This window comes from Hirundo rustica, chromosome 3, assembly GCF_015227805.2.
Source record: "Hirundo rustica isolate bHirRus1 chromosome 3, bHirRus1.pri.v3, whole genome shotgun sequence".
In the NCBI taxonomy this organism is placed as follows: Eukaryota; Metazoa; Chordata; class Aves; order Passeriformes; family Hirundinidae; genus Hirundo; species Hirundo rustica.
The window spans coordinates 76,072,508-76,216,686 of NC_053452.1; the positions used below are offsets into that span (position 1 = coordinate 76,072,508).

At 37.9% G+C, this 144,179-nt stretch overlaps 2 protein-coding genes and 1 long non-coding RNA gene across 14 annotated transcripts in view; 1 reads left to right on the top strand and 2 right to left on the bottom strand.

Annotated features, from left to right (window-relative positions):
- The first annotated feature begins 29,162 nt into the window (after positions 1–29,162).
- On the top strand, positions 29,163–120,178 carry MMS22L (MMS22 like, DNA repair protein). Of its 5 annotated transcripts, none has more exons than XM_040060277.2 (25): positions 29,163–29,240; positions 30,555–30,747; positions 32,774–32,899; positions 36,051–36,103; positions 38,851–38,938; positions 39,035–39,212; positions 40,353–40,446; positions 42,405–42,535; positions 46,417–46,530; positions 48,326–48,505; positions 53,879–53,941; positions 59,596–59,715; positions 60,135–60,355; positions 62,741–63,250; positions 93,831–94,021; positions 96,418–96,568; positions 100,706–100,848; positions 101,619–101,761; positions 101,908–102,067; positions 105,094–105,263; positions 111,680–111,891; positions 114,164–114,330; positions 115,737–115,833; positions 116,980–117,147; positions 119,447–120,178. In XM_040060277.2, the coding sequence occupies exons 2-25, from the start codon at positions 30,569–30,571 to the stop codon at positions 119,529–119,531; spliced, it is 3,744 nt and encodes a 1,247-aa protein (XP_039916211.1). In that variant the 5' UTR covers positions 29,163–29,240; positions 30,555–30,568; the 3' UTR covers positions 119,532–120,178. The 5 variants fall into 5 exon arrangements, with proteins under 5 accessions (XP_039916211.1, XP_039916210.1, XP_039916214.1 ...); XM_040060276.1 differs by lacking the exon at positions 29,163–29,240 and adding an exon at positions 29,341–29,464; XM_040060280.1 differs by lacking the exons at positions 29,163–29,240; positions 40,353–40,446; positions 42,405–42,535 and adding an exon at positions 29,341–29,464.
- A 6,090-nt stretch (positions 120,179–126,268) lies between these two features.
- On the bottom strand, positions 126,269–128,063 carry LOC120750404 (uncharacterized). Its single transcript, XR_005699974.2, has 3 exons — positions 126,766–128,063; positions 126,567–126,678; positions 126,269–126,465 (listed from the first exon to the last, which is right to left on the bottom strand). It is a non-coding gene; the product is annotated as an uncharacterized LOC120750404 (long non-coding RNA).
- Positions 128,064–128,511: 448 nt separating this feature from the next.
- Positions 128,512–144,179, bottom strand: part of KLHL32 (kelch like family member 32) — a 141,792-nt gene continuing 126,124 nt past the window's right edge. For 6 of the 8 annotated variants that reach the window (XM_040057589.2, XM_040057587.2, XM_040057588.1 and 3 more), the window contains 4 exons: positions 136,632–136,690; positions 134,020–134,212; positions 131,776–131,870; positions 128,512–129,981 (listed from right to left, as the gene is read on the bottom strand). In XM_040057589.2, the coding sequence (XP_039913523.1) occupies positions 129,820–129,981; positions 131,776–131,870; positions 134,020–134,212; positions 136,632–136,690 (509 nt within the window). In that variant the 3' untranslated portion in view covers positions 128,512–129,819. Of the gene's footprint in view, positions 129,982–131,775; positions 131,871–134,019; positions 134,213–136,631; positions 136,691–137,575; positions 137,648–144,179 lie in introns of those variants that run through there. The other 2 variants (XM_058419613.1, XM_058419612.1) reach the window with 2 other exon arrangements.

Here is a 144,179-nt window from a genome sequence, read left to right on the forward strand (position 1 = left end):
AAGCTACCTTTCAAAAAGTCTTTTTTACTATTACTTTCAACTTTATCCTCCAGTTTCCATTCAGTTTCTCTCTCAATCTTTTAAGACTCAGCAGACATGTTGTTTTCAAACCCAAGCCAATCCAAATACCAGCAGCCAGGCCAGGGCTCACAGTGGCCTAGCTGAAAAGAATTGTATTGCAAATCACAGAGCTGATGCCTCATTGCTATTCTGGCTCAGAACTGCTCTAAGAAATAAATTTATTCTGAGTCAGAATTAGTTCAGTAGGAATGGCCTAGGTGCTGATGAGGCAACCGCATATCTGGGGTGGATGCACAAGCTCTTGTTCAATGTAGGAGATGCAAAGGGGAGAAATATATTCAGCTGCCATCTATTACAAACTGTGAAAGTATAGAGCATGCTTAGTGATTATGATAGAGTATTAGAAATTACATTCCAGGAAGTCCCTGATGACTATACATACACTGAGTACACAAACCCCAGTTTTTCAAAAGATAATAAATCTTGAAGGAAGGGAATGAGGAAGGAAGAACCAAGTGTGGAAGCTTTGGGCAGAGACTTTTGTAAGCGGTAAACCAAGTCATACTCCCAATGTAATAGCAGTCCCATGTCAAAGCACAAGAGCCACAAAGTATTTAAATTAAAAATAGCTCTTTCTTTCTTTCTTTCTTTCTTTCTTTCTTTCTTTCTTTCTTTCTTTCTTTCTTTCTTTCTTTCTTTCTTTCTTTCTTTTCTTTCTTTCTTTCTTTCTTCTTTTCTTTCTTCCTTTCTTTCTTCCTTTCTTTCTTTCCTTTCTTTCTTTCCTTTCTTTCTTTCCTTTCTTTCTATCATTTCTTTCTTTCTTTCTGTATTTCTTTATTTATTTGTTTCTTTCTTTCTTTATTTCTTTATTTCTTTCTTTCTTTTTCCCCCCTTCTTTTACTTTCTTTTTAATCAATGACCAGGCCGTTTTTGCTCTAATGATCATAGCAAAGTAGCTGAGGCAGACATCAGCATGAAAATTTTTGCATCAAAATTTTAAACTTAGGCAAGTTTTAAATAAATTAAAATAGGCTTGTAATATTACTGATCCTATATCCATACCTGCCACACTCTTCCATGGGAAATACCGTTCCTTCGCATAGACTGAACTATTTGTAATTATTATATGATTCTGTTTTTTAGAAAGAAAATGTTTTAGAAACACTTTACCACATGATGCATAATAACTTTATCCTTAATGCCATCCATTTTTTAACTTCACTTCATTGCCTGTAACATTGACATAAGCTACAATGAAGTTCCCAGAGACGGCATATTTGTACTGCAAAATAAGTTTAAAAGTAAGTTAATCATATTCTAAAAGTTTTTTAAGGTCTACCTTTTGAAAAATGCTTAAACATTCACTACTCACCAAAAATAAAAAAAAAGAACACAAACGTGAGATTGGTTTTTTTCAAGAAATAAGGAATTCTTTTTTTTTTTTAATGGTAATTAACAAAATTAACAGAAAAAACTTGCATCATGGTCAAGAGGTTCCATTGAGAGGTCAAAGTGATTCTTTGCTCTTGTTTAGAAATAAAAGAAGATACTCTGAAGTACACTGATGAACTCATGCCTCTACTCGGCTTTACATTAAATATTTACACATCCATGCTAGCAGACAGAAAAAAATCACTTTCTATCTATCCAGTAAAAGTATTCTCATGGAGAGTAGGACAAGTAAATTTGTCTTTCCTGACAAAAAGGAAGAAAGTGCACTAGGATCTCCCACATCTGAGCTGAACATTCTAGTATGTAAACTCTCACACAAAATGGATAGGGCAACACAACTGTCATTTATATCATCAGTCCAGTCCTTCCCCTTCTTAATTTTTTTCTACTTTTTCTGAAGGCTGTTGTTTGGGTAAATCCATCCCAAACTCTGATTTAAGAAAACTAAAAGCAGAGAGCTAGACTGCATTTAAGTAAATCAAAAATGCAGCAGGTCTCTGAATTTTAAAAAGAAAGCTTCTCCCAGAATTAGTAGCGTAAAAAAGACAGCATCAAGGAATAATGCAACAATGTGATTTAGTGTCACTAGAGGTGACAACAGAGCTGTAAACTACAAACACCTAAAAGCTTACAATACAAGCTGTCAAGCAAAGAACTCCCTGCAGGTTTAGACCATCTGGATAGCTCCAAACTTTTCTTTATCTCAGTCAAAAAAGAACAAGAAAATGGATGTATAAACAGTGGAATCTCAAACACGAATGGAGACACTATGTAGCATCAGCTACTTAGGTGTTCAAATAGCACATCCAATTTCTGCAACCACAAATCAAAAACAACATCAGTAAGTAGCTAAGTATTCACAATATAACCATCAAAGTACTAAAAAACATGACCTAAAGTGAGAGAATCAAGAAATTTCACCTTCTTAGTATAATGGATAGCTATATTATAGTCTATAAATATATACACAGGAAGACAAAATTCATTTCAGTCTCACAGACAGAAGCATAACAAGACCCAGGGGCTACAAACTGAAGACAGACCAACTTAGTATTAACATCTTAATTACCAATGATGAGTACCTCATTGAAAATTGTGACAGACACTCCTATCCTTGAAGTATGCTTTTTAAAAAGAAAGGTAGAGAGGTTTTTTTTATCTTTAGAGAGACATGACCTAGTTCAAATGGGAAGAAACTAAGACAGCTATGAGGTCTCAGTTGTACAGTATGCCAGGCTAGATGATCACAGTACTCCCTTCTGGCTTTTTAATCCATGAAACTGTGTACATTTCCATTTCAATGAAACTGCATCTTTCAATGAGCATTTTTTAAAGGAACAGCTTTCCAGTGAGCTCTAGTTATGCCTTGAAGGCATAGCACTCTTTTGGTGGAGGCTTGTGAAAAACTTCTGGATAGCACAATATGGTGTTACTCTGAATGGAGGAAGCATTCAGTCCTTTCTGAAGCAGAGCTGGGACCAAGTACAGAATACAGTAGAATCTGCTTTGTTTAACATATTAATTTGAAAATTAACTCCTTGTATCTTCACACTGAATCAGTTTAAACCCTCAGTTCCACCATTATTTCATGAATTTGACAATCTCTTGGCATAACCTAATTTTGTGGTTGTGTTTACCAGATACTTTCTCTCAAATCAGCATAGAATGGTGTTGTGGGGGGAGGTCTAATGTGAAAGTGTTACACTGGAATGTGTTTGGATCGGGAATTCTGATTTCATTTCTTCAAAAACCAATTCTATTGTTGTGCATCAAGCTACATGGAAACCCGAACCACAAAAAGACAAATGGATAACATTGAGCACTTCACACAGAATATTTTTTATTGCACCAAGACAAATCACTACGGCAGACACAGCCTTCAGACACTCTCTAGTTACAGAAATCTAACTAGTTCATTATTTTCCATCCGAGTTAAACCATCGCTTTGTAATATTAGATAATAAAATATTTTTTTTCCCTAAATCCACTTCACTTTAGGATTTTGGAGCTTTGAAGTCACTTATTTTGACAGTTAGCAATAAATTTAAACTAATCTCTTTTCAGTATGGGGCACAGAATGTTACTTATTCATATCTATTTCATTTTCTTACAGCAGTTTCCATTTCATTAATATGTTCTTGTGATTTTTATTATCTCATTTCAGATGTGTAATCACATCAAGGAATCAGACAAAAAAAATAAAAATATATGAAGATAATTCTGACTACTGACACACAGAAGTAAAACTATAGATCCTTTACATGAAATTAATTTTTTCTGCAGGTAATAGAACAAAGAGCAGAAACCTTCAAGTTCAATGACATAATAGCAGTCTAAATGCAGTTACCCAATAAATATAGTGTATAAAAACTTAAAACGCAAGCATATCTTAAAGGTAGAAAGGATAATCAGAATAGTTTACTACCTTCTGAAAAGACCTCATTATTTTGTGAGTCAATCTCTGACTGCAATTTGTATGTGTGCATGCACTATAATCACATTTAACCTTGAGAAAATTCTGCATCTGTTACATGCTTTCAGCAGGGAGTACTTGCACTAGTAAGTCTTAAAATCAGATCTGATTTTATACTTCCTGTGATGCCAACAACACCTCATGCAATTATTTGTCTGCTTTTAGATTAGTGTTTGTGAATAACTTCTTATGCCACCTATTAGTTATCTTTCTGTTAATATTTTTCATCATCATGTCTATAGAGGTCACTGTGATAGAAAGGGCAAATCATATAGAAAATATATGTAGTCATGAATACAGAGTTTGAAAATAATGCTATTTCTTTTTCACTGTTTCATCCACAATGGTACCTCTCATGGTCTGACCTCAACTGTGTAACAATACCTGATGAGAGCATAAGAATAGCAACAACCACATGTTTCTCCATAATTGCTGTTTGTCAGCCATTTCTTCAGCATTAACAACGTTCCAGACAGCTCAAGGTCAACTGTATCTTATGCTATGGAAAAACACCCTTCCTATCAAAAGAAACAGGCAAGCCAACCAAATCCATTTGCCAGCTCCCAGATGAGTGCTTGATTCTGGCTCAGTTTTATACTGACAGCTAAGGAAAGTGAAGCCATTGAGTAAATTCTACCAGTATAAAATGGCAGTCAAAGTAACTGAAAATATTGTCAATACTGTTTTCCCCTTTATATCCAGCTCTGTGTCTTTGCACAGTGTTTTAATTCAGAGAGTTAAACTATTGCCCTGAGATGACCTTCTTTATACATCTGACCTTAAAAGGGTTCTAGAGGATGTTGATATGAAGGCAATTCTCTAACAATTTCTAGTGTACCTTAAAAAATATAAAATTACATATCACCAAATTTTCACCTTCAGTCTTACTAAATTTACAATTGAAACTGATAAGAAATATTAATCTAAAAATAAATTAAATAATATGGTGTTACAGATTTGATTAAGACTTGTACTAGGCACACAAGGGTTGAAGAATTTAGCCAAGTACTGTTTTAGAAGAATTACACGCAAAAGAAACAGAAATAGGATGATATCAATTTAGAGAGAGCTTTGCAAGGAAAGCAGCCATATATCACCAATTACAAAAATAATGTATCTTGGGGACATAAATAGGAATTACTGTTTGCCATTTTCAACAAATGCTAGATAAAACTGTACGAAAGGAAATATTCTATAGTATGATTTCTCTTACACTAAAATTAATGAGACCTTATTCATTCTCCGTAATTAGACATTTCTAACAACAACAAAAAATAGTTTTCAATTTTTTGTAGGAAAATTAAAACAAACCCATGAAAAAGCTATCAACATGGGTTAGAAAGCATAAAAGAGTATTTGGTTATTTAAAGATGCAAATGCCATTCTAAAAAAAGCTTTAGATTCTATTTCACTAGAAAATTACTTTCAAATTTAATACTGGACTATTCAGCCTTTCTGTGAAGTACTAAAGGACAAGATTCATGTATTCCAATCTTTTGATGGAAGATTTTTAAAGAAAGATTTAGAAGAGTCTAGTGCCATGAAGCATTTGGCAAGAACATCAGTTGACCTTATGCACCAATTGTTTCATGTCTTTTGGCACTGAAACTGTTTTTTCTTCAGTTCCACAATATGACCCCTGTTTCACTGCCAAAGCAGACCTTGACATTAAGAATAGAAATTCTGGTGGGAGCAGATTTTTAGGGCATCAAAAATGGCAGATTCAACATCATCAGTCTAACAAGAACATTGCAGTATCCTGATGGAACTTTGCCCCCAAAATTGTCCAATATCAACCCACAGTGGCTCATAAAAATTGTGCAACCTACTTTTCTGTTGCAATGACATTCAGATTGACAAATTCTAAAACTTGCAAAAACATACCTGGGTTTTTTCCTATCTAAAGAACTATTGGTAACAAAGATGCATTTCTCAACAGGCAAACATCAACTAATGAAGCTTGACACCATGTTAACACACTATTATAAGTAACCTATGAAGTTTTACAGAGGTTAAGTGTAAGTGCTACAAGCTCTACTCAGTCCAATTTCCAGGTTTAGAATTTTGATGTGCATTAACCAAAATTGTTTGGACTGCATACAACAGGGTTTAAATCTTGTCATTATAATAATTCATTGTATAATTAAATGCCAGATTACCTCTTAGCTCAGTCTCTTCCACGTACTTAAAATTAAAAAAAAAAAAAAAAAAAAAAAGACATTCTGATGACAGAAAATCTAGGTGTAAAGGTATCATTATGTCTAAATCATGTAGCACAATAAATGTTTAACATATAAAATATGTTTGTTGAATCTTCCTGGTATATAGTTATTGTAAATTGACAGTCTACCTACAGATCCCAATGTTTAGAGCTATTTCACTGACCATGTAATTGCTGAAGGTCTCAGTGTTAGTGTTAGTGTGTAAGTGAATACAAAACACAGAATAGGAAGGACCAAAAAGATGACAACACAAACTGAAGAGAAAAAAAAATTTAGAGACAACAAAGACTAAAGCAACATTATCTCTAAAATTTCTTGCTTGTATTAAATTTAATGATTTGAAGTTTTGCAGATCAACACAGTATTCAGGGAAATGTACTCCTATAACTCTACATATTTTGACTCGATCTCATCTTCCTAACACTTCTATTTGGGTCTCAAGCTCACTGCGAACACATAGTTTTAATGTGTTTGTAGCTCCAATGAAGTCAAAATGAGGTTTTGGTATATAGGTGTCTTTAGTATGTAGCTTCTCTAAAGGAATCATGATTTCACATCTTTATATAAACGTCTCCTAGAGTAAAGAAGTGATTTAGTGTGGAACAATCAGGCAGTTATAGACTTAATTTAATAGTTTAACAAACTAACCAGCAAGAGTAGTATGTTTACATCGTATAATACTGTTAACCAGGCATAAAATATATCTTCTCTAAAGCACAATTATTAGGTCTTTAAAACCTTCTCTAAAGCAGAAAAAAAAATATTATGCAAGACATTTGTTTGTTAGATTTCTGATGAAATTACATTAGAAAATTTCTTCAGAAACACTTAATGTAATGCAGCTATTCCAGAGTAAGAGGAGGTACTTGCTCACCAGGGGGCTGATACTGTGAAGGGAATACAGATTTCTCTACATTATCTTTTCCAGCATTCTTTTGAAGCACATAATACAACTACTTGGCAGCATACATACTCTATTCAATATTTTGAATGGGATGAATAGAAAAGTTATGCAACTCCAAAAGTGTGATGAAGTCATGTGATGGAGGGGGAGTGTATTGCACCAGTAAGTGATAATAAGTCCTTTTTCCTAAAATTTCCTTTCTAATTTGTTAAGCACAGTAAGGACGCTCCCTTACTTGGAATTCCAAGAATTCTTCCCTTGTCTGCCCCTTCACAATTACAGCAATAATCACAGCACACCTAAAATATAGGATTAGATCTTTCATCTTCAAATGTTTTGCCTTTACAAATTTATTCTACAGCTAGGCTGAAGCCATATGAGAGACATGTAAATCATCAGTAAAAACATCTTGGTGTTCTTAATGTCATCTTTGTCAGCTGGGCACCAGCAAAGAAGTCAACAATGAATTAAGTACTCATGCTTTTATTCATGACTACAAGCTACATTGACTTATAGCAATGATTGAATCACAGAATCACAGAATGTCTAGGTTGGAAGAGACCTTCAAGATCATTGAGTCCAACCCATGCTCTAACACCTCAACTAGATCCTGGCACCGAGTGCCACATCCAGTCTTTTTTTAAACACGTCCAGGGATGGTGACTCCACCACCTCCCCGGGCAGACTATGCCAGTACTTTATCACTCTTTCCATGGAAAACTTTTTCCTAATATCCAACCTATATAACCCTAATAATCTTGATTTTATGGAAAATATGCATTGGAACTAAACTGCACACTTAATTCTTTTTCTGAAATAAATCTGACCAGAAGTATGAAGCAGACTTTTTGCTTCTACAAGCGTTTTTTCAAAGTGGGTGTGGAGAACTTCATTCTCCTCTCGGCCATGCTTAGCTAAGATGGTAAGTAAAGAACAAACACACCATAGAATGCATTGCATCAAACTTTTGGTATGCATGACACTGGAGCTTTTCCTCTGCTTATTTACTCCAAAGGAAACCATTAGAAGACATTTCTTCTATAAGCTAATGCAGCATTACTTCACTAGAAAACACAAATTACAATGCCCTTTATTGCCAGTGCTTTCTAACCAACATTATTAGGAATATATGACCAGAAATAGTGAGTTTAATGGAATAAGTATTAACTTTAGCTGAATTTACAGGATCACAGAATGTCTGAGGTTGAAACGAGCTTCTGGAAGTCATGTGGTCCAGCCCCCCAGCTCAAGTAGGGCCACCCATTCTTCTATTGAAGTCATGCAACCTTCCACCACATCTCAATGATCCCAACAAGATAATATCCCTGCAACTGCATATAAACCTCTAATTTTCCTCATATTTATTCTCCACAGTAGTGTACAGATCATCATAGAGACATGCCAGCATGCTGATTTCTCAGAAGGACTCTGGGTTGTTGGTTTTTTTCCATAATGGCAGTTTTCTATAAGGCAATTCCTTCTTTACACACAAATACCCACACTTTAGCCTTGATTTGTTGATTTTGTGCTCCCTTTCATTCACATCACACCAAGATTTTTGCTGTTAACTCTGACCATCCCTCTCTCACACAGCTAGTGGTAACTCTTGCCCTTGTTGACCTGGGTATTTGAAAGCCCTAATTATCATGTCAGACATTCTGCTGGCAAAGATACCATTGGCCTGCTTATGGGGGTGGATTCCAATCTCTTTCAAGCAGGTGCTGATCCTCAAACAGGGTCTCTTAGTCATAGAAACTCAATCTCAGTTGCCACCAACAGCTCCATAACCAAACCCTGATGTACAGTATTCTTACAGCTCTCCCTTTCTTTGCAAGATAGAGAACAAGAGCTGTGCCCCCACATCACTGACTATATCATCCAGAGCTCTGCTGTCAGTTTTGGTACTCTCCAGGTTGCCACCAGCAGTATCACTGGTACCCACACAGAAGAACATCAGGAGGAAACAGTCACAGATCTGGACAAGATTTAGCAACACAGTCCTGGATCCAGATCTTGGGCAAAAAGAAAACTTCTCTTCTCTAGATGACAGGTTGGCTTGGCAAACAGTTGCCTCCAGCCCCCACTCCATGGAGGCTCCTACTTCTATCACTCCCCATTTCCTCCTATCAGTCTTGCCTATTCAGGGTCAGCTAGCCCAGGTGTTTTCCTGCAAAGTACATCTGGATCCTCATCAACTTTGAAGAATCTCTTTTTACTTCTGCCAAAACCTGTTTTCTGTTGCTGGATATCCAGTGCACAACCATATCCTTAACTCCAGAACTAACAGTTCCAACTTTCCAGATACTGATTAGTTAATCTCCTATAGAAGGCACAAACCCCTGCATTTTTCTTTCAGAGAAGTTACATCACAGATTATGCACATGGAATATATTTAATTTTTGAACATTATTGATTAAGAGGGTGTGAAAAGGACACTTCCTGTATTATATTGATACTTTGAGCTACATGATTCATTATTCCTATGAAAGGGCTTTGGTTACCAGACAAGAATTTATTCTGAGGGTGTAAAATAACTGAAATAAACAAAATACTTTAAGTATAGTCAATATGGCACACTTCGTTTTGCATAGTGAGTATTCCAAAGAATTAAAGTTTGATATATGAGCCAATTAGACAAAAAGAACCATTCAATTTACTTTATAACAAATATGTTTTATTCAAAATGCCCTTGAAAGCAACTATACACATCCTGAGTGTATAGTGTTCCCTCCTATGTACTCACTAATCCTTGCCAATGAAATTAGTCTTTATTGATTTCCTAGATCACTAACAAAAATGTCAAAATAGAAGAGATAAATGAAAACTGTACTGACCTCAATTCCTCAGTTTTGTACATTTTGTCCCTCTTTACATACATGACAGCTTTATACATAAAGTCACTTCCCCCCCCCCCCCCCCCCCCCCCAATGTTCCAGTCTGCTTAATACAGGGTTTAACATTAAGGTCTCACTACTGTTTTTAGTATTATCTGCTGAGTCTTACCTTTTGTTAGTTTAATGCTGCATCTTAATACTGCACAGACCAGTGTGGAGCTATCCTGCAAATTTTAGGTTCATCTCCATCACATGTAACCTGGACCCATGTCACTTGGCCCAACTGAACCCCATGATATTCCTGTCAGCACACTCATCAAGCTTGTCCAGGCCCCTCTGGATGGCATCCCATCCTTCAGGAATGTCAGCAGTACCACACAGCTTGGTGTCAGACTTGCTGAAGGTGTACTCCCTTCCATTGTCTGTGTCACTGTATCATAGGTTAGCACAATTTTGTTTTCTAGATATAGAGAAATGTAAAATGTTTTTTCCCTGCCCTAACTGTGACGTAGATCGGGGGGAGGAGGACAAGGACCTATCAGAAAGCAGGCTGGGATATTGACAGCTAAGTTGACCAATGAGAAGTGTCAGTGTGACTTTGGAAGGAACATTTAAAACTTACCTGCAGCTGACTGCCCACTCTCTTGCTTTGGTGATTTGCCATGAGGTGACAAGGTGGTCCAGGCCGGGCCCGGCTTGGGTTGGGCTCTGCTACCTCTCTGGGCAGCCGGGCCAGGCCTGGCCGGGGTCTGGGGGCCGCTGCCTGCACGGGGAAGGCCTGGGCCGGCTGAGCCCCTTTCCCTTGCTGCTGGCAGGGGAGAGAGGCAGCTGCAGCTCAGCAGTGTGAGGCCATGTGCTCAGACCACGGCAGAAGGGGCCAGAACATGGCCCAGCTTAATCACCGCTGGCAGGGAGAAAGCAAGCTTGCAGCTCCATAACAACTTTGAGCTGGACTGCCTTAGATGAGACCAAGGGGTGGAAAAAGAGACATTTGCCTGTTTCTTTTACCAGCTCTGCATGTGCACGTGGCTTTGAAAGCCCGGGCAAAAAATTTAACCCTTTCTTAGGAATACAGAACTTTTAAAGCACAATTCTTCCTTGAGAGAAAGAAGAAAACAGAAAGTACATGGAACAGACACTGCATGAAGTCAGTTAGATGAGAAGTGAAAGAACTAATAATATTGGAATAGGATTGAAGAAGTGGACATTTTTAACTGGACTCTTCTAAGGTAAATTATGAAGAAATGAACTGTTCTTTGCAGCATTCTTAATCTTATTTTGGGTAGAATGCTATTCTAATCAAAATTAAGTACTGGTGTAATAGAGATTTATTCGGGAACTTTGAAACCCCCGCTCCTGGGTCGAAAAGGAGGTCTCAGCCTTTTGAGACAAAGATAATTTTAGATCAGAAGAAGTATTCATAAATAATACCCCAGATACACTGAGAAGCTCTACGGATAGAATATCACAGTCTGCAAAAACTCCGGGCAGCACCAGATGTGTGTGTAAGCAAACCTCTTCATAAAAAATCTTAGAAGGACTCTTCTCCTAAGATAATGTGTAGTTATGTCTAAGTAGTGAAACTGACTGAAAATCCTAAGTTGTGTCTTTCTATGTTGTTTAATAAGAAATTTAATAGTTTGTAAGAGGAAAGAAGTGTGTTTTTAAAGTTTCGTTCTGTTTTAGTTTGGGGTTTTTTTTTCTATTATTTTAGTGTGTGTTAATAAAACCATTTTTTGTTCATTTTTAAGCTTAAGCCTGCTTTGTTTATTTTTCTCCTAATCTCTCCCTCCCACAAAAATATTAACACTAAAACCTCTACACACTGACAATAGCACTGGCCCCAGTACAGACTCCTGAGGGACACCACCTGTCACTGACATTCATCAGGATGTGGAGTTTTTTGCCCATTTTGCATTATTCTTGTATATTGTCATGTCCCAATGTTGGGACTCAAACTCTTTCATTTGCTGCCAACTCTTTTTTAATTGCACAGTTGAAGGGACAAAACCCCCCAAAAAATCCTCAACCAAAAATGAAACAATCTCCACTTCATTCTTATTTTCCTTATGTTCTTCTAAGAAAATCTGTTATCTCCTTCAGTTGCAGTTTTGTTTGCTCACAAACCTGTGAAACTTAGAGATAAAATATTCAAGGAAATTTATAAGATTGTTCAATATAGCTTCTTCAGAATACTCCCTCTCTTTTCTAACTTTTTAGTAATTATAGATTTGGTCTGGGTTTTGGTTGGTTTGTGAGGGTTTTCTTGTTGTTTTTTGTTTGTTTGTTTTTGTTTGGTTTTGGTGGTGATTTGTTTGTTTGTTTTTAATTAAGAGTATTCTCCACTGATAAAGAAACTCACGAGATTACTTTAGACTTTACTTGTAGGTCATACAGCTATGAATTAGATAAGAAAAAGAAGAAGAAGTATCTTGTAAAATATTCTTGAATCAGTTTGATTAGAATTACTAATTTGTGCAAAATTATCTTAGAGTGCACGATTGATAATATAGAAAGATGTGCAGTTAACAATAGGAAAAGTATGTGTAATTACACTACAAATTTTAATCTTATCTTTGAAAATTTTAAATTTTTGGTCACCTAAACACACACACAAACAAACAAAGGTTAAAAAAGAGCATTTAAATGACCTAACATAAGTGAAAGAAGTCTTAATTACTTTTCCATTATGTAATTAGGATGACATTGAAGGGGATAAGAGCTCTCTAGAGAACAAGGTAGCCAACTGTATACAAACACATACACATACCTACAAATATGTATACTTACCCTATACTCCTGCATATACATACATTTGGAAAAAATTAAGTCCTGCTACTTTTCCACAAGACCATAGCAATAAGTCTAAGTTGACCCTGAACTGCTACAACAAACAACTTTCAAGTTGCTCTTTCAATTGTTTCTCCTCCATGTACTACATTTTTTGCCAACACTGAATCAAATACAGAAATTTTGTACTTAAAGTATTACCTAAATTCACTGAAAAATAGCAAAGTGCCTTCAAGAAGAAGTCCCAGGAACTCTGACATCCAGACTCAAGCCTGTTCCAGTTGTTATGCTATTAAGACAACTTAGAATTTAACAAGCTACGCTTTATAGAATCACAGGAAGTGTGAAGTTGGAAGGTACCACAGGGGGTCATCTCCTCCAGCCTGCCTGCCTGAGCAGGGTCAGCCTAGAGCACATGGCAGAGCATTCTGCCCAGACAGTTTTCGAATATCTACAGTGAAAGAGACTCCACAACCTCTCTGATCAATCTGTTCCAGTGCTCAGTCCAGTGCACAGTACAGAAGTTCTTCCTCATATTTAGATGGAATTCCCTGTGCATCAGTTTCTGCCCATTGGTTGGTTGTCCACTGGCCAGCAAGTCCTTCTCTGCAGAACTGCCTTCCAGCCCCCAGAACAGGCTGGCTCCTCAGCCCCCAGCCTGTGCTGGTACCAGGACTATTCTTCCCCAGGTTCAGGACTCTGCATTACTTCTCACCAGATTACCTTCTCTGGATTAGTAGAACCATGTTACACATATGTGCTATTGAGACTCAAGAATGAAATCTCAAACTGGATTTGAATATTTCCCCTTAGTACACAACTTGTATACTTTTTCTTCTCCATGCTATTCCTTTTGATTTATATATATATATATATATATATATATATATATATACATACACACACACACTTTGACAGACTAAATGTGGCTATCCATTTCTAAGTGTTGAAGCATTTGAAATAGATGATATCCCAATACATATTAAAAGTTTTATTTATTTTACTTTCCAGTATATTTAATTTTTAAAGCCCACCACAAGAAGCCAGGATAGAAGAGCTAGAAAAAAAAGGCACTTGAAGATCAAAAAGAGTAATTGTGGCAAGTATACAACCTTAAGATTTCTTAGGTCATACCATCAAAATTATTTCTAAAAATAACTGGAAAAGTTAAAAGGCATAAGATGGATATATCAGGAAGCTTAGACTTTAATACATAAAAGAGAATCTCCATTACACGCAGTTTTTAAAAAGCAGTGAAAAAGCAGCGTCAACTCATTGATTCCCAAAAATAAGACATCTATCAGTCACCTTCATTGATAAAAGTGGTAAGAAGCTTCAGTCACACAACTGACACAATCAGAAAAAAAAAATTGTAAGAAAAGTCACAAATTTTTAAGTATGTAAGAGTGCTTTTTTCCTTGAAAAATTAATTTCAACATATATCATATAAAACACTCCTCCAAAATACACTATAAATGCCTGTGATACTGTAAAAGGAATATTTCTTTAAGTGTTCTTTAGGTGAAGAATCCTAGAAAATTAAGAATCTGGAATACGAACGGGTCTTGAATGCAGAGTTTTATTACTCTATAAAATCTGCACTTGCATGCATCAGTGAATCCAATTTTAAATAAACACATTTTTCTGCCTGGTTTTTTTTTCAGGGCTACATTGTAGGCAGTGCCTGCATATTTACCTGTATAATTACAATACTCCCTAACTCTGAACCATTAACCATTTTGTAAAACATAGCAATACAAAATAATGCTCAACACAAAATCTTTGGATCTGCTAACATGTGTTTCTGTGTGCGCAGAGTCTCATTCTCTTTGATGGATCATGACTGGTACGTGAATTTCCATTCTAGATGACTTAAATTTCTCGACAAGGTTATCAGATTGGGGCATTTAAATTCAGCCAAAGCAGCAGATGTTTTGTGTTAATTCAGTGGCTATTCATGAGCACATATAACAGGTACCAGAGGAGCTGTTATCAAAGATGATTCTATTAAAGTACTACTACCAACTGTCAACTTTTTACCATTTATCACTTCATGTTTGTAGGTAGATTCCAATATTTTTTTCTTTTCCTAGATTAAGAAAATTTATGACACAGAAAAAAAAAAAAATTACATAATTTTAGCTAAAATTTCTAAAGATTTTTAAAGCAATAAGAAAGAAACCTGATGATTTTTAAAAGCTCAGAAAATGTCTACTTGCCAATAATTGCTGATTTTTTTTTTTTTTTTTTTTTTTTTTTTTTTTTTTTTTTGCTATTGATTATGAAAATATTGAGGGAAAGGAATGGATTATTTGGGGCTAGGAAAGTGAAATCCAAATGCAAAATAATAAAATAATCACTTGGAAAAAGAAAACAGCGAATACTGTAGTCCATAAAATAATAGAGATATGTAGAGCAGAGGACAGTAAGGAAATAGGAATGCAGGGCATGTGGTTCAGTTTTCTAGGGTAAGAGTAGAAAGAAACATCAGTAATGGCTTTCCATCAGAAGCTCTTACTCCTAAAAGCCTGGCACCTGACCTGATTCTTCAGGATATGGATCAGGTTTCTATGAATAAGAAATAATGAGTATATTTAAATTAGTTTAAATGAAAGAAACACCATATCTTTACTGAGACACCAAGCTTGGCAGCATTTTTTGTAGACTCTGAGAGAACAAAAAGCTCCTTGAACCAAAGACTATTGTTCCTTTTTACATGGTTTCCTGAAAAAAATGAGCTGCTTTGCTCAGTTCCTCTTGATCACTTCCAGTAACCAATTCCATCTAAGTCTAATACATGGGAAAAGGTCTCAAAGATTTAACATTCCTACAAACTTTGTGAAAGCAGGCAGCTGTATGGGGTGTCTGCTAGCTAAAAGAAAATGCAACATGAATGCAACTTTCACTTAGTAGTGCAAAACTCACTTCTCAGTAAAGGCCCCCCTTTCAAAATGATTGTCTCTTGTTTAATACAGGGTAAGTTTATATTGCAGCCTGAGCATTACTCAATTAAAATACCAGTTCACAAATCCAAACCCCTAGGCAATATGGATTAATTTGGTCTTACAGCACTATTTCTTAAACCAAAATTCTCTAATTTGAAACATAAAACCAACCAATATGCTGCTCATTCCACTTGCTCCCTCTCTTTGGCATGCAGCCCACCACTCCTTCTTCTCCCTTGCACTAAGAATCTGGCATTTCTGCCTGCAGTGTGGCTCAGCACCCACTGTCTCCCCCAATCATCCCTCTCAGACTATTGAACAACCTGGTAGTTAAAACGTGCTACATGAAAACACAGATGTGATCACACTTAGGGATTTCTGCAGATCTCAGTGCTGCCCATCTGCACTGAGAGCGTACCAAGTACCTCTCCCAAAACATATCAGACACCTCCAAAGATGAAGGCAGCATTTCAGTGCCACCCTTTTTATCACTAGATTTTAACAGACAATGAGAAGAAGCAAGAGTGCAGTGGTCACATCAGGTAGCTAAATGCAAGAACCTAAATTTAAGGGGAAATTAAGATCATAGTAATATGTATGTGCTGAGTTTAAGGGATGTGCTGGTTTAGGCAACTATAAGAACACTATTTCCTGTGCTATTTTCTAGAATTTATGTACCAAACTTCCACAAATCTCATTTTAATAACCAAGACAGGTGATCTAGTTCTCACTGCCCTCAATCAACAAGAATCATGCTCATAAACAATGTCCAAAAATGCTATGGAATTGAAGCATCTTATACATCTTCTACTTTTTCTAGCGTTATGCCAAAAAAGGCTGCAAAACTAGAGAAATGTGCAATGTGTAAGGAAATGTGCATTTTGCTACTATGCCACACTGTTTTCCTTGCAATCCTAAGCTTTTCTGTTCTTCAGATCAGATTTTAGGTTTTCTTTGCAATCCTAAGCTCTTCTATTCTTCGGATCGGATTTTAGGTATAACAGTTGCTTTAAGAACATTTAAATGGGATCAGATCAAAAGTCCAACAGGCTCGGTATCCAATATAGGCTGAAAGCAGCAGCTGGAGAATACTGTTAGTAACAAGACATGGATCATATCATTTCTGTTATTACTCTAACTCAACAATGCAGAATTTAAATGGGAAAAAAGATATCATATCAGACTGCTGTATGATACTGAGACTCCCACGACAGTCTACTTGGCTTTATTAACAATTTTACAGTTGAGCTCAAATGAGAGAAAGTTCATAAACAGTGTCAAGACTAGTAAAATAGAATACTGCTTTGTCTTGTCAACTAATAGTTATTTTGAGAAGCATTAATGTTTTGAACCTCGAGTTTCAAAAAATCTACTATTCAAAATGAATATGGAGAGACACTGCAATTTATGTTTGCAGCAGTGTACTCAGAAGACATCCCAAATTTCTGTTCAGATCAAGGTATGTCCTGAAGCAGAAGTAGACAGCATTATTGCATCACCACAAAGCTGTGTTCAATTTAGCTGCTGTGTAAAGATGTACAATATGTCAGCTTGGAAAAAACAAAGTGCTAGTTTGGTGATATTGAGATCCTAGCCAGCATACTTACACTTCAAATATAACACAACTGGCTTGACTGACCTTCAGTTTAGGGTCAGGAAAAATCTTGTGGGTTAATTATCATACTGTTTATTTATAATGGATAGGTGTCTTTTGTGTAGCTGTGATTATCTCATGTATCTAGTGGATTTCCTGCTAATAATAACTGCTCTAAGAAGTATTAATATACAGTATTGATTTCAAAAAGATTAAACCACTGTGCTAATATACAAGAGATTATTCAATTAGTAAAGATTACTGGCAACATTTATCTAAAAATGCTCCCTGCTCTACAGTGAATATCTAAAGTATAACTTAGCTAAATACATAAAATCAAAATAGTCAAAAGCAGTCAAAAATGTAAATTCTAAAATTTCAGGAACAAAAAACAATTTCCAGAAAATAAAGGTTCAGAAAACCTGATCTTGAAGTATCTCAGACTGCTGTTATTAAATAATCAGCTGTTATTTTAAAAAAAACTCTAAAATAAAGCTATTATAAATTAAATTGCCAGATTTTCACTTTAAGTTCTCCAACACACTCTGTTTCATAAACCTGGCAAATTTTTGTTGTCCAGCTGCTTTACTGAGAAGTATAAAGGTTTTCTCTATTGGTAAATCCCAAAAAGTTGAATGACAGTCCAACAGCGACATGCATTCTCTTTTTCAAGTTTTTTTTGTGAGTTTCCTGTTGTCTTTCTTTTTAATTGTTTCTGCACAATTTATTATATCATACCTTCCATTAAAAAATTAAAATTCAGTTTAAATAGGCTCTTTGAGTTGAGGTCAAAACTATTTTCATCATTTCAACCAACAATATGTTCATGTTCTGATGTTCATTATGCCAAACTAGCAATGAAAAATATCTCTTTTCCTTTTATTAGTGTAGGAAGAATTTATTCTCAAATATCTGTCTATTCAAATGTCTGCCTCAGTGAGCAGCTGTCCATCACACTGAAATAAAACTGTAAATTTTCATCACTACTGAAAATGGTCAATTCTTAGGATTTGTTTGGCTTTTTTACTAAGAACCATATTTGTTCATGCACCAGGACAAGAACTTTTCCCATCAAAGTGCAACGATCAGCCATATGTGCTCTGAGTGGTGAGGGATGCTTATAATTCATCCCTTGGTCAAACACAAACACCATTCAATCAATACACTTCTGAAAACCTGTTTTTTTTTCCCCTAAAGATATAGTGATAAGAGAGGTCCATTGACTCAGTTCTTCCTCTAAGATGGGCTTTCACCACCTTCTGGAATTTTCAGCCTGAGTTTGTACTCAGTGTTGAAGTGGGAGAGGTTATTTTTCTAATTTAGTCCACAAAGGATAGCCATATACTGAAAACCACATCAGTCTAAGCATGGGATAAATTACAGTATCTTTGGAGTGTTGTTTTACTGGATAAGGTTGACTAAAAGCATCTAGCTCTAAATGTAATTACAGCACAACTTTACAGCTTTTACCAACCTACTTGAAATTATTAGGTCTAATCAGTTTTATGACACCATTGCATAAATTTAATTTTTCATTTTCCTTATTTTGGTAAGGATTGTTAAATATATTAGAATATGCAACATGCAATTAGGTATGATTCATTTCTTATGCCCAGTAGTTAATTTGAGATTCATTTTCCAATACAGTTTTCATGATAATGTATTTTCATTTCTCTAGTTTTAGCTTGCTGTGAGACAGATGTCAATTTACTCTCATTGCTCTCTAGTTTCATTGCTCCAAGCTTAAACTTCACATCAGACTGACAACAAGGAAAGTTTAATGTACTTCTAAGTCTTACAAGCACATCTGGAAAATTACAACACAAAACTCTCATCAAGAAACCTAAGAAATCTCTAAAAAATATATGTAATTCCTTTCAGCTTCTGTGTGTGTGTTTACTAAAAATAGTGGAGACAGAATAAAATTTAAGCGATTTTACAAAGCAGAAAACTACTTCAGATAGACAAACTCCCTCTTCTCTCTTGCCATAAAGAAATTTCCCTCAAGATTTCAGATATAGTCATCAAACATCATCCTCACCCTTCTCTCTTGTATAACCTTTCTCTGCCAAAAGAATAATACAACTCCTATTCACATCCTACCATGGACATCTCGAGACAGGATTGTCACAATAGTATTATTTGCAGTTATCATACAGACTGAGGCCTTCAAAGGTTAGATACCAGATAGAGGAACAAAACCCTTCTGTTTTTTTATCCATGACTGACAGACACTGCAGAACAGTTCCTTTGTACCGTCACGTTAAAGTTTGTTATTATGAACTCTTCAGCCAGAATGCCTGTTTCAGCTATATTTATTTAAGTTGTTGCTGTCAAAATAAAGATTACATCATTTTACACCCATGTTTTACAAATTAGGTAGCCAGGAGGTCTGCGAAATGAAGCGTAAGCTCATTTACTTTGGCAAAGACTTTGATATCAACAGGTAAAACCAGTATCTGTATACAGCGTTCTTACTGTACTGGCTAACAGCTCATATTTGGACTACCTGTACTGATTTCTAGGTACATTTTTTAAAGCATTTGTTTTTACTGGCTCTTCTTATGTTTCGGAATGCCTTTAAAGAGAAAGGCCATCCTTTTTTCACTACTTCCCTTTTCCAAGCAGTATAAAAAAACTAAACACAACCCCCACATATTTAATAGGAAATAGTTTTATAAATATATTTTTAGTATAGGTAGCTAAAAAGTAGTTTTATGACACAGTTCAGACAGTTCTACACACTGAAATAAGTACCATGGTTAATGAAATCTAAATGGGTTAGGAAAAGCTTCAGGGCTATATGGTGGTATTCCTACCAAGCTCTAAGAAGTAGAGCAATGGGAAATCATTAAAGGTGTGTAAAACATGAACACAAAAACATGACCAAAATAAATAAAAAGCAAAATAAAACTAAAGAACACAATATGAATTTGAAGGCCTTTGCAGAGCTCTTCTAATAATCAGTATTTTGACAAATTTCTCTTACAAATCTGGAAATGGAGTTATAAAAATATGTATTATGTAAAAGATGTTTTACAGGCAGCAGATTAAATGACCCCTTCTGCAAAGTGTTTATCATTTTAAAAATCAACTCTTTCCTCACCTCCTTTCAAGAATCCCACTACACAGATGCTCTGCAGAACCCCTTTATGATAACCATTAGAAACACTTTATGATGACCATTGGAAACACTCCATACTTGCTCATACCAGCCTGTTTTTACACATTTGCTCGAGTCCTAGAATATCTAGGAGCCTCACAGTGTCTTTAAATGATCCTAAGATGTCACTGGTGAGTTTTAATGACATACTAAGAGAAAAAACCTGCATGAAAATTCATACCGTCCAAAGAGATTTCAATTTGAGATTCTGTGAAAAGTAGGAAGGTTTCCTTTTCTATACACAGCTGAGGAATGGAGATGCAAGAATGAAGTGAAACCTGAAATCATGCAGATGAACTATGTAGAATGAGAAACTGAATATGAGCCATCACCTTTGAATCATTTATACTATTATATCTTTGTTTCCTAAGTCAATATAGGAGGACCTGAGGTACGCAGAGCACTTTCTTCCTTCCACTATATAAATACTATTGTAATATTCAGAGGGGAAAAAATAAACATATTTTTAAATAGAAAAATCATTGAAGTTATGCTAGGTATCCAATAGTCATCTGTTTGGGTTTTTTTGGGTTGTTTTTTTTTTTTTTGGTCACGTTACATTGAGGCAAAGAGCACAAAGGACTGAGAAAAGAAAAAGGGAATATTTCTGAGATTGCACAAGAATGGACAATATAGTGTGGTGTTGGAAACCACAGATGAAGCTTATTGGAAGTCCACTTTCTTGAATGATAGCTGTAATTCTCAAATTACACTGGCCAAAGCTAGCTATTTTGTTTTCTATATACATCTTTGAACATATGGTTTACACTGAGTGCCTTTATATGATATCCACATTCACATCCACACAAAATGGTGATCTGCTTTCTAAATTTACAGCCTCTGGACAAGTCAGGAGAAAGAGCTTTGTTGACTAGCAAAGTGGGAGCCAAGCTTTTGTCCCAACACTAGACAGTGTGAGGTGGAGACTGATAGCTGGACTCAGAGAACTGCAGCACCTTCAAATTAACTGCCTTCATTCAAATAATGTCAACTAAAAAACCATGCAGTGGTGGTAAAGCAAATATTCTGGTTTAAAAAGTTTGGCACCAAAAAGTTTGTGATATGGTTTAGCCATAGCTTCCTGCTAATCTTCATATTAGACTGCACAGTTATGCCTTTGACTTCCCCAAGTACACCTTCATATTTGATACTACCAACACAGTACACCAAAATGCTGATAGACAGCTGCATCACAACCACTCTCAGCTAAAGCTATTCCTTCTGGAAAAAAAACCCCCAAACCCTCACTCTATAGCTTAACTGGCACAATCCTTCATCTGGACTGCCTTGTCTGTATTGTCACTGTGTACCACACACCAGAAAGAATTTATATACCTGAGAGATGAAAAGCTTTCTGAATAATTATACTGGACCTAGAGTCTCTCTGACAAAGTATTATATTGGAGAAGCAATGATAGTAAACAGAGGGCACTGAACAGAAATATTTTGAGGCTAAGTTCTGCTCTGATGTAGGTGGCCCCTTTACTTCTCAGTTTTCTTGTGCCCTAACCTGTCAACTTCCCAGAATCCAGATGAAATTCTATTGCAAAGAGTTGAAAAGCCTGTGTTACTAGGGATTAGAAGGGTGGCATTTAAAATTATTAACTTCACACACTTTTTGTATTCCTACTATTAGAAAGAGGCTAAACGTCCTTTATTTTGTCTTCTCTACAAGCACAGAAAAGTCCCTCATCTCCACCTATGATCTTGCAATCCAAATACTGCAAGACAATAAATGGGATACTACAAGAAAACAATGAGAAAAGATAGTGTGATACAAAGATTTCAAGGACTGTTGCAAAAACATGTAGAAAGAAAACAAGAATTTTTAAGGAGGGATGCTTTGGGAATAGCAAAAGCCTCATGAGCTTCAAAAAGAGCATGGGGAAAGGCTTAAAAAGAAAGGCTGAAAAATCAGCAGATGAGAAATGAAAATCAGGCTTAATGAGGATATGTAGTTCCTGGGATGCGAGTCAGTAGAGAAAATATGTATAAACGATAACACAGAAGAAAAGCCACTTGGAAGCAGTGAGATGCTTTTGTACAGTATTAAGTATTCCTACTACTATTTTTTTCCAGCCTACTAGAGATACAGATAAGAACTGCAAAGTTTTATGGATTTACATCTTACAGAAGATTGAACTCATCCAGTATATTATGTAATTTCCAGCTTGACAGCAAAAAAAAGCCCAAACTGGTTTATACTATGAATATTTATTGCTATTCTATTTTACATAATATATACATAGGTTCATACATAGGCTGGAATTCTTAGTAGTGAGTCAATTATATGGAATTTTACAGACTAGAATGCATATGTTCTACTTGTGAAATATTTCCTAGAAAGCACTAGTGAATATAAATTCATTTGAGATTTATATCAGATATTCTGACTACTGTCATTCTATTGGCTTCAGTGGTAAAACAGATAAATTTGGAATTAAAAATATTATTAGTAACCCACTTCCCATTCTCAGTATATATTTCCTTTAGTCAACTTCTTTGTCAATCAAGTTAAAACAATGACTCAAAATTAAGACAACTTGGCATATGTATCTATTATTCCTTCTATAACGTAGTACTCCCACTGGCTTTCACAGGAATTATGCATATGAAAAGACTGCATTATTAGGCTAGATTAAGAGAAGACATTTAGAAATACTTAACTCATCATACCACTTCAGAACCTAATATTTATAATGGTACTTAAGCCTGGAGCAATATAAACAAAAGTACAAAATACAACTCCTGGAAATATATGATGGATGTTTTTTTCTTAACTTTTTTCAATAAAATTGAACTGACTTAAAACTAGTTTTCTTGCTTTTTGATATATGAACAAATAAAGAAATATGAATCAGATCACTCCAACAGACTTGCAATATCCCTAAACCAGAGAAGTCACATGTCAGAAGGAGGATGGTAAAGGGGTTACATTGCACATATATGAACTAGATGTCTGGGTAACCATGTAAAGGGCCTTAAAATTTTTCTTGGTATTCCTATGTCTTTTTTAACATTTTAAACCTGATCCACTGGAAGCATAGCCAGTCATTTTTTACTCTTCAGAAACATGATTTCCATTTTGACTTTATAAGTGTTGTTGTCCCATGCCATGACAACTCAAGGATAGTATGATCTATCTTCTTCTGACACAGGAAAGATATTGGGCCCTTCCTTTCTCTGAGTTAAAACTGAATGGACCTTCACTTTATTGTAACAGATTAGGTAGACAACAATTGGCCCTTTCCCAGATGTATAGCTCAGATGTAGAGTCAATCTTCTAGGCTATTTAGAATGGGATAACTTTCTAAATGTTTCTCTCTCTTTTTTTTTTTTTTTTAACCTAAAACAATACTTCTGCACAGTTAAGCCTGGACTGTAATTTTTGATTGCTAGTAACACCTTTGCCACTTTTATAAAAAAAGTTACACCTACCTGTAATAGTGCCTCAAATTCAGATTGTCCAATCTGACTGGAAAAGCTCAGATTTTAACTTCTAGCCACCCATCCACTTTACAACCTGGGCACTGTTATAAAATTTTTACTCTGCAATAGTATTTCTACAACTTTAAATAATCCTCTGAGGATTGAACACTTCAGATATTCTTTACAGTTTGATAGCTCACATCTGGACATCACTAATTAGGTCAGTCACAGGTACTTATCTTGTGAGATAAGGATATTGGAAACAATATCCATGAAGACTCCTGCTAGAAGCATAAATCCTTGAATTAAAAACCTGTTAAACACATGCTCCACCTTTTCCAATTGTACTGTAGGTACCCTAGACTGAATCCTGGGTTAACAGATGTTTTTGTACCCACCATGTACAAGTCATTGTGTTGAAATTTTCCTAGGGAAACTAGATTTTCTTAAGAAGTGACAAACCACATTTCATTAAGTGAAAATATAGAACTTATATGGCATTTGAAATCACATCTAAATCCAAAACATTGCATTTCAAGAAAATAGAAATAATGAGAGTCCAGGGCACAATAACAAGAATTAAAGAAATACAAGAAAAATACTGAGTTTTTTTCTATAAAGAAAAAAACAATAAACAGGTATTGTTTAAAAGAATAACAGAGTGAAAACATGACTGAGAAACTCAAAATTGTAAGAGTGTGGGGGAAAGAGGAAAATAAAAATTCCTGTAGCTACTAACTAACAAAAGCTAATGGGTTCAACTAATTTACTTTTCACTGGTTAAGTTTAAGATCAGAAAGGACAAAAAACATTCTAATGGGAAAACTAGTGAAATACTGGAATGGATAACTTACTTAGGTAAGTAATCATAACAAATCTGTAGGCATGTGTTCACTTAAAAAGACAACTTTTATTGATCGTGGCTTTGAATGAAGAGTTGGGGGGCAGGTATGATGCCTTTTGGGAATAAACTTCAATTGTATGATTCCATGCTGAAGTGACTGAAGAAATGTAACCGTGTAGTGACCCACTTGCTGTGGGATCTTTACTTGGAAGGAAAGTCTTTTTCTGGAAAAGACCAAATCAAATTCTTCATGTATACAATCACTTGGACTCTGATATGATCTATGAATCACCTAGCTACATTGATCCAGTGCAGCTTCTTTATTCAACAGTTTCATGATAACAACTTTCAGGACTGGACTATATACAACTGTCTGTACAGCCAGGATTAGGATTATCCACAGCATACAGGATTTTGCTTGTTAAGGGGAATTACTTAGTAACACATCCCATGGCCTTGAGGCCAGACAACAGTAGCAACAGCTGCTAATAACACTGAATTCCAGATGTAGAGTCTGCTGAAAAATTTAAAGGAATTAGTTTTAGAATGTTTTGCTTTAAAAATCTAGATGAACCCCAGATTCTTATTCTCATATCTCTACTATTAAGTGGGGATCTTTAGTGTTTTCCTTGTTTGTTTTTAATTTAAGTCTAAAACTTTTTGCTGACAGATCAACTTCAATAATTAAAATCACAATCTTGCACAAAGGCCACAAGTCTTTGGAGAGTTGACAGTAAGTAAAGAACCTTCTCTAGTTATTTTGTTTCCAATAAAAATGTCTGATTAATGGGAGAACATGGGACAAATGTATAGCTCCCAGTCTGATTAGCAACTAAGTATGGAAAAACTATATTTTTCCAGCTTCATTTCAATATTCTTGCTTATTATTCTGTAATAAGCAGCATGTAGAAGTAGGAAAGTTACATAGTCATACGTATTCCCTACACTTAAATCACTTGATCTAACATCAGGTAAATGATCCAAGGGAGAAAGAACAAACCTGTGTCACGGTTCATCTTTTGGACGATGAGAACTAAACAGTTAGAAAAGAAAGTTTTTAAAATGTATAAAGATCATGACAGCTGAAATAGGTACAACAGCAATATAGGGAGTATCAGGTGTTCTCAAAGTTTCTACACATAACAAAGCTCCCATTCAAAACATCGTAATTTGACGAAGTTACGAACGTCAGTGCTTCAAATGAAATCCTTTAAAACACATCTCACCTATACATGACCGCTCTCTGAGAGTGTGTACATTACTGCCCTTTTCACAACCACTGCAAAGAGGCACCAAACGCAGCTCCGCCTCTGCCCTCGGATGAGTAAAGTTGCCAGAAGCACGGTCCCGGAGCGCAAGGAGCCCCCGGGTTGCCCCTTCGGGCTGTCCGCGGCGTACTCACCATGGCGGGCTAGTTTTGAAGACTTTCTTCCCCTCCCCCTGCACCTACGCACAATGAGGGAGAACGGAGAGCAGTTTCAGCATTAAATTTGAACTTCCCTGCTTTTGTTAGCATGAGTCACCACCTTAACATTATCTCAGCTGTAGACTTTTATCTGTGAATATCTAAGCCCTGTCTTGTGGAAAACTAATTACTGAGCCACTGAGAGGCTTCATAATGTCCTGCATTTAAGTCCTGAACGTCATACATAATGCATAGGAAGCAGTCGCTGCACTCTGATTACAGAACACTGTCATTAAGAGAGCAAATTAAAGATGTGAATAATTCACTGGCTGAGCTTATTGTCAGTGCTGCATTGTGAAATTAGAATTTCTAATAAGTACTGCAATTTTTTTAACCCAATTAACACAGAGAACATCTTGAGTCTGATTAGTACAATAAAAATTATTACCTTATTCTTTTGCTTCACAACAGCCAAATTAAATACTGTACTTAATTATGCAGCATTCATCGCTTCTGTGCTAGAAATAATAATAATAAAAAAATTCTCACTATCGCTTTAATAAGACTTCCAGTATTTAGAGTGCAACTGAAAAATAGAGCATATGAATCTCCTGCACAATTTCTTATCACAAAGTTACTGGCCTTTTTTTTTTTTTTTTTTTTTTAAACAGTCTTTGAAAATAGGGTTTAATATCAGCAGCCGACCATGATGTCACTGCTGAAGTCTTCTCTGGAAACAAAAAGGTATTCAAAAAAAATACCACAAAACGACCCTTCTGAACAAGCTCTGAATATATATTGTGAATTAACTTTCTGTGGGTTGATGTGAAGGCAAGGGAAAAAAAAAAAAAAAAAAAAAAAAAAAAGCATTACCACTCACTGCCTTGAAATCGAATATACAAATGTACAAACACAGAAATGTGTGTATACACACACACACACACACACACACACACACACATATAGGTTGTTTCAGAAAAGATGCTTAGGAAATATACTAGGAAATAAAACAAGCTCGATAAGCTCTCTTACCTCAGTTCCCTCTTGGCATGGGATAGATAACATCCTTTCATCCCAGAAAGGAGAAAAGTCCAATTCAACATCCAGCATGTTGATTTTTCCCCACACGATGCCTGCTGCCATGTTAAATAAAGAAAATGATCACTGAGGATGCAGCTTTTGTCTCCAAATATTTGAATACTGCCTTTTAGTGACAAGGACCCCAGGAACCTTCGCACATCTGGCAGCAGACACCACTGGCTGCAGCTGCTGCAATGGGATTTTTCCTCAACCCTATTTCATTTCGAGCTCCTTTTTCTTCCCCATCCTGAGGAAGTTTAATCACCAAGCATGGCTGGGGAAAAAAAAAGAGAAGGGAAAAAAAAAAAAAAAAAAAAAAAAAACAAGAAAAAAAAAAAAAGAAGAAAGGTGGCATTGCAATCACAAGCTTTCTTGGTTTTGTCCTAGAGACAGGGACTGCAGCAACCACCTTGCATCTTTGTCTAGTTATTTTAGCATGTGCGTGCAAGAGGGGAGGAAAAAAAAAGACTGAAAATTATTCAGGCATAATGCAATAGACATAAAGAGACAAAAAGACAAGGAGAGAAAGAGAGGGGAAGAGAAAGAGGGAGAGTGAGGGAGGGAGAGGAAACAGAAAGACTAAGAGAGGGAGAGGGGGCTGTCAGTGCAGATAAATCTGCATATGGAAATCAGGGTTATCCTGGGTACAGTTTTATTTAACCATGATGTACTGTTTTTTTAATTAGACAGGAATTTAAAGAAGGAAATGAGAGATTCTTACAGACACAGGAGCAAACGAAGCATTTTAAATCACAGCAAAGCTTTCAGAGCAGGCTGTAGCAGCAACAGCAAAACTTTTTATAGCAACTTTCTTACTAGAAGGAAGTTTCATGCACGGCTGCTGTTTTGACCCAAAATTCAGACAAAACTGGAAAAGCATTCATTTTGAAATGATATTAAACTACAGCAATCCAAAATAAAACAACACTTTTTTAAAAAAAGGTCCAGAAGCCACTAGGTACACAGTAAGCTTTTTAAACTAAGTTATGTCAAGCACAGGTTTTAGGACTTTTGCTCTGGCCCCCGCCCATTCTGTGGTGACTGTCACACCCTATGGAGATGCTGCAGTAAATGCTAGGAGTGATACCTAGCTTGAATTTCAAATGCACTAAATGCCACTTCCCAAGTTTGATGAGAATTGTGTGCATTTTGGGGATACGAGCATTACCTGACAGACATAGGAAGGTTGGATCTGGACCTGTAAGGCATCAGAAAAGACCAGGAGAACCTCATGCCCATCTCTGCGAGGGAGCATGGAAATGAGTGAAGTGAAAAGACTGAGGAGAAGGGAAATGCGGTTCAGGTAAAGTCCAGACAAGAAAGACATCAGAGAACAGTAGAGGACAGTTGCAGTACAATAGAACTTAGAGGAAAGATAGAGCAAGACTATTTATAACAGCATGTAGTGACAGGACAAGGGGGAATGGGTTCACCTTAAAAGAGAGTAGATTTAGATTAGGTATTAGGAAAAAAACTCTTTACTGTGAGGATGGTGAGGCACTGGAACAAGTCTGACAGTGATGTTTTGAATGCCCCATCCCTGGAGGCGTTCTAGCCCAGGGTGGATGAGGCTCTGAACAACCTGGTTCAGTTGAAGCCACCACAGGCGGGTTGGAAGTAGGTGATCCTTAAAGTCCCTTCCAACCCAAGCCATTCTACGATTCCATGATTCTGTGAGCACAAGGGAGGCAGCTGAACAGCAGCGGCAAGATGGTGGCGTTCACGCGCGAGGTGGCCAGAAACCACTTGCGGTGGCTGGCCCGGCAAGGGACGTCCAGACGAACAGGGAAACCCGACGGCCTCTCCTCCCTGGGAGGAGCGGCGGGCGGCGCTCCGCCCCGGGGTGGGCGGGGAGGGACGGGGAGGGGAAGGGGGAGGGAGAGGGCGGGAGCGGGGCCGGCGCTGCCGCGCCGGGAAGGAGGCGGAGCGGGAGGAGGAAGCGCGGCCGGGGCGGGGCGGCCGGCGGCCAATGGGCGCCTTGGCGCCTGCGCAGTGCGCGGGTGGCGGCGGCGCGCGGGCCGTACGGAAAGGGCCCGGGCGCGGAAGAGCGGCGGCGGCCCGGGCGGCGCGCAGCTACCGGGCAGGTACGGCCGGAGTCCCTCTGCGGCCGGCCCGGGGCCGGCCCGGCGGGGAAGCGCCCCCGGGCAGAGGGCGGCGGCGCGGGGCCGAGGTGTTACACGCGCGGGTGGTGATCGCGGGCGCCCCGGCGGCCCACCGTGCTGCGCCCGGCGGCTCCCGCCGCTTTGCAGCTCCTGCCCGCGGGTTGCTGCCGCCTGGAAGGTTCTGCTTGGAGGACAAGGAAGTTGAGGTGGTTAAAGTCCTTAATTGTTTCCGCTGCATCGGGGGTGTGGTAGGCAAGTACGGAACTGATGGGACTTATGGCCGGGAAGAGCTGCCCTCTTATGTAACTGTTCCCCCAGGGTTTTCTATCGCGTGGGGCGATTTTGATACCCCGAACTGAACAGGCTTTCCTTAGGAGCTCTTGTGGTTGAGAGCATTCCCTTCAGCTGCCTCACCAGCTGTGCCAACACCCGTACACAGGGCCCTGCTGTAAACTGGAGCACACTAGTCGTTGTTTCCCTACTTGCACAGCCGCCTGCTCCGCGGGAATGTGAATGGATGTGAGAAAGCAGAACAGAAACTGTTTTCTTCTCTTTTTTTCCCTTGAGCTTATTTTTTAGTTAAGTCTCCATTACCAACCTCTAGCCATGGTGTATACTAGTTTCTGCGAGAACCGTGTCAAAATCTACCAGAAACGAAGTTGAAAACTTTAATTTAGAGTTATATTGTTTGCATCTTTTTATACAACTCTCTGACACCCGTTGCCTAGTTCTGCTCTTTCAGTATATTTTATCAAATACAAATACACTAATATTAACTCTACAGTGAACTTCTTTTGGACGTGGCAATCCTTCTTTGGTTTTGTTTCTTTTTTTCCAGATTCTTAGGCAGTTAATTTTTTTTTTTTTTTTTTAAATTTATTTATTTAACATATTGGGACCCTATAATACATGATGTATTCCGTAGCATAGCTGCTCTGGTAGCTTTGTAATGCATTCCTGCTTTGTGTTATAAACTGCTGCTAGTCTAACCTCATCACTAATTATTTTAGAGTGCTAAACCAGAAGAAAATGTAATTAGTTGGGTTCTTTTTAAGTCACTGATGTGTATTCTTGAAGAAGTTCTGTCTGATGAGGAAGATGTGGTGATTTGCACAAAGTGGCAGAATTGCATGACAGGGCGTGTGACCATGACTGCTCTTCTTGGTGGTGTCTCTCAGCTTTTACTTCAATGTTACAGTTGGTCAGATCTCACTTGAAGGATGATGTGGAGCTGTAACAATGAGAAATTTATTTGAAGAAATGCTATGAGTATTTTTGTATTTTTTTATTTTCTAGGCCAGGTGAAAACAATGGAGGATGACTTTGGGGCTTCCTCCACGTCCCCATTTCTCACTGAAAGCTTGGAGCTGGCGATGGAAGTGGAGGATGAGTACTCAAGGCCATCTTGCTTTTCTTGTGCTTTTGACAGCCAAAATGGAGGGAGAAGGTTCTCTGCAGAGTCTTATTTAGCACATGGGTCTCTTAAGAGGTATGGGATCTTTTTGAATTACAAATATAAAAGCCTTCTAAGATGTTCTTTCCATTCATGTTTGGTGCCTTTGAATGCTGACAGGTTTCCAAATCAGTTTGTTCTTCAGCTCTTTTCATCCTGAAGTCAACTTGGTGGTACCAAAGTGGGAAGGGCTGTTGTGTTGATAAACAGCTTTGAACAGTGCTCTAGATGCAGTTCTTAGCTTTTTGAACTTACTTTTAAGATACTGTAATGGACATTTACAAGTCTGTTAGGATAATTCAAAACTGTCCTGTTAGGCTGCAGCATCTGAGATCACTTAAATTTCTGAAGAGGCTTCAGCACTGCTTTTCCCACTCATGTGGTCTGTTAATTGCTGGGGTTGGCCCTAGTAGCTTTAAGACCATCTTTCTCAAAGCTTCACCCTTGCATGCATTTTGATTTAAGGTTCTGAACTCAATGGCATAGCAAATAATTATTTTCTGTGAGATTCTAAAATGTCATTTTGGTTTAGTTATCTGCTTTATTGTCTGCCATTCAGCTTAGTTTTCTGTGCTGCTGCTTGTCTTACAGGTGTTGCCTTGTTTTTCCTACAGAAGCCTAATCTCTCTGTCTGTCCATCCTCCTGCCAGGCTTTGTATTTTGTGTTGGTAGTTTTTTTCCCACAGTGTTTTCCATAAAGACTTAAGGGGGGGTTCCACTGCACCTCCCTCTTTCTCTGCCATATTTATCATATATTTTAGTTGCATCAGAGCACATTCATTGAAATTTACATGAAGTAGATTATCAAGAGATCCTGTATCTGCATGAAATTGTCAGTAGTGGATTCCACACTGACAGAGAAACATTTCACCTGAAATAGTTTGTCATTAAAACTCTTGTTTTAATGTATGTAGATAGTCACTATAGTTGTGATAACACTGTTCTTCTACTGTGTATTTATGTTGTCTACCTGGATTGCAAAGTCCTAGAAAAGCCTCCAGGTGAGGCACCCTTCTGTCTTCGTTGCTTGGAACTAGAGTAGCTGGATTAAATTTCTAGAAGCTTCAAAACAGTCTGGTGTTCATAATGATACCAAGTGAACTAAGGGGTTATGGGAGGTTGAGCCAATTCAGCAGATGCTCTTTTTGCCTCTGAGAATGAAATTGGGAATAGTGCATAGTTCAAGCAGAATATGAATTTGGTGTGTAATGTAATGGAAACCAAATGCTTGCCCAGTATATATTTTTAATTTTTAAAATAAAATTTTAAAATTTTTACATATTAGAGAATTGAGCTTCATCTATGTGGGATTATTTTACAAAACGCAGTGGGAAAACTGAAATAATTTACTCTGCTGTTATGCAGTTTGCTGTGATTTTTTTTTAATTCCTGTTAATGAAACATTTCTTTATTTGCAAAATTATAATATTTTAACAATGAAGTTGTCTGATTTTTCTCCATTTTGAGTAAAATGGTAGTTCTGGTGTTATTTAATTTTTCTTTAGCAAGAGCAAAGGGTAATTATGGCCTATTATTAACTTAAGTTATAATTATAAGGTCCCATTTTGACCCTCATCTGTTCTTCTGCCTAAAAGTGAGCTTTTAGCAGTATGTTCAGTGTAAATATTATTAAATGTATGTAAACGAATAAATGTATGTTCTAGCATTAGTTACTAGGTATATAGTGTCCCTTGAGACAGATGCCAAGCATACAGAGCAGTGTGTTATCTTTCTTAGCAGCCTCCTCTCTTCACAGTCTGTATGTTATGTCTCAGCCCCTTTGCAAGTATGAAAATACTTCAAGTGCATAACCTGTTAGTTTTTGTTTCCAAAATATACTGTGTCCTGTGACTATATCCTGTTCTTAAGCTTTTGAAGCTAGGAGTTGTCATTTCTATAGATCATATTGCTGTAAAAGGTACAACTGTCTTTGAGACATCTGCCATGTACATGTTGCTGATAAATTCAGAAAGTATTTGTGGTACATTGACCAGCTGTGAATATTGTACTCAATAGGTTTGCTGTGGGAAAATGTATGAATATTGTTGGCTCTATTTTTCAGGGTTTTGCTGAGACTAGATCCTTCTCCAAATGACTATGAAGAAAATACAGTGGAATTGTTTGGCTTTCAGTGGGTTACTGAAATGGCATTAGTTGAATCCTGTGGATTTCTCTTTGGATTACTTAGGTATGATAACATTGTATTTTATAATTAATCCACTTCTGTAATTATACCTACTGCAAGGGTGTAACAAACTTTTCACATTTTCAAAAGTAACATCATAAAAGACTGTTGGCTGTTCAGTGCATCTAAAAAAGATGAATGCGGTCTGTTTAATGCTCCAGTAAGTGATGGATAAGACACAGATGGAATTGCAGGAAGAAGTACATTGTGTCACGGATTCTTAATATTATGTGACTTATTATTAAGTTTGAGTAGTGTGATGCATATCTTAGGCATCACTGGATAAAAAAAAAATTAAGTATGGTTATTGCAGCAGAGTGTTGGGGTTAATTTAGAAGGCTCTAGCTTCAGAATTATATGAATAGACTATGTAATATTTCCTTGAATGAGATTGTGCTACCCATATAATTGAAGTTGTCTTTTGAAGATTTTCAGTTCTTTTTTGTGCATAAAGGAAAGTGGAGGTTAAAAATCAAATACTATAAATGCTGGATGCAGTGCTTTCTTCAATTGTTTGGATTAGGATAGCTTCAGCAATCTCTTCATATACAGTTACTCAGTGTTTGACTAATTCAATGTAGATGCTTAATCTGGTCAATGCAAATACACAGATCACTGATAATCCTCTTTGCTACTGATAATCCTCAGGATGTACAGCACTTACAGAGAGTGGATGGGAGAGGAGCTTTTGTATGATTTCACAAATATGTGTGATGTATTACATCATTCCTTTCATTACAGTGGATTCTTCCATCCCTTTAGGGTGTGACTAAGGGCATGATGTGCAACATGATTGATAGGGTCTGGCTTATTGGAACATGATGACACAGATGACTGGAAGTGTATTAAAACCACTATTATTTAGTTTTGCTTTTTTGATGCAAACTTTGATCTCAGTGTGTTTTTAAAAAAAACCCCAAAGTGATAAACGGGGAGATAGGAGTACAATTAAGTTAAGTTTCAATGTTTAGTCTGATTTTTTAACTTTCATTATATAAAATCACTGGGCAGTGACACAGGAATGTTGAATTAAATGGCTGTTTTTAAAGGTTTTTCCCTGTAATGTAAATTGCTCTGTAATTGTAAGAAAGATGAATATAAGGCATAATGTATTTTATTGTGGTTTTTAAGCTATTTAAGCTGTACATGCTTTAAAACCTACTGCCCTGGTAGGAAGAATGGATTTCAGCTAACTCTTGGCCGAGTAGTTGGTTGCTGAGTTGTCTTTTGGTCTGACATCACCTCTGCAAAGGGTGATGTCTCTGCAAAGATATTAAATTTATTTGTTCATAAAATGGAACAGTTGCATTTATAGACCAGTTGACCACTGAAAGGTGAAAAACTCCTTTTTCCACTGTGGAAATTAAATATGTTAAGTACAAGTTACAATAGTTTTTGAGCATAGGGTGGCTGTAAATAGTTAAATTTATGAAGTACAGTTAATATCTATGTTTACATAAATGCTTACAGAAAGCTGGTCTCTTTTAATGTCTTGAGATTATACTTAATATAATTAAAAATTATTTACAGTTTTTAATATTATAATAAGTCATAGTGTACTGCAGAACTGCAAGTTAAAATAGTAACTGCATAGTAAAAAGTCTTATTTATGGGTTTTCATGTGATAGAAGTGTGAGTCAAAGTGAATGAGGCTATGTAACCATTTAAGTGGGTATATTAAGATAATATATCTTTGATTATTAAACAGAAGTACCAATTTAACTGTTGGAATGTGTATTTGCAAATCAAATGATTTAATGGTTAACAGCTATGAGGATCAATCCTTGAGGTACAAGTACACATTGAAATTAAAATTATTTATTTAAATAATGATATTTTTATTTTTCTTGTGTCCAGTTAGTGCTTTAATTTTTTCAGCCCACTGTATTTTGTCTTTGTCAATTCACCAGAGTATTTGTCTTTTTTTTTTTTCTGTGAGACTTCTTTCTGTTACCTTCCTTCTCTGTACTCCATTCTCAACAGCCCTGTTTCATAAAGCATTTCTGCTTCAGATTTTCTTCCTTTTTACATGGTTGAGAACCTTGAAAAATCCAGGCAGAAATTCAGCTTTGATTTCTGAACAAAAAATCTCTACATCCCACCTAAATGATGGAAGGTAGCTGACATGGCTTTATCCAAGAAAGCAAGAAAGAGCTAAGGGAGATCATTTTACTGTGTGTTTAAACTTTAATATGCAAGTTACAACCTGTAGTTTTGAGTCTTTTAGGTGCTTCCTAGTTTTCAGGGTTGTTTTCATAAGTAGATTTAATTTGTCTTAGACCCAAGTAGCCTATTTTAGAATCCTTCAGTAGTTATTGCTTTGACTGCATAAGAAATGAGGCAGAAAGCTCCCTCCTCAATTTATGCAGTATTTTCTTTCAAAAGACTGACACAGTTGTGCTTTTCATACATTCAATTTAGTACTGCTTTACCTCTGTGGACATTCTACTGGAAGACCACTTGCAAGTAACAGTTGTTACAGAATATGGCCAAGTATTTACCTGTGTTACAGCTTTTATTAAAATATTCATTTGCAGTGGCACTTAACTTCTTTAAAAATGCTCCCTTTCCTCCCCAAAACGGAATTGAATTTTAACTTTTCTAAAGACACCCACTTTTACTCTACTGAATTTGTTGCTGTTTATGCTTTGTGCTGGAGTTAAGGAGCTGACCACCCTAAGCAGGAGAAGCTGCTGACAGCATGTACTAATGCAAATTCACAAGTGGATTAATGTAGTGTGTACTGAGTGTTAGCCCCACGAGGGATAACTTTTAGGTTTATTCTGTGGTCAAATATGAAGTGGAGTTATGTTTGTGGAAAGATCACTTGCAGGGAATGGCTTTTGGGGGTTTTTGTCTGTATTGTTTTTTGCCTTCCCCAATATTTAGCCAATTGTTGTAGGGCTCTTTTCTTACTGTGTTTAATGATTTATAAACATCCAAAAAGTCTATTCAATGTCATCCGTTCACATTTTGATATGTCCATTGCCTTCCACTAAAGCTCTTTTCTAAGTTACATTTCTGTAAGCTTTTTCAGAACTACAAAGCAAGAAACACCTCTTACCTTTCTCTGTTCTATTTTGAGCTTACTAAAGTGAAGCAAAACAACTTTTACCTATATAAATACCATAAATCTTTGTATTCCTTTAATTAGGCAACAGATATACAGACTGGAAAACCTAGTACAAATGGGTTCATCTGATTTTGGTAAGTTTTACAAATTTAATTTGACATTGCAATAGGCAACTGACTACCTTTCATTAAAGAAGTAAATTCTCACAAATCACACTTGTGCTTTGACTGAGGGATTTTGGAGTGTGCCTCAGAACAGCATATAAGCAGCATAAAACTGCAGTAAGTGTAGAAATATAGGCAACCAACGAGGTAAGATAGTATGGATATACTGGAAGTGTTGGGAGTCAGTTTGGAAACAGATTTGCCTGTATGGTAGATGCACAGGGCAATCCTTAGTGGGGCATTTTGCATTAATTTGACTTGAGATAAGGTGTCACCCCTAGAGCAGAATTTGGCAAAACTATTAACTTTTGATTAAAACCAGAAAATTTCATCAAACATCCCAACAATTATTTTAGTTACAAAGGTAGTGGCTTGGAATTTTTTTCAGTGTTCCATTGGCTTACATTTAAACAAGTTAGTTATATTTGCTTAGTTTAGAGTTATTTGCAAACTTAGTTTATCTTTGCAGTAGGATTGATGAAACAGGATCACTACAAAATGCTTTGTTTGAATTAAATACTGAGGCATGAGAAGCAGCATATTTCTGAAGGATTATTGCAGCCTTGGGCTTATTGTAAGTTGAAGGCTGAATTACTTAGCAAGTTGAGAAGTTCAGTAATTACTCAGAAATAAACTGTCTATAGTGTCTTCTCATTACAGATAACGCGCTAGTGTTCTATGTGTGACTATTTTTACACATTACTATTATTTTTTTTGTATTGCCATGTTCTGCCTTTTAAATCATTGATGTAAATTTATCATCAAGCATCTTTCATAAGCAGTTATTGATAGTATCCAAAAAAAGCTTTTTTTTTTACATAAATGAAAATAGCCTGTTTTAAATTACATTTGAATTTTTATATTGTAGCTGGACATCAAGAAAGTGTTCTATAGTTGGGGGTTTTTTTCCACTTAAATTTAAGCACCTTCTTGGTTGTCTTCTCTTCTTTGTATCCTATGCTTCTACTTTTCAATTAAGCTAGTAAACTGAAGAACTTGAATTTTGTGCTTTGCACCAAGCTTTCTTTCTGAATCAGAACAAGTCACTGATTTAGCTGTGACTCAGTTCCCCCTTTATAGGAGTGGGCTAGTGGTAGAAGGGTGTCATGAGGATTGAAGTATTTTAAATGGTCAGGCAGGTTGGTTATCACTCATGTCTTGAATGTGCTGTCACCACTGTTTAAAACCCCAGTTAAGAGTTCAGTAAATCTATGTTGTACTGTGTGTTTATATAGATATCAATATTGTACATTAAATTTTGTTTCCTATCTTGAGCATTGGAGACTTTGTACTGAGAACTGTGCAACGAAGAAGGCATGTAAAAATACTGTAATACAAAAATTTGCTTAAACAGAACTTCTGAGAATTTAGGATACAGTAATTGTTATTGCTACAAATCAGCAGTCATATCTATAAATGATTACTTTAAGAGCATCAGTTTACTCTATTCAACTTGTGGTTCATTACTGTGGCAGAAGCTATGGTTTCTGGTGTGGTGCAGGTAGGCTGCACAGTGGAATATTCTGCTGCTTTTACCAGTTGATTTGCTTTGCCTACTGAGTGTTGTTGCTCAAAAGATGTTGAGATAGGCATGTATACACAAAGCTTTACTTTTGGGGTCTGTAACAAGTGACATATATGAACTTCCAGGTTAACTGGTAAGGAGATGGGGAAAACAAAAGGGAGAGTGAGAGCAAGATTAAAAAAAAGGGAGGATACCCCAGTGGTCAGCTGGGGAGAGAAGCAAGGAGAACTGTTTTTCCCTGGCTGTGCAGTCTAGTAGTGTGGTAGGTGACAAAGAGTTTTTGCCATGCATCTCTAGTGTGATGCACTTTTGTTTGGCTCTGCTCAAGGTCCTCATTTGATGCTTGCATTGAAGATGCTCTGAATAATCAGGTACATGTGTTCTAATCGGGTACGTGTGTTGCAGGCTGACTGCTAAGCTTTTGCAGATATATATATTATTGGGCAGTAGTTATTTGGTATTTGAATTACTATATTTTGTTTGTTATGCATTAAGTTTTGTCTATCTCTAATATAAGCTGAAAGGCAAGTGTAGAATAAATAAGGAGTGATTCTCACACAGTGGCAATAACTTCCAGTGAACCTCTGCTCTAATAGGGGTGTTTGAGCTTGCAGGTGCAAGGTGAGGATGGTAACACCCTGAGAACAACAGCTTCAGAGAAGCAAGGAAAGGAGGCATATAGCCAGAATAACTACCTGAAGAGATACCGAGCTGCAAATGAAAGTCAAGATTGTGAATGGATGGCTCTTAGCATTATACAGCTGAAAGTTCTGTGCAGCAGTGATGCTTCCAAGGAAAAGTTGCAAAGCATATTTACAAATAGGTTCATCTGTTTAAGTCTGTCAAGAGAAAAGGGTGCTGATAAATTTTTACCCATGTCTTTACTGAAGGTGTCTTGGAAGCAGGGCAGTAAGGCTAAATGATTTCTTCTAACACTGAGTGCTTACCCTCACCTTTCCTGACGGTCTTCTTTTTTATCTGTTTCTGGATATGTGCCTGAGATGTTAAGATAAAGAATAGATCCCTCTGGCAAGATGATTTAGAAGTGGGTGTTTGCCAGCAGTCACCTTCCAACTTGTCCTCAGAGGATGGCTTTCCAGTGGTCTAGTTTAAGTATTGCGGAGAGTGCCAATGTTAAACAAGTCATGGTGTGGTCACATCTGCTTTAAGCTATTTATCTCTTTTGCTTCAGGTCAAGCTGCACACTTGCACTCTGAAGCAGAGAGCATCAGGCATCAGTGTCTTAAGTTTCTGCATTATGTGAAAGTTTTCATCTTCAGGTGAGATTTACGCACATTTTACTAAATTGGGTACTGAGCTTTGTATAGCTGCTACTTAGCTGTTTTTTGACTGTGTACATTTTTCTGTAAATTCAGGTATCTGGAACCCCCTAAGGTGAAAAATGATGGAATGCTGCATCCGTATGAAGAACTAGAAGCTCAATTACCCTCAGTGTTGGTGGAAGAGCTTCATGCTTTGGCCGTGCATGTTGGTCGCCTTTGTGACCTTCCTAGTAATGTTCTGGCAGCATTTACTATTCAAAATCAGGCAAAGGTTGGTGTCTTTTTATAACTTGATTTTTTTTATGTGGCATTATGTATTCAACTTGAAAAATTTTGGCTTAATATAAGTTCATCTTTTTGGTTTGGTTTGTTTTGGTTTTATTTCTTTATTAAGTGCCATCCTGTAATTGGTAAACACATTTAATGAGATCTGGATTTTCTGTTGTTGTTTTATTTATCTATTTTCGTTCTATAGCTTTAGAATTCTTCCTGTAGTATACAAATGATAATACCAATTACAGGTAGGTGAGTAGGCTTGAATTAGCATAGCTTGTTTAAAAAATTCCTTGGTGTTTGTCTGTAGTAATGTTTAAAATTTCTGAGCATCACAGCAGGAGGGGCATTTCTTTAAAGATACATTCTGAAATCAGAGTGGGGAAAGATCTTTTATACAAAGAAAAGTGCAGATGTGGAAGGAGGTGCAGCAGCATTAAATACTGGTGAAGTATACACTGTTAGGATTTGTGCATACATGTAGCTAATGCTTTCAAATCTTTTATAAAGACAGAAAAGGAATTTCAAGCTTATGTTGTATAAACTAGTATTTGGAGAGGAATGATTCACTGAGAAGCAGCATTTTGAATCTTTGTTTAGCTTGTCAGTAGTGGTTGAGCTGATGAAAAACAGTAATTTCAAGTAAACTTCAAGGAAGAGAATACTAAAATTTTGGAGTTATTTTAAGAACTCACTTTCACAGTTTTTGTGCTATGTAATACTTCTCTGTAAAGAAAAGGTTAACTAAGGGTGTTGTAATTTGTTAAGCTTGAATCAAAACTTCATAAATAGCCTCTTACAGACAGAATTGTAATGAATCTTTTTGGGTTTTTTTTTTCTTCCTTGAATTGAATGGCATGTTTGTATGTTACATTGAATTTGATCATAGCTATTCATAATGTTCATTGCAGACCATCTTAGAATGTCAAGTCCAACCATTACTCCAGCACCTCCATATTTCTCCACTAAACCATGTCTCCAAATGCCACATCCACATATTTTTAAACACTTACAGGGATAGTGATTCCACCACTTAACCTGGGCAGCTTGTTCCAAAGCCTGACCACCCTGTCTTAGTGCAGTATCCAGAACTCACTAAAGAGATGTTAAATATAAGTAAATATATTTGTAATCACAGGTCTTTCCTCCATCATGGCACTTACTACATCTCCATTTGGATATTAACTGGCTAGTATTAGAAGTTCTTCATATACTAGATGAAAAACTGAAAAGTAAGTATGCAGGCCTTTTTCTTGATCTTATTCTTTTACGTATGACTTAGCTAATTTTCCCATTTTGATTTGTCCAGAATCAAAACTACTAGTGGTAGTTTTTAAGTATAGCTGTGTTTAATGGGGTAAACTCAGATGTGGTAAAGGTAGGTTTTGGTGAATTGTCGTGTGGCTCAAATTAAATAAAATTGTATTAGGAATTTGTTCTGTCAAAACAAAGATCACAGAGTTCATACTAAACTGATGCCACATACTAAATATTTAATAATGATGCATTTCTTGACATCACAAATCAAAATGCATTTACAGATATCTGGAATGCATAACAATGAATGGCAATTAGATGAAAACAATGTAGGAAAAGTGTCCAGGGATGGACCTGAACAAGGATTCTCGGAGGAGAGAATTTGTATTGTTAACCACGTGCAACACTAAGAAAATATTGGGCAAAAGAAGCCTCAATCAGGGGAGCTTATGAAAGTACAGAAAGAAAAGGGCAAGGCAATATCTTTAAAAAAAAAAATTATAAGGCTTTAAAAGGGCAAAAAGTAAGTTGATAAGAGTAATCTGTTCATAGAAGTTAGATTAAAAAGGTCATAGAATGCAATTGAAAAACTCAATTTCAGAGTAGTTCAGTTTGCTGAAGAGTTGTTAAAATACAGAATAGAACTCCTTTTGCTTTGTGAGGCTTATATCTATTTTCCCTGTCCATTCTACCAAAATAAGTCACAAAAGTGTGGTTTCTTCTGTAATCAGTGTGTCACTGCAGCCATACCTTCCTTCATGCTACCTGATTATAAGTCATTAATATAAATTCCATGTAGGAATTACAACAGTTGAAGTAATGTTGAGATATAGTAAGAATTCAGTGTATGTTTACCCCGGTAACTGATGTTGAATCTGAACTCTTGGATTCATTTTTGCCTGCTCCTAGTGCTGTCACAACACAGCCTTGCTCCCATTAACACATTTTCTGTGTTTCTGCATTACTGTATAGTGTGTGGGTTGGGTTTTTGTTCTGTAATTCTAAGTTTCTTTTATGATCCATTGGGGGATAACCTGTTTGCCTTTTTTAGAGCATTTTGGAGAAAGGATAGTGAAACTGTTGGAGGCAATTTATTTTCCAGAATTCAATATTTATTTCTAGATAATGTTCTGGGTAATAATGCAATAATATCTCCATAAGAGAAAGCTCATGATTTTTAACGAGAAGAATACAAGATAATATATATAGAGATATGACTGTCATGACTAGTAAATTTTACATGCTTAGAATTTCTTAGGTTTTTATCTCATTCTGTAAAGTGTTCTCAGTGGAAACTTCACATTACTGAGACCAGTGGCAGCAACCAGTGGGTTCAGGGCTTCACCTTACATTTCCAGAAATAAAATACAGGCTCGTTCTTCGTATCGTCTGCTCCCCTGATGTCAAGGGAGATGCACTGTTGAAAAGCTTGTGGGATAAGATCTTACAGCCTCTTAACTTCACCATTTTATCTGTTAATGCCTACAAATGCTCAAGTTGGAACATGATCATGCCAGCTTTTTACATCAACACATCCAAAGGAAAGTGTTAGACCTCTCCAGAATTGTTTGTCATCAACTTGCATATCTGCAAAACATGTCATGATTCCGGAACATGCGCACTGGCATGTGACAAAGAGGAACTTGCAGATAAATAAATCTTTATTCCTCTGCAAAATCTGTGCCAATAAAAGGCTGTAAAGTGCCAAGCTTTTTTACTGTCAACCTGAATAATATCAGATTTCAGTGCAGTGATGAAGGGATTAGCTGAATTTAGAATGAGTTTCCTCACATTAATTTATAAATTAAAATTACATGCAGGTCAACAAGCCTATTCTAAAATTATATATATATATACATTAGAAGAGAAATCCTGTCTATTTTATATTGCTAGAAACAAACCTAAACAATTCTACTTTTCTTTTGTGTTTTAGGACAAGTTGTATATGCTAACCATTTCATTAATCTAACTGGAGAGAATCTAACCAGTATCAGTTTATTTGAAAAACACAGTGGAAATCTCATATCTGATTTAATAAGCCTGGCCATCAAAAAGTTTACAAAGGTAACTAAGTCTTTTCTTTACACAGACCATGGGCAGTTAGATGCTGATACTAGGAACCATATGAATTGAGTATTGCACCAGTGCATAGATGACTTAGTGCTTAGTTTTAAATGTTATGTATGGCTTTGTATTTCCATGTTTTAAAGAGTGTTATTTGTTAGGAGCTCAAATTGTGTTATATTTATTCATGACCATCTGGCAGTTGAATGAGAGAGTAATATTGAAATGCACTGTGTACAGAGCAGAAGTGAGTGCCCACATTTTCTAAGTTCAGTGTTCCAGGTTTAATGCCAAACATGGCACAGTCTAAAAGGTTTAGATACATGCAAAAAACCAAGTCTTTTCAAACTCTTTCAGCAGGAACAAAAGAGGATAACATTAATCCTGGCAGTAAACTAACTGGACATTTAGAGAATGTCATATTGCAATTTATTGTTGCAGTGTCCCTATTTCCGCCACCTCATTTTTCTGTTACAGCACTTCTGCATTTGTCATGGGAAAACTTTTCTATGTCTTCTCTTTTCCTTTTTCTTTCCTTTTGTAGCTGCAGTATTTTTCTCACTTTTTTTGAGCACTCCAAAGCTAGAAAGTCATAATAGCTCCATATAGCAGCCAGTAAAAGAGCTGTGTAATCTTTGTGTTGTTGTGAAACCTGCTTTAGATGGACATGTGTGATCCATGAATGCAGCACTGAACTCTGAGAATAAGTAGCAGTGACCACTGCTATATATAACATGAAGAAGAGGGACTATATTTCTTATGTTTTTCTAGTGGAAAAACATAAATTATACTATGCTATGTTACTTTTGAGGATGGGGGAAATGGCTATACTAGCCTTTGATAACTGTTCTTTTAAAATACCTTCCTGTAGAAAACTATTACCTTTTAAAATCAGTTTTGATCTATTAAATTATCATAGGGTACTTCAACCTTCTCCCCTGACAAAAGGCAAATAGATGAGAATAATGTTTTATAAGAGAAAATTCAAATAGTATCTATCTGCTGAACATAGTGCTTGATGGTAGGCTTGGAAATACCAGATGATAAAAAGTCAGATTCAATGTACTTCCACAGGGCCACATTACAAAGAGAGAAGATTCTTTTGCCACTGCTTTTTCTTAAGCTTTCTCTAGGTGTGGTCCACACCACTTGAATTAGTTCTATTTGAGATTAATTTCTGAAATGAAGCTTGCGCTTCAGCTAGTGACTCCTATAATATGCAATCATTGCTGTCGTCCCATAATGGCAACAGCATCCTTTAAAATTGTTGAAAATGCAACTAATACCCCTAATAGGTGATGCCATCAGTTCACCACTAAAACATGTCCTTGGGCTTTTGGATGAGAACATTCATGACAGCAGCTCTTATCATTTGTGGATAACCTTGGAAAGAGGGACATAAACTTCAGTGTTCCAGACTCATATTTTTGGATTGGTTTCTTGAGCAGCTCTGATATCAAGATGATTGACTTGGATCATGTACTGAGTCCAGTGTGCTCTGAGACACATTTGGCAGAGAAATATATATCCGTGAATATCTTTCTTCTGTCTTCAGCAGCCACGCCTCTGGCACCAGAGCTGTGTTGTCCCAACAGCACCACAATTTGGGGTTTTAAACATTCTTACCAAGATACTGAACTGAGGCTGTTGTGAGAGAAATACAGAGTATCTCTGAAGAAAGCAGTATCTTGGCTATCCCTAGTCTAAGCAATATCTGTATGGTGTCTTGCTTTGATACTACTACCCAGACTCTATCCTGAATGGATATGCACATTGTCTGCAGAAGAGATCCTGCAATCCTGTAGAATAGCACAGTAATAGATCTAAATAGTAGATGAAGAAATGTTGAAGAAACCTTGCTGCAGCAACAAGTAGTCCATGTAGAAAGCATGAAACTCATTTCTAAGATAGTTTCTATGCCTAATACTTCTATAAAACCTCCAGTGTTAGAGTGCATCTGTAATAAGTAGACTGCCCATTTCCATTGTATCTGCTTTGCTCTTTAGTGGCGAGTCATAACCAGAGTTATTTTTGAGGCACGTCAGTTTTGGAAAGTAGTTAAATAATGATTTTTTTCAAGAGACTTTAGTGGTCACACTGTTTATTCTCAAGATAATATTTGCATAAAATTAGTTCAGGTTGTTGAGAAATTCCTGTAACAGATCTTCAACTAAAAATGCGAGGGAAGAGAAAGAAGCACGTGAAATACTGTGAGTATTTGTGGAAAGTGAATAAAACATTATTTAAAATAGATCAGGTCTACCATGACAATTTCATAGGATAAACAGGATTCTTGAGAGAGAGAAAAATTGTCACATTTATATATAAATGTACATTCATATTTAGAATTAAAATTATTTAAACCTGATTTGGAGCTATATGAAGCTGTAGTTGTAAACATATTATTCTGAAGGTGGATGATAAATAAGAAGTTTGCATCCTAATAGAATATTATACAGATTTGAAATTATTGGTGATATACTTGTTGTTCTAATTGTGAAAGTGTGGGTTTTTAGTCATTCAGTCCCACTTCTCTAATGTCTCACACAGCCACTTCTGTCACTGGCATTGCATATTTTGATTTGATTTTTAATTTACACTGTTAGGTTTCCAAATTCAGAAATTATTTTAAGTGCCAGTGTGATTTGAGAATAGTTGTGCATGAATGGATCAGAAAAAACATGAGGATATAAAAATTCAGGCTCCACCTCATCAGATGTACATGGCTAGGAGTTAGTTGGCTGAACTAGTCACCCGAGGTACTTTTTGTCATGGAAGGATAACAACAGTTCTGCAGTGAGATTCATTAATCTCTCTAGGTACTTATACCCCTCTGTTTGCTTTGGAAAGGTGTAGGTTGATTATTCAAGCTTGGGCTACTCATTGTTTAGGGATAAAATGAGTAAGCTGCTTTGTCCTCCTCTTTTCTTTCTACATTTCTCCTGTTGTGTCCTTGCTGAAGGTAAAACGTGCTAAATTGGGCTATTTAAGCAAAGTTTTTCTCACAATTTTTGCCACCTGTGCATACAGTTCAGTACTGTGTCTAAGGATAGAATAAGTAAAGTTTTGTCTACAGTGTGATTGTTTCAAATACAGGTCTAGTAGATCTTAAAATCATTAAAGTACACAGAGTTTTTTTGATGTATTTAGCACTTCCTTTTGCTGTTTTGTTTTGTTTCACAATTCAGAGAATGTAAAATTGAAAGATGAATCACAAGAAAACTATTTTGCATTTGATATGCATCAGTCTGAGTGAATTTTGTTAAATATGGAATAGTAATCAAATAACGTACATGACTTGAAATATGCTGTTTTCTGCATATTAAAAGGATGCCTTGCAGTAAATTTACCGAAAAGCAGATTTTGTGAAATGTTGTGGGAACATTAACGTCCTCATGCCAACAACAACATATTCTACTAGCGTTATGCCTAGTCATTAAGGATTTTTCAGTTAAAAATAACAATAATAGCTGGTAAATAATTTGAAATATTTTCCTTCTCAAGAACATCAAAAACATGTAATCAATCATTTTCTTTTCTCTACTATCAGACAATGAATTAGTATTTATTGTAACTCCTTTTCATTTAGAACATGGAATGCCATTTTTATGTGATTAAAGTCTGAGAGTGCATCAGAAACTAGGAAATAGCACAACCTATAACTTATCCAGAATTAAGAAAGAATCTATGTTGTATGAGAGAGGTATTTTTGGATGTTGGTGAAATAATGCAGCTTTGAATGTGTAATTGTATTATATTATTTACCTGGAAAAAAACCCCAAAAACTCAAATAGCCAAGACAAGAGGAAATACTGATATATAAAACACCATTTCAAAAATTAACACTTCTGTGAATAATTTTATTCTATATTCTCTTTCAGGTGCGACCTTCTGAGGCTCTTACCAGTAGCCATTATCCCTGTACCTGCATTAAAGAGCTATGGATTCTACTTATTCAGTTGCTGGACCACAGAAATAAAGGGTCTAATACGGAGGTAAAGGAGGAATACTCTTGCATGTGCAGTACAGTCACCAAATGTTCCCACATGGCCATGAATGCACAGATCTGATGGTAGAACTGAACCTCATATTTGCTCCAGCACTGACATGCTGACTGTGGTGCCTTGGGCCACTATCCTGAATGTGCATGAAGTCCTGACTCTAGGTTTGCAGTGTACTGTTGGGTTATGACCTAGGGCATTCATAAGGAGCATTCTTAGTGCCTAAGAAAGCAAAGCAAAGGAATTCACAGTGAAACTTCCATTTTTTTTTTATGAAGAGCAGAACACAAAAAGCCATGTTTATTTATTTTTTAAAAAAATTATTTGCAGTTTCTGTGGTATGTTGTGCAGAGAGTCATCTCCGGGCATTAGAAACATGGTTACGGTCAGAACAATGATCCAGCTAGCACATGTTTATTTGTTACCTACCTATACAAGAACAACCCATGTATAGTTTTCAATCTTGTAGTTGCTGACTTCTCTAGATGCCCCCTTATACTTCTGTTGGAAATCAGCAAATCACTACCTATTCTCCTTATTTTTACCTGTACAACCTTATATGCCTCTTCAGTTTGTTTTTTTTCTGATATATCCTGCCTTCTGCATTTTCTAGGCTGAAGAGTCTTACTTCTTACAGTAATTCTTTTTTTCAGGTGCCTTTCTTTACCTCTGGTCATCTTTGTCACCCTTCTCTGAACCTTTTTCCATATTACCACATCCTATTTTCAGTGACAGAGTGCTAGGATTACATTCATTATTCCAAGTACGGGTTAGGAGGCCCTATGATTTTATACGTTCCCTAATGATGTCTTCTATTTTGTTCTTTTCATTTGCTGATATTTTCTAGCATCTTAATTTTTCTTCCTTTGACTGCTGGTTAGAATTGAACTGATGTTTCTCTGAATGAATACTAAGAAGAGACAAAACTCCTTGAAGTTTTCTGAAATAGTCTTTGTAAGAACCGAAGTGGCCGTCTGTGCCATGAGTACGGTTCGCTTAGTACAGAAGGAAGTACTTCAGAGTAGAGGTTTTGCACTGATGGCTGTGTACTTGTTAATGGCAACAGACGTAAAGGTGGACAGCACAAGTGAAAATGTTACTGTTAAGCATTTGCACTGGCAAGAGCATTTTGCAGCTGAGTGAGGATCAGGATCCAGCTAAGGTGGATGAAATACACGTGCAAAGAAGTCCCAGAGATCTTCCTTAAAACAAGGAACAATACACACTGGCTGTAAGAAGTAGTAATATTGTGATATAGGCAAGGGTCTGAATCAATGAGAATTAAAGTTTGTCAGTGCTGGAACAGACTGTGACAAAACAGAATTGGAAGCTCAGTTTGATGTCTTCCAGATTGATTCTCTATCATCTACCGTATTCCTTTTTGTTGGGGTACTCTGGGGTAGAAATGTTTCAAAAATATATTATAATAATTCTTCACTGAAGATCTCTCATCTGTCTCTTGTGTGTGTTGGGGTGCCATCCTGTCTGCATGTCATCAGTCCATCAGCTTGTAATTTTGCCTGTGAACTATTGCACTGATTCCTTCTGGTGACCCAAGCTTGTCCTTTCACATTCTTTCTACTGACATTTGAGAGCAGACTTTCTAAGGTAGCCTTGACTTTTCTGTGGTAATACTGACCACTGTTTTTTGTTATTTTCTTTAAATTACTGTCATCATGCTTGTTCTCTGTAAAAGCAAATTAATCAATAGGACAGCATTGTAAAGAAAATTGTTAACATAGGTTTTGTTATTGAAGACAGTTCAAATTACCTTTTGCATTTTCTACAGTGTTTCTGGAGCTTGGTGAACACAACCCTAAAGAACATCTTTGAACAGCCAAGTACTTCTGAAGGTGCATCTGGGTTTGAGACAGTTCCATGTAAAGACCCATTGAGTTTTAGCTGGTGGATTATGAGTCATCTGGCCCCACTCTACCAGTTTGACCGTAATGGAAATCTAGATGAAAAGGTAGGTATGCTTTTTTATTTCTAGATACTTTAGAGTTATTATAATTGGTTTTGATCTCTTTGGTTATTTTTGTTGACAGAAAACAATTCGTTTTGTAATGCAGGAATTTTCATACTCCTTTTAAGGAGTTGTTTTTAGGTTGGAGGTGTTAAGATGTGCTTTGTACAAGTCGGTAAATGTTCTAGGAGCCCCAGACATATTGATGTTCCATACCAGATATTCAGTAGAATACTGTGTGAAGGAAACTTGAAATATCCCAACTAGTTAGTAACACATATACGTAATGACGTAGCATATGTTTTAGGATTGTCTGCCTGCAGCATAAATGCTTCACTGGGTTTGATGTTTTAGGAATTGAGGACATGAATTCGTGCTTTATGAAGTATAAACCTCAAACACTGCCTGTATTAATGCCACTTATTTTTCTAGAGTGTTAGCTCTTCTCTGGATAAATTTCAGTCTGTTAATTGCATTGCCTTTACATCACAGCCATAACATCATAAGATGCATATATATTTGTGAATACAGTTTAGTTTTTGTGTTGGTGTGCTACCAATAGACACTGTCTAATAACTTGGATCATGTTTCAGTTTAGGAAACTTGTACTTGCTGAGAATCATCCATTTTGAGATGTATAAAAGCTGACAATTTTTCTTAATTGTCTATAGAGTAAGCTTATTAGAAGCCAGTGAAATGGACGAAGACCCGGAAACTGAGGGGTTTGTGGTGTTTTTGGTGTAGTGTTTTTTGCCTGGGTTTTTTTTCCCCAACAGTGTTTTTTGCATAGGGGGAGAGTCTGGCCATCTTCTGTCATTTGTCCTTCTGTTCTTTTATCCTTGTATTGTTTCTGTTTGTTTTGAGGGTCTTTTTTTTTTTGTGAAGGGCAGGGGGTTGGTCGTCTCTTTGTTTCGGGGGTTTTTTAGTGTGGATGCTTTTTTAACCTTTCACCTGCATTGCCCATAATTTTCCAAGCATAAAGTCTGTATGGCATCTTCCACGAACTGGGCTTAATTGCCCCTTATTGTGAATTGTCATTTATTATTTGTAATTTAACAGTGCATATTAAAACTGGAAAAGCTCTTTTCTCTTGAAATCGGTACTGTGATTTCCATTCCTGATTTAGAATGAAAGATTAAAACCTGGAAATGTATTTGTGAACTGCAAATCTGTAAGAAGGGAAGAATGATCATGTAGGTTGAGTAATTTTGGTACCTTAAAATCCCTCTCTTTGTCTTTAGATCTTTAAAAGCATTAGATCTATAAACAGAGAATGAAAGAAAAATGTTGAAAACCTGGGAATGCTTACAGTCCTAAGTAAAACTAGACTTTCTAAAAAAATTAAGAATTACTTGGATGTTCTAATCTGCAAATTTGTAAAAAAAAAAAATTTAAATGTAGCGAAGGTGTGGTAATTCAGTGCTTAAATACTTTGTTGAAAAACTCATGACCTTGTCAGTTTGCTAGAGGATTTAGCCCATGCTTATGTTGCTTGTTTGCCAGTTAACAAATCCTTCAGGAGGCTGTGGCAGGGTGCTTGTTATCATGTGGCAAAATGAAGCAACTTCTTGCACATTTATACAGTGTAAAGTTGCAGACCAGGTCTTATTGTTACACTGAAGGTTGTCTCAAGCTTCCCTTGGTTTTTCCCCATTACTACGTGGTGGGCGAGAGGGACACAGTGCAGAGCGTATTATAGAGGGACATTAGAAGATAGAATTACTGCAGTTTCTGCTTCTTAGAGGAATTTAGGGGGAGAAAAGGTTATTCCCAGGTTAAATACAGAAATTGGTGTGAAGCACACATTTATAGTGTGTTTCTTATATTTAATGCCCTAATCCAAATACAGTAATACTGATTACTTTTATCATTGGGACTTTTTTCCTGTATCTCACTCTGATAGATACTATGTATTTAGCCTCATGACAGATTATTTTTTTGCTCCAGGCACTGTATTAGGTACATAAGCAAAAAAAAAAAAAAAAAAAAAAAAGTAGAATGGAAAAAAGGATTCCTGTTGCTCTTATTTAAAATAAGAATCTGAGACACAGTGACAGGAAGTGACTTGCCCAAGATTAAATAATACTCTTACTTAGACCCCACCTGGGAGAAGAGAATTTCCAAGTCTTGAATTTAATAAGACCGCCCTGTGCATGCTTCTCTTGATGTTTCCAGTAGTCTTTATGTTCAGACTGTTAACTGTGCTTTGCATTTCTGAGTGTTACTGTGAGTTTGTCCAGGGAGCTCTGTTCTCATACAAGAAGATCTTATCAGTACCATCAGGGCCTTTTCACCCACCACAGTAATACAATCTTTCATAGACAGTTGATGGTAACCATCCCTTTAGATCCTGTTCCCCTCCTTGAACTGCAACCTCAAAATAATTTTTGAACATTATAAGGTAAAACAGTCTGTGATATGAATTTGTGAAGTCAGTAGAATTACATGAGGACTCTGTAGTCCTGTTTTGTTGATTAAACATACAATGCAATGGCTTTGTGCCACATGCTTTCTTTTAATTAACTGTGATCAGAGGTGGGAGGGTGATGTGTCATAATGATGGTTATTCATGTGCTCTGTAGAAAAAATTGCCTCTAAGCCTATGTCATCTGTGGAAGATTTTCAGTTTTTTAATGTGGTCTGCATGGCTGTAAGGTTGTTATGAAAGTTTTTAAAATTCTAAATAGGTTTCACACTTGCTTTTTTTTCTATTTTTTCCCCTTTAGCTCATAAAATGCAATTTCAAATATGCAGTGATTCATATTTGTTGAATATATATTTCACATACATGAAACCACATTTTTAAACTAGAAAATTCTGGACAGGTTTCTTAGGGACTCTTCTGAGGGATGTACAGTACCTGTCACTTTCCATATTCCCCTGTTCAGGTCCCACTTCACTCCTCTGAAAAGCAAGATTTGTATATTTAAAACTCAAATGGGACCTGATGAGAAAATTTGCTACTTCTGAGCTTTGCAGGGGTCAATTTTAATATCCTGTGGGCTAAGGAAATACAGGCAGAGTTACCTGGGGATAAGAATTTTTTCCTTTCAATAGAATAATCTGAAATGACTACATGGCAAGATATGCAAACATGGATTTCCAGCTGAGAAGCCTAATATGGCTTTTCCAGGTAATCAGCGAGTAGTCCTTGCAAAAGTTTCTTCCTGCAAACTCCATTCAAGTTTTTGGTTTTAGCAGCACTTCCATGCACTGTGAGGTCTTAGAGTTCTGTTGATTTTTAGGACTCTCTGGGGGTGGAGAGAGGATGTTTTAAGACACGCAGTTTGGAGTTGAAGATGTAGGTTCTGTGTGCGCTTTGACAGGGACAGATTGTAAACAATGGTAAACAAGTGCTGTGCCATATTGCCAGTGCAGTAGGGAATACTGTTTGGATATAAATCTATTGGAATTTGAGTGAAGCAAGTCTGTTAAAATACAGACACAATTGTAGCTAAAAAGAGTTCAGCAGGTAGTTGGAGTCCTTCTTTCCTGAGTCTGGGTTGAACTTGGGTGCACTCTTGTAATCCATCCTAGTTGGTGTCAGGAGTTTGCCCTAGATTTACTCCAAGATCTTGTAAGGTGATCTGCACACTGCAGATGAGCTGGAACTTTGGCAATAATCACCTGTTGTATAAAACATGTGTCCTTGGTCTATGGTACTGCTAAAAACATGTTCTAAGCAGATGATCCAAACATTCTGTGCTCTTGTAGACATTTAGCAACCTCTAATAGTTACTCATTGCTGCCAAAACTTGCCTTTGAGCAGTTTCTTAGCTTTACTTGAAATCTGCAGTAGGATGTTGCCAGTTTGTAGGTTTTCACATAACATCAGGCTCTAAAATACAGTCAAAAGTTGGATGTAAATACTGGCCAGATATGTCTGGAAATGCTGGTGGTTCATTTCCTGGGTTTACCTGTTATTGAAGTGCTGTCTTTTCTCCTTGGCTGTTGATGCAATGTCTTCTCCTGATGTGATGCTAGCTCTGGCTTCATGATACAAAGCCTTTGGCTTAAATCCTGTTCACCAACCTAGGCATGATAGGTCTTCTGCACAGGTTCTGGCACAATTTTTGCTGTCCCTCTCCTGTGACCTAAGTCAGGCCATATTCTCTTTCTCAGTCTTTGTTCTTCTCCTAAAGCTCTGTGTTGATTCACTGTTCTGTCTCAGAGTCCCACAAACAGAAATACCAGAACAACTGAGCAGTGGCATGCTATAGCTGTGAGGAGAAAAGAGGAGCTGTCAGGATGAGGAAGCAACACTGGGAATTTCCTGACTGACACGGGTCAAGTTCCTGTATCATGAAATCACAGCTTTAGTGTAACTTTCTGTAGAGCTGTCCTTTCATTTATATTTGTTCCATAAACAGTCTATGGACTGTGACTTGCTACCATTGTCTGTCTTTCAGTATTCTCTTTTTTTATGGTGCAAAAATGTAAAGTCACCAAGCAGTCAAATAGTGTTGGATGAGTATTAGTGCATCTTTTAAAATAATGAAATTTTTAAATTATCTTGGGACTTGCTGGAGTTCTGTGTGACACTGTCACTAAGCCACACCATTAACCAATTTAATCAGGAGCAGAGGAGGATGGAGCACAATGGTGTTGCTGCTGGAAAATAGTTATATTTCAATTACCAAAGCATAAAATGCTCTTTATTGTAAGTTCTAAGCTGTTGTTTAAAGGACAGCTATCTGCAGAATAATGTGCAAGGCTTAACAGTTGCGGTAGTGGAAGGAACAAGTGAGGCAGGACAATGATGGAAGTACTATGTTCACACATCTACTTATCTACAGAAGCTATATACATAGCTGAATGTAAGAGATAATTGTTGAATCTCCTAGAAATGTAAGTGTGTTGGCCTGGTGGCCATTTTTTTTTCCCTCCCCTGAGAAAATGGCCTTAGCTGCAAAGCTGCCTACCCTTTTCTTTCCCAATTTGCATAAATAGATGGAAAAGAAAAAAGCAAGAAAATGTGAGATTGTACCTTTTCTTCCTTCGTAGCCCTTACAGCTTCCTTTTTACAGAACATTAAAGAAAGAAACTGTAAGGCATACTGCTTGGACTAATAAAAAATGCCTGAATGTTTTGTGTCTCCATTAAAAGTGAAGGTTGGGATTGCAAATGAGTCACTTAAAGTAGTTCAAGTTGCATACTCTTTATTTTTTGCTTTCTGTTAGCTTTCTGATGGCTAATTTTTAGGACAGATATCAATTACATTCATAGAACATAAAAGCTCTTTTTGGTGATGACTGTAGTATTCTGTCATGAAATTAAATATTTCTGGAAATATTTTGCCTTCTTACTTTCACGTTATTACATAGTATTTCCTGCAAGGGGTACAAATGTTATTTCATGTTGATAATTATTTTTCAGAAACAGATGGAATCCAATTGGAAATTTGTGGAAGAACTCCTTAAAAAATCCACTGATGCTCAAGTAAGTGTATAAAGGAAAGAATAATGAACAAGGAAGGTGTCATGGATGCTTTCAGGAAAAGACAGTGCATGAAACAAAGTCCAACTAACAAGTGTATTTTTGGAGTTGTAGTGTTTTTATCACTGGTAAATGAACAACCTTGATGTAGCTGAACTATGACAGTGTACAGTTCCCTCCTTGTTAGCAGTTCTACTTGCTTTAAAATGCTTGTGCTTGATGCTAAATTGTCAGATAAAGAAAAAAGATAATTATCCTGGAAGGGTAGTTTATGGCTTCTCAGACAAGATGTATTCAGAATAAGAACTGGATGCTTAGAAAATGTAAACCAGATACTGAACGTAAGGATATCAAGTTGAGGAGACATGATGAAGGAGATAGTCAGTTGCATTGAAAATTCAGCTATATCCTCATCACAGCAGGAAGGTGACTTGCCTTGCTGAGCAATTTGTCTTACAGGCTTGAATCAAACTCTTACTGATAAGGTTCTAGTTTCTGAGCACTCATTTCATACCTTATCATTTCTCTTTTTGCAGAACTGTTAATGCAGTGCTTCATGGCCCAGAGGTCAGAATTGACCTCCTTTTAATATGCTTTTAAATATGCTGTTCATCAAGTTTTTAAAATAAGTTACATAGTAGCTCTGTAAATTTGTTCTGAAGTTGCATGGTACAAATCGCAAATGTATCAGCAACGCCTGTAAAAATATTTTCTTTATTTATATATGTTTAAGACAAGAATAAACATGCTTTTTTTCATTTGGTATATGAAATGAAGAAAAATCCTGCAAAGTTCTGTTGTTGAAAGCAGAAGGGGAATCAGTTATTTCTGGGGTTTTTTTAATTATTATAACTGCCTTGCTCATAGACCAGCAACAACTGTAGTTAAAGCTGGAATATGGAAGAATACTTGTTACAACTTTTCAACAAGAAAATATTTGTGGCTGTTAGGAGAGTTGAAATGATAGTATAATTTTTCAGGTATTTAATACTCTAAACATAAACTCTAATGCTTGGCTATGTAGTCTTTCAGCTTAAAAGATTAAGTCTTTTTGAATGATTTTACAGTATGTGACTGAAAATATGAACTGCATTCACATTAAAACTACAAGTGATGACATTACTTATTAGATGCTTACCATTCTGTGAGAGAAATTGGAGAGATTTAAGTAAGATGCATAGAAACTGAGTTGCTTATTAGCCACCTTCCTGTTTGCATCTCCTGTATGGCTGCAACCTGAGACACTGTAAGAAAACATTTGTAGTTAATGTACTTTTCTTCAAAATAATCCCCTTTACTTGTGTTTATTATTTTGAATAAAGATTACTTTGAAGTAGACCATACATAAAATATACACTTTTTGATGCTTCTGTTAAAGTATTGAACTGTAGACAGTTTAGAAAGACAGCTAAGTAGCAAAGTTCAGAAGACCTGCATATTGTGTCAGTCATGACACAGGAATATGAAGCAACTGTGTTTTAATTTCCAAAGGCAGCCACTGTTGGAATTAAAACAAACCCTCATTTGCCAAAGACATGGCTGTAACTATTACCGACCATCTAAGGAGCCATCTCGTTTATTTCCTTTTTTTATTTGTTCATTATTTTTTCTTGCATTATGGAGTTAGCTGCCCAAGGGAAGTGCTACTTGGGGGACATGAATTCCTTTATGTGCATGCACAAGTGAATGTAGGACTTTATTAAAACATGCATCCTGCTCCCTATCTGCACAGCAGCCTTCTTGACAGTGTCTAGGAAGGAGAATTCTTTTGCCAATAGACTTGTCCATCTCCTCTGTTGATCTGTCAGCTTCAAGTGGCCACTCCTACCTTTTATCTTATCCTTTTGCATCTCTTAAGTATTTTTGTGTCCAGAAAATGTAATAATGAGAAGCGCAATGAGATATCAAGAAGTCAGTAATGAAATGGAATGTGGAAAAGTGGGAAAAAGCAGAAGTGATAATAGTGCTCTTTGAAGGAACAGCAGGATAGAATTGCTGATACTGCCTATTAACACTTGGCATGACTTTTGTTAGTTAATCCTATCTGAGCCATCCTCTCAGCATATAGCCTGTTATCTACTAAAGATGCACAGCAATAGCTGTGCAAAATAAATTAAAAGAAATTATAGTGCTGAATCACCCCTTTGCTAGAAAGGGTAGGAACTGGTAGTTTAAAACTTCATTTTTAGGTATATGGGAACTTAAAAACTAATCATATTTATTACTGTGTTCATCAACCTCGTAATCTTCTTGTGCTTGTTACTCTCTAATTTCCCTATAGCTTGTAGACTGTACATGCTCAGAAGAATGGCAATTTACACTGAATGGGGGGAAATGTGGAAGAAATCAAGTATGTGTAGTTTTCTGTGTTCAAAAGCATCTGAAAAAGGTGCAGAACACACATTTGGAAGGTAAATTGTTATTCCCTCTCTGACCAACGACTTAATATCTCTTCATGTGAGCTCAAATTCTATGCTGTGAAAAGATAACTCAGTAGGCACTGTTGCAGCTGTTGAGGGTAACAGAGCATCATGAAGCAGTAGAAGCTGGAGTGTCCTTAGGGCAGCTAAGCTAAGGATACAAAAATGCCTAACCAGTGTTAAATCTGCAGCATTTTGGTAGTTTCAGTAATACTGTTTCATTTAGTGGTCCACATGCGGACAGTAGGGAGCCTAAGGCGTGTTAATCCAGGATATACTGGATTTGGGGTATGATGAAGACCTTCAGAAGGTGCTGCATGTCCAGGTGAAGGTGGTAGAGGGGTGCCACAGTGCCCTGTTCCAGACAGGAACTCCCTTAAGCTTCAGTCAGCCTGGTGCTGAGCAAGGAAAAGATGTGAAAGCGCTGTCCATCTTACAGGATCAATAGTGATGGAAAGCAAAAGTACCCTGTGGGAAGATATGAGCAATCATGGATACCTGGGCAAGTGTAGTGTGCTTCTTCCTTGGATATATCCTTTCAGCTTCAAACAGTTGTCCAACAGCTGAATTCTACAGCCACAAACCACTCTCGTTTTAAATTCTAGATGGATAAGAGTTGAAGAAAATAGCTCAAGTGAAAAAACTCCCAGTTCTATTACAAAAAGGCATTTTGGGGGAAACGAGTTGTATGGGGTGTTTCCTACCTTTTTTTGTAATTTGGATCTCTCTTGCAAAGGAAGACAAAAAGCTGGTTTACAATTGTACTACAAAATGAAAGTTTTTGTGGTAGTAATATTATCATAATGGCATTTATCTACTAGGCAGCATCAAACTGACTAAATTTATGGGTTGTCAGTATAAGAGGAATTTGTGTTTATGAAGTTTTATTGTGAGAATCAAAAGCTTTTTAGTTCACAAGAACTAACAGCGGTCTGTCTTGTTAGACTTCTCATTTTGGAAAAGAAATGCTTTGTGCTGTTTCATTTCTGCCTCAGTTTTGTTATACTTTCACTGTATTTTTTGTTTAATTCTACCTTAAGAAAGAAAGAGAAGTATTTCTTGAGTTTCTAGGAAAATCAATTTTGTTACTACAGTAGGAGGTCATAAGAGAAAAATGTTATGTTTAGATAGTACTATCATTTTGATAGTATCAGGTGTTCCTCCCTTCTGTGATAAATTAAAAGCTGACTACCTCAAGAGTTCTGATAGTATTTCCAGCAGTGTAGGAGACCATTTTAAGCAAAAGAGCAATGAGAGAATCCATTAATCCCAGGGATATTTGAAGTCTGGATAACTCATATTAAATTTGAGATAAAGCCTTCAGTGCTATCTTGGTTTTGCAAACTGTTCTAAAACTATTGTTGGAGAGATAAATAATGGTTCAAATTGAAGCTTCTTAACTGCTGTGTTTATTGTTGAATTAATTTAACTGAAGCAGTCGTTGTTTGTTGAATTAGATCCTAAACATAACCCTAGACTCAAAGTACAACTTCAAGACCACATTCCCTTTCTGAATGGTGTGTGTTTTGGTATTTTTGGTTTGGTTTTTTTTGCATCCTTGTAACTGGGTAGATCCCTCTAGAGAATTGGGTATGTTCAGCTGCAGTTTTTTTTTGTTTTACAACAAGCCTTCAGCTTTTATTCATTAAAAAAAAAAAAGGCAGCTGTTCTGTCCCTTGTTTATGGTGCAAGGTTGTTATTTTTTTGGAAGTTCATTGAATGTTATGTCATATATTAAAAAAAATACTTGAGGATACCTTTCATTTGTAGGCTTTTTATTACATTTGCATTACTCTTCTGGATATTTTTAATGAATCTTTACTGGAAAGTTACTTTCCTATTTCATTGGCTTTTGTATCTTAACATAATGTCTTGAATATATAATTTTCTATGGCAACTGAAAATATCTTTTCAATTTTAAAGTTGTTTTTTATGAGTGTATCAGTTTAGAAGCCATGTGCCCTACATCAGTTGTTCATGAGAAGAGAAGGCAGACGTGGTTAGAAGTTATTGTAGCTGACTGAATAATTGTTTGCAGTGTTGTGATAAAGGGTAGCAAGCCAAGTCTTCCACATGAATGTATAGCCAGGTAGAGACAAGTTAATAGTGAGTGAGACTCATTTGTGTGGCATTGAGAACAGGAAAAAAAACCCCACACCAAGACGTAGCAAGTCATAAGAAGTAGCACTGTAAGTCATAGCATCATGGAATGGTTTGGTTTGGAAAAGACCTTAAAGATTGTCTACTTCCCACACCCCTGCCATGGGGTAGAGGTGTTAAATTCACACATGTAAAAGTCTGCTCTTAAGACAACTGCACACGAGTTGGTCCATTAAATCACTTTTGCAAGCAGTGGAAAGAATAAAGCCCTTATAGCAGTAGGTGTATAGTATAAAGTAGGTGTGTGCTAGTTCTTTAGAGAGACCCAGATGACTGCTGATGGCAAAAGGCAAGAGCCTGCTCTTTGTCCGGGGCAGTGGGGGGGGGGAGAAATTACAGCTTTATTTGTTTCAGAGCTATTTTAGCTCCTTTCCCGTCCTCGCCGGTGCCAGAGAGAGTGAGGCCCCGCCCGTCCCGGGCCTTTTTCCCTGGGGGCTGGGCCCAGAGGCAGGGACAAGCCACTGCTCAATCAGGGATAAAGTGGGAGTGGAACAGAGTTGGGTTACATTCCAGTGTGGGGGATGGGTAGGGCCGAGCAGGGACAAACCACGGGATACAGTTTCCAAGGGGAACAGGGGAAAACATTACAAACCAAATGAAACACAATATTAACCAGATTAACACACTGTAACATCGGTGCTTAAAATAGGCTGAGTTGAGCCCGTTATTTTAGTCAGAGCTTGGAGCTCTTAATATCCTACCTCCCATGAAAGTTCAGTTTTCTTACCAAAAGCTGGATGAAAAGAATTGCACTTTCATTATCCCACAAGTACAACCTGAATGCTTCACTGTGTTCAAATTGTTTGGTATTTCCTATTTTCTTTCCTTTGAACCTTTTTATAGGTCTTTTCCAACCTAAATGACTCTGAAATTCTGTGATTCTGGGATCGAACAGCACTGGCTGGTTTGCAGGGCGCAATTGTCAGCTTTTATCTTTGAGTTCATTGCTTGTGTTAGCAGATACGTTTACTCAACAGTATATAATTAAAAATATTTTTTATATTAGGAAATTACTTCGAATAGTCTGTAGTACTGGTTGTATGTATCCTACAATTAATTTCTTACTTCCTTTTCAAGACTGGTGTATTAGAGGAACACTTACGAATGCATCTTCAGTGCTGTTTGGCTTTGTGTAGTTTCTGGGATTTGAACCTATCTATTGTCACCATACTCTGGGACTATTATAGCAAGAATTTGGTAAGTAGAAGAATATATAAAAATGTAGAATTGCATGTCCTTGATTTTTGCTGATTAATTCTGATTTTCCTGTAGCCAAGCTTGATTGCTATACTTCTGTAAAACTACCTAGTCAATGGCGGTACCCTTAAATTGGCTATGTTTGTTTAATGAAATCATGTTTAAATTTGTTATGGTCCATTATATTATGAAATCATGCAATATGATAATATATTTATAGTCTTATTTTTCATCAGGACTACTCACTCAGTTTAAGATCTTGTAAAAGTACTTTACACAGAGTTACAATGCATTTTTATTGTTTCAGCTGTGGTAGGAACGTATCCTTTTGTTCCTGTGAATGAGTGCATCTCACTGCCTTTGCAATATTGGCAGTTGTTGTTATTTATAAAATTTTCTGTTTTCATCTGTTCTTTTAGAACAGCTGCTTTACTGTTCCTTGGCTTGGTCTGAAGGATCTGGCAAATGTTAGTAAGACTTCTTTGTCAATGCTTGAGTTGGTGAAGCGCTGCTGCTGCGAACAACAGATCCCTTCTCTATACAACTCCAGCAACAGTTACTTCATTTTCCTCAGCATTTTGGCACAGATTATGAAAGAAGAAAACAATGGTGTGCATCCTTGGAAACAAATTAAAGGACGGTATGGATGCTATTTAGTTTGTCTCATTTTGTAACAAATGTAGTGGGTCAGGGGTGCTTCCAGCCGCATGCGAGGCAGAGGGCACTCTGCTCATGACCAAGTGTGTGGGATGACCAAGGGAGTGAGGGATCCAGGGTGACTCATAATTTGAAGAAAGCAGTTCCCTGAAGTTTCTGTTGCCAGCTGAGGCTGGGTCCAATAATCATCTTGGCATCCATAGCATGGGATGATTTACCTCATCCCACTGGCCAGGAATTTGGTAGACTGGCAACCAGTGCAGTGGTACAGCCCAGTTGCCAGACAGATAATGTAATTTAAAGCCCAGAAATTGTGTTTGAGCTGCATGTAAGCCATGTGTTGTTCAAGAACATGCAGACGGACACTTGCTACACCTGCATTTTCATTTAAATATTTTATTTCTTTTCAGTGGTTTTCAAAATTTCTCATAGTATTTTTGTGAGGATTTAAATTTTTCACTTAATTTTGAAATATACTAATTAAGTACAATCAGTCATGATATAAAAAACCATAAAATCCATATGCTTTAAATGAAAGTCTTGATGTTTTAGATGCTTAATGAATCCGTAAGACTCTTCTTATAGTAATGAGATCACACTTGTGATGATTAGTACAGACTTGTTAAATTTTTTTCATTAGACAGAGAAAACAGAAATAGTTTTGGTTTAGAGTTTTGAGTTTTTTAAAAAATTGAGTATTTATATAGTTAAAACTTTATTAAGCATTTGTAAGATCTTTATGCACACAAGTAATAAATGTTAAAAAATGCTCATGTGTATATGTATACCTTACAAAGTTGTGGTGGTTTTCTTCCAGAAAGAAGGGTTTTCTTAGCTATCAGAAAAGAACAGTATGCTTAATGTCTGTGTACACTTCAGAAGTTGTGATAGTCACTAAAGCTGGGTTTATAAATCTCTGCAACTACATAGAAACAGATATGTTGTTGAATTCTGTATCAGTGTCTTACCTTTTTTTTTTTTAAATTTTAATTAGCCTACTCTGTTCTTACTGAAGTGAAATTATGAAATTATACTTACATTTTTTGTGCTCTTACAGCTTGTTACTTTCCCTAATTTTAAGAGGGGGAATAGTAACACACAACCACACAGTGCATCAGTCTGCTCAACCAGTTTTCTTCATTTCTACCTTGAAAAAATCAATTACACAAGTAGCAAAACTTAACAGCCTACAGCTATGATTTTGGAATGAACTCTGTTTTCAGCAGCTAACCAAGCATTAATTGACACATGAAAAACATAAATGCCTGTCAGTAGTAATTTACTACTAAACAACATTAATTGAATTTGCTGTAATTTTTGGTGGCTAGATTTGATAACCTCAACACCACTTCCAACTATTTTCCAGGTGACAGAATAGGAAAACAGCACTTATGGATGTTTAACTACTGTAGGTGGCACTTATTTTAAATTGAAGGTGAAGGATATACCTAAAGTTTTAAACACAAAAATCAAAAAGTTATGCCATTTTCATCTTACTGGTGATTTTTAAATAAAAATCCACATCCAAGCAAAGATCCCAGAAAAAATTTCTTTGTACAAGCTTTTTCCTTTTTGTCAACCGCTTTAAAGTTTCAAAGTCATAGTGCTTGTCCCCAGCAGCTGTGTGTGACTTGAGCGTTGTCCTGTAAGCAATGCAGATAAAGTTTCTTAAAATCTTCCTGCCTGGAGAGAGGTTTCTAGTCCAAATGCCTCAGTTCCTCTGTTTTCTTTCAAACCTATCTATAGCATAGGTGTGCAGTACAAGTTGATACAGATTTTAGCAAAGCACTGTGGAGAAAAGGAGTTTTCCATCAGAAGTCTTCATTTTACTGCAGTGATGGTTTGGTAGTGAGACTTTGATCGCTGCAGCACAGTTACATAATAGCAGAAACCAGCAGCTGATTTCCATGTAAGTTTCCAGGGAAGAAGTTGATGTACAAGAATGGTTTGCTGTTGCAAAGAGATGCCACTTGTCAGCTTCCTTTCCTAGGAGTCCTTATGAGCTAAACTTGATTGATTTGAAGGCACAGTATGCAGGACATGTGTCACAGACAGAGTAGAGAGTCTACTCATAACATTGTGCTCAGCTTGGTACTAGAGGGTAGATAAGGGGGAAGGGTTAGGCTGCACCTCTGATTGGAAACAGTGTGTGCTTTATATCAAAAGCAGAAACTGAAAGAGCATGTTTGTTCCAGTAGCCATAAGAGTAATGAGAAAAAAGAGTATTTAAAATTTAAGGGCTACTGGAAGCGGATAACCATAAACTAAAAGCATGAAAATGCAATTTTATTCACTCAAGAAGATAGAAAATTACATACTTTAAGAAACTTTCTCTTTCCTTTTTTTTTGTTTTGTTCTTCTAATGTAGAATTTATTCCAAGTTCCATCGGAAAAGAATGCAGGAACTGACAGAAGTGGGGCTGCAGAACTTTTTTAACCTGTTCCTCATGCTGGCAATTGTTGTGGAGACAGAAGATATAGTGAGTCGGATGCTGGATCTTTTGGATTTCCTGACTCCATCCTCCATCACCGCATCTCGGAGAGCTCTCATCTGGAGAGGTCATTTTGCTTTCCTTTTAATTTATGTTGAGAAGAATATGGATATCAGTGCCCTGGCGGAGAAAATCTCAAATGCTTTCCGTGAGAAGGCAAGGGAGTTTTTAGTAACCAAAAACGACTACACACAGAGACAGAATCTCTGGACTCTGCTATCAACCTACATTGATGGTGTCCAGGAAGTGTTTGAGACCAGCTGCTACTTGAGCCTTTCTGAGGAAAAGTTGCTAAATGATGGCTTTACTATGCTGCTGCCTGCATGTCGAGGAGCTGAGCTGAGCATGGTCCTGAATTTTCTTCAGGTTGTTCTAGCCAGACTTCGGTAAGTTATTTAGTTAACTTGTGGACATAGACTAGCATTTTGTTTTTAGGTTAAACTGTCTTCCTATTAATTTTTGTACGGAAATTGAGTAAACGGAAAGAGCAGTCTCTGAAGGGCCGTGAATGATATTTCAATGAATGATAATTTCAAAATCCACCCATACTTCAGTATATACAATCTTTGAAATGTTTCCTTACTATTTTAGGAGATTAGGTTTGACATCCTGACATTTTGTTATAAATTAGTGTCTCTTTAGAAAGTCATCTAGTAGCATCTTTTCTTTGGTACAGGAAACTTGGAAATTATTGTCTATGTTAATTACATTAATTGGAGGAGGTTTTGTTGTTGTTGTTGTGTCGTTTCTTCATTGAATGTATTCTGTTTTTCAGGCTTGCCATTCTATTTTTTTATCTCTTTTACCAAGGTTGCATTCAAATACTAGAGTTATGGAGATTTAAATACTTGTCTGGGGTTCGATAGGAAAGAGGGAAATCATATTTTACCACTTTCAAGCAGTTTTGCTTTGATGTACTAGTTCATTTTGCAACATCCACAGTGCCCTTCAATAAGCATATTTTTTTGTCTACTGATGCCTTTGAGAAGCAGTCCTCCAGTTTGAAGCCCAAACTGCTTTTTTTTTTTTCATAAGATATTAAGAGGCAGCTATTGATCTGCCATTACTTCAAATGTGCAAGACTGAAATATGTGTAAAGAGCTGTGGAAGAGTGCATAATAGGAATACTGAGGCCCATATGCAAGATCTCTCTTTAACTAGGTTCTTTGTTATTGTCTAGTAGTTTGACTGCAGCTGTCAATAGCTTATAGATCCAAAGACAACTGTTTTTCAGGCAGTCTTTTGAAAAAAGATGAAGCACAAGACTAAGTTTAGTTGATTTATTATTTATTATTTCAGTTGAACTGAATGTGTTTCCTGGAATAAATTGGAGACTTCAAATATACTTTGACATTTTCTCTATTAGCTAATACACAGCATTTGGTGTGTTGTTTTTAAAGATGAAATAGGGATAAATTTGAGACTGGTGAAAAAATTGCCTGTTTTATAACTTGGCATTATTTTTAAGCTTTCCAGGACTGGGGGTTATGTGGCCCTCTTGTAACACAGAGAAGAGGGCATGGAAGTTCAATCTAGACTTCTCAGGTCATCAAGGACAAGGTACAGGACAGTATTAGTACATTTTCTTGCAAAACGTAGTTCTGCTGAAATATTTGAATTACCAACATGCTCAAATAGTAATTGATATGAGAGAGATTTTTAGAGCCTTGCTTTTAACTGTTCTTTATTTCAGTTTCTGTGTTTATATATTTGGTTACTGTTACCAGCCTATTTTTCCCATTTACAGAGGTACTAAATTCCTTGACACCTCTAAAATACTTTGATTTTCAGGCTGTATGGAACAGGAAAATGTTAGTGAATTTCCTGCTTGGACAAACTCACTGAAAACAGTCAGACCTCTGTTGCCATGCAGATAAAACAACACTAAAACCATTTTTTTGTTTCAGAAGATGTGGATGGTTTTGTGCTAACCAGATGCTAAAGTGTTACTGGAGTGACCAGACTGATTAGGCCTGGTCTGTTTTCAAACTCAGAAAAGGATGAAATGGCTTGTTTTTAAAATCCAGACTGATACAAGATAGTAGGAGTTTCATAAATGTAATTTTTCTGTACACTGCACTCTTAGTAATTTTATAACTGTATGACAGGGAATTTAGAGGTAGGAAGGAAGTGAAATCACTGATTAAAGAGACAAGCAGCTCCCTCTAGGCTGTTAGGAAATATTAACTTCTTGTGTTACTTTCTGCTAACCCCAGATGATGGCTTACAGAAGCATTTCTTACTGCTTATTAAGTGACATTATGAAAACACTGACTTGGTTGTGTTAACTAGGTGCCTCAATATTTAAAGCTTAAAATGTCAAATAGTTTTAGCAGTCCCCTTTAACGTACCTTGTTGGATTGCTGGAATCTTATTCCAGCTTTCCCAGTTGTTTTTATTTGAGAATGCTGTAAAAATTCTAGTCTTTCATTGTCAGAGTGAGGTGTAGCCAAAAGCTCTTCTTTAATTATAGCTATTCATGCTGCTGTGGTTAAGGGTCTGTCAGCATTTCCATTATAAACCCTTACTTTCTAGGGTTTGTAACATAGCTGTGAAAACTTGCTCTGGGCTAAAAGTTGGCAAACAAGGATTTGAAAGTGCACTTGTTTTCTTTCTTTCTTTTTTTCTTAAAAGGCATCTGAAAAGAGACCCCAACCTTCACTGTTTTTACACTATAGTGTTTTAAAATAACCCTTTCCAGCTTTTTCTTGTATTTTTCTTGTCTGCTAGAAAAGTCCTGGTAGCTTTTGATTGTTGTATTTACCTGTGGTTAAACTATTTTAAATAAGGTTTCTTAAACCACTTTTTTATTGGTTCTTACCATTATGATTACTTTGGGATCCATATTTTTCAATATGTCTTGCCAGGAGAACTCATTTTTATCAGTTTTTGATGTGTGATGAGTGGGTAATTGGAATCAAGATGCTACTTGCTGGCTCTTGCAAGTATTTGATCTTCATAGTAAGATTCACTGTGAAGTGTAAGCTTGTATTTTAATACTGTCTCCTTTTAAAAAGCAGGTAAACAGTAAATAATCAAGAAACTCCCCTAAATCGAAATTTGATGTGCGTCCTCCCTATGTTTGTTTATTCTCCTTCTCGCTCTGACATAAGTTTTTCAGGTTGCCTTTTTTTTCTGTTTTTAGACAATGGTTTAATATTCTGATTGTTTTGTTTTAGATTTATTTTCTTTTTTTTTTTTTTTTACTGAAAGGTAAATGCAGGATGCTTGTCTGTGTGTGCTTTCACTTGTTCCAAATTTCTAGCACTATCTGTCTGTCATCTGAGTGCCTCATGACACAAGAAGAAGCCCTAGGTTAATAAAAATACAGGCATTAAATAGATTTGGCAGAACTTGCTGTAAAAATGGATACAAGACTCAGGGAAATCAGCTGTAGGTGCTGGCATTATGTTATTCTTAAAAGAAGTGTTTAAACATGCTAAAATATCATGTATTGGGGTATTGCTTTGACATGAGCTTTCTCTTATTATTGTCATCCTGACATTTGGGTTTTGTTGAGTATTAGCACAGAGTTACAGGACTATAAAATGTGAGTACGTGTCCAGGTGTAAAATCACTGCTGTGCTCCAAAAATCTTTGCCTAGTTTCAGGGAGACATGGTACTGATTCCCATAGGAGAAATGAGAAGTACCACTAACCTAAGACCATAATAAATGGTAATTTTACTTTGAAAACAGTTCTTGTGCATTTGTGCCCATTTATACTTTTTTGCTAATTTTTTAAAGTTCCAGTGTGTAAATTCCATAAGCTCTTGCAGCAATATTGACCAAGTAAAACCCGTCTCTAGTAGAAAGTTACATTAATAATTGGGCCACGGGTAACAAAACTGGTTGTTTCTATCTATTTGAGTGTGTTTAGCCTTGAGGTTGTGAGAGAAACCACAATAGGAATGGATTATCCAGTATATCTTTGCTATGGAAATGTACAGTCATTTGTAATTTTTTTTGAGTTGTACTTGCCATCAAAACAGCCTGTGGGAAGCTTTTTCGAGACCAACAGAAGCATCTCTCTCCCTCTGCTACTGTGTAAGTCAGCAGATAAGCTCAGGAGGAGAATAGAAAGGTCCTCCTTCCTTCTTTTCTTCCCCCTCAGGGGTTATAGTGTTAGTCTTTGTAAAATCTTTTTTCTGATGTTGAGCTTCTGAAAACTGTATTCAGAAGAGTTTGGAAGATCATGAGTCTTCACTTATCCATCCCATCCTGTGAGGATATTTAGAGCTACCAGCTGTGATGTCCTGATAAGCACAGAAGGCAACTCTGTGACTAAGCCACTGAACTGAGAGTCAGAAGATGTTAGTTTGGCTCTGAGATCTCCCAGGCTTAATGAATGACTGCTAAAAGTTGCTGTGAACTTTGTTCACTGGTGTGAAAAAAAGGAAAGAAGTCCTTCCTTTTTCACTTTACAACAAATATCTTATGCTTGTGGGGGGAGCAAGCATGCCTTACTATGCTAACCTGACTTATCTTTTAAAGTATTTTTAGTGGGTTTTTTGAAGTTCAGGTATTCCATTAACAAAACTGGTGTTTAAATGAGTGTAATGCAAAAATTAGTCTCTGAATGCTCTAATGTATGAGAAACAAGCATTGCTTTAGAATATAGCAGCATTTTGAGAGGTTTATTATGTCTAAATCCTTAAAAATAGTCTGTAACCGCCTTCTCAGAATACAGTGTGTGGTCTTAGCTACAGTTGTTGCCTTAAGGTGTGGCTCTGGTAATTAACACTGAATCTTTTCTTACTTTGTGGGATTTGAGGTTTTTTTCAGGATTTTATTGGAGACTAAAATAATGTTTTACAAATTTGCCCCATGTATTCTGACCTTCAAAGTTGACTACTTAAATCTAATATGGGTCTTGATTGTTTCTCCTCTGCTCTGAGAGGCTCTTCTACTGTGTAAAGAAATGAAATGAGACAACAGCATGCGCTGGAAATGCATACCTAATACTTTGCATATGGAGAGTTCCTGTATATGTCTGTCACTTGTTCAGGTTTGCAGGAATATTCACTTCCCCCTCTCAGTGTCCATTTTCTTAAATCAGTAGGTGGACATGTGAAACTTGAATAATTGATTGAACATTAATTTCACATTGATGTTTAGGATATAACAGAGAGCATCTGCCTTAGGAGGAGGGCAACAAGGCTGGAAAGCATGTCCTATGAGGAGTGGCTGAAGTTTTGGGGCTTGTCTGATTTGGAGAAAATGAGGCTGAGGTGTGGCCCCATTGCCCTCTGAAGATTCCTGAGAAGGGGAAGTAGGGAGGTATTGAGCTCTTCTGCCTGGGCTCCACTAATAGGACATGTGGCAGTAGTTCAAAGTGTGCCAGAGGAGGCTTTAGGAAGCATTTCTTTACTGAGAGAGTGGTCAAGTACTGGAACAAACTTCTAGACCAGTGGTTGTTACCCCAAGCCTGTCAATGTCGAAGAGGCAATTGGACAATGCCCTTAATAATTTGCTTTAGCTCTTGATCAGCTCTGAATTACTTAGGTAGTTGGGCTAGATGGTCGTTCTATGTCCCTTCTTACTGCAATATTCGATTCTACTGTCCTGTTCTAGAATCACTTCAGAGCAAACTGAAACATTAAAAGCTATCAAAAAACCTTCTAATTGTTGATGCCCCCAAAAAGTCAGGCTTGATAAATGCCCAAAGCTAAAGAAATTCTAGTACTCAGACATGAATCATGGAGATACACAATTCAATCCCCTGTGCTACAGATGGAAACACTTTTTGTGTTCCATTATATCCATTTTATCTTCCAAAAATTAATCCACATAAGCTTTCTGTAGTCTACCTGACAACAGTACAAGACTTCTGTTGTGAAAGAGTAAATCCCTGAAAAAAAGAGTAAAATCATATCCAGGTGTACTGAGAACCTGCTGCTTGGGACCCTGCAGTTGTTTAGAGAAATATGTGCTCCCTGAAGGACATAAAGCATAGATTTGTTTTCTGATGGAAGTGTCTCACTTCTGAAACTATTTTCCCTAAATTAACTTTCCTCTTGGTTTTCCTTTTATTCTTCACATGAGGTGTGAGAATGGCTTTTCATATGGAGTGGTTTTTTTTGTTGTGGATGTTAAACAAAAGAAATATTTTTGCCAATAAAATCATTATATGCAAGTAGCCTTCTAATCTCTTAATTTTGATTGTTTCTTCGTTACCTTACAAGATCTATATTTCTTCTCTCTTTAGGATATCTCGTGTCAGATTTAAGGCTTATTTAAAATGAACAGAAAGCTGAAGCAATTTTCTTTATTCCATTTCAGTCTCCTAAGGCCTATTTCCCCCTGGTGAGCTCATAGCAACAGGGGGGTTTAAGGGAATTCAGCTTTCTGCAAATTAATGTCTCACATCATGAAAATTCAGGACCTTTTTTTTTTCTATGTCTTGAAAAAGTAATACAGTGAGTGCGAGTATTATTTCTTGCCAGCGGGTGGAAGATGAATGATTTTGTCACAGTTTTACTGCTTGATGAGCAGTGTCCTGAGGGTCAGGCTTAAGTCTGTGTCACTATGCTGCTCATTACTCTTGAGCTAAATAAGGGCTGATTGGATCTAAATTGCCTAGCACATGGGCCGCAGATGAGCTCAGTGAGTAGGGGATGACCTGCTATTCAGGCTGGGAGTAACCCCGGTGTGCAAATGCTGCATTAGAACACCGTGGGAGAATGAGAGGCTACCGACCGCTGCCAGCAAAAGAAATCGAAATGTAAAAACTCTTTGATGCTGCAATGTTAGAATTTGAAATGTAGGAAGTGACAGGTTGATGGTACTTATCAGCTTTGGCTGGATTAGAGAACAGTGTCATCTTGCTTATATAATGACAGAAGAATGAAGCCCGCTCCCAAGTACTTTGCGGTGCGGAGCTGCTGCTGGCAGAGCCGATGCTGCCTCCTACTGCCAGCCTGCGCGGGGGATGGAGGGAGCCACGGGGAGCTGCCTATCGGCCGCCCTGCCTGCCCAAGTGCCCAGCTGTGCCCGCGGTTTCTGGGCTCTCAGCAGATAGACAGAAACCTGGCTGATTAAATAGCGAGTGTACGTTTTGGGACAACGGCAAGCCACTGTCTTGGATGTGTCAAGAATGTTTAGACGAGTCAATTATGTGCACTGAACCAGACGCATCTGGCTCTGCTTCACCCAGAATATTTCCCTTTACGCTCTTGTCTCGGTTGCTGGTCCCTGAGATGGGAGTCGATACCTTTGGAGAGGAGAATTAATTTGTGCCTATGTGTTTTAAAGAAAGTTGACCTTTAAAGTGGAGGAAAAAATCTGAACCAACTCCAAGGAGAATCCTTATGCTAACCAAACAGATAAATGTGCTTGTCTTAATGGAGGGAAATGAAGAGCAAGGAAAGTACCTGCAGGGTGCTGGACACAACACAGATTGAAGCACTTTGTGAGGTTCTGAAAGACTCAGTTCATTGGTTCAGTAGAACAAGCTTTTGGGTTTTGTTCCTCCCCACCCTCACTCATAATTTGGAAACTGGTTAATAGCTACACTGATGAGAAATAGCCACTTGCTTCATTTTTTCCAAATTTGTTTCATATTCTGTTACTGACGGCTGTAACCTATCAGCTTTCACTCTTGCTACCAACTTCTGGGACTGTCTAATCAGCAAAAACAATTTGGTGTGATCTCTTGAAAGCAATGACCAAGTGAAGAGAAGGGATGAATCTCAATCCATTGTGTTTTCCATTTACTTTTTAGTGTTTTTCTGTTTTCTGGGTGTATCCTGTTTGATTCTTCATCCCCTAGGATGCTTTTGCTTATGATTGATTTTCTTCTTGAACATAAACAACTTCTAGTGTACTCATTCCTGGGTCTCCTAACCAAAAAATGGCAGAAACAAGAAAACAGCAGCCTAAAAGTTCAAACAGTTTTTCTGTAAAATGGTGTGAGTCTATGGAAATGAGTGAGAAAATTGTCAGAAAAACCATCAGTAGTGCAAGGCTTCAGTGTTACTTGTGTAATCTTAGTGTGATCAGTGTTTAATGGCATTTGTTCAGATCACTGAAAAGGAAGAACTGTTTAGCACAAGTACTTGTACTAGATGAAAATAAATTTAGGGTTTGAGTTTGTATGTAGCCAGACATTAGAGTGTATTTCTCTGTGTTCAAATGGAAAACAAAACCAGAATTTAAAGTTACTTTGATATTTTGAAATAAATTACCATCAATAAGAGGAAATAGTAAAGGCCAGATGCTGAAGTTAGGAAGAACACGTGGAAATATGACATGGAATTCTTGACTTGTAGCCGTATTGTCAAAGTATAGGGAGGTGAGAGAAACAGGGTATTTCCAAATCTGGGGTAGGTTGAAGTCAGGTAGTTGCCATTGCTGTTACCCCATTTCTGCTCTTGCTTGTAGATTTTGCCACCTGCTCAGCAAAGATTCCTGTACGGTCCAGTCTTGTCCCTGCACTAGCACAGTTGCTGTCAAGTGCAGGGGGAAAAACTGGAATTGTTTGGAAAGTGGATTCACTTGTATCTTACAAGTAGTGGGAAGTGAACCTGGTACTTAAGCTTTTACCTCGGTTTACAGGATGTTTATTTAGGTGAGTTTCTAAGACCGTAGTATCTGCAAGAAAATCTGAAATCTGACTGAAATCTATTGGCTAACTTTTAACACTGACTTTTATGCACGCAGCCTGTATGATATTACAAAGCAGGACCTAATATGACTGCTTTAGGAAAAAAACAAAATAATAAATATTGTTGTAAAGTGTGTTAATAAAACTCTTGCAAGTGAGAAGAGCTGCTTATTCTGTCTTTAGCTGCAGTGTTCTGTATGGAGTTCCGGATATGCCAGTTTATAAAATATTTGTTAATAAATTGCAAATTGGAGAGAGTCACGGAAATGAATGACTAGAGTAGGCAGTTTGTATAAGTTTGATAGAAGTGTTTTCAGCTAGGAAGAGTTGAGGCGAGACATGCTAGAAGTTACCCAATATATAAAAGGTTTTCTGCTGTTCTTCCTGCTAGTGAGAACAGAAGTTTAAAGTGGTTATTTGGGGTAGGCAGCAAATGTAGCACTCTTGCAGGCTTCAAGAGAGACATGTGTAATCAAACTTATTTATTTTCTTTTCTTCAGAGCTTTTAATTTCCCTGTTCTGTTGGGGGAGAAAAATTGAACCTGCTTGGTACTACTGTAGCATACTTGTTCTTGAAATTTCTGGGATGGGAGTGTAAAGGTGACTTCTACTGTATGCACTGGACAGTGGCCCTGCTGCAAAGGGTGAGGAGTTTTTGGTGGTTTTGTGTTTGAGTCATGAAATCTGTCTAGAAAACACTTTGAAATCACTAGGAAATGCTTTTTTAGGCATTGATAGAGGGCACGTAGATGTGCATTGCCATGTTTGATTTGGCTTGAAGCAAGTCCAAGTGGCGCTAATTTCCAGTGGCTAAATGCTCCAGATTTCTTTACGGTGGCACTAAGAAAAGGACAGTAAAAATATGTCTAATGTGAAATATAGTAGGCCGCCATATATATCCTCCTTAAAAACAAATTGGAAAGAGGAAAGCATACTTTGTTCATTGTACATCATCTCAGGGTCTTATGGGGGCCTCTTCCTAACATTTCTATTTTTGGGAGGAGCGAGTAGACAAAGGTAAAAGCGGTTTGCGGTTTACTTGGTTGTCTGATAAGCTGAAGGTGCTGTTTATTCCCTCTTTCACAGCCAGAAGGCCCTGTTTACCTCTAATCGGGGTTAATTAAAGCCTGAGGGCACTACTGAGCCCCTGCCGAGGGCTGTAAGGTACAGACATAATCCAGGCTGCAGCCCCTCACTGTAGGGAAGGGGGAGGTAACCACGGGCTTGTCGCAGGCTCTGATAATGCAGATGTGCTAATGCTTCTAAAAATACAGGAGTGACCAAAATATTTTTGGTCAGATAGTTCTGTTCATTCATTAATTTCTGGCTATTATCAAGGACCTATGAAGTGTCTGGTTTAATGTGCGTGCTTGCAAATCTGTTGAGAGGCAGAAAGCTCCTGTTTCTGCCTGTGGTAGTGCAGGGGCTGCACAGGCAGCCACAGCAGCCATTATGCACGCAGCAGGAGCGTCCTGCTGCCAGGGATGTGTCAACCTTTACAGAGGGCCAGGAGAAGGGAAGAACAGCCAAGTACAGATGTGCTTGCCAGAACAATGAGGTTTCCTTCCACTGCCTTTTGCAGTCTTGTTTTTCTTGCACAAAGTCAACCACGAGAATTAAATTGAGTATTTTCATTGATATTCTTACATTTTTCTGGACAGCAATATAGCTATTGTAGATGTGCCTTTGGAAATACTTGAGTAAGTGTTCCACGTATCTGCCTATTAAAAATATTTTAGAGCTGCTAAATATTTGCTCCCAGGGAATTCCTCTGATTCACACCACACCTATTTATTTATATTAAAGGGTATTCTACATCAGCTTGAATTGGTGAGGAAAAACTGTGTGTATTGGTCCAGTGTCTTACATTTTTGTGGACTTTTGTATTAGGTGCAAAGATGACATCAGAAAGAGTAAAGTACAGTGATCATATCTTAAATAATAATTAACTGTAACACAACCATGATCATCCAAACATCATAGGGAAAGTGAATATATTCAGGCAGTCAAGGGACTTTACAATATAATTATTAGACACTGGGGAGATGTGACCCTGTTTAGGGTAATGGGGAGCTGTGGTTAATTGATGCTAGGATAATCAGATTTTTGCTGGTTTATTGTTCTGGGACCCTAGGCTTTGCAAGAATATGTATGCAGGCACTTAGGGGAAAAAAAAAAAAAAAAAAAAAAAGAAGAAACCCCCAAGCATATGAAATTTAAGCCTAAATCTTGAAGTTATGCTTACATTATCTTCCCTTGCTGTACTGAATTACTGCTATGATTATAAGTGTTGAGAAATCATTTATATTGTCTGTAAATCATCCCCATTTTACATCACAGTGAAAATTCAATGCATCTTGATTCTGAGTCATTTGTAAAGGTATCTATTTTCCTAAGGCATGAAAAATCACTAGCTTTTTCTAAGTCAAACTCAAAAATTGAAGGTGTTCTTTTCTTGCAGCCAAGAAATTTTTATTTTCTTTCCTGAAAGAAAACCTTTGATATGTGTACAGTCTGAATGTTACGACAGAAAATACAGTGGATGCAGTGCCCCTTGAGCTTCATTGTTATCTCCAAATTTAGAATGTGAGATAAGAAAATGGTATCAAGTTGCACCAGGGAAAGTTTTGATTGGATATTAGGAAAAAATTCTTTGTGGGAAGGGTTGTCAAGCACTGGAACAGGCTGCCTAGGAGCTATTTAAAAAGAGATGTGGCACTTGGGGACATGGTTTAGTGGTGGACTTGGCAGTGCTGGGTTGATGTTTGGAATTGATGGTCTTAAAGGTGTTTTCCAACCTAAAATGTTCTATGATTCTGTGAGGATGTAAAATGGAGCTTAATTTTATTAAAGTTCATTATGAAAGCATTTCCATTGCACTGCTGTCATATTGAACCTCTGGAATTTCTAATAGCTCAACCTGCCAAGATTTGAAGATTTAGTAAGATTGTCTCTTACTAAAAGTTGCTCTCGCTTTTTTTTTTTTTTTTTTCCATTCGCTCTTTTCCCTGCTCTTTCTTGAAACAGAGTAATTTCTGAAAACTCTTCAGCAATCCTATCTCCATGTAAATTAATACTGTAAATTGTGCTGCTAGTGAGGGTGGAGGGGAGTAGTAAGAGTGGGTGGGGGGAGAGAAGAATTAAAATCATTCCAATAAATGGTTTAATTTATGCCTCAGCAGTTAAGCATGCTCCTGGTTAACAGAAATACCCTTCAGCTACACAGGATTTGGGAAGGTTGGAGGGCACTCATTTGCACATAAATAGCCATTAACTGATAAATTCCCAGAGGTCTCCTGTTGCATGCTAGTGGTTCTGACCTACTTAGCTAGCTTAAATTTGTTTTACAGAATTATTGTAATTCCATCCTTGGTACTTAAACTTTGTGATTAATGCATGCCTCACAATACAATTAAAGTATAATTACACAGTTTTACAGTTTGCTATCATGGTGTTATTATTATTACAAAGAGCTGGATTTTGCAAATATTAGAAGAATTAGAGTTCTGATACCCATCACTTTGCTGTTATTAAGTGATTATGTTAAATGGGACCCCTTTATGTCTGAAGAATGAAGTGGAGAGAGGGGAATCATTAACTAGCACATCAGATGGTTTCTGATTGAGGGAGAGATATGTGGTGAGTTTCTTACACGTCTGTAGGTGAGAGGTGCAAATACCTTTTGTTCGTCTTTGCCAGCTGCCTATGACATGCTCCAGCACATCTGTGCTATAGTGCTGAAAAAAAGTTTCATGCTAAACATCCTCTTTCTAATCTGTTAAAAATCATTTGGATGTTTTAAACTTTGATTTTATTGTACTTCATAGAATCTTTTTATTGCAAGAACTTTTTTCTTACGCTCTTATAAAAACATGAGCTGCCAGATCCAGATGTTCAATAGATCTGTGCAGTGTAGGGTAGGGTGTGCCTACAAAGATGACACAGATCTTTCTCTTGTGCTCTGTAAATTCGGAGCAGTTTTCTCTGGGAGGTCTTCCTGACTTTTCAGTTTGTGCATGAATGTGCTGCATATTTATACTGGCTACAAATAACAGTGAGTCACAAACACTGCTATTTTTGCCTAAACTGTAAGGGTTATCTGGCCTTCCTTATTTTTCAGACCAAACTTTTTTCTCTGGCTACTACACATTCCTCAAGGAGTGATCCAAGAATCAGTAATGTTACTTGTATATGACCTAAAAAATTTACAGCTGTGGTGCATAATTCTTATTACATCCATTTCCTTTTTTTTTTCCGATGCAGCTGTATCAGAAAACTTAAGTCTTATATTAATGATTAATATAATTAGCAATTAAAAGGACTGAAAATATTTTTAATAATATTTTCCTTATTTCGTTGTTAGTAAAAAATCTAATTTTACTTAATCTGTGAATATGTACTGTATTGCAGAGTTCACTGGTGGGAAATGGATCAGTTGATGCATTTTCTGAATTACACATTCTGTTCTTCTAAAGCTCTAAGGTTATACTATAATATTTTTTATCTATAATTGCAACTGGAGTGAAAACTCCAAATGTGATGCAGAAATTGAATGTTGCACCCTCTAGTCTTATTTGATCCAGTGCCTTGCTTTTCATTTCTGCTTAGTTTAAAAAGACTTGTTGCTTATATGGTTTTCCTGTTTTCCTAAGTTGAGCTATTCATTTCTTCAACAATGAAAATATTCTTCTTTTTAATTCCAGAGAACACAAAGAGTGAAAGGCAAATAGAAATCTTTCTTATAATTACTCCTTTCGCATATGTATTTTCATCTGTATTTATTCTGCTACAATGCTATAATCTCTACTTTTGCTATTATCATTTGAGCTCAGAAAACATTGGTCATTATTACTGATGCATGGAAGCATTCAAACAGGTAGCCCGTAATTATGCGTGGAAGAGTGTACTATATTTCAAGGCTTCCTACTTGAATATTTGTGAATTGGTTTTATTTCTAGTCTTTAAAAAAAATACTGCATTGAAGTGATTTAAATCATTTTCATGTGACACTGCAAAAATGCAAAGGCACATTACCAGGAAGAAATGGTCAGCAATAAGAGCTGTTTTGCAAAGTTGGCTTGCAACAGCTACAACACTATGTGGAGGAAACAGTTATCCTGTAATAATAAGACTAATGAATTCAGAAATCCATTGATTGAACTGGCTCTGGGTAGATTATGTGCAGGCTTGCTTCAAGGAAAGGAATTTATGAAATGTTTGCCGCATCCAGCAAGCACTGCTGCTATAATACAGCTGCCTCCTCAGTGGTTTGCTTTGATCCTGTGGAATGAAAGGACAGGAGGATCAGCTCAGGTCTAAATGAGATTACAGCTGGTTCGGCAGCTTATCTGGTCTAATGCCAACTAGTGTGGCTTTGCACGTCCTAAGGGGTTTACAACAGAAACTGTTTATTGAGTATCATCGGTTTACTCAACACAAGCAGGCTAATCCTTCCCAGCCTCAGCATGTTGTAGGATTGTGTATGAGCCAAACCAAAAGCTGGTGCAGCCGGGGCCTCCAGAGCCCTTTGTCTCGCTTCATATTGATTTTTTTACCTATGTTAAAGACAGTAAAAAATAAAACCAATAGCCAGCCCTATTGTGAGCAAAAGGTTAATCTGACCTAAAAATCTTACAAAAGCATCTTTTAACCCTAGAAGGGATGGTAGCCTTTCTCTGACTTTTCACTCAAGGGATTTTCTAGTTTAGGGTTTTGAAGAGCAAAACAGGAAAATCTTCAACATTTAACCCAGCGTCTTGAAGTTGTCACTGAATTCTGTCAGCAGCTGCCTAGAAAACTTTACAAGTTATTTGTGACATTATTAACAATGTGTCGTCTACCTGTGGTTGGTGATGCTGTGTGGCAAGGACATGACATGCTGAACATAGGCAGAGTAGTAGGAGCCGGTAGGTGTCCCAGGGCTCATGGTGGTTTTTCACTTTAGTGGTTTTTATGTAAAAAACATCAGAAAACACATTCATCAGCTACTTTCTCAGTGGAAAAAAACCATTGCAAACTAGGCAAGTGCATCTTAAGAAATTGAGTAACAAACAGGCACGTAAAATCAGAATGCTTTAAAAAATTATGTGCCACAAGTTTTTAAACAACATCCATTTCTGTTTTGATATTAATACAATACAATATTGAAAAACCAGCACAATTTTATACAATCCTATTTTATTGAGCATATTTTTTATCTGAGGTGAGTCTTTTGGAAGGCATTACAGCATGTGTCATTATAAGCAAATGTTTTTTATAGTATAGAAAAGTATTAGATTAAACTTTAAGATGCCTTGCAGACTAGTTGCATTTACTTTACATTGAAAAGCAACATGGTAAGTTATTGAATCTGTTTTGTTGGAATTATTATTAAATACATTTTTTATTTATTGTGCATATTATTGGGAGTAGTTCAATTGGTTTTGCCATGATGAAGAAAAGAGAATTTGTTGGCACACCTGTCGTCAACTGCATGTGACAGATGTAAACTGGAAACTATTTGAAGGCTGTTGATTGCTATGCAAAAGAAAAGATGACAGTGACTTGAGGAATTATGCATGGCTGTTTTCTGTTTACTTCTCCTAATTGGAACAAATATCTATTTAAGTTACATGTAAGCAGAGATGTTACCATGGACACCATGGAAACATTAGGAATGTTTTGTGGAGAAATTGCTAAAAATGTGAAAGATAAATGTGAACTTTAATAATACTTAAGCCTAATGGATGAGATGTGGACAAGTTTAAAATGCAGCAGTTGCTCATTTACTTGTATTCTATCAAATCTGATCTTAAAACAATAGGTTGCTCTAATGTAGTATTACACTTTAGCATGTTTGAAGATAAAAAGTATTGTTGATGATTGCTTAAAGTCTGTTTGTTCAGTCATTGGAAGAGTGGAAATCACAGCATTTTGTCATTTTGTGAGAAGTTTTGCCTGGATAATTCTTCCCACACACAGGTTGCAAGATAAATTATGTGCACAGTTTTGCAGCATGGCTGGTGCTGGAAGTTAAATGGATGCCCAGTGGTAGAACCTGTAGAACATTTTCCTGTTAACGCTACCAGGAAGAACTGATATTGTTGATGGTACCTTTGATCTAATAAACTATCAGTTCTAACAGTGATTTTTACTGTGTTTCAGAGGGGATGATGATATAAGTTTAACAAGCCTGCCATTCTTCCTGGATGACAGAAGATTAGCTCTACTGTCTGTATTACCCAGTGTTGAGAACAATGTTAGTAGGGTGTATTTTGTACCCAAAGCCATCACCTCCACTAAAAAAATACATTACATGAACAGCATCCTTTCCTGCAACAGATACTCCATAAGGAACAAAATTGATTTTGCGGGAAGGAAATTAAATACTTTGTTTTGGAATTTGGAAACAAGTTAGTTCATTATCTTGAGTAAAAGTGTGCCTGCCTTCCAAAATCAGTTTTCTCTCTTGAGAGGAAGAGTTTTTCCTAAGCCACTTACATACAGTACATGACTTGAAGCAGCTTGCTAGAGAGTATTCATATGCATATAGGTTTTGGTTCTCTGCAAAAACAGCTAGAGCATCTGGAGCAAGAGAGTTTCATTTTAGAAAAGAAAAACTTTATTTGAGCTACAGTTCCTCTCTGTTACAGTCTTGTTTTAAATTAAGAGTATTTTTGAAGTATTTTTCAGGCTTCCTGCCTGAAAAATGAGTTGTGTAATAATATCAAGTGTTACAGGTATAATGATAAGATAGGTCTGTTACTGGAAATTATTTCAGAATATCTGAAGAGGTAACTGTGGGTAGTAGTTGGTTTGTTTTCGGTGTTTAGGGTTTAATATTTAATATTTTGATACTCTCCTTAGGACTTTCTGCAGTTATCCTCAGAGTCCATTTCACACATCCTGATCCCATCAGAACATTTTAACTGAGGTGGCATCAACTCAACTTCTGAATTTCTGCAGCCAGAATAACAATTTTGAGTTTGTCCTTCCTTCTTTCTACTTGAACCTGGGTGAGGACATGCTCAGTGAGAGAAACTGCATTTCTAAAGCTGTTGCCAGGTAGTGGAAGACAGTGGAGAAGTCCTCAGTGAATGTTTCACACAATTAGTTGAACTTAGAATTATTTTTTGTTTTTGTTTTTGCATGGCTAAGAAGAATTTTAATAATTTTTTTGCATAGCCATAATTTTGCCATCACATTTCTAAGATTGTAAACTCTTCCAAAATTCTTTTGATTATATTTGAAAGAAACACTGAGCTTAAAGAGAGATCCACTTTAGTACAGTGTGTGGGTGTCTCTTCCCCGTTGTGGGGAGTCCATCAGCACTGGGAGTCTGATTAAATACTGGGGTCTGAATTGTAAGAAATTATCTGTTTAGGGTCAACCTTTAAGCTTTAATTTTTTTTTCAGCCATCTGTACTGTGTAAGAAATCACTTTGAAAAGTGTAAACAATAGTTTATAGAAGAGATTAACCTGTCCTATCATTATAATTCTGTTATCCTGCTCTCAGAGTCTCACAGAAGAGCTAAAGGCGTGATTTTGGAAATTACTATACCTAAAACTGGATTTCAGTGCTGGCATTTCAGAACCATTACATAGCATTCCAGTCACATGATGTAGTTATTGTTTCTCATGAAATTTTTTTCTGAGAATAAAGACAGTAAGGAATTGGTAAAAAAGACTTTGCTTGTAAAAAATCAGAATATTTGTTGTATCTGAGTCTGGGCTATTGTGTAGCTATAGACAGCTACATTTCATTGCCCTCCTGGTGTTCTGCAAGAATATGGTCCAAATAAATTATGTTGTATAAGTAAGCAGCATATTGGGTTCTCAGTAAAAGAAATGCATTGAAATACCGATTTAAGTTGAGCCGAGGATGAACAAGATGATTAGGGGGCAGGAGCAAATGCTTTTACAAGGAGAGACAGAGAAAGATGAGTTTTTCATCCCTTGGAAAAGAGAGTTTGGATGGGAAGTGATGGGTGGAAGACATTTTACTGATTTGTAAAGCAGTCTAACTGGGAGGAGCTTATAGATATGATGGAATCAGACTCAGCAGAAAGGTGTATGGTTGTAGGAATCAATGGACAGAGATGGTGAGGAAATAATTTTTATTAGAAATAAGGATAAAATTTTCACAAGTGTTGGAACAAATTTCTAAGGTTGTAGAATTTCCCTCCTCACTTTATTGAAGATTAATATTGCTATGAGCCCAGGGTTGTACCTCTGGGGATTCCTTCCAAAAAGGGTTTTTTCTACACTTTAGCTTTTAATAAAAAATGCACAAAACAAAACCAACAAGTGACAAACAAAATAAAAATGGAAATCCTGTTTAACACATGATGTCTAGAATATGATGAATTTTAGAAGTTCTGCTCAAATGGAAAGGTTTTATGAAAGATAACTATCTGCAACCTGCAGTTTGTTTATTAAGTAACATGACTTATAAAAGCACTTGCTTCTCTCTTCAGCATTTCACTTTCTGATTATCACTATAAATTATATTCATGTATGAGTCATATTATAGTGATGGGGAAGGTTTCCATATACTTCGTCGAAGATTTCAGCGAGAAATGTGCCCTGGCAACCAAGAATCCTGATGGCATCCTGTACTGCAGTAGCAGAGCATTACCAGCTGGTTCAGGGTAGGAATTCTTCCCCTCTGCCAATGGCAGGGCCATAGCTGGGCGTGTTGTGTCCAGTTCTGGGCTACTTAATGCAAGAGAGACATGGACATATTGAATAGGGTCCAGTGAAGGGCTATAAAGATGATTTTGCGACCTGAGCATCTCTTTTGTGAGGACAGGCTGAGAGAGCCAGGACTGTTCAGCCTGGACTGGAGAAGGGGGTTTTATCAATAAATAGAACTATTTGAGGGGAGGGTATGAAGAGGACAGGGCCAGGCTATTACTGGTGCCCAGTGACAAGACCAGAGACATAGGCGAGTCTCTTTTAACATCAGCAGCATCATCTGAACTTTTATTTTCATTGTCAGGGTTACTGAACACCGATACAGGTTGTATAGGGACTCTGTAGAGTCTCCGTACTTGGAACTATTCAAAAGCCATCTGGATGTGGTTGTGGGCAGTCAGCTTTTGCAAGCAAGGACTTCAATCAGAAGGTCTTGATAGGCTTGAGTGGATCTTTCTTTTGATTATTTTGACAGAAGATACTCTTTAACAGGGAAAAATGGTGCTAAACTTATAAGCTGTGACCCTCGAGTCTTTGCTTGTGACTGTTCTGCTCCAGTGGCAAGAAGGAAGAATCATGATACCAGCAGTGATGTGTTGTTTTCATACAAATACCTAACAGTTAATACTTTCTATTCCCCATGTGGCAAGATATTAGCATTTATGTTCCTGATAGAGTCTGAAATTGAATAAATATAACCTGAAGTGATCTGGGCTCCCTGCTCTTTCAAATATAAAATAGTTTGGAAACAAAATCTCCTATAAAAAAAAAAAAAAAGGAAGAAGAAGGAAAAAGAGCTTTGGTCCCTAAACTTAAAGTTACAGAAGTGTAATGACAATTTGTCAGTTCTCAAAGAAATATTTTAGATAAAAGATTACTAGTGGGTTTTAAACAAACAAATTAACAAAATCTTCAAAACCAAAGGCTGAAGTGTCTCATGGTCAGAGCAGATCATAGAATTTCCAGGAAGCCTCCTCCTTCCCATCAATGGTGAATGAGTATGTTTTGTTTTCCTTTTAAAGTCTAATTTTGTGAGGTGACAGGGAATTTATTGGGAAATTTTATCTTAACTTGATCAAAACTAATTGTAATGTGGCAAAAGGTTTCTATTCAAAATAAGGCTTTTAAAAATTGAAATGGAGCTATTTTAAGTTCTGTGATATGGCAATGACTTTATAAATATTAAATTTGGTTTAGGTGGAGATTTTTGCATATATTTGAACTAAAAAAGGGGACTACAAGAGCCTAGAATAGTATAAATTTCAATGGAGCTTGTTAAATTTTTTTCTTTATTTTTTTCTTTGTTCTTTCAGTGGATTAAAAAAATCTGCATCTGACCTATACTGAAAGTCTGCTCAGGGAAACTAAATGTCTTTTTATCCCTTTACTTTTTCTGTTGTTTCTTCAAAAGAAGCACCTGTTTAAAGCGACAAGATGATTCCCAGTGCCTTGAATAGTGCAGAATCTAGGAGAAACTATTTGGCTGAGATCTGAATGGCTGAGCCCTTATGCTAAAATGACTACCTGGACACTCTATCCTAGGACTTCTGATTTTGGAACAGCAAAGGGTTACTTTGTGTGTTTGTGCCTTCCAGTTTGTATTTTGCATTATGGACACAAAGGAAACTGCAATCTTAGCATATGCCTGCATAGTACAGGGGAGAAGCTGGCATGGCTGAACACCAGTGAAGGTAATGAAGGAAAATTGCAGTTGGGCTCAAATCAGGTGTCTGTTTTTTCCAACAGTATTCCCCAAACTGAAATGTGAACTAGTTGTACTGAATTAACACAGGTTGTGCTGTCTTTGCTGCTCTTGTAACCGTATCTTTTCTAAATGTGATTAGGAAAAGAAAACAGCTCTCTAATACACGTTTTCTAGGGTGGCTGTGGCATATGTAATATTCCTCCATAGCAGATCTAGACAAAGCAAGCTCAAGCTCTGTTGCTTGCATTTAAATTACAGTCATAACAACTTGTCTTTTCAGTGTTGCAGTTAAGCCCACTGAGAAGGGTTAAGGAGAAAGTGCTAAGTAATATTCTGCAGCTCTGGACACTTGGCTTTTTCGTACCTTTGTGTTTTAGGGTTGTGTGTCTGTTCTTGTTAATGTCTTTACTTTGTCTTTGAGATTGGTGAGGATGTTGGGGATTTCTTGTTCTCCCCATGTATCTTAAAAGTATTACTGAGCGCACACAACATGCTGTCACAGTGAACGCAGGGTTCTCTATTACTGTGCTTAGCTATAGAGAGGATTATATTAAACTCTGTAACCTTGCTGGAGCACCTCTGTACATTGCTGCTATATTGATAATCTTCACATGATTCACTTGCAGTTGAAAATATTTTATTCACAGCATTAACACTTTCTATCCCAGTGAAGATTAGACTCTTTGATATCAGGAGATGAGCCCCTCGATGGGCAAGTAACTTTTCTAATTTTTAAAAATTTAATTGCTATTGTGGTCTTGCAGCTGTTGCCTTGCACATTTCTTCACTTATGCACGTAGAGGGAATAATCATCAAGCCTAGCCATTCAAAAATGAGTAAAACAATTTATTGATGAATGAATTAGTAATTAACGAAGAGGCTCTTATGCTATTTAATTGTTTACAAAAAAGTGAATGCTTTTGGGAAATATATGTGTTTTAAAAGAAATATGCAAGAACATTTTGGAGTAATTAAGGAAAACATTTCCTAGTGTCCCACATCCACAAGTTACCTATGAATCAGTGGACTGAAGGAGAAACGTAAGATTTGTTGACATTTTTTGTAATTCATGCAGACCTAATAGTGAACAGCTTTCCTCTAAAATATGATGTTAAATGCATAGAGAAATCATTGGAACTTATTGTCCCATCTTCACTACTGCACACTATAAAATCAGAATTTTGGTGACACTTGTACTTGCATGTCTTTAAAGTTAAAGAGAATCCAGTCAGTAGAAAATAATTCCAAGTTTGATTTCCTTTACTTTGTCCATGATTATATATTATATACTAGCTCTTTTCCAAATCCTTGCTGTTTCTTCTAATTTAGTAGGAGTTACTTCAGGTAGACTGCTGACCCATTTCTTCACTTATGTAAGACTTTCATAAAGCAATCAGTGGAAAGTTCTTATAAGTGTTTAAATGGTGTATTCATTTGGAGCCCATGATTGTTATCATCCCTTTGGCCTGCATCATTGCAAGTTTTACTGAGGATCCAAGTCTCTCTTCTATTGTAAGTGCATGGGGTAAAGGTCACTGCAGGAAGAATGGGGTAAAAGAAGCAGTATAATATAGAGGGAAAACTGGCTCCGTTTGATACTTCATTTGTGTGTTTTGTTTTTTTTTTTTTCTTAGTTAAATTGTACAGAATTTGCTGTGTGCCCATTTTCTTCTTTGAAGGATAGACACATTTCTTCCTGCAATTTCTTGAGTTTTAAAATACAATATTCCCTTGTGTCTGCTAAGTCTGTAGGTGATATCTTGGGAACTTTAGCTGCTCTTCAGTGAAGGGCAGGAATATTCAGACTAGTACTACTTTGACCTTTGTGCAACTTCTGCCATCCAGTAGAAAAAAAGTAAAGGAGTATATATGAATTGCACCTAGATTTTGAGTCTTTGTCACACCAATGTGCACTTTGCTTCTAAAAGTCTGCAAAGTGAATTCCCAAAGAATATATAAAGATTCAAGGGATACCTGTGTTCAGAAATGTTGCAGCTTGGCAATTAACATCCCTTACTCTGAATGCTTGGTTTGAAAACTTTGAAGAGGGTTAGGTCATGGCTGTTTTTGCCAGTTTTAGTGATTCCTTTATTGGGAAGATCATTTAATCAGTGAGAACTTTTCTGGCTATATATCATTGCACATTATTGTTTCCATATTGCTGTGGAAAAAATGGCTATCTTAAAAGCCTGAGACATTCAGTTCAATTTTTTTCTGTGGTACATACTGTTTGCTTTGTTGCATTCAAATCTAAATAATTCAGTGAAGACCATAAATCTAGCAAATTCCTCTGTATTAGTTTCAGACAAAGAGCCCCATTTCTTGAATTGTGTTTCTGTAAAGAAGTAGCAGTTAAGTTGTGTATTAAAAGATTTAGGAACTTGTATTTAAAATTTGAATAGTGTATATTTGCAATTTTTGTGTATTATGGGATCAGTTGCAATGGTTTTGTTTTGTGGGGGAGGTTTTTGTTTGCTTTATTTTGTTTTTAATATAACCTTAAAGTTGGAAAACTGCATATACTGGTTTTGATTAACTTTTAATTTTATGTCAAAATGTAATCAATGGCTTTTAGATGTGCGGTCTATAGACTGATTTACAGAAGATGCATGAAACCAACAAAAATATTTAAACAAAAGCAATAAAAAAATTGCTTATGAGAATATTAAAAAATCATAAGCACTAGATTCTGTTGGTAGTATAATTCTTTAATTACTACATCTTGCATCATCTGTTTTACCCTCTCAGGTAATGTGAGAAAATATTACTGCCATACTTCACTGTAACATTTAAAGGGATCCGAAACATTTTCTTTTCTCTTCCCTATGTTTTACTGAGTATTTCAAGTAATGTCTGAGAAATTAAATTTGGCACTAGTCTTAAAGTGGTTAACTTCTTAAAATGTGTATATCTTCAAAGAGTTTTATGTAATTTCCTGAACAGGTTTAGTTATGAGTAAGGATCATTTTGTTTGAGGTATTTTCTGTTGGTATTATTTAATTTGGGAAGGTGACCCTGAGCTAAATTGCAATGTGTTAATTTAAATGCCCATGGGCCGCCCTTCATTGTTGATTGGGAGAGGTTACCTAGATTTCTAATATACTTTAATTACTCTGCTTATATAAATTGTCGCATTACAATCTTCTTAACTGTTGAATCTCTTCTGTCAATGATTTACTAACAATAGGAGCATACTAGTCTCTGAGATTTGAAGATTTATACCGCTGATGAAAGAACTGGAATGGCTCTGTTTAAAACTACTGTATCTTAGGTTGGAAAGAGTATGTGATCTGCTTCTACCCAGGCAACGATTGATATGTGGTAAATTGAAAAGATCTGTAGCCTTTTTAAAAGGCATTTTTTCAATTAAGGCAATGCAATGCAAAATATGTTTTAAGATGTTTGGGAGTGATTTATTCCTAATGGGTATGTGGCAAAAAAACAAATACAGTCTGAGTAGGAGTTTTGGGTGGAAGAAGGTGGAGTATGTTTTACCAGTGGTTAGCTAAGGTTTTACAGAGAAGCTATAGTAATTTAAATCATAGAATGAATCAGGTTGGAAGGGTCCACAGTGGGATCGTCTGGTCCAACCTCCCTGCTCAAGCAGGATCATTGCAGACTATGACGCAGGATTATGTGCTGGCAGTTCTTGAATATCCCCAGTGAGGGAGACTCCACAACCTCTCTGGACAGCCTGATCCAGTGCTCAGTCACCCATACAATAAGGAAGTTCTTCCTCATGTTCAGGTGGAACTTGCTATGCACCAGTTTCTTTCTACAGTGCTGTGGTGATGTTGGCTTCTTTTGACCTTTTATCCCTGGCTATCTCTCTGCCTGACAGCTATGTTCAGGTGAGCTGAAAGCTTACCAGTACTTGGAGGAACCCTGCTCTCAAATGGTGTAGGGGTCTTCCAAGATACAATGGTCTGATGACCTACAGAAACAGGTCCAGCTCACCAGCAGCTCATTTGACACATGCAGCATATGTGTCTTGTATGACAAACTGCTCTTGTCTCCTCTCTGGGATTTTGTCTCCTGTTATCCTTTATATTTTCTGCAGGTTTGAATCCATCATGTGTCTGGTGGGGGCCTAGAGACATCTGATTTAGTGTCATGAAGACAGAAATCTGTGTGTTTGGAACCACTTGTAGAGCCCAACTACTAAAGATGTGTGCTTAAGTGTCTTGGGGTTTTTTGTTGTTTGTTTGTCATTTAAATCACAGACAGCAGCTGGAATGATTAAATATCTGCTCTCTAATGGTTAGTATGTAATACTGGGAGAGAAGAGTGTCATGGGCTCCATTCCTTGTTCTGGGATTTCACATTTTTATTCAGTAACTGACTTAATGTAGAACTCACAATCAAGAGCAGAGCCCAAAATAGTATCAAAATTGGGCCCAGCTGCCCTCCACCCTGATGCTGTGATTCATTGGTTGTTACATAAAGAAAAGTGCATTATGTGTTTGAAAATGCAAGTAGCTACTGCTGTACCTTATGCAACCTGCCTTTTTATTCTTTTTTTCTTGGTGTGGATTAGTCATGATCAAATTTCTGGGTCCCAGTAGACAGAGACTGTGAATTAGATGCTCAGCTCAAGGCTTTTGTATAGATTAGTTACAGGCACCTAAGGAACTTGCTGGTCAAAAGAGGGTGATCTGACTAAGTGAGCAGTTTGGGAATTATTATTCAGTAGTGTGACATCTGTCTGTGCCCTGCTTTTTAACCATTACATCCTTGTATCCCTTTGGATCTCATCTGGCATAGAAGAGACATCACTTTGTGTGTGCTTCATGGTGTTCCTGATGAAGGTGTGCTGTAACACTTATACTACTGGTGTTGTGTCATGCAAGTCCACTATAAAGAACTTAAGCACCATGGGTGAATTTTAACATTTGATAAAAATCCTATATATTAGAGTTCAGAGAAACATCCCTCTTCCCTTTTCAGCCCTCCCTACTCCATTGCATAAGTCAGTAATCATCATGCACGTTCATAACCAGGCAAGTTATTTGGACCTCCTTTTTTGAGTAAATATTTAAACAAGTGGTTTATTGAAGCTAATTAATATTAAGGGAGAACACTAAAACATCATTTAATAAATACCAAACTGATAGTGGTATGTTGATGTTTGATAATACTGTGAAATTATTTTTCCAGTTCTGCTACACACTGCTGTAAGCTCTGTGGTGGTGCTATTGTTACAGCTTATACAGTGCTGACACATTATGAACGGTGGGATCTTTTTCCAAATGTTTCTTTTAATGGATGGGAAAATTTATTTTTGGTCTTAAGTTTCTCATCTTGCTTAGCTTTTTCAAATTTGTTTTTAATTCCACAAAGGTGAGTGAGAATTCTGTGCACTTTGAGAGTTCCTACTGCAGTCATACCAGTCTCAATATACTGGATGCTATATAAAGGGATATAAGAAAGAAATTGTATCCCCGAGAGCTTAGAAATAGATTTAAAAGAAGGCTTGGATGTTTGAATCAGACTTGGGTAGAATTTAGTCACCTTCCTTCATGCATATCTCACTGAAACAGACTGAATGTGGAAGTGTCTGGCAGTGTGTAGGTGACGCCATTTTAAGCACTCAACTTCCCTAGGTACCAAAACGTGTGTCCAGAGACATTGGGCCTGTTTTCAGAGGCCTTAGCTGTTTAGCATACAGTTTAGGCACTTGGAGGCCATCAAGTAGATGTTCTAGCGCTTAAAATTCTTGTAAGCGTGCTGTCAGTGCCCTTACTGAACATGCTGATAACCAGGAGTTCAGCGCGGAGCTCTGCCACTTGGCACACTTGCATTCGTAACTGGGGCCGAGAGAAAGCAGCTTCACCTTTTCTCACATTAGGTCAGATGGTCACAATCACTCACCAGTGAAAAGAAAGCCAAAAGCCTTTATCATGAGATGCCTGAAACCCATATCTGTGACTTGCCACCACTCTATAAGCTGCACCACCGTGCAGTTAACGTGCCTTTTCTGTGAATCCAGATCCATTTCTTTTGCATGAATATGCGTTTGTAAGAGGTAGGATCATACAGTTTTTTGTTTGTATCTTGGCACAGTGCTATGATACTGCATTGAAAGCAGACTTGAACCTAGATGCAACCATTTTGGTTTTGCCTTTTTGAGTGCCAGTATTACAGTTCAGACTGAAACTAGCATTTTATTAATATTTAAAAAAATCCTGTATGAAAGTATTTAACTCGCTCTGAAAGTGTGTTTTCCTTTACACTTTGTATGATGTTTTATGGTACTGGTAGTGGTTATGATTCAGAAATGTTACGTGTATTTAGTGTTAACTGCAGATTTGAAGCACAGACAAAAAATTAATAAATGCCTATGAACAAATTACTAAGTAGAAGTTGAACAGTGAGTTTGTCAACATGGGAGTTGGTATCCATAGGGATCAATGAAATAAGTGTTATAGTTGCCATCTTCTCTAACATGTAATTAAATGACAATACTCAAGTAGTCAAATACTCATACTGGATTTTCAAAGGCATATGGAAGGCACACAAGGAAGGTTTTTAGCTTAATCTTGCTTAGATTTAGTTACTGGAAATACGTGTGGCTTCTGCTGAAACCTTGCTTGCACTCCTGGTCACCATAAACAGCAGTTCTGATGGTATGACAGGAAGAAATCAGTAGAGTTATTAAAGAAGTTATTGCTGTTTTATGGCATTTGAAGAAAGTGAAATTGAATGAGTGGTTTATAAGTATTGCTAAATGTTCTTTAATTGCTGAAAGCTGAGTGCACTGCTTATCAGAGACTTGGGTGTTTCATGTCTTGAAACACCTTGGAATCCCAGTGTCTATGTTTGGGAGGGACAGGCCAGGCTTTGCTAAAGGTGAGGCAGTGCCCTGCTCTACCCCCAGGTCCTCCTCAAGCCCTGGTTGACCATGTCAATCATGGCATCATCTGGGAACCTGAGCAGAGGATAGATATGGACATGTTGGAGCAAGGACAGAGGAGGCCATCAAGTTGACAAGAGGACTGGAGCACCTCCCCTACAAAGGCTGAAAAAGTTGAGGCTGTTCAGCCTGGAGAAGGTTGTGTGGAGGCCTCATGGCAAGCTTCCAGTATCTGAAGGGACCTACAGAGTAGCCAGAAAGGGACTCTGCATTAGGAACTGTTGTGATAAGATGAGGAGTAATGGATACAAACTGAAAATAAGGGGAATTTTGGTTATCTGTTAGGAGGAAATTCTTGACTCTGAGGGTGGTGAGACACTGGAAAAGGTTGCCCAGAAAAGTTGTGGATGCTCCACAAATTTTCAAGGCCATGTTGGATGGGGCTTTGAGCAACCTGGTCTAGTGAGATATGTCCCCATCCATGGAGGGGTGTGGGAAATAGGTCATCTTTAATGTCCCTGCCAACTGAAACAATTCTATGATTCCATGAACTGTGTTGGCAATCTTAATGATATACAGCAGGGAGAATGTTTAGAAGGGAAAGCTCAAAATATAAGTACTGTGCAAGTTCCATTGATTTGCAAAGTGCACAAAGCACTTATTACATCTCTTTGAGTGTTGATTGTGGTGGTGCTTTGCTTCCTTTCACTTTGCCTGAGTTTTTCTGGAAATAACTGATGACTGTAGTTGAAATTCTATGCATCAAAACCATTTACCATTTTAGAAATACTCATATATCTCTTCCCAATCTCCCTAGTTTTATCCAAGAGTGTTACTCCTTCAGGTGGTGGGTTTTAATTATTTATTTGTTTCAACATCAAAAGGTCGTTCAGGTCCTTTAAAAAGACTTTCTTGAGCTTAATCTTGGCTGTACTGGGCAGCTGAGGTTTGTAGATGCTGTGGCTGGGCTGCCTTGGACTGGAAGCTAAGGAGCTGGGAATACTGTCCGTGAAGAAACCAGTATCTGTATTCATAGCCTGTGTGACCCTGAGGGTGGTACCCCTGGCAGTGCTGGTAGGAGAGAGGTCTTTTCTCATGTCGGGGACTTATGAACCCTTGTAGATCAAATTAAATGACATTGCATTAAATCTGAATGCTATTATGCACCCAGTGCAGATTATAGACTAGTAGTAACTTGCAAGTTTCCATTATGTAGGCAGGCTGATGAGTTTTGTGTTTTACTTTTCCGGCTTGACCTAAAGTTTGGCTCTGTTTTAGTAATGCAGGCTTGCAAGGGCATATTTTCTGATTACAGTATCTACCCCCAGATAAATGGCTGCAATTCCTTACCCTAGGTGTAGGATATAGAAAATAATCCTGTATGCTACTATTATCCCTACACATGCAGCACAATCCTAATTCAGGTAGCACAAGCATTCCCTTCTTTAATAAATCCAGGGTTTATTTGATCTGATGGCAAAATGAAAAAAAGACCACATTTTTTTTAAAGAAATAGGAAATTATTTAAAAGGAGTAAAAAAACCACACCATGTTATTACCAATGTAATAAGGCAACTGATGGTTCCAGAATTCTTAACGGAATAGAAAATTAAATGTATAAAATTTTAGAATTTGAGTGATGTTTGGTGGTATGCTTGTCTAGCGTTAGAAAAAAGTAGAAATCTGAATAAAAAGTAAAATTGCATTTATTCATATTTTTGTAGAGTTAAAAAATGTGCTAGTTGGTAGAAGTAGCTGGCTACATCAGCTGCAGCATATATTGATGCCCCATTGATTCCAAGCATTTACCTTATTGCCAGCATTTGTGTAGGTTACTATGAATAAACATAAATACTGATTTGTACGCGTTGCCCTTCCACTGACACAGAGATATATTACCTTACTTTGGAAGTCTGTACACCCTTCTACTTTGCATAGATGGCTAAAGGAGATGCAAGGCACCCGTCTTTGGAGAGGCAATTTAGAGGAGAGAAAAAGGTCTTTGTGCAATTTTACAGCATAGTCTGGGTTTAAGTAGGGCAGAATTTGGTCCCAGAAGTTTTATTCTCTGCATTGAGGCATCATGCTTTCCTATCCTAACAAATAGAACAGAAAAGCCTTTTGTTTTTACTGTTAAACTTTTTCTTTTTATTATAGGCAAAAATAATTTTTTACCTTTTATCTTTAGACTTGCTTTTACCTTTTCATCATTTGACCTCTAGACCTCACTATTTCTACACCTTTTTCTTTGTCCTTTTTTTTTTTTTTATAAGGGGATGCTCCCAAAGAAGTGTTGCTTGACTTTTTATGCTAATCTTGCTTCTATTTCAGTTAATGTTGACTTGGAGAATATGCCTTGTAAATAAGAATACCAACTGACATACTGAATATAATCCTCAGTTTCTAAGCATTGATTGTTTTCACAGCATCCTTAAAGGGTAAGCTGTCTCACTATCCAAATATCATGGCTGGGAAACTGAGGCTAACAAAGGCTGTATGATTTATGTGAAGCCACAGAGGGAATAAATGTTGGGTTTAGAATTCCTGGCTTCTGTTCCTGTGCTTGGACTCATGCCATCTCTCAAAGAAATCCTTGATTCCTCCTAATGCTGCATACCTTTCCTTGTCTGTTAAATGTAGCCATTTGAAAAGTAGCTGGTACTCAATGCTCTCTGTCCTATTGAAACTAATGAATGCCTGCAGGCAGGCAAAAGGTATCGTTACCTTTGACAGCCAGTATGTTTTATGTTTTAAATTATGTGTTGGGCAGAATTTTTGGATACTAATTTGATATAATGAGATGCGCTTCTCATATCAACTGTAGTATGGGAAGGCCTTGCAGCCAACCTACTCTTTATTTAAAATTATTCCATTTCAGATGTCCTAATGAGTGCTGTGAGTTGTGTAATTCTTTCATAATTTTCCTCCATTCCCAGAAGGGAACTAGGAGCTGGAGTTTTTTCTATTTTTGTTTTGGTGTGTTTCAAATTAGGGTAAGCATAAAATAAAGATCTAGGGGAAGATTTTTGTGAAACAGTGTTTATTGTGAGAATGGCAGTTAAGAAAAAAACATTGTAGTCTAGAAATGTTAGTGTTAAGGCAGTTCTCGATGCCTCTGTGGTTTGCCATTATCTTACAAATATCTTGACTCTGATTTTACAGTGCTGTTTATAGAATTTAATAAAGCAAATGTAATAATGCTGCCTGTGCTTTAATGCACAATCTCAATTGGGTTGACCAGAAGATAAATAGGAACAGGAATGATAGTGCGTTCCTACAGATTGTTTTTAATAAGCGTGTTATTTAGTTGATCAGCCCGGTACTGTAATGCCTCCTATCCTGCTCTACCAGACAAATTTATTAATGTTCTCCCCCCCCCCATTTCTCAGAGAACATTGATTCCCTGCAGACATATCTCTATTAAACCACTAGAAAGTCACAACTTCCAAATTAGATTAAGTAGCAGGAATGGTACTAGAAGAATCAAAGAAAATTGAGTGTGTTATTGAATTCATGCCACATTGTCTGAGGAAGAGATGGGAGTTATGTGTAGTGGTAACTTTTGTCTTTACTGTACTAACAAAGCTGTGGGCATTGCTGTCAAACCTAATTGTCTGCAGTGCATCAGGATAAAATTAATCTTTTATCTAAACTCGTACCTAGTGAGATTTTACAAGTGAGAAGTAGATTTCAGAAGGAAGCTGTATAATTGATCAAAATCGTTTGCCATTATTCACTGTACACAACTCTATCCTAAAAATCCTAGTGGCAAAAATTTTAAAGAAGCACCTGGCCTTGGATTGGAAGCAGACTTCCTTGTCATGCTAACAGTTGCAAAATGCAGATATTAATTTTAAAGCTGCCAATTTATCATTTTGATCTGACATATTAAAAAGCATATAATTAATGGTTGACATTAGTAATTAACATTAACTTTATGGTGCTTAATATGCCATCATTCATCCATCAAATAACTGGTATGCATAATGTCTTTGCATAAAGGTTTTAATTGCTCAAAATGATCCTTCAGTTCTCAGGCTCTACGGTTTGAAGTAGTCGTAAATGTGTTTTAAAAAGATGTGAATTTTTCACTTATTCAACGTAAACATTGTTTTTGTTTCTCCCTAGGAGCGTGCAGGAGCGTGTACACCAGCGACTTCAACTGGGAAACGCAGCCCCAGACGCACAGCTTCCATTAGTGGCTAAAGAGCACCACCTTGCTGTCGCCAGTGCTCTCTGGAGAAATTTCTTTCCCTTCTTGAAGAGCCAGAGAATGTCACAGACGCTGCCGTCCCCACAGCTTGCTGATACAGCTGCAGGTTAGCGCTGACCCTGCCTGTGACCTACTGGATTTGCTGCTATTCTCTGGGTCACAATCTTTCAAGGAGTTTCTACTTTGGGATATTTCTCCTTCCATGTAGTAACTTAAATATGTACAAATGCAAAAAGCAGAAACCGTGCTAAATGTTTTGACTAAAAGAAATATTGTAGTGTCGAATATCCTTAACAGGGTACAAACACACTGATAATGCCAAAGGGGTTTGAAGCTATCCAAACCTAACTTCTTTTTCACTACTAGTCACAGATTATAATCTATGATTGTAATTATAAGTTATACAGTATAAATAAGAATACTGTTTTTCACTATATTCAGAATTTACTTGTTTTTGTAGAAGTTGATTTGTTTTTAATTGTTCATTATGGCTGAGATTCAAACTAATTTTTTTAAAGTATTTTTCATTTGAAAGCAATTTTTGAAAGGTTCATTGTTGCTTTTTGCCAAATCCTTATGTTCTTGGTCATAAAGCTATTTCATAATTCATTGTAATTATTTGTCTTGCTTTACACTGAAGGCTTTTAATCTTGAAGTACAGCATTCCATATATGTGTGAACTCCACATGCAACGAGTCAGCTTGGCAGTGAATAGAAAGATATCCCAGTTTGATCTTTCACATCAGTAGCATTCTGTAGTTACAATGAAATCTTGTATCCAGTTAACTAAAATTCAGAGGAGTGAAACATAAAATATTTTTTCCCATCATGATATGAATTAGATAAAGTTACAAGCTCAGGAGTACTGAGTTGGTAATAGAAAAGCAAAAAGACCTTCATTTGAAGCAGCTCTGTGGTAGTTAGGAGACAGCATTAATGAAAGAGGCAGTGTGCAACAGTAGTGGTCTCACACTGCTGAAACATGTGTGAGAAACAGCAATACAAATCAAAGGAGGAGGTTGTTAATGTCAAAACTTTCATTCATTTCCTACAGTGACATAGATTTTTATTTTATATTAGCACAGTGAAATAGCAAGAGCAGCAAGCTATTATAAACTCCTCTGAGAAGGACGGGAGTGCAGTTGTGACCTGCTTTATAGAGATGTGTTAGGTAGCACTACAGAGACAGGCAAACCTTTCCCACGCTGTTTGAGCTTCTCGCCTTGAGGTTACAGCCCAGAGGAGAGAGAGAGCAGCTGTCACAGCTCTCCTGCTCCCCCTGCCAGGCAAACAGCCCAGGCCTCACAGCACTCTCCTGCCTCCCATTTCTCCCCAACCTCTGTTATGGCTGATGCTGCAGAAACGAGGTGATAATCTGGAAGACGGCTGGCACAAATTGTTTCCTCATCTAAAGCAGAGTGAGGACTCTGACCTTATTGTTTCTTCTGAGGCACATAAGGAAACGGGAAGTCCTTCATGGCTTAAGATAGCCTATCCCTGTGCTGTTAATTAAAACAATTTTATTGTTTCTGTAAACTAGCCTTTTCTGTCCAATTCAAAGTCAGTTTTTCAGTGCATGCAGGTTTATATTTATTTGAGTTGGAGAATTTGGGAGCTAATGAGCCCCTTTTTCATTGCCTTCCAAAGTCAGTTTTCCTGACTCATTTGATGCTTTTCATTTCCTATAAACCAATAACTGCTCAGCATTTAAGATTATATCTAATTTCTGAGTTTTAATGAACTTGTCATTGCAGTATTAGGAATGCATTATATCTTTTATTCTTCTAGTGTTGGATGCAGATTCTACAGTAGACATAAAAGAAACAGAAAAAGGTTATGCTTCATTAACAAAATTCTGCACTAAGTACTGCCCCAGTTTCTAGATCTGCAGCAGTTACATAGAGATCCTTTTCAAGAGTATTTTTTTCTGTAGTGCTTTATTTATATAGTTACTTTTGATATATGAATGTCTTCTAAAAACAGAGAGGTACCAGCTTTTACTGAGTGAATTCTTTCCAGATACAGTTTTTCACTGTGAGAAGTGTGTAGAAACAACAAAACAAATAAATAAAACTCAACCCTGTAAAGCACAGTAATACTTAAGTGTACTGGGCAAGACATAGTAGATAGGGGTAAGGAAGGGAAGTCAAGAAGATGAAAAAGCAGGTTTTAAGACATTGCAGAGGTGGTAAAACTATGCCTTCAGGATTTATAAACTATGGTTTTGCGAATCTATTTAAAATTGCATATGTTAGGATCCATTTTTCCTCCTTTGTCGCCTATGTGTCTTGATGATTTACAAACTGCTTGGGATGGAGACTACATTTTTAACATGAGTACAAGCAATAATTCTTAAAACAGTTGCCCAGTTTTAATTGAGATTTCTGGTGTTTCCAGACTGCACGTTAGTAATTGTAACTAATTTTCAGTGCTTTGTGTGGAACGGCGATTATACTGAGAAATTATTAAAATGGTGCCATGTTTTTCCCTCTTTAAAAACAGGTTTTACTCTCTTAGCTTTGGATATACCCAGCAAAGCCCTATCAGACCTGCAGCCACAGCCTGTTCTGTCAATGATGAGACTGTTTGGATGGGATGACATGGTGTGGCCTCAGCTGGTGTCAAGATATCTAAGTCATCTAATTCAAAACAGGTGAAAATTTTTGACTATTTATTTTTCCAGCACCTTTTGATTCTTCATTAGACTTGTCAAAAATCTTGTTTCAGACTGTAGTGTTTCATTAAAATGGTCCAGATTGTTTACATCTTCTCAAAGAGGGTCAGCTAGTGCAGAATACCCAGGACAATCCAGTCAAATTTTTATATACCTGAGAAACATTAGCTTACTTACGAAGCCTCTGTGAACCTAAGATGGATGAGTGGTGGTTGTTTTTGTTGTGTGCTTTTTTTTGCCCGCCTTGCCCGTTTCTGAATCAGGTTTTGGAAGCAGGGGAGGTGAGAAATGAGACAGAAAGAGGGAATGTTTCTGTGTTGCACTGTATTTGAAAGTGAAAAATGTTGCACATTTTTAGGGTACATAATGTACTAAGGACAGTAACTGTAGATCGGGATATGGTAAAGATTATTTAAGTGTGGTTGACAAAGATAAGGCTATGGCCTTCTTGCAGGGAGGTGTTAGAAAAGGTTGAATTTAGTTCCTTGTGTGTCAATTTAGAACTTGGGAAAGGAGTGTTCAGTCCTCTGCTATATTCCTCTTTTATGATTTTTATAGGGTGAGTTTCATTCAAGGTTTCGGATATCTAGCATGTGCTGAATGAAATAAGAGGCACATAAATTCCTTTTATAATTTGAATTTTTTAATTTTGAATTTTCTTGCTCTTTGGCTGAGATCAAGGAAAAAAAATTGAATTCCTAAACTTGAATTTTGGTATTATTTAGGTCTTAAGGTTAATTACCAATTCTTGTTACTCAGGTAGGTGTTTGAAAGCAATTACTTATGTATTTGTTACCAATTTCATTAAGCACCTGACACATTGTTAACAATGTTGTACAAGAGGTACATTGTTATCCTAGCTCAGCTTCCTTGTGAAAGGACAGTGAACGCCTAAGGTAAGATATTTTTAGCAGAATATGTAAGTATCACTGTTGTCTTAAAAGCACTTTTTTTTGGTAGCGTGATTCATGTACTTATTTACCTTATATAGTTTTATAGCAAAAGTTATCAAAGTATCTAAGTGCTGGGATCTTAAGACTTCATGGTGCCTTGGTTTGAAAAGACAGGTGTCTGCTAAGGAGAGGCAGGCCTCTCCAGGAAATGAGGAATTCAAATCCTTCTCTCCGTGTTATTGTATTTTGGAAGATTAAAAAAAAAAACCCCAAAACTTTTCAGTCAGAGCTATGGGGAAAAGGAATAACAGTCTTTTACTAGTAAATATAACAGGACAGACAAAAAAACAACAGCAATTATAACAATAGTAGAACAGAACCAAGAACCCCGAGGGCAAACGGTGGAAGCTCCGGCGCTGATGGCTGGAAGCCGGGCACGGTGGGCTGTCCTCCGCAGGCAGGGGGTGTCCTCGGCAGGCAGAGGTGGCAGTGCCGGAGAAGCCGCAGTGGCTGGACTCGGGCTGACCCAAAATCCAGCAGGACAGCGAAGAAAACTCTGAATTCCTGGGCACTCCAACAGATGGTAGAATTCCCAGGACCAGACCCCTCCGTTACCCGTGGACTCCAGGCAGCCAGCAGTGGCCCGATCGGTTCTCCCCCCAGAAGAAGAGAGCCGCGAGACCCCTCCACCCTCAGCTCTCTCCGGGAGCTTTTCTCCCTCCCCCAAAACTAAGTTATCAGTTCTTTTGTCCAGGTTAAGCACTCAGCACTTAGTCTCCTAGCAACTTGGGAGGGGGAAAAAATTCTACAGTAAACTTAACCCTCAACACATGGTTACTGTGCTCTGATAATTTTCACATCAAGCATTCTCAGTTAAAAAGTAAAAGATTCTTTTGTTTCCAACACTGTTATACCCTGCAAGCTCTTGGCAGCATATACACAAGCTTTGGAAATTCTCCTGCAGCAGAACCTAAACTTTCCTCTCCATATCCATGCTGTGTAGCACATGTTAGTGTTACAACCTTGTCACAGTGTCCAATTCGCGCTGACCCACGCGACCACAGGCTAGCTCAGAGTTTCACTGTGGCAACGTGGTAAATTCGGAGCGGCTGACGAAGCGCGCCGCTTCCTCCCTATGGGAACTTGATCCCACCGTCAGCGACGGGCACGGAGATGACGTAAGCGACCTCGGCAGCTGAATGAAAGGCGGACTCTCCCGAGCAGGATGTAACGTAGGTTTATTGAGGCAGAGGGAGCGCGGTGCTCTGCACGCTGCACCTGCTGCCCAGGAGAGACCCTGAGGGCAGGCGCGCGGCAGTTTTTAAGGGGGGGTGGAAACGGGGGTGGTGACAACCGGTCAGCCAGTCACAGGAATCGGGGGGTTAACCGGGGGTGTGAATCATGGAACTGGGGACCAACCACAAAATGATGGGAGAGGGTCTCCAGGGCCCCAGCCTATCACTCGGCACCCTTCCTAGAGTTTTCTAGAAGCCAGGGAAGGGTCTCCGAGTGACAGGGCAACCACGAGGAGCGGGGGGGGGGGGGGGGGGGGGGATTGACAGTGACAGGTGCAGGGAAGGGATGAATGACAGAAAACGTCTGGTTTTACAGTAGACAAAACAACCAATGCAGAAGGGAAAACCAATGCAGAACACAGGGGTATACAGGGTATACAGTGGACTCAACCATTATAAAATAACTTAAAAATCTTACAAAAATAACTTAATAACTTAATAAAAACAATTCTCACACCACCACACAACCTGTATAAACTAACTTTGAGCATGTGAATAAGCTCACTGTTTCAAAAGGACCATTTGCCATGCTTCGTGTTCTTTCCTTTCTAAGGATTAGGAGCATATTCCTTTCCAGTTTTAGAAAGATGCCTCAGTGGCCCACCTACCAGCAAGCAAGAGAAACAAGAGTGAGATGACAACAGAAAGTGGTTTTGTGAGCCTTTGGGACCAAGTAGACTAGCTATGTATATCAAGATTACATAAGACTGAACTTCTTTACATGTTACTGCAAGGAGCATTAAGTCCATAGGCAGCCTATTTGTTCTCTTTCAGTCCTGGAATTCAGTGTTAATTTTTTTAAATTTTATTTGCTTTCATTTGGTCTCCTTACTTATTTTGCCAATAGCACTTCAGCAGGGATGTTCAGACAAAATATACAGATATCACTGGCTTTAAGGAAACTAAGCAGAAAAACCCCTCAGCTTCATTAATGTTGTTTAGTGAGAAATAGAATCCAGTTTTCAATCTGGACCTTTGTTGACATTCTGTTGCAAACATGAGTAAAAAATTCAGTAGAAAATAAGTAGATTTACATGTACACATATCAAGAAAGAGTACAAGCATTTTTCATTAAAGTTGAAGTAGGTAGGAATGATCAGGGAGGAAGTCTCTCAAATAAAAAGTGTAACTATTTTGAAGAAATATCCCTGACCTGAAGCACACATGCACATCATTTGATAGTAATTGGGAACAGAGTGCAGCACACACCTGCTGTCTTTTAGCAAGGAGTTTCACCAGAATTAATGACACAAGGTTGATATGTTTGGGAAAAATGACTGCAGCAACTACTCATGGTAGTGAGACTAATAAAACTTTGGAAATACAGAACAGTATGCAGACTGTGAACTGAGTGATTCTGGTCTGACCTGACTGGTAGAATGGTAGCAAGTGTTTGAAAGTATATATAGCAAGTTTGTTTGAGAATGGATATACTTGTGTGTGTATACATACCTATATGAATATGTCTGTAAGTGTACTGCCAAGTACAGCAGTTTCCTTTGTCATCTCCAAGATGTCCTTTTATGTTTCCCTTTTGGATCTGTTTTGGATATGGCATATCTTTATTGGCTAAAGCAGACCTTCTCTGCTCCATCTTTAATGTAGTCAGAACTAAGCATACTTTAGAGTAGTGTGGTACACCTGGGCTGGCTTTATGTGAAGGGCTGGAGCAGCGTGAGCAGTGTCAATATGAAGTTCCAAGCTGATTCAGATAAACTGTTTCCAGCAATGTACATTGTAAGTTTAGATATACATTCAAATCATCCATTGTTACAGTAAGGCATTTCCCATTGTGTGAATTTTCCTCCATTTTTTGTGGCCAAAACATATGTATATGTGCACCTACAGCCAAATGAGACACACTGTCACCTTTCTGCCTACTTTTATTAGCTCTCTCTACCTTTTTTCTTCCTCTTCCACCTATGCAGTTCACTGTGTGAAGCTTTTTCTAGCATGGGCTATACATCCTACGAAGCTTTGACAGTACGCTCGTGGTTTCGCTGCGTTTTGCAAATGTTCCTCGATCAACCAAGTGGCGCCTTGGCCAAGACAGATGCTGAGAGAACAGTTGGTAAGTGCTCACATTTCCCTCATGTTTGCAGTAACGGGGCTATATTGCAAAGCTGGCAAACATTTTCAGCTAATTGCAAAATGTATTTTTGTTTGTATTCCTTTACTTTTACCTAATTACAAAATGTGTTTCTTTACACTGCTTGTGCTACTTATTGATAGTTTGCCTGCTCTGCATATGACAAATTTATCACAAACAAAGATAAAAGAGCTTGTTTCCTTGGAAGCAAAGAATAAAAACTTGCTCCCAAGGAGACAAGTTATTTTTCCCCTATGGAGAAACTGCTCTAAAAAAAGTGAAAATCTGAAGTAAATAGTCAGAAATCATGCTGTGAATGGCCTAAAAGAAAAAATAAAGGGAGGGGTAGGGGAATCTAGCTGCAATTAATTTTCCCCCTTTTTACACTGGATATTTTGCTTTCTTAGAGCAATACTTCATCCCTTCTTCTAAAACCACTGCAGTTCTCATTATCTGTAGAACATGTCTTCCAGTCACTATTTCTCATACACATTTTTCAGATTTCTAGAAAAAAAAGAAATCCATCATTTTGCTTATCTATACTTAAAACTCTTTTATTTTCTTACAAATTATATCAGAAAAATAACTGGTTTGGACTTGTATTATTTGTCTGGAGAGATGCAGTTGGTTGCGAAATACTTGTGGTTTAGATATTTTAAAGTAATGTTTCACTTTATCGTTTTGGGACTAAATTAAATCTAAAAGCATAACTGTATCCTGTATTTACTGATGTGCTCTCTTCTTATAATCAGGAAAAGCCTACATGGAGCAGCTGACTGAAATGACAAGACTGATTTTTAAACTCCCAGAAGTAGAAAACATTTTTTTAAAGGCTAATGTTGGACAGTCAGTTTTCAAGCAAGACCCAAAAAATGCTCTTGTCCAGTTCATTAAGGTACTGTACATCTACCCTGTGTTAGTTTCATAGGACAATTTTAGTGAAAAGAGACTCAGATTTAGGGTGCTGAAAAAGAAATTATGCACAAAAGTCTCACGAGAGACTTAGTAAGCTGATTTGTTTCAATGTTTTTGTTTTCTCAGGCCATTGGTAGAACTTACAGTGGTCTTCAGACACTCCCTGAGAAATCTGCCATGGTAGCAAAGACTCTGGAGTATTTGGGTGATGTGTTAAAGTATGTAAAACCGTATCTGAAGGCGAAAGGGCCTCCAGAAGGTCTGCAGCTTACATATTGGATCATAGGTAATGATTTTACACCTCTTTTCTTTTAGGAAATAATTTTAAAGAATTAGTAAAATAAACTTCTAATACTTTTTTTCCCTCTAAACTATCCATATATTGTTTTTCTCTACACTATTTAGTGTTTGAAAAAAGAAAGTCACCAAGATGCTACAGTTAGATTTTTTTTTTTTTCCAGATTTTCTCTAGATCCTGATGTCTAACCATCTTGAGGTTTTTATTTGTGTGTGTGTGGGGGGGGGGGGGGTTGGGGGGGTGTTTGTGGTTTTTTTTTTTTTTTTGTTTTTTTTAATTGCACCTGCATATCAGTATTTTCAAAAGGAAGAAGGATGTTTTTCATGTCTTTCATTACTGAAAACCACCTGTTTTACCTAAACAAACAGAAACAGTGACAAGAGTTGGTATCTGGCTATTTAGATATAGAGAGGATTGTTTCAAGTCATAGCAGTTCCTGAAGTTACAGCAATTTATACCCACAGTGGATCTGCTCTTCCAATAGAGGGCTATGACATCTTTTTGTATGAGGTCTTCTGCCCATTCATTTTAAACAGAAGTGATGAGCACTTGAGTTCTTCTTGTAGACCATAAAAGTAGGTGAACACCCTTCTGAAAGAATTGTAAATTTTGAGCCATGTGGATTGACACAACATGCTGCTTTGGTGTTAGGTGTGCATGCTGTGGGGCATAACCTGAGTCACCAAAGAAAAAACTCTAGTAATTACTTATTTGAATGGCTTTTTTCAATCATTGTACAGTTAAGGTAGAAATGGAAGTGCAGCCAAGGAGTCAAAGAATTCAGCAAACTGTAGGCAGATTTTGTTAGGGCCAATGTGGAGGGGTAAGGTAGAGTTTAAAACTATGGGTTTACGGAGTTTAGCAAAAGGTTTTTCACCCAGAGACTGGCTGGGCATTGGAACAGGCTCCCCAGGGAAGTGGTCACAGCACCAGCTTGGCAGAGTTCAAGAAGCGTTTGGAAATGCTCTCGGACACATGGTGTGACTTTTGGTGGGTGTCCTGTGCAGGGCTGGGAGTTAGACTTGGAAATCCTTGTGGGTCTCTTTCAACTGAGGATATCCTGTGATAAGCAGTATTATGACAAGCTACATGGTATGTAGTGGAGTCATGTTAGTGGCCGAATTGGCTTAGGTGTGTATTTCACTTCTCTTTTGCAACTGCTTCTCTGACATGCATTCCGTTCTTTACTAAAATGCAATTCCAGCATTTATTCATTAAGTGTGGAACCACTGATAGGGTAGCAAGAGTGCTTTAATTATCAATGAATGTGCCAGTCTGACCCACTTACCTTTAACAGCAGAGTAAACCTTATGTATCTTAAAACAGAGATAATGATTTGCATGCATACAGAGTTTACATTGTGATTCTAAGGAGCACAGGGAAAGCATGACCAAGATGCAGAAGGTGCATCAAATGTACTGGAATTAGTTTTGTAAAATATTTAATTTTTATACTGTGAGATCAGCATACTTTGATACACAAGATGTATATTAAATTAAACATTTTTCGATGTGGGTTGGGGCCTTGGAAAGTAATTTTAGATTAGTATTTTTCTTTTTAGATTGGTATTGTCCTTTTTGTTCTTTGCAGTAGGAAACAATTAATCTTCAGTCATGCTGTTGTGTGCAAGAAAATGTCCTTTCTTTTTATTTAAGAAAACATAAAGAAGGTTTAAAAGAAAAAAAATATTCAAGTGTATTTCGATCACTGCTTCACATTCTGTGGGCTTGGTAAATTATACGGACAAAGCACAAAACTTAACGAATCTAAACACCTCCTGTCTGTAGTCAGATTGTGTCTTGTACTGTCCCATACATCACAGCAGTGATAATAGAAGGAGTACTTTTAGCTGGAATGACCATGTTTCTTTCAAAGCAGGAAGCTTAGACAACATTATTAGAAGTATTGTTAGGTGATCATTCTCTTTCTCTATGATTGATCATTGTGTTTTCTTTCACTCCACAAGATTAATGTTGTTTTGCGTTGTTTTTAGAGATGATAATGAATGACTTTTATAGATTAATAATATCTTCTAACAGCCTACTTTTGATTTTCCATTATTTTCAAAGTCTTAAACATGTTTCCTTGGGATATTCCCATATTTTCAACCCAACAAACTTTTTCTTGCCTCTAATAAAATGTAAATTTGAAAATGTCTACATAAGAATCTTGTTTTATTTAATGTGTGTTCTGATTATTAACACTTCTGAGTATGGAATTAGTTTTTCAAGGAAAATTACACCTCGCCTGCAATAAAGATGTTTCTCAAAGTTGGGTTTTTTCACATCAACACCTTTTTTTTTTTTCCCCAAGTCAAAAGGACAATCTTAAAACTGGCTCAAAGCTGAGCAAGTGATACATTATTGTGCTGGAAACAAGAAAGATGAGGCTCTCTGAGGCTCTCAGTTTGTGAACTAAGAGCCCACAAAGACCTGGCAAGGCTGTGCTGGTTTAATGGAGGTAGCTTCTTAATCTGCTGGAATTAAATGCAATTTGAAGGATATTTAATGTTTTGCTAACATTAAATTTCTGTGTGAGTAGTTGCTGATGTGGTGTTGCCACAGTGGTGTTAGACAAATGTGAAGGGAAGGCAAAGGCAGCATCTCTCTGGAAAAGGGATGAATGCACACAGCAAGGTAAATGTTTAAGTGAATGTGTGCTGATTGCAGTAGGGTTATGGATCAAGTTTTCTGCAGGGATCTAAGAGACTCATCCTTTCTTTACTATTGTTGTACTTTTCCTAAAGCATCTTCTCTTGCCTAAAAGCTTCTAACGGTAATGTGTAGAGTCAATTTAGTATTTTATTTTGATGAACTGTATATGGACTTCTGAGTTATTTTGACTGGGATTTTGTAACAGGATGCCATGGAATGAGTACATAGGAATGAGACAATTCAGTTCCTCCTGCTACTCTCAGATTGTCTACATTAACGTATTTGCTTCTTTAGGCTTTCTTAATATTCTTTTTCCTAACTGTACATTGGTTTAGGATTTTTTGAATTTTTTTTCAACAGGGTGTCTGGTAAAGTTCTGTGCACCAATACTGGCTACTTCCAAGGCACAGCAACTTTTGTTCCGCATTGTGGATTGCTTGCTGCTGCCACACTCTGTGCTCCAGCAGGACAAGGAGCTGCCTGTGGCTTTGCTGTCTGCCATTCAGGAAAACCTGCCTCTTTATCTCCAGGTAAATGTCTCAGCTCTATTATCAGCACACAAATGATTCTTCAGGAAAAGATTAATATTGCAGAGGATGTTTTCTTTTTTCCTAGTCAGAACAAGCATTGACTGAATTCACCAAAGCAGTAAGAGAAGTTTTTTTTTTCTTCTTATAGAAGTGGAAGGAAAATTGCCACCCCTTTGCCTTTCCTCATTGCAGGCAGCTATGCTGTGGTACACTCCAGAGCTCCTGGTCTCATCACTGCATATGGAAAACCTTTAGCCAGCCTGCTGGTTACATGGATCTCCAATGTGACAGATTTCTCAAACAGTGCATCAAGTCAGCATAATATGTAGTGGGACAATTGTTAAGATGACAGAGCAAACAAATATTTTAAATTGTCCTTGATTTAAAACTGTAAACTGTAGATAGTTATAGATGCCCTTTTTTTGGTTGCTCTTAGGAACAAAAGAAAATCCTTGGTGTATTCTGCCACTGGTTTGTCTTAATACTTGGAGAATATGTTTCAATAAATCAGATTCCTGCTGCTTATGATTACATGACTAAAGCCTTCTTCCCCATTATTCCTCCTACTCTTCCCTCAGTTACCCTGTCACTCTTGAAACTCTGTAAGGCTTGTTGACGCTGTAGAAAGAGATTAATTTCTGCTGGTGAGAAAGAGAAAAGATTGTGTTTTGAAAATAAATAAGTTGACAAGTTTTCCTTGTAAATCTTTGTGTCTTTTGCTTACCGTTTTGCCTTCTCTCAGTCTTCATTTTGATTGTAGTCTTAACTCACTACTTTGCAGGATTGTATTGTGAAACAATGCAGCAGTGGCATTGTAAACATCACTTGAATTTATTTTTTTTAAATGCAGTTCATCGTGATCGAAGGCATGTCATGTGGAAGTGACTATGGTTATGTAATGCTCTGCACAGTATGTTTTGCTTTATTGCTCTGTAGGTATTTTCAGAAGCTGTGTACATGTAGGGCCATCTGGACAATGGTATTAGCACGGAGTGTGAGTGTCTGTTTGCTAATTTGGTATTTCAGTTGTAGAGCCAGTTTCTCTGGAGCCTGCACAGACAGATGCAGTCTTCAGATGAAACCAGCTGAGTAGGTTTTGAAGTCATGAGTGTTGTGTACCCTTATTTCCTGTTTTATCTGCCAGATACTGACTTCCAGATCTCACTTTTGTACTATTCATCAGTCTGCTCATTGTCCGTGTGCTTTCCAACTCTGCTAGATGATCTTGTTTGACCAAATATTTTATTTTAGACAAACACTGCTTCTAGAAAAAAGTAATTCTTTAATTTGATAAACACTTTTGTGGAGGAAAGAGAAGAATTTGTGAGTTATTTTTTCCTGTTTCAATATGAGGCTTTTGTATTTTATTAATAGTTTTTATTTACAAGGTTCCAATATATTTTTTTCAAAATGCTTCATTTCATATTCAAAAATACTTCCTTCTCTTTTATGTGTAAAAGACCTCACCTTGATTAACCTAAAGTGCAGGTGAAATGTGTGATGAGGTCCCTCTCGGGTAGCTGCCCTGTGCCTGGTGCTCATGTGGAGGTAGAGCACTGGTATTTTTGTGCAGGAGCCTTAATTCACCCCAATGTTAGACAAACATTGTTCTGCAGATCTGTCCCTGTTAATACTCCAGCTTACAACTTAATCCTTTGGCAGTTACATGAAAATAAAGAAACAGGACTTTGGAGACCATGCAAAGTGTCTTCTTATATGTGTGAGTTCTTTATTCATATTCAAAGTATAAAAGCCTTTGAGTAGAATTTCTACTCAGCAGCCTTTTCTTTTTTAATTTTTTTTCTTTAGTCTTCTGAAAAGTTCCAGGCTCCATATTTTTTTTCTTCTTCAGTTCCTACAGTGTGGGCTTCTCCTGCTTTGCTCAAAAACTACATCAGATCTCAGAAAACATTTTAATTTTGCTAGCAATGATCTTAATAAACTTATCTCTTTCCAGAGTTTTTAACGGCTACTCTTAATGTGGTTTGCTTGATTCTTTTTGTGGGTTTTAAAGGGGTTTGAAGTCAGTCCTGGCAGCAGTTTGTTTTGCATATCCACTGATGCAGCAATTTTATGAAATCCTATAGAATTCCTGAATATTTTCATCTTTTAGGACAACAGATTAAGCTCCTTTTCTCCACACAATGTGGTTTATTACTGCACAGTTCATCAGAACCAATACCTGTATCTCACCATCCTTCACCATCCCGAACCTACAAATTTATTTGTTTAATTTTATACAAGCACACATAATTGGCAAAGGCACTAATTCAGACTTGATATTGCATTTCTCTCTCCTCGGTTCAGACTGACTGTGTTTACTTGTTTTGTTTGTGCTTATATAGAACTTTGGGCTATACCCCTGCCTTTTGACAGTTTTTGGGCAGCTGGTCTGATCTCTACTGTACAGGGAGCTTATCAAGAAGATTTTTCAAATTCTGTCACTGATTCTGCCTTTTCAAAATAGCTTAGCACTAGCGACTTTTAAAGTAATTTTTTTGGTTTTTTAATCTTGCCTAAAGCATTACTGTCTGGGTACTATTTCTTTCACTGCATATCAGTTTTGATAATATTTGATGACCTAAGAAAGATTTTTATTGAGATATAATATAAAAATTGCCCTCAGAATTGTTTGAATGACTGACTTTGGAAAGTAAAGCTTGAAGAATGTGAACCAACAGCCATTTTACAATTGTATGGGACTGTTCCTAATTATGAGATAGTGAGGTATGTAAAATTTAACCATAGGTATTTCACTACTGCAAAAAGAAGTTGAGCTGATTTATGTGGATTGCTAAAATCTGCCATAGGAAGTTTCAGACCAACATTGTTCTTGATGGATTTCTTGGAGAATGATTTTGGAGGTATTTACTACACATTTACCAGTAAATGGGAAAGAGCTGAATCAGTGTAAGAAACTTGCTTTGGAGAAGAAATAATAGTTAAATATTAATAGTTAATATAGTTAATATTAGTTAATTAGTTATATTAGTTATATAGTTTATATTAACTATTAATTGGTTAATATAAATAGTTAATTATTTAAATATATCTTGCAGATTACAGTTGTGGTTGCATGGAATAAGCACTGTATACATAATGATAGGGAAGGTGAGATACCCTTCTTGATTTATCAGTGTTAATCCTGTTCAAATACAGAAGATTTGTTGATTTCTGTCTAAATACTGAGAATGGCAAAAGAGCTTCATTCTGAGTAGTGCTTGGCACATACTCTTCCCAGTGATTTTAATGGCTCTGCAGGCTCAGCATTTGGCAAAGGTCAGACCTTAAAAACTCTCCCATGAGCCACATCTGTGGTCTGATATTTGAGCAAGCTTATTAATGCATTTTGTGAATTATAATATGTATTTAATAGGAATTGTACAACATTAATTGGTAGATGGCAGATTTATTCCAACAGCAGGACTTACAGTATAAGTCATCATTAGGTAGCTTGGCATCTCTGCAGTGAATAGTTCCAGTAATCCACACTAATCGGTTCTTTGCTCTCCACAGGTGATTTACAGATATACAGATAAATCAGAAGAGGCAGCTCTGGCCACAAAAGGTTCCTGCAGTGAACACACACAGGAATCAGTTGCCTTTCTGCTAAAATGAAGAGCAGATGATGTCATGCTTCTTTGCTCCCCCTTAAAATGTTCTCTTTTTTTTAATCTTAGCCTCAGAAGATGGCTAAAGGATGTAGTTAAGGAAAATAAAGCAACTCCATCAACCCTTTAAAGTCCATCTGCTTTGTAGGGATTGTCCTGGGGGTCTGATGTGATTGATTTCAAATCTCTGGTCCAGAATTGCAGTCCAGTTGCACATGTGTTTATTTTTTCTCTTATTTGAATGGTAGCTTCCTTCATCTCTCTTAATTACTGATGGGATTTAAAAGAAGAAATTTCTGTGTGATTACCCTGCAATCACATCCTTGGCCAGCACTGCCTAGGATGTTTTGCCATTGTAGCTGGAGATTTGCAGCTACTGTGCGGTGTTGGTAATTTATGTCTTGTGCCACTTGGGATATGGTGTTGTCAGACCTCGTGCAGGTCTGTTGCTCTCTGCACTTTGTGAGGAGAAGGAGGAGTCCAAAATAAAGAACACAGTGTTGACCTGAAATCAGTAGGTCTTTTTGTCCAAGAGAGAAATCCAAGTTCTTTTCTAATTTTTTGGGATGCAGTTTTCCATACCAATTTATTTCAACCCCCCAAATGAAAATGCTTTTATGAAGGATCAGCTAGGTTTGTTGGTTCACTTTCAAATGAAATTATTAGACCTGAGAAAAAAAAATAGTCAGCATTCCTGCAGATATCTAAATTCTAATATTCTTTTCTTCTTATTGCAGCTATTTAATAACTCTAGGATCATTCTTAAAAACAGTAACTCTTACTAGTTAATAACAGATGTTTTCTTTTCTTGATACTGTGTATCATTTGTTGATCCTCAGTTTGAAGAACTGTCTCATTTAAGCAAATGTTATTGTTAGTTCTTTAGAGGTGCTGCCTTCTTAATGCATTACTGCAGGTATCCTCTGTTAAGTTGCAATGTTCTTTGTGTCCCTTTTATCATATAAATTAATACACTGTGTCAGATGTTTGGTTTCTTTTAGTGTTAAACAAGTCTAGAGTCTTAAGAGTGCCAGTTCTGATATTTTGATTTTGGAATACATTCTGTCTTTTTGTATGAGCTTTACTACAGAAAGCACAGGCAACTCTTCTTTATGCCTGCTGCAATATCTTACTGAAAACATCAATCACTTAAGTTTACACACTAAATAGTCTGTCATCTCTAACAGTCTCCCAGTCCGCTACTTGCCAAGAAGTAGCAGGCTTCTTTTTTTAAGAACTCTGATGCAGCAGCAGCTGCTTTTTCTGACAATGATTTACTCTATGTACACAAAAGGAGGAGAAAGTCTGAAGTTTTACTCATAGCCTCAGTTTAGAAAGTGTTTTTTATCATTGAGACTTGCCAGAATTATCAAGGAACCCTAGAAGTATGTGAGGTGAAACCCATAACCCAAATCTGCATTCAAGAGAGCTACCAACAGCAAGTTTTCAAGCACCTCATTTCTTGAAATCTCACTTTTCCTGTGTTTGTTTACTGTGGAACCAAAAGTGGGAACTCCCCATTTCAAGACCCTCAGCTATGCCTCAGCCTGCACTTTTTTTTTTCCTGAATGTTCTGTCATGTTCATACAGACAGGTGTAGATGAAAATATTTTTGGGGAGGGACTTCTATACAAAAAGCAACAAAAATACACTTTTTCCATAGCTGGGGAACAAAAGCAGCTTGACTTGATCTGTTCATTCTTATATTAGGGGCATTAGTTTACCTCAGCAACCATAAATATTCAGACAGATACTCCTTCCAAAACTGGAGGCTGGATTGCAATGCTAATGGAAGTTTGAAGTACTGTTGAAATTGCTGTCTAGGGAGCTCTGTGCTTGACCTTGTTTTCCGCCATTATTCTTGTTGGACAAAACTGTTGTGAAAACTGAGTTCTCAAGAGGCTTCTGGTTGTGCTACTGACTGTGACCCTTGAGATAGGAGATCACAGGATCTTTTTATTTTTTTCTTAGTGATTTGTTCTTCTTTCTCTCAGTAATCAGAGGAGGGGGGAAGGAAACAAGATCTTAACTTTCTCTTATGGGAGCCCATTCCAGTAAGAATACTACTCTTTTTTTCACGAATGGACCATATATATGTTCTATAACTACAGGTAGAGTTCAGATAAGCACTTTCTGGGCAATTACTTTCATTATAGATTTTTCTCTGGATCAATATAGCTTATATTGGATAAATCACAGCAGTTTTAGCCTTATCTTAAACAGAGTTTAAAACCTCCTCTAAATCCCTTATAAATGGTGACTAATTTACCCTAATTTCTTCATACTATGAGCAAATATTTTCTTGTTAGAGCTCAATTCTAAGTGCTCATTTTTCTGCTATATCATTTATATAAAAATTTCACATGGTCCTTTACAAGCAAATGAGGCATTTATTCTTTCTGTCCCTTCTTAAATCTTACCTGAATAACATACTTTGTTAGACCACGTACAGGATTGAAAACAGAAATGAAAAGCTTTTGGGCTCGGAAGCTTTTTCAGGTCTGAAACATCACGGTTTTATTTTGAATTTGAAGGGGAGCTTGCATGTCCCAAAGCTTACCTTCCAATATATTAGTCTAGTGAAAAAATTTCTCTCCTTTGGAAGCCTTCCCTGCCTCTGTCTTCATTTGCAGATCATCATATCCGCAGCAAATCAGTGATGCTTATTTGTCAGGTATAGTTACTCTGTGTGTAGTGGTTTACACAGGATGTAGTGAGTGTTTAGCCTACAGTTGTTAAAGATTTATTCAACTGTATTGGTAAAAATTTATTCAGTTCCTCACTTTGTAAAATTTTCTTCTACAGGGCCTGTCCTTCATATGTTGTCAGTCCCAAACACAGGGTGCCTATTTAAATCAACTCCTTGGGACCATTATTCAACATTATTTTGGACGATTTCTCCCTTCCTCCCCAACTGTGGCTGGCACTGGACAGCATCCTCTGCTCACTGCTTTAGGCAGCTCCATCACAGCCCCCCAGCTGCTCCGTCTCCGGAAGACCACTTTGCATGTCATAAGGTAAGGAGCGCTGGAGTGTAAAACACTCAGGTGTCAGGTTTCAGATTCACAAAGAGCTCAGGAGCTCAGGCCTTTGCTTTCCTCTCAGCTGATGCTGGAGCTCTTGGAAGAGCCTGCGAGTTGCTGGACAGGGAGCAAAGGAAGGACAGTGTTTATGTATCAGGAGAGTAAAATTGGAAAGATTTGTGAGAAAGTAATTAAGGATAAAGGTCCTAGGCCACAACAAAAAATATTGCAGAGGGTCACACGAAAAGCAAGTAATTTTCTAGAAAAATTACGCTCCAATAAACATCATCATTTGTATCTCAGGCTGTTTATAGGAGCACAGATTTGTGGTGCTTACAGTTCCCTGTGCATGTGGGGTCTTGTTGCTCTCTAAGTGTCGGGGCATACACACATGTGCCAGCTGCCCAGGGGACATGGAAAACTGTGGGTGTGGGAAGAGGAAGACAGAGAGGCAGGGAGACAGTATGTGTTCACTGCACTGTCACCACTTGCACGATGTTAACAGCAGCTACAAATTTCTGTTTCTGCTGCTGAGAGGCTGGCACTTGGTTTTATGTACTGCAGAATAGTAAACAGTCTGTACGTTTTGTCCATGTGGGGAAAGGATTTAAACCGCCTCAGATACAGGCTTATATCCACAGTAATTGGATCTTTATTTGTTAAGAGTGGGTATACATGTTGATCAAAAAAAGAATGTCAGTGCTGATCTTGGGCAAATATGATTGGCTATCCTGTAAGCAAAGGCTATACTATCACATATTAAAGGAGTGAATTAAGATTTCACAATCCTAGTTCTGACATGTTTTTAGATACCCAAAGTTCGTCATCTTATAAAGTTATTTTTGAATGTGTGTATGCACGTGTGAACTTCGGGATTGAGAGTGGAAAGTTCTGAAGGTGTAATGGCACTTGGTGATTTTTAAGATGTAAAACATTCCTTAGTGATCTGGGAAGAATGAGCAGCACTCTGGTTTGCAAACTGCTGGATGGCCATGAGGGCAGTCACAGGGTCTCTACACAGATAGGTGCAGTTTCCTTGCTGCATTGCTGTATGAAAGCGGTGAATGTATTGCTGCTGCAGAGAGGAAAGGGAACCACACCATCAGGATTGTATTATCCGGGTCAGAGAGCTGTTGTAATGAAAGAACACACACAAAAAAAAAAAAATTGTGGGAAATCTTCAGAGTAATTAATGAGACAGAAGATTTCAGAGTTGCTAATATTGAAGTAAGACCACATGACACAAGAACTGTGGGTGTCACAGCTGTCATTTGCCAAGTCACACCAGTGCTCTGAAGCAGTGCAATGAAGCACGCAGAACTCTGAAAGTCATGTTTCATTTGAAAGTTGTAGAAACCCCTTTACTGAGTTTTTAATAAGGATGCTGTTTTTTAATTGATGCATTGCTCAGTCAACATATGTGCCTTGTTTGAGTAGATAACTACTTCAATATCTTAAAAGGTTTTTTTTTTTTTTTTGAAAGTTCTAGGAGTCCTCTTGCTGACTCATGAGTAAATGCTGTGTTCTCTTTCACCTGTAACACTTAACTGTCTTCAGATTCCATTAATTTGTGGTGCCAAACCAACAGTAGTTCATATTCTTATATTCTTTTGTGGAAAATTAACAAATCAAGGTGTTAAAATTGGAACACTCCATGTGTGTGGTGTTAAAATCTGCTCTTGTTGCAGATTGACAGATCATCTTTTATCCTTGTGCCAGATTTTATATTGGAGATGTTTGTGTTAATTCTGACAGAACAAAATCAGTCATTGGCTGTCCTGTTACAACATACTGTTCACAAAAATTAAATAACAGTACCAGTGTAACAGCAGAGCTGTTACCACAAGTACGATTGTGAGTTTGCAAAAGCACATAAAGCTAAATAATGTAATTAAAAAACAGCTGTATTATGCATGTTGGTTTAGGATTTTAGAATCTTGATTCCTTCATGTATTCATTTATATTATGAAATTATCTTTGTATTTAGCTTTTAATAGTCACACTTGGGTTTTTAACTGTAATTATGATGGCTCTTATTTCTCACTCTGCTCTGAACAGGAGTCAGAAGATATCACTCTCCTCTGACAAATTGGGAGTCATTACTATGACTAAGACAAATAGAAGCCATTATTTGAGCCTAGATAAAGATAGAAATCTATGTAATAAGCCTCATGCTGAAATCTCACAGTTATTTTAAGGTGCTTGCATTGCATGGGGAAATAATCCCAAATCATAGACTTTGTTCTTGCTTGCATTGTCTTCCCAGAGAAAACTACCTGCAGTTCAAAGGTCATGCTCCACCTCCTCGCTTGGCCTCCGTTCTTGCTTTCATTCTTGAAGTACTTCAGAGAACCCAGAGCATTGAACTGTGTGACATTGACTTGGTTCTCCCGGCTGTGTTGAAATGCTTGGTACTGGTTAATGAGCCTCAAGGTGAGCTGTTTGTTTGCTTTAAGTACATCTCTCCACACCTGCAAGATTTCTGCACTGCTGAGCATCTTTCATCCCACTATTTAATACTCTCAGATGAGGTGAATAAAACACTCTGGCTGGCTAAACTAGGTGAGGTTTTTTTCATTAACTGGTCTGGGACTTCTGTCTCTCAGGCAAAGAAGTCCTGCCTCATTTAACTCTCTAATAAACTAATCAACTTCTCAGGAGTCTGAAGGCATTTTCTTTTTCCCCATCCTTCCCATATCATCTCCGCCATTAACAATTGTGGAACTTTTTTCCCACCTAAAGTTTTGAGACCGAATAAGACTAGTGTATGTTCTCCCCATAGAGGCATGAATCTTTCAATCAAAAGTAGTATGTTGCTCTCTGAAGATATCTTTGAGTCTTCTTTCTTCTTTTAGCATGGTTTGTTTTGTAGCAAGAACATCTTTATTTTTAGCTACTTAAAGAATGAGGCACTCTTTTCACCCCACTATTGTATAAAGAATGTACCAAAATTGCCATTTCTCGCTGCTAGAGAGGCATTAAGCAAAATTTGGATTCAACTTTGACTTCTCCTGGGAATTTTCTCTAATAAAGTACTATTTGATTCTAATCTATAACAGTTTCAAAGACAAGATGTGCTTAGGAAATTGGCTCAGTCATCACCAATTTTCCTTCCCCTTTTGCCATCACAGGCCTGTCTGGTAAAAGCTGAGAACTCACATTGCAATGTGCCAGGGAGTGAGCTGGAAGTCCTGTGCTGCTGTAGCCATCAGCTCCCTGCCTGCCTGGACAGGGCTCTGCCACACCCTTCTAGAAAAGTCCTTGCAGCCCAGTTCCACCTTTGTAAAGGAAGAGCTGTGTCTTGCAACTTGGGTATTTATTTGGAAACAATTATTGAGAAAATAATGGGGGAGCTTGTTGGATTTTTTTTAGGGTTTTTTTTCCCTTAGAGAAAGAGGTAGGGTGCATTTCAGAACAATCTCCACCACTGAAAGTATGGAGTAGATCCACATAGCTTAGAGCAGGACATAACATTGTGACTACTTTTCTTTTGAATCAAGTAGGAATGCTTAAAGAATATAAACAGAATTTATATTTCCATAAAACCTCTATTTTCTCTAAATGTATATCTCTTGGCTTTAACTTAAAAAGACCATAGTGTATTTAAAAATCTGTTTAAAGGATAATGGTGACAAAAATTAGACTTTTGCAAAGACCCGTGACTCATTCTGTTCTTTATAGCCAATCCAAGTGCTCTCACAATCATTTCACTTGCATCAAAGAAAGATGAAACTTTTTTTTTTTTTCCCCCTCATTTAAAAATCTTTGTCTTCATGAAAGAATTCTCCAGATGGTCAGTTCAAGAGCTCTGTGTGAATCTTGTGATTTTTCTTTTGCAGTTAAAAAAATATCTACAGACATTGTACAGTACATAGTAGAAGGCTGCCAAGCAGGGTCAGGAGGAGAACATGCCACCCAGCTGACTTCTGTATTTAGGTAACCAGAAAATATGCCAACTGGCAGCAAAGCTGCTGCAAGCCAGTTGACAGCAAACATGTTTCCTTAAATAACTAATTATCCTAACATGCTGCATTGTTGTTTGTTTATGGTATTTTAGTAATGGTACTTTTGGCACTGGATTTGAACACAGCTTTGCCAAAAAGCCAGAGCAGAAAAATAGAAGTGAGAGATATACCTGCTTCCTCATGGATGAGGCACTGTTTGGAGAGGCATATAGTGGGGGAGGTGTGTTGCTCCTGCAATGGGAAAAACTCCTTGGGAATGCTGATGGTGCTGTGAAAGATGTGTGCCTAATTTGAAGTACAGCTAATCTTCATAAAACAAGCTTAGCGTTTTTTTATTTGATTCTGTGACAATAACAGATTATTATAATGTAAATTATCCTTATTTCATAGCTCTTCAAAATGAATCCTGTATCTCACATGGATATAGTAGAGGAGGTGCATGACTTGGCACTCAGACATTCTGCAATCCTAAAGCACTGCTGCTCTTTTGGGCTAGGTCTAGGTGAAAGCCTCGAGAGATAGTCACTGAAAAAAGAATGAGTGTTTGTGGGAATGCCAGTCTGTATGTGATACATCACTTTCATGGGATATGTCATCCTTAGGGTGCGAATTTTGATTTGAATGTAATCTGTGAGCTTTAAAGGCCTCAGATCATCAGGACAGCAAATGGATGTGCTTCCATCCAATGGTCTGCCCTGTTTAAGATCCAGGGGAACCTCATTAAAAATACCAATGTTGTTTCTGCAAATTTGAATCAAAACCTCTTGTTTTGTTAGTCTTTTAATTACAATTATTATTTATTAAATAAGAAATATATGGCTTAGTTTTGCATTTACACACATTACTAAATAAAGTGCTCTGGAACAAGGCAGTCCTGATGAAACAGCAGCAAAATCTGCCTAATTAACTGAAAATAAATACGTGGAATTTTTAGCTTTAGGCTTCAAAACCATGGCTTTGTTTAGAGAAAGTATTCCAGGTAGAGTATTCCAGTGTAACAATATGAAAGTTGCTATGCAGCCAGATTGCTTGTTCTGATTAGACTCTTCAGTTTTTGTTGGTATGTTCTCTGCATCTAGTTTTGACGCTGCATTAAATGCCCCTGTATCCCCCTCAGGCAGTTTATCCAGGACTACACTGCTGTCTATGATCACCGAGTTTTCAGCATACTGGAAACAGTGGCAGTCTTGGATCAGACTTTAGTTACCAGCCTGATTCCCACAATCACGCAGTCTCTGAAGGATTCTGAGCACAAACAAGGCCTTGGAAGAAATGCTGCACAGAGGTTTGAATTTCATTTAATATTCTTTTTTGACAATGAATAGTAGAGATTTATTCTGTTGAAAAAAAGCAGTGTTAAGACAGCAAAACAGACACTCAAAAATGACTGACTTTTTAAGTGTTTTCATCCAGGAATCTCCCTTAACTCAAGCCTTTCATGGTTTTAAGCCATCTATATTTGCTAAATAGTTCCAGAGATGTTTTGATACCAGGGTCCACAGACCAGAGTAGAATTTATGTGAAGCCAGGTTGTCTCTACACCGTATGTTGCAAAACCGAATTAAGAATTCCTTACCCAAAGAATTTTCCTGTTAGTCCCTGTTTTAGAGGACTTTATGGGTCATACGTGAAATTACAGTATAATCAGGTATAGTCTGAGATGCTCGAAAAATAAATACCCACCAACTTAATGTCAAGAGCTCTCTCATAAATCTAAACTTAGAAGAGTTGTGTCCAGGATGTCCGGGAAAAGCTGGCTCTGATAGGCACAGCAGGCTCACACTCCCTCCATTTGCCCCTCAAGAACTTAGGACAGAAATACTTGACATGTGAATCCATCTGGCATGAGGAGAAAATGGCACAGGAGGGGAGCAGCTCTGCAGGGATGGTGGTGTCTCTGGGTGCAGATGCAGCACTGACCTTTCAGCATCTATGCAAGTACTGTTACAAAACTCCAGGAGGCTCTGCCTGGTGTGGTGCCTGAGCCAAAAGGGCTCCTCCTGTTAGTGCTGCTCACTGCAAGGCTGCCCGTGACTCTCCTGTGGTCTGGGCAAGGAACTGGCCCCAGTGTTTGCATTACTGCACATCCTGGGACTCCTCCAAGGGGAGAATCTGCCCATGCCTCACACTGGGGAAGTTTTGAGGTGTGTGTTGCCAGGGCCTGGGCTATAAAAAGTCCAAAAGACAGAGTTGTGCAAGGATAACTTGTGAGACACTGAAGGGTAATCACAGGGTATTCATTTTCCATTTAATGAAAAATGTATTTAATTCATTTGTAATGGTATTATTCCCTTTTTACTGTTGCACTACCAACAACTGCATTTGCTTTCATTTAAGAGAATTTTCCCAGGGTCAGGCTGATGTACTGTTATATGCAGGTTTTCCACACAACCTGCTTTTCATCCTTTGATAATGTGTTTCATAGCTAATTTTTTTTTGTTTTTCTTTAGATAAATACTGTTAATAGGGTAATATTCATCCCATTATCTACAAAATACTGAAAGCATGCAGGTTGCTTGACCTTCCTGAAACACATGCTTGGAGATTACTGAAGAACTACATGTTCTTTATCCTCATCACTTAAACCATATATATTATCTAATCTGTTGTTGATGTTTTCTGTTAGTAATTTGTATTTAGAATGTGCTCCTTTACCCAGCAGTCTGAGGTGATCCATGATAATTTTATTGTAAGAACACTAATTTTCTCTCTTCAAGAACACCTGATTTTCTCTCTTCAATCCTAGACTCTAAATAACATGATATTAACATATTCAGTGTAATTATTGTAGACATTAAAGTGCAAATCCATATCTATAAAAGAAGTAAGGTTCAGAAGTTGCATTAAATGCTTACAGTGGTGGTGCCCAGTGTTGTTATTGCAAGGAACTAGTATGAAAACTGTAGTTTTGTTTGCTCACATTAATATTTCATGACAAAAATAGATAATTAGAAAAGACTTAAATGTCAGAGGCAGTACTTTAACAATAATTACATTGTTTGGGTTGGAGAGTATTAGAATGAACTTAAGGTGAAAAGTCTCATCAACACATATGCAGTCTTCTGGAAAATCCACTTTAGTGACAGTTCCCTTCTGAATTCTGAGTTTATTTTAAAACAGTCATTGTCCTTGGTTTGAGGATGGTGGTCTAAATCTGGGTCAGTGCTGGGCTGCACGCAAGTGTGAGGGGCTCACATCACTATGCTGAGAGTCACAGGGATTGCTTAGGCAGAAGTGAGAGAGCAAACATCATCAAATCTGAATGCTAATATCATCTAGGCCCTGGAAACTCCACATTTTTAAATAAGGAACTTGTATTTCACAGCAGTTTACTAGTCAAGTAGGCTTCTAAGCAGCTCCACTACACTTCTAGCTATAAACAGTGCAGTCCTTATTCTTCCTCTGATCTGGCCATGCTAAAGAGTCACGGCAAACAAAGCAGCTGAATAGGTGGGGGGAAGTTACAGTGTTTTAATATCCCAATATTTAAACAATGTGTTTGGGAATTACACACTTTTACTGCTAGGATGTGTGAGATTGTTACAGTAACTTTCTATGTTTTGGGTTTTTTTTCACCCCAACAGAGAAGCCTATAAGAGACTCTTATCTCACCTTGCAGCAGCTGGACAAAATGAGATACAGAAACTGGAAAATGAGACTGATCAGTAGTGTGCTGGTGATTAATCCTTTCCTCTTGGATGTTATGACGTTGGAACCTAAAACTCCAGACTACGACACACTAGACAAGCATCTTTACAATGGAAATACACACATCAATTTTTGTGGTTGTTTTTCCCCCCAATTTATGTATTAATTAAAAAAAAAAAAATCTGGTATTTTATTATTGTCATGAATGTGAGTATTGACTATACTGATGAATAGCAGCAGAAAGATTGAAAGCTAATTTATTACATATTCAAATATCTGTATGAACAGAGCCTGTATTGCAACATGCAAACAGGATTTCAAAGAATTCACAACTTTGTTCACATTGAATGAGACCCTCTTAATAGTGTACTTTTGAATTATTCAGTCTGTTGTTAAGAAAAGCATAATTTTGTAATTTCTTATTTATTATTTTAGTAGAATGCGAAAAACATGTGCTCTCTAATACTCAACTTGGTGAATGCAGTGCATTCACCAGGAGTTGTATCAGTTTGATAAAGCTTGTGTTGAGAGCATTTTTTAATGTTTGTTGCACAGAATGTATATAGCTGTCTTTAACTTCCACCTGTATTAAAAAATTTCAATATTTCATATTCCATTGTAAAACCTCTCTGTTTTCTTTGTGGGTAATATAAGAAAAGGCAGGTTCAGATTTCCTGTTCCCTTCCTTTTCAATGCTATGTTCTTAAAATTGACCTATAATTTCCAGGGGTCCCAGTGGTCTTTTAATTAGTCATGACATTATTAGTTATCCACTTAGACTAGATGTGAAAGGTGGGAGGGAAAAAGAAGAGAGGACAGACTACTAATTAAAATACTCATCACTTGATGATAGGCTGGTAATTATTCCTGTTTTCTGGGAAAGTTGGATCTTTCAAATATTTTTCTGTGTTAGGGGTCTTTCCAGGGTGGATCTGTAACTCTGTAACTTTTTCCACAGTTTTTTTTTTCTAAAATACTTAGGAAACTTTCATTAATGGCTTTGGTATTCACACTTTTCATTTCGCTCAATAATTTGAAGCTTTCTGAAAATTTCTGAAACTACTTACTGGACTTTGGAGTGGGTTTGTCATTAATGGCAACAGCGGTGAGCAGGCTCTTACTTTTAAAGTTATTCACATTTTAATTTTAAAATGTTAACGGGAAGGAAAAACTATTTTTATGTCTAATAGCTCCACAAAAATCCCTAAAATCTTGTTCAGAGCAGCCTCCCTTTCGTTACAGTAATCTTATCAAGTTGGGCTAGATAATCTTCTTGCCTAAATCGGCTATTGGTACTTCAGATAATGCAGTAACTAAAAGCCTCTTTAGGCTACTTAATTGTGCAGAACATGGAGGTTCTTTTCATTATGAAAGTGACTTATTGAACTTGCATTGTAGCTTCTCATAAGCTTATATACCTGGAAGTTTTATTCATCCCAGGAGGATTCTGCTTCTGAAAAGCTTTTTTAAAAAAATAAAAAACATCTCTCCAACAGAAATTCATTGAGATACCTTCAAAATTTTAGCCCTACCACACGGTAGATCCCAGAACAGATGTCTGACTGTAGTATTACTTCCTAAAAGTAAAAAACTGTGATTTTAAAGGATAGAACAGATATTACAATGAAGCCCTTAATGATGTGTTTAGTAGGTTATTAAAGACATATTTAATACTATCTACAGTGGTTGGAAGTTTCTGAAAAAGCAACAGGACTTTATGTAAATGCACAGCAGCTCCTGGCGCATGAGAAACTAATATAAACAGTTTGGAGATTATCATTCTTCTTTGTCACAAAGTTAATGCAAACAGAAATAAGGCATTTTGCATCATAGTCATCAACCACTGCCAAATGGGTGATCTGATTTGGTCTGTTTAATTGGTATGGACATTTGCAGATGTGACTGATAGTTCCAGTAATATTAACAAGAGGAAGACTTGCAGAGTGTTGGTTTATGCTGACCTACCACACATATACCAAAACAGCAGTCCAAAACCCGTTAGGAGGAAAAATGCTGATTTTAACTAAAACCTAAAAGCTAAATGTACATATATATATAAAATGTCTTCTTAGATGCTGTCTGTATAAAGGCTGCTTAAGGCAATAAACATTATTTAAATTAAACCCTTCTATCTTTTTTTATATTGAAGAGTTTGGTTTAAAAGTAAAAGAGGGTAGATTCAGACTAGATGTATGAAAGGATTTATTATAAGAGTGGTGAAACACTGGGGCAGGTTGCTTAGAGAGGTGGTAGGCAACCTCATGAAGATTGCTATTCATTGCAAGGGTGTTTGTGGCTGTGTCCTTCCACGCCTGGCAGGCGCTGACCACTGGCTGGCTCAGATCTGCACAGCGGCCAAAGCGTTTCGGTCGGGGTTGCAAGCAGGCAAGCAACCTCTTCCTGTGGGTCTCAGCTCCCCACCAGCGACTGGCCCTGACTGCGTCGTGACTGCAGCGGTGGACAAAAGGTCGACTCTCTACTAGGCAGGTTTAATGATGGTTTATTAAAGTCAGAGTGGAGGGAGCTTCACCACTCTTCAAACCGCCCAGAGGGAGCCCCTTTGAATTTCCCTCCCCGAACTTATAAACGGAAGAGGATCAGGGGTGGTAACAACAGGTCAGCAAATCAGGGAATTCGGGGGGAACAACAGGGGGTGTCCACTTTTAAACATCGGACCACTGACAGGAGGGGAAAAGGGGATTTCCCAAGCACCAGCCTATTACTCGATGCCTCTCCTGGGAAATTGCCGAGACCAGGGAGGGATCCGAAGTGACCGACAGGATGCCCCAGAGCGGGGGGGAGAGGGGATTGACAAGGACAGGTGGGGAGGGTGGGATGATTGACATGAAACAACTTGCTATACAGCAAACTCATAGGGGAGGAACCGTTACAGAAAATGGGGGCACAGTGGAATGAACCATAACATAAAACTTCTTATAAAACTTACAAAATTACTTAAGAACTTGATAAAACAATTCTTGCACTGCCACAGGTGTTGGACTACATGACCTTTAAGGGACCCTTCCAACCCAAACCATTCTCTGATTTACAGATATTGTTAATGTATTTGCTTAGATATTCAAATACTACCTGTCAAGAACAACCCATCTTACTACTGGCATTTGGACAGGTGGACATTGCTGCAGTTCTGCTCCTTTTCCCCAGCTGATTCAGGCTTCTGGGTCCAAGGCTTTGAGCATCAGCATTGCTGCCACCCCCACCTGGGTGCCCTTGTCATCCTCTTCTCAGCTGGATCCTGCTCACACAGGCTGCTGCAGAAGGCAGAGCTCTCCATGGGCTTCTTGTCCCACAGAGACATTCAGTATCAGCACAGCAGTGTAGGGTGCATGGCAGTGTTAGAGACTGAGGTACAATTCGCGCTGCAGGTGGCCATGACTGCTAACAGGTCACCATTCCAGATGGCTTTGTGCTATTGCAGTTTTGGTCTGAAGCATCATCACCATGAAGTGACAGCCTGATTTCAGCTTTTATAGGCTCTTTGGCCTGCACATTTGCAGCACTAGGGCAGCATTTTACTTACAGGATGGCAATGGTGTCTCTCAGTATGTTGTTTAAAAATAACATTGCTTGCAAGGACAGACATTTCCTGCATCTGTAAATTCTGCAACTGATGATAAAAAGATCCTTAAAGTAAAATTGTAGCTAGAGTACCTAATTCAGAGAAATTTCATCATTCAAGCCCATCTATATAATGAAAAGTTGGTGGTATTAATCTATTTTGAACGTTGTGATAGTTTAACCCCAGCCAGCAGCCAAGCCCCACACAGCTGCTCCCCCACCAGTAGGATTGGGGAAAGAATTAAAAGGGTAAAAGGCAGGAAACTCCTTGGTTGAGACAAAGACAGTTTAATGGCAAAGGCAAAAGCCATAAATAGGAATGGCATGCAAATAAAGCAAGGAATTAATTCACTGCTTCCCCAGGACAGGCAGGTGTTCAGCCATCTCCAGGACAGTGTAACATTAGGAAGATGAACGCAGTCACTCCAAATGGCTCTAACATCTTCCCCCCACTTTACGTACTGAGCACGATGTCACATGGTCTGGAATGTCCCTTTGGTCAGTTTGGATCACCTGTCCCAGCTCTGTCTCCTTCCCAGCCTGGCAGTACGAGAATTGGAAAAGACCTTGACTCTGTGTAAGCCCCACTCAGCAATAACAAAAACATCTCTGCATTATCAACCCTGTGTTCAGCACAAATCCAAAACACAGCCCCATACCAGCCCCTGTGAAGAGAATTAACTCCACCTCAGCCAAAACTAGCAGACATCTGAATTAATTACTCATAACTACGGAATCACTATTTGCCAGTGGAGTTTTAACAAAACTTTTCATTTCAGTACGCTTTTTCTTGCCCTAAGCCTGGTGCCCAGACTGACCAAAGTGTCCTTTCGTTTGGAAATGCTGATACTGGTCGTGGGAGACCTGTCTGAAATAGAGCCACCATGAGCCTTGCCAGAATTTCCCACACTGATCTCCTTGGCCAGAGGACTGTTCCAGGATATAGGAAGACTGTGTGTGTACATATAACAAGTACCTTTTCTTTTCTCCAATGTATAGAATTGAGATCTAAATAGACAGTATTTAATCTTTTTATTTCCCCTATTCCAGAATCCAGGATACCAATCACCTCTGACCCGTTATCATCCTTGTGATATGAAACACATCCAGCACATGATGAACAATGGCAGGCAGAGGGAAGTCTGGCTTATCTTTCCTTTAGTAACCTTAACATGATAACATGAAAAAAAAAAAAAAGTTCAGAATTCACATATGACTTCCATTAGTCTCACAAAGCTGTCCCTCTGTTTCATAAGAATTTTACATTTGTTATTGTTATTGAAGAGCAGAAACATGCTAATTTAAATTACTCTTTCCTTTCATTTTCAATTTAAAAAAAAGGAGGGGGATATATGTTTTGATCAAAAAGAGGTTCTGAAATAGAAAAATTCACACCTTTTGTGCAGAAATAGAGCAGCAGACCTGTGGAAAGAATAAGGTCCTGGCTCATCTGTTCTATTTGAACAGAAGAGGAGTTGCCAATAGCATAAACTGTTTGGTCATCTAAGGAACTTTGATAACTCTGCCCTTAAATGCAATATAGTTCCCTCAGGAAACAAGAAAGGTTTTACTGCACTGTGGTTTTCTTTCTTTCAGAAGCTCTGAAAATTATGTATGCAATGGGTATTTCCAATTTAATAATATTTTAGAATTTTTAACTATTACTTAAAACTCAAATACAGTGTAATCAGCCCATCTGTTAGCAATGGTTATAAAATTATGTTGAAGATTAAAAATCTGATGCAGTGTCAATATGTCCTAGCATAATTAAGCTTGTTTTATGATGAATTACTAGGATATGGCTTTTGTCTACTTCAGCAGCTTTAAAGTGGTAAACCTTTTGGAAGCTTAATGTACAAAGTGCAAAGATATGTACAGAACAACAACAAAAAAAGTACAAGCTCATATCCTCCCTCTATTTGTAGATGTGGTATCAGGCCTTTACAGGAAATGCCAGCAGAGTAATTCCACATTACAAGCAAACTTAACTGCATTTGTCAGTCCATCAAACACTATCTTGGCTCTACCCTTCTCCTTGCAGAATGACACCAAAACAGGCATTAAAAATGCAAATTTGCTAAATTCATTATTTGTTTTAGAAAGGCCCAGCATGACCTGCATAGACACTGGTGGAAAAATTAGTACAGCATTTGCTTACATGAATTGAGGGTATTGCTAAAAATACTTACTCTGTTCTTCAGTACTTGAAGCATTGCAACATTAACATATTAAGCATTTTAATTCTGGCATTATTGTGAACCTGCTACATATAATCATCTCTACTGGAAAACGATTCTTTATGTGGACACTTTATCCTTTATAATGTGTGCTTGGGGTGGGGGGCAACCCTCATTTTGCAAAAATAGAACTGCATAAGTCCTTTATACACAGTCTATGTGCTAAACTTCCTGCAGTCTTTCTCCTCTACACACTCTGCCTGCAGATGAAGTGTTTTAACCTTGCCCTCTTAATTTATTCTACATTTTAATTTTCAATAAACAGATGCCGCCTCTTTTCGCGCTTGTTTCCACATTGTTCCACATTCTGCCTGGGTTGTTTCTGCATGTGTGAATATTCAATTATCTGTTTCTCCAAGATTCTGGAACTGATGTACTAAACGTCTGTACAGGTTTGGGGGAGGGTAACTGGGGAAGGCAAAATTTAGATGAAAAAGAGTTACAGAAGTTTCAGCTCTTCTGAGAGTCAGGATCTTGGCTCAAAAGCTGCTAAACTAAGAAGAAGCCACGACTAGAAGTTGAAGAGTTACAAAAACATTACTGTACAGAAGCAGAACTGCTGCACACTGGCTCACAACATGTGAGTGTTTCTTTAGTCAGCACTTGGGTGTGAAATGCTCAAGAGACACCAAAGTGGCAGAAGAGGCAGTTGGTGCTGCTGCTGCTTGTGAAAATCAGGCATTTTCGGATTAAAAGCAGAAAGCAGGTGATTCGCTTGTGGTTATTTATAGCTATAAGCTGATAACACATTTTAAGACTCAAAGGTAAAATATATATTTATATATACTTTAATTAAAGGAATATAAAGGATAGCATATTATTCTTTATGGGAGTGGCCTGAAAACAATCACAGAATAGCTCTTCAGTACAGCTCTTCAAGACCTCGTGGCCCAAAAGTCTTTTAGCTGCAGATAAAAATAGTCTTAAGGTGTAGATCTCAGGAGTTCAGGGCACAGAATTGCACTCTCTTCCAAAAGGAACTGTCAGTGACTGCTGCATTATTCACTGGTAAGAACACCTCTTTCCCTGAAGCAGTAGTGAGTTCTCACTGATTGCAACTTGTCCTCTTACCTTGCACACTCCCAGCTGGATAAACGACTTGTGTTGGCATCTGCTCTCACATTTGTGATGATCAGACTCTGGAAACAGAACCAGCAAGCACAGAAATAATATTCTTGTTCTGGACAGCTTTAGGGATATGTAGAAAACCTGAGGTAAACTGTGTGTCAGAAGTACTTACCAAAACCAGTAGGCTGGGTAGGGATGAAAGCTGGGTTCAGTGTTGTATGTTTGCCCAAAGTGGTACAAAATTTAGGACATCACAGGTAGATCAGGAGGTCATGCACAGGATTCTGCAACCACGACAGTTTTAAAAGCCAGGGACATTCAATGGAAGGATGGCAGAGCGAGGACATGGTGATTCCGATACTTCAGCTCACCAGGCAGCCTTTGCAGGAGTTCTGCACAGCTGCAGGTGGCAGGTGAAGCCAGCCTTGCTCTCCCATCCTCACTCCTTCCAGCTGAGACCCCTCAGCCACAGCAGGGTGCTCTCTGGCTGCTCTTGCATCCACACTGTTCCCTTTTCTTACCTGGCAATAATTAACTGGGCTTTGCTCATCTGGCAAGGGCTATGAGGCATTTTCTGACTTCAGGTGCAACAAAGCACCCTCCATCTGTCCTGTAGGTCCTGCAAGAAAAGCAGAAAGACCCAGGCAGGAAAGTGTGACACAAAAACTTAAAAGACAAAGAGGTTGCTGTGAAAGACCTCTGTAATCAGTGGAGCCTGATGATTAAGAGCCAGAGCAGGATCCTGACACTAATAGGAGCATATGTGTTGTCCTGAGGCTCTGTGGCAGAGGTACCCCTAACCAATATAATGCGATTGCACAGCTGTTTAAAACTGCCATTCACAGTGCAGACAATTGGTGACAACAACCAGAGAAGTAGAAGTGTCTAAAGGGCAGAAGAAACATGATAAATAACTTTCTTGTCTTTCAGACCTCAAAATAAGAGGCACATGCTGCTTTGCATGAGGAAGCTGCCCCCCTCTGCTTCTCAAACCTAGGCCACTGCTGCCACTTTCTGCCACTACTCAGAAGTCATCTTAATCCATCCTAATCCCTCTCCTTGCTCTCCAGAAGCAGCAATTTAGAAATTATTCCATAGCTAGAGCTGTGGAAAGCTATGAGACCTAGGAATGAAAGTCTCCAAACTAAGTTGAGGCATAGAAAACACACTTTGCACAATTGTCCAGAAGTGCCCTGGGCTCTACAAATGGGAAGTGTCAGTTCTGCCTCTGAAACAAAAGTGGATCACTCACCTGGTATGGTACCTCCGGGATATGACTCAAAGCCCCTGCACACATTTTGGTTTTTTTCAGCCATCCTCCTCTTGAAAATGAGACATGTACTCTGTTTGTGTCCCTGAAAGCCACGCCTAAGTCAAAGTTCGAATACCTGCCTGGCTTGGGCCTTCAGCCCACACAGGTAAACAATTTCTGTAAATTGACTGTTCAGAGAGCTGTCCCTTGCATGCAGATTTCCAAGAGATCAAACAAATTAAAACAAGAAATTAAAATATGTCTTGATGTACAGCCTATCCAGCTCCCACACAGCACAGAGAAAACTCCTGCCTAGATATAGGCATACTTGGTGCACAGAGAGGAGATGGTGTTAGCAACTTGAGTCAGTGTGCCAGGCAAAGACTGTGCAGCTGCAGCTCTGCTCAAGGCAACGAAAGTGAGAAAGCTCAGCCAAAAAACCACAAAAAACAAACAAACGACCAACAAAAAACCCCAACAACAACACACCAACAAAAACAAAAAAACACAACCAAACAAAACAAAACCCAAACAACAACAACAACAAAAAGAACCAAACAAAAAAAACCCCCACAACAACAACAAAAAACAAACAAACAAACCAAAAAACCACACAAAAAACACCCACAAAAACCCCAAAGAATAAAACAAAAAACCCAACCCAACCATAAAACATCCTAACCTGATAATTACGGAAAAGGAAAGGTGATGTTCCGCCAGCACACTGCCCAGCGGGAGACAGAAATGATAATAAAGTTACCTCCTTGTAATCAGGCCCTTAAAAGTTAAAAGATAGTTTTGATCAGAAAGTGCTGCTCACTGGACAAAGTCAAACCTGTTCCCGTCCAGCAGGCATGGGCTACTGCTGCAGCACACTGCACATGTGGCATTAGCAGGAGCATCAGCAGCAATTAGATAGGTCTGCTCAGGCAGCACAGAGGCAGGGAGCTGATCAGTAGGTAAGGCAGAGAAGTGCAGAGTATCCATAAATCAGAAATAGAGAAAGATTTAATTACATGCTTGGTTAATATTTACAAACATTGACATTTTTGTTCAATATGTAAATAAAACAGAGATAAGAGACAGGGGCTGCAGTAGCCAAGCAAAGCCAAAATATACCAGGTTAGAGTATTTGCTGTGAGCTGGCATATGCCTGGAGAGTGGAATGGAGAAACACTATATAAACTGAAAGAATAAATAAATAAATATTGACATTGTTCTACACCTGTTTAGCCTCTGGAGAACAGTGATTTGTGGGACCATATGTTGGAAAAATGAGACTGTTCATTGATAATTGTAAATGTGGTGACCCCTTGCAGACTGGATATTAAAAATATTAAGTAAATGGCACATTTTAATTATACAGTAAAGAGGCTGATCTCCACGATTAAAAGACTGCAGCTGTCAGGAAGAATTGATCATATGACAGAAGGTAACATTTATTTGGTAGTAGACCTTGGTAAATGACATCCCAAACAATCTTTAGATTCTCAGACAAACACATTCAGTTCAGACTTGAGTTTAACCATGAGGCTTCATTTTCTTTGCCTTCCAGCTGAGACAATTTTTATCTGTTCCTTATATCCTAAAGGGCTTGTTTGTTTTTTATTTTTGTATTAATCTCTTTTGAAGTATTTAAATTTCAAATGAAATATTATTAAATGAGAAACTGTAAACGATGGAGTTCAGAATTGGAAGTCAACACATTTGTTATTCTTTTTGCCAAAGGTATTGAGTAAGTTGCATAATTAGCACAGTATTATATCATCTTTTTCAACATAAACAGAGCTTTTTTATTGTCTTTGAAAGCGCCACTGGTGAACAACTGAATGTGCAGACTCCAAAGAGCAGCAGCCCAGGAAGAGCTGAGAGCATCCACAATGCCTGACGAAGTTGCATAAGGAAATGAAGAAGACGTAGCAAATAGTCACCAGCAGAAATGCACAGCACTCTCAGGGATGTGCTTCTACGTCTGAGGCCAAGGAGAGAAACTACACGCAGGCTTTGTAACTTCCTTCCTGCCTCTGTGATCCGACTTTAAGACAAATGTGTGATGGTAAAGCAGCAGCCCAGGTGGATTGATTCTTCTCACTGACCCAGAGGAACCCCTCTATACACAGGCTTTGATGTTTTCCTCCCTCCACTTCTGCTTCTGTGAAGCGCAAGGAATGTGTCACATTGTGCCGATCCTGTGGTGAGGCACTTGCAGAGTCTGAAGGTTGGGGCACGTGAAATAAGGAGCTGGAAGAAAGCAGGCTGCTATTCCATTGGAAGCAAAGGGGAGCGTAGGCCCATAGAATACCTCTTCCTTTCCCTCCTTGCTAACATCCAGCACCTGCATGGCAAAGCATACAAAATACTTTTGGGATCACAGAAGAAAGCTGAAACAAATTTGCTGGCACCCATCTCATGTATTTATAATCCCAGCAGAAAGGGAGTTTCAGATAATTTTTAGATTATTTATGGATCTGGCGATCCATTTGCTGTTCTCATCACCCAACCCAAAACCTGAGTGCTTAGGCACTTGGGAGCAAACAATGGCATTGGATCCTGCTTCCTGGCAGGAGAATGTGCAGCCATGCAAGTGGAACAGAAGAGCTCCTGTCAGCACAGAGCACAAATTGTTTGCCAGCTCCAAGGTATTTAGGGGGCACAGAAGCTCTATGGAAGATGGGAATACCAAATAAATTACTGACTTAAAGTAAGTAAAGGTATTTGAAAAAAGTGGAATTTTTTCTTCCAAAGGAGAGAGCAACCTCAGTTTTCCTCAGCTGGAAGATAAAAGGGCTAGTTTTGCTGGTTAAAGCCAGGCACACTGCCAACAGCTGAGAGGGACAGCACGCATAGCTCTGCCAAATCACTCATTATTTTCTTTTCCCTTTTATGTGGGGACTGTGTCAAGCAGGCTGCCAGTTCACCACCAGTCTGGGGCTGTGGACAAATGTCCACTTAAGAAAGCAAGATCCCAGGATTATTTTTGCTTGTCACTAAGCCGTATTTAAACCCAGGTGCAATACTGCAAAGTACCTGTTGATTATAAACGAGTCCACTGGTGGAGGACAGCTGCTACCTCTACACTGTGCTATTACTCCATCTACGCATTATATGTCAGCTATATCCAAGCCAGCCTGAATGTCTTCTTCCAACAAATTTTTTGGTATGGTATCCCAAAACTTGCTAAAACACAATTATACTAATGACTAGAACATGTTTCTAACTGTTTATCTTGCATTATCTTACTCTTTATAAATTCATGCTACTAAGTGTTCAATATAAGACCACAATATAGTCAGCTTGGTGGCCTAATATACTCGTTTCTTATGCTAAGCCTAACTTCTAGTCTTATGGGACAGTTTGGAGGTAAAATTCTAAAATCCAAAAAGTTGGAAGCTAATAAAAATGTTGTTTATCAGCAAAAGTGCAGAAACTGAGATATAAACAAGAATTTCTGTCTTTAACTGCCCAGTTTATCATAAAGCAGTGGCTGTGATGAAGAACTGCTTCACTCAGAAACATGCAGAAAGGTAAGAATTCCTAATTGCTGTACCAAAATACCTGAAAGCCATGGATCTGCAGGTGAGCTGCTTTTATAAAAGACAGAGGAGTTTGCTGGACAGCCTATTGCCTAGAGCAGGGATCAAAAAACTTTCATTGACGCTTTAAAGCAGCAAGCAGTAGGGCAGGTCACAGGCTGACTTCACTAAGTCAATGAACAACTCATTAACTCGCCTGCCCTTCAGAAACACAACTCGGAAAGAAAATAAAAATCCCAATATGTGCTTGAAAAATTCTTAGCCCCATCATCCATTTCTGCAACCCTTTTAATTTTGAACTTGATTGTGTAACCTGTGAATATATACACATTATTTTGTTCAAACCTTGCCAAAGGAAAGACAATTCAACCCTGGTTTACTGGAATATCTTAGAGGAATTGCATCTATCGGCTCATCTGAAAATACTTTTAATCTGTACAGTATTTCTTCTCTGTTTATGCAGGTTCAGCGGCTGCATAAGAAATATCCTTAATCTCTCCACTTCACATGTACTTTCCTTTTTTAATAACTACTGTGCAAAACTTATACTTGCAAAATTATTGGAAAAGACTTTAAAAGAAACCTAAATCGCTCACCTGGATACATGCCAAAGGCTCATTTGTCCAAATCGAATAGCCACCAACTAAATATATTCTACCATTGTGGACAGCAACTCCAGACTCATTTTGACCTAAAGCAAAGAAGGAAATAGAAACCACTTTCAGTGTTGAATTAACCCTTTTAACACCAAGTACTGTAATGGGATACAAACACTCCTGGCAGTAACTTGACTGTTTCAGAATTCCCAACATGTCGGAGTGAAGGTGAGGCATAGGGGCAGTTCCTTGCTCTCTGCAGGAGCCCTGCCGGGTGCTGCCCAGATGAGCATTCATGTGGCTGCACAGGGGACCATCTGCTCCCTCCTCACGTGTGCCACAGGTGACAGGCACGGTCCTCACCTGCCCCTCAGCCTCCATCAGACTTGAAGAACCAAGCAGCCACAGAGGCTGAGTGCCCCTCACGTGCTTCCCACGCCTGCTCAGCCTCACTCCTCCAGGTACACGTACGGACAAAATCGCAGGAGCTGCTGCGCAAGCTTATCCCCATAGCAACGGCATCCCAACAAGTTTGGAAGTTTCTAAGGAAAAATACAGCCCTAAAATGATCTGCACTACACAGTTCACCAAACACATTTACTGCTAGTTGTACTGACAGAAATAAAGTCTGAAATAGCTTTCTTAAGGTGCAGGTTGTGGAAACAACCTGGAGGCAGTGGAGAGGAGGCTGCCTCACAGCATTTAGTGGGGCAGGGTCAGCTCCAGAATGAGTAGCGCTCCTTCGGTGCCAGGGTTTTACAGTTGCAAATAAGATGACATCCTTCTCAAAGGCTGTCAGTTCCTCCACATAACAAAATAATTAACTAGTGAGCAAAAGACACATGAAAAACTAGTTCTGTTTGACCATGTGTGATTCCTTTTTAATCTATGCTTCTCTCCCTAGTGTCCATCAAGTGCTCTGATGGCCTGACTTGGCAACCAAGCAACACTGCTGTTGCTGCTTCTCTAGGAATGTGTCACACGCCTTTCTGGAAGTGTGGCCAGCAGGTTCAGGGAGGTGATTTTGCTCCCCTACTCCACTCTGGTGAGATCCCACCTGGAGTGCTGTGTCCGTCTCTGTACAGGAAGGACAGTGACATGCTGGAGCCAAGTCCAGAGGAGGCCACCAAACTGATTAGAGAGATGGAGCACCTCTCCTATGAGAGAATTGGGGTCTGTTCAGGCTGAAGAAGAGAACGCTTCAGCGTGACCTAATTGTGGCCTCCCACTGCCAGCAGAGAGCCTACCAGAAAGTTGGAGAGGGACTTTTTAAAAGGGCATGCAGTGACAGGACAAGGGGCATTGGCTTCAAGCTGGAAGTGAGTAGGTTTAGATTAGATACTAGGAAGAAAGTCTTTACTGTGAGGGTGATGAGGCTGCCCAGAGAAGCTGTGGATGCCCAATTCCAGGAAGTGTTCAAGGTTGGTTGGTTGCTTTGAGCAATCTGGGTCTAGTGGTAGGCGTCTCTGCCCATGGTGCGGGGCTGGAACTAGGTGATCTTTCAGGTGCCTTCCAACCCAAATCATTCTATGATTCTATGATTCTCTGTCTCTCCCTGTGATTCAAGGAGATCATCTGGGAATAGTACCAGGTGGAGGTGAACTTTGCTGAACTGGGTGGCAGGGACAGTGAGCTGCAGCATTTTGCAAGTTCCAGCTGTAACACTTCTTCAGATTGTTGTAGTTCCAGTTGCAACAGAACTTTACAGTTCCTGTAGTTAACTAAGTGCTCAATTCATTTCTGACTTGATGGAATTCCAACAAGGACACATCCTTTTGGGTAATTTATTAAGATACTGTTTAGAAATAATCAAGAGTTAACAGATTTCAGTCAAAGCTTTGCCCTGTAATGCCAGCAGACACCACTACAAAATGATGTTACATGGTAAAGACACATCAGTCACTTGTACACTCAAACAGGGAGCTACACCAATACCACAGGCAAGCTTTTTGAGAATTAAAAAAGAGTACTGGTAATATTATGAAAAAATATATTTTACTGCTTAATTAAATGAAATTTATCTGCACCTTTTTCAAAATTAAATGTACAATGTGCTAAATCAAAAGTTTTGTAGATAGTGAATGAATGCCAGAACTGTAATGAAAAGTGTCTTCTTGGCTAACAGTGGTCCCTAAATTGGAAGCATTTCTAGCAGTGTCATGGAGTTCCACATACTAAAGGCATCTAAAGGGAAAAGATGTTTCAGTTCAACACTAGTGAGTTCCCCTTTTGTTCCATGCTCACCTGTCAGCATGTTGAAGCTGCAACGGGTCCACTGGTCAGTGTCTATGCTGTAGGAGTCTATGTGACGGACCAGGATCCGATCGTTGTTGTAGTCGAGGTCATTCCCACCTAACACGTACAGCTTCCTTTGGACAGCAGCCATGGAGTGATAGACTCTCCTCTGCAGCATGGGGCTACGGCTTAACCACTTATTCTGGAATGAGAGAGAGAGCTTGTCTCAGCACTGCCCAAAGAGGCACCCATAGTGGTAGTGCAAGGAACAGCAGCACAGAACTGGTTTCTTACCCTTGGTCAGGAATCACAAGTGCATACACTGGTTCTGTTCATATGCTAGACATGTGTGTTGGTTGTAACACTGAATAAGGATAGTGGACTTTGAACTCATGGTTTATAGTTCTCACATTTAAGTTCATTAATTTAATGGCATTTCTTGCCTTTTTTTTTTTTTTTTTTCCCCTAGCTCATCAGATTTCAAAGTTGTTGTATTTTTTTTCCTTTATAACTCAGTAGCAAATTCTCCTTAAACCAGACTATTAAATATCTCCTTTGTATACAGTGCTAAAGTTATCTGTACCAATGAGCTCTGTTATGAGAGAAGAGAGATTCTTCTGCCTTTCGTTATTAAGAAGCTTATTTGATCTTATCCTTGGGGAATAAAGCAAGAGCAAAAATAATTTCCTAAAGAATCTTCTCAAATGATTCATTTGGTTTAATGTCAACCCTTTATTTGTGGCAACTTAAAAAGTTACAACCTTTTGAATATTTTTCTTACTCATTAACAATATTCAAGGATTTCACCTGTTTAGGGAAGAGGCCGGAAGACATGGAAGACAAAGGATTAAAGCAGAGTATTTTATACCCGAGAAAACAATTGCTCCAGCTACGTCTAGCAAATCAAACAACCTGGCAACGGATGAGATTAATTTAAGTGGAGGAAGTTAAGAATCTGTGAGGAAATTTTTTGTGATACATGTGCAGCAACTCCAGAGGCTCGAAGCCTTCTGCCTTTTAACCTCCACAATATATAGCTATACATTTCAATGTGCAATAGTTGAATATTAGGCATTAATGTTTGCATTAGTAGTCCAGTCTCTTAACACCAGACTATAGAACACCATCTGCTTTGCAAAGCCTGCCTGCATCCCCTGATTATATCTTTAGCTTCCTCCACTGCAGTGCCTGCCAGGTGAGCCTCAAAGCACTGCAAAGGCAGCGAAACAGAGGGGCCTGGCAGGGTCATTTCTAATAAGGCGGCGTGTGAATACTAATCAGTGGTGGGGAAGCAGAGGTCAGCCCAGCCGGCTTGTTGGCAGGTAGCTGTGTGCTCGGTGGCAGATGGCAGGCATTATCGACTCGCCACAAAGGCCTCGCGCAGGAGCAGGCGCCGGGGCTCCCTGATAGAGCTATTGAGATTCCGTGCGAGATGCAAGCAGATGTGATGGTTTCCAGTACCCACCGTAAACAATATGCCAGCAGAATTTTTAAAAAGAGCTTGTGTGTACAAACACGAAGCAGACATCGTTTGAAGAATGCAAGTGCACAACTGCTCTGTAACTCTTCACGCGCCACGCCGGGTCCCTCCGCCTCCCTCAGCACGGTACGCTGAGGCAGCCCCAGCACCGCTACTCTGCGGTGCAACTTCCACATCAGCAAGTGAAGAATCCAAGTGAAAGGTACACAATAGAGACATGGTATCCAAATATGTGTCCCCCTCACAAGCAAAGTAAGATTGCTGCCTGTATTTGCCACTTGGATTTAGGACAGTCAGCATTGGTAGTCAATGATAAAACTGCACCTGGAGAAGAACGAGGCAGGTGTGTCATCTCCTGCTTCCTGCTTCAGGCCTCGTATGTGCTGCGCTTTAAAAAGTCAGTGGGAACCACATAGGAGTATCTCCTGGCACAATTTTGTTCCAAATACAGCAATCAAAGCCCCTATCCTACAATCAGAAAAGTCAATACTCTTCCACGTGGGTGTAAATCAGGCTATGCAACTCTGATTGCAAGCTTAGGACTTTTAATTCCTAACACAAGCAAGAGGGCATAACCATGCCCTAACCCTCTGAAATGGTTACTGAGCCATGCTAACCTAATCAAAACACATGCATAATGTATGAAATAATCCCTAAAAGATATTTTAGGTGCTTGGGTAATGAAATGATAGGCACCCTTGCAGTCAGCAGAGTAAGTCACAGCCAGGTAGTACAGTTCTCAAAGTATTTAGGAAACAAAAGGCCCATATATGCAATTCAAAACAGAAATGCCAATGACAAGGAGCGGTTTTGGAACGCGGACTTTGAGTATACATTGCTCAGGGCTGCTGGATTACAAAAAAACCCCAAACCAACAAGCAAAATAAATACTGATAAATACAAGGGATTTAAAGCACATTCCTGTATTTAATCCAAGATGTTTCTAATTCCTACAGGCTTAAAAAACATAATGAGTTGTCAGGGTTTCCATTACTCTGTTAAACTCACATATCAGTACAAAGTGAATTTAAAATACCACTAATTCAAATGGTCAGTGCTTCTAGCCTTCTACAAAATATTGGTATGTATTTGCCAAGAGATCTGTTTGAATAAAAAAAATATATATAACACAGATACTCACCTGCTTAGGATCATAGACCATGAGTCTATTTTGATATTGTGCAGTATTTGTTACTCCTCCTATAAAAGAGTTTATACAGGTTACATTTTTTCACATAAGCAAAGCCAGGACCAAAATCAGGTACAACAAAATGACCAATTCAGAGTTCATTTGCAAATAATAATTACATTACATACCACCACTTCTGCTTACATTCCATTGCACTTCTCTAATCTGGTTGCAAGGGAAAAAGCAGCCCCATTTGTCAAATGTAGAGAAACACAGAGGAGCATCAATAAACACTTCCCCTACACTTACTGTGTAAAGCTAATTCTATGGGCCAAAAATGAATTAAAAATTGATCTGTTTATGCGTTACCGTGCTTTCAGCCTTCATCAAGACACAAAAATAAAATCCATTCCTGTTCCTAGGAACACATAGTGACACAGTTTAAAAGAGGAGGTGGGCTTGCATCAATGAGAAAGAAGAGGGCAGAGAGAAGCTCTGCTTTACCAGGAGCATGACAGGGGATATCACTGCTAGTCAGAAAGCACAGTTCAACCCTGTGCAACAGTGCTTATCTATACGTATGAAAGAAATTCCGTACTTAGTTTGTATCATAGAGAGAACATCTCCTCATTTAGTTGCAAACTTAGGTTGGAAGGTTTCTCCACAGTGACTAGAAACAGCCCTACCATTTACTTTTCAATAGTGCTCAGGAATGCAAAAGAGAGTCTGACCTGAGTAGATGCTGCAAACCAGCTGTTTACCTCAACACAGTAAAGAGACGTTTAATGCCCAATCATCCTCTTCTTGTTTTGTTTTAAATGGCAAATTTCACTAAGTAAACATTGAAAACTTCTTCAGTCTGTAATCTCACCTGGGCAAACATGTTTTTGAATGCGCTCAAGCCTTCTGGGGACATGGTGTCACTGCAGCACTGCCACCGTCCCTCTGTGATGACACTGGGCCCATGGGAAGATGGAATCAGAAATAACTCCTGCAAGCTGCGCCTCACCTTCATCCTGCCATGGGGTCTGGGCAGAACTAGGGCATGTCAATGGCCACACACCAGTCACTCTGTCACACTGACAGACAAGCTTTTATATCACAGTTTTAATGGCACATAGCAATATCAGACAAAATCCACAGCAATGACAGGAAGGATTTTCATCTTATTACGTTTCATTTTGTTGTTGCTTCCCTTTTTGTGAGGGCATACCCTGTTTCAGCCAGGACAGCAGCACAGAGACTTTCATTCCTGCTGGCTGAGATATGGCCCAGTCCCACTAAGGTTCTTGGGTTGGTTTTTTTCCCTCTTATCCCTAAGTTTTGTGCTGGGGAATCCTCATTTTGCCAGCCTCCAGCTAGGGCGAGGGCAGCATTTTGGTTCAGAGACATATTGTGATCTCAAAGCAACTCTTCCACCTCCCCCATATCATTTTAGGCTGTAGGTTGGGACTAGTGAGCATTCAAGTTAAACCAGAAGCTCTGCTCCAGACGGGCACCAGCTGTGCTTCAGTTCCTAATGTCAGCATAAGGGTGTGAAACAATAACTGGTCTTTTGGCTTTGGACTGTCTGAGTACGTGGAACATTTGAGCCAGAGGACCAGAACAAACCTATCCAAAGCAAAATATGTGATGGATACATGGTATAAACAGAGAGAACTTGGTGCCAAGGTTTTACCTGCTGATCTGCTCCTACTGGGCTGAGCTACTTGCTGACATAGAAGCACCCTCTGATCACTCAAAAAAACTTGAGTTGGGCCAGGAATCAATAGCAGAAACTATAGATGTATATATTTTAGAGTGTTTTCTTCAACTGCAGCAGCAAGGAGAAATGATGCTGCTACTTGGGTGCATCTCTGCAAGCACCAGCCTATACTGGGCACCTACAGAGGGACAGCAGCCCAAATTCCCAGGTCAGAGATGTTCACAGGCTAAAGGATAGCTGGGATGAGATGCAGTCTCTTCAAACTGTTTCCACCACACTGTGCCACACCCTGCCCATCACAGCACATGTGAAGTGCACACACAAGAACAGGCATTGGAAAGCAAGGACTGCTCCTGTGTCTGATCTCACAATCTGTTATTTGTCTCTACACTGTTGTGCAGCCTTCACATTTCTAGCGGTCATCAGCTGCATAGACAAAACAATCTTTTCTAATATCTGTTTTGCAATTTGATTTTTTTTTTAACGTACAGTTATTTTCACTCCCAGCATAATGTCTAAAATGAGACATCAGATTAGTATTTTGAAAAATAAAAATCACAGTTATTTCAATTATTACCTCCAGAATGTTAAACTATAGGAGACATATTTGAAACACAATGCTGGGTTGTACATCTCTATTCTGAAAGGACACCTTAATTTGGGGGGAAAGATGTGAAGGAAGAAGAGAAAGGAGAGTGTTGTTTCCTCATAAAGTAATAAAATAAGCAAATAGCAAAATTATTTCCTTCTCTTCACAAAGGGCCCCTCACATCAGGTACACAGCTTACATCTTTTCCCCTGCAATATTGCTCATCTCTGGTGTTTTATCATTACATTCCCTTCACATACCGCTCTTCACTTTTAGATTAATCTGCCAAAATGAGATGCTAAGGATTTGCATACAGATTTGACTACACAAAAATAGATCTGGAATTAATAACAGTCTCTATATGTTTTAATTTCTTCTAGACTGGAGTACCCTTGCCTCCAGCAGTATTCTTGGCTTTGAAAGTCATCAAGCTGATTTGTCTGCTCTTAGGTTATGATGCCACATGCTGCTACACTGTCCCCTGCAATCAAAGTGCTCGCAGAGATAGATTCCATGCCTTCCCCTAACAAGTATATTTTATAGATTGGCAGTTTTGATCTCCCCTCCCCAGGGGGATAATCTGCATCTTAACAGGTTTCTATAGATACATCTGTCATTAAATATGCCATCTTATATCTGCATCAATTTTCAAACTCTAGTTCCTTCTAACTTTGAAGTGCTATAGAAAAAGTTTAAATTTTTTTGCCAAAATTCAGATTTAACAAGTCTGCAATGTCCTCTTGAACTTTTTTTTTTTTTTTTTTTAAATACTACAGACTGCCGGGAAAGGGTGAAAGAGCAGCAATATGTCTCTTAAAAATAAGAAAAGAAGGGGAAAAAGAGTTTAAATGGTACTAAAAATAACACATACTTTCTCAGAAAATAAATGGGGTAATTCTAAGAGAATTTCTTAAACTTCTCTGTTGTGTTTTCTATGAGGAGAGGATAGAGAGGCATTATAATGAGAGATAGTTAAAAATACAGACTATGCTATTAAATTTGATGTCAAGCAATAACAGCTAATGTGGTAGTAACCCAACAGCTAGAGAAAGAGAGAAAAAAAAGTCTATCTGGTTAAATAACAGAAAATTTGCAGTTTGGTCAGCATTTGCTGTTTTTATAAACAGAGTGATGATTACACCACATCACCATGAGCAGCTTGCTTTGAGGACTCCAGTTCCTGGGAGGAAAGGAGCACCCTCAGGACAAGACTTTCTTGCTCTTACAGACAGGAGCACACCCTCATGAAAAGGCCATCATCCAACCCATGGGATCACAATGTTTTTACACGCCACAATAACTGTCCCTCACTCCCTTGTAGGCTGTAAATGTTGCTTCCAAGACCTGTAAATTCCCAACTCATGCAACAAAGCCCCTCTACAGGAGGAAATTGCTCAAGGATTCAAAAAAAACACCCCATCCATCCCTTTCCCATACTTGATAAACATTTGCATTCTTACAGTCCCCCCAAACACTCCACAAAGCGCATTGAGAAAGACCTTCAAGACACACTTCTAAAAAGAGAAGGGTAGGAAGGCAGTAGATTCAGCATTTGTCAATGACAACTTATAAGCCATATTTATAACGTGGCCTAGCAAGGCCTCCATATGACTTGAGAAATCTAATCCAATCCAAATCCCCCAGAAAATATCACAGCTCTCTCCACAGTCCCCAAGCGCTAGGCTGTGTGCTGGAATGCTAGTTCACCGGGAGATGTGTAAAACTACATGTTGGCAAAGAGCTCCCATGTGTGCTCCTTCCAGCAAATCCAGGGAATATATAGAAACCCACGACATGTACCCTTAAGGTACTCTACTATTTTAAAACACAAATCTCTGCTCTCTTAGGTGTACTGCGCCTTAAACACAAGATAGTCCTTTCTCAATATGCAAACCCGCTGCCTCTTACTGCAGCCCAGGTGCAGTGAGGACAGCTGAGCTGGAGCATATTGTCCCAAGGTAAGGAGTCTCCTGGAAGAGGCCAACAGCAGCTCTGATTAGTGCTCTTTGCCTCCAGATGCAATCGAGCCACAAATAAGAGGGGCACAAGACCTAGGTTTGTTTAAATCATTAAAGCTGGATGTTTACATTCAATCTAAGGAGAACCAGTGGCATCAAACCAATAATGTCCATCACTGAAAGGAGTGAGATCATTCATTCAAATACAGTAAAAATGAAGTCTGTATATATATGGAACATACAAAGACTAAGACTGGGCCACTAAGGCAATTTTTATGCACTTGTTAACTTCCCATTCCCAGTAAATCCTGCACTAGCCACACTGTAAAACTTGATTTGGATAGATTCTGTAAACTCCTATTATTCCAGATCTATTTTTCATAAAATGATTTTATAGACATGTGCTGAGAAAAAATTCTTTACTTCATGACAGCATACTGATAGTAAGGTCATACTATTCACCCCAAATCACTTACAAACTCAGAAGGATTCTTTAAGATATGTTATCACCATCATTTCCTTAGTCAAAGTCTCCACCATTAGGTAAAAACCAACAGTTTAAAAACCAAAAGAATGAATCTTGAACTTTGGGGAAAAAAAAAAAAAAAAATCTCCTATATTAAGTACAAAGCAACTGTACAGGGATGCCTTGTTTACCCCCTTCCCCCAAGCTGAGTTTCTATGTGCATGTCAAGATGTTATTTGAGCTGACATACTTAAGGTCAGACATCTCGGGCCTCTGCAAAACACCAGTGTAGCACTTTGTTTTAAACAAGATTTTTCATGTGCTAATCTCTGGAGCACCTAAGGCAAGGGGAAGTGTCATTATCCCAAGATGCAGGTGCAGGAATGGCCCAGAGCTGGAATGCCTGCCAGAGGTTCCCTGCCCCTTGATGTCCCCAGGGGCACTAGACCTATACCGGTGGAGGAAGGTTAACGTGGATAGAAAAGGAGGTCTCCAGATGCATGTGCACTCCACAGAGGATGCTGGGAAATGGGCATAGTTCAAGTCCTCGTTCTTATGGAAAACATTTCCCCGCTTTTATAGATAGTGATTGTTAGTCATGTTGAACTCCAAAGTGTTTAGTGTACTTTGTTTTCCTTTCACTGAAATACTTCACTTTTCAAGCATTGTGGCATGCAATTCATTTGTGAAATTGGTCATCGCATCAGTTGTTAATTGAGGCCTGGAAGGATCACCTTTCTATAAAATTTCCAAACCATCTGCCCAATGCAATGTCACTACAGAGAACTTATTTGTTGTGGCTTAACCCCAGTCAGCAACTCAGCTTCACACAGCCACTCATTCACTCCCCCAGCATGGGATGGGGGCTAGAATCGGAAAATTAAAACGGAGAAAATTTGTGGGTTAGGATAAAGAGAGCTTAACAGGTAAAGCAAAAACCATGCACACAAGGAAAGCAAAACATGGCATCAATTCACTGATTCCTATGATGTGTTCAGCCATCTCCAGGAGAGCAGGGATCCATCAAGCATAATGGTGATTTGGGAAGTCAAATGCCAGCACTATGAACCACCCCCATTTTCTCCTTCTCCCAGCTTTATATGCTGAGCATGATCTGGAATATCCCTTGGGCTGGGGGGTTCAGCTGTCCTGGCTGTGTCCCCTCTCAAACCCTTGCCTATCCCCAGCCTCCTCACTGTTGGAGCGGAGTGAGAAGCAAAAAACACCTTCACTCTGTACAAGCATTGCTCAGCAATAACAAAAACATCCCTGTGTTACCAGGACTGCTTCCAGCACAAATCCAAAACATTGCCCAAACTAGCTGCTATAAGGAAAATTAACTCCATCCCAGTCAAAAACAGCACATTATTTTAATAAATTATCATGTTTTGTTTTTCTTTAAATAAGAAAATAAAATAAGGACTGTGGGGGAAAAACAATAAATAATGACATAAATATGAAAATATGATGCTCAGAAAACTCAAGGGCACAACCCACTTGTGCTGAGCAGAAGGAACTGACCAGTGTGCAAAAGGCTCACTCTTTTAATCTGCTTCTGTCAGGTTAAAAACCCCAAAGAGGTGGTAGCTGCTCAGGAGTCCCTCTGTCACCTGAACACCAGCCACCCACCTCCTATTGCCAGTGCGTAAACTCATACAGAGATTTGTTTTGTCCATTTTCCTTTTCTGCTGCCTTTGTCATGATTTTATTATCTATTATTTTTGAATCCTTGTCATATTTGTCCCAAAGGAACAGCAAAGCAAAGCTGAAAATTAATCCAAATATTAACAGAAATCCCCTAAATCTAGTTAGCTTTTGATCAGCTAAGCCTTTAAGAGGGCATGGGGCTGTAGCAGAGGCACTGAGTAAGTAAATGGTCAGTGTGCAGATCAAGCTTTGATGATGCCCTCCACAAATAGAAGGGACAGAAACTTATATTATCACTATTTAATTTATTCCCTCACTAAAAAACTGGGCACATTTCCATGGTTCCCTTGCCAGCTGGTAGTAGCAGACTGACTTCGAGAGCTCTTTGCTGATGACCTGTATTTCCCAGAAAAAGCAGCAGGGATACAGCTCAGAAACATTTCTAACTCAGACTAATTTTTTAATTACTTAATTTTAGGCCACATACTTCAAAAATAGGTTCCCTCCTGCATTGCTAATTACTTTTATGCTAACATCTTATATTCAATGATGAACAGTGGATTTTCCTGCAGTGACTATGATACAATAAAACATCTCTCTGTACTATTCCCCTGTCCCTGAATGTACGTGTACCACGAGCTACATTCTGGTCCAAAGCAATTAATTAATAATAAAAAGCTAGCTATAGTTATTACGTCTCCATCCACTTTTCTTTTTAAAATAACTGTTCAATACACAAGCAGGTTTCAGTGTGAGAGTACAAAATTAAGATCAATATCTACTGAAGTGTAGTGCAGAAGTCCTCAAACTTCATAATAACCTGTCATAATTGAGCAACTCAAAACTTCTAAGCATTTTCTCCGAACCCATCAAAATACAACTGAAAAGCCGTGTCTACCTTATTCCACTGTTGGTAGCATTTTCAAATATAAATGGGACAATACTGAGAAAATAATTTCTGTGGTTTTGCCCAGTTTTAAAAAGTTCATCCAGTAGGCTTCCACTTACCTCTTCCACTGATTCTACAGCTCTATTAGAGGCATATCCTTGAACACAATATCACACTGCATTATTTTCTAAACGCGAGTGGAATTTAAAACACCCAGGCATGCATGCATTTCACCTACATAAGTAAGCACATGAATTAATTCTCAGGATAATTTACCCTTTCCTAGGAAATCTGGAAAGATTAAAT

Coding starts and splice junctions, on each gene's coding strand:
- MMS22L (XM_040060277.2), top strand. CDS start 30,569: ATGGAGGATGACTTTGGGGCTTCCTCCACGTCCCCATTTCTCACTGAA. Junction 46,531..48,325: donor ATAAAGGGTCTAATACGGAG/GTAAAGGAGGAA, acceptor CATTTTCTACAG/TGTTTCTGGAGCTTGGTGAA. Junction 63,251..93,830: donor GTTGTTCTAGCCAGACTTCG/GTAAGTTATTTA, acceptor GTTTCTCCCTAG/GAGCGTGCAGGAGCGTGTAC.